The 121,896-nt window shown below is 44.9% G+C and overlaps 1 protein-coding gene across 4 annotated transcripts; it reads right to left on the bottom strand.

Moving 5' to 3' along the window:
• Positions 1-253: 253 nt before the first annotated feature.
• Positions 254-97,664, bottom strand: REEP1 (receptor accessory protein 1). Of its 4 annotated transcripts, XM_036931162.2 has the most exons (10): positions 97,323-97,664; positions 47,199-47,271; positions 39,622-39,698; positions 33,588-33,708; positions 29,682-29,795; positions 20,311-20,496; positions 13,506-13,683; positions 9,641-9,676; positions 4,693-4,850; positions 254-2,512 (listed from the first exon to the last, which is right to left on the bottom strand). In XM_036931162.2, exons 1-10 carry the CDS (start codon positions 97,352-97,354, stop codon positions 2,441-2,443), a joined length of 1,047 nt encoding a protein of 348 aa, XP_036787057.1. In that variant the 5' UTR covers positions 97,355-97,664; the 3' UTR covers positions 254-2,440. The 4 variants fall into 4 exon arrangements, with proteins under 4 accessions (XP_036787057.1, XP_036787058.1, XP_036787059.1 ...); XM_036931163.2 differs by lacking the exon at positions 20,311-20,496; XM_036931164.2 differs by lacking the exons at positions 4,693-4,850; positions 9,641-9,676.
• Positions 97,665-121,896: the final 24,232 nt, after the last annotated feature.

Here is a 121,896-nt window from a genome sequence, read left to right as displayed (position 1 = left end):
ACAGCCTGTGTCTGTAAATCAGCAAATTAAAAACATTCAGTTATATCGTCTAGACAACACCACGCCACTATGTGTACACTTGGAGGCATTCACATTTTACATCAGTCCGTACACATAAATACACAGCTTGTTGGATAAGTAAACACATTTTGCCAGAAATATGACAGCTGCTCTCAGTTGTACAGTGACTGTTTTTAAGAGAGAAACGAACTCCCTAATCAACACCTGAAGGAAAAATAGTTACATTAAGACAGTAGTTTGGACGCCTTTATATTTGTTAAATCTTGGATGAGAAGTAATACAGCATGTCTAAGAGTAGAATGCTTCAAACTTGTTTTGGCATAGTTGAGTGCAAACTTGATAGCCTGTACTTGTTAGAACTTTCCGTTGTAAAATGGTGAAAATACAGCTAGTTCACAATAGGATTTTAACCCCTGCTGCTGAAGGCATTTATTATTTTGGCAAAAAAAAAAAAAGTTGCTAAAAAGCTGCTTAAGTTAAGCTACTTCTGAAAATTCTGGGTACTCCGAACTAACAAGTAAATACATCTTAAAGGGTATATTTTTCTTCTGTCTGAAACAACTCAGTGAACTTGAAGAAAACATTTTATGTCTGCGCTAACAGGTTAAGGTATTACTGGGTTTAGGGCACAATGAACAGCCAGCCTCTACGTGCCTTCTGAATTTGCTTTTAGTTTATTTTCCTAAATCCTTTTGTAAATTACAAAGTCATCTTCAGAGAAATTATGGGGAGAAGGAATTTAAATATGCGCATCTGGCAACAATCAACTTCAAGTAAAACCCTTTCTGAGGGAAGATCCAGCCTTTGTGTCATCAGCAAAGACCACTGATAGATGTTCACGTAGCTCAGTAATGAAACAGTCTTTAACTGAGCCTGTTCGTAGCTGGTTGACAATAACTTCTATGTGGGAAGTAACACTAATCTCTAGTTTTCAGGGCATATCTGTGAACAAACACAGTCCAAGTATGTAAGTAACTGGTTTGTGACCACTGCATGCATTACATTGAAAGAAAACACCAACTCTACGCACAATACATGAGTCCTACATTTAGGCTCAGCTCCCTGAGGGGAGAGCAGCTACCTCAGACCAAAATGCTATCTAAACCAGATTCTTCTTTTCAGATAAAATTCTCAATCTAAGTGGGGAGTCCCCTCAGATAGTGCTTTATTCTCCTACTAAGCAATCCCAGCTTGTCTTAAATGTTTAAGACCTGAGGTGCCTGTGAGCATGTGACCTCTCATTCACATTTTGCACAAGCCAGGAAGAGAACAGAAATGTGTGAGCCACAACTTCCCATGGAGCTGAGCAGCAAGTCATATCCATAAAGAGCTCTGAAACTTCTAGAAGCCAGCATTTTGATTGTTACACAGGTGTCTCATGTATTTTGTAGCATATCTGAAAACAATTGTTGGTTTGGTTGACCGGTTTTTGCTTAAATGTTCATTTCAGCAAGGTGCTCAGATTCTAGGCTCCTCTCCTTGGGGAATTAAGTCACAACACTGCTTACTATGAAGGATAAATATTTGTGAAGCACTTTTGAAACACTCAAAAGGATTCCTCACAGCAGCCCTGTGAGTCCACATCCTCAAGGAGTTTTACAAGGGTGAGCCACCTGCCTACGGCAATGATTAATTCCCATACAAGGATTCAGAAGCTCCTAATCCCAAGTCTGAGGGGGAGACGAGCTTCCCACAGCTCTTCCTTATTCTAGGCTGTTCCCCTGGCCTCTCATTACACTCATCTCTATCACTAAAATATTGTCTCTCATTCTAAACCCCAGTGTGCTGACTAAGCAACTGCCTGAAGAATTCATATGGATCATCCTTCTGTGGGTAAAACGATGTGTTACTGGAGTTGTGTCTGGAAGCTTTATAAGCTCATCTGAGACATTCTCTAGAATCCAAAGAATTTTTTACATTTCTGTTGTTGCTGTTGTCTTACATATCAGAACCTCTGGCAGCCCTTGCTGTCGACTCTAATAAGCCACAAGCCACAAATATATACACCATCGTCCAAAGTATTAGTACCAAGAACAAAAAAAAGTTTTAAAAAATTGCTCTGTTTACAGGACTAAAAACAAAGTATGCAACAAATAAATTACAAATGTACATCTCAGCAGTGTGAGGGCAATTCTCATCTAAAAACACATTGCTGTCTGTAATAACAATCCAGTTGTGGAAAATGACTAACCTCAGAAGACTTAAATGTCACCCCCCACACACACACTAACACTCCCTGTAGCCTCTCCCCAGCCTTAAAATAAAAGGGGAAAAATCTGCAGAGTGGAAGAGGGGAGAGAGGAAAGGCCATGTCTGTGAGGCTGCACTCGGAGCACACCAGCCTGCGGATTTCTGTTATTAGACTAGCTCTTTAAGGCAGAGAGGAAACATTCTGTGGATCTGGTGCTGTTGGCTCATCTCACGTGGTTTCAGTGGCCGAGGATGAGGTACTTTTCTTCCGGAAGTGAGATCGAAGGACTCTAGGCGGTGCCTGGCAGAGAAAACAGAAAAGGGCATCCCTCAATTTGGCATCAACATGGAACCTTTTGAGGACAGCACCTGAGTGGGTGTGTGCTGAGACGTCCAGCTCCTTTGGCCAAATGACATGTGTGAAGCGGCTGGCTGGGGCTGCGGGCTCCGAGTTTCCACAACAGGAATCAGAGTCCCGTCACAAGCATCCTGTGAAGCTGAGCGGACTGAGAAGGCGGCTGGCACCTCCCTCTTCCTCATGCTCACGATCCTAAGTCCCTACATCTCTCAGGCAAACGGTTGCACAGAAAGATGACACATGTTTCTGCCTTGGGAGCAAAATGATCTTAACAAATGACTCAGCAGAGAGAAATGTCTCCCCATCTCTTGTCTTTGTTATTTCGTTTGTCCTTGTGTTTCTTGGTTCATGCTTAAACTTCCAACACCAAATTTCCAGTCCTCTTTCTGGATGTGAAATCCTTTAACGCACAGCAAACCACACAACAAGGGGAAACACTGTCTTTAAGGATACAGGGTTCCACCCCTTCTCCCCTATAAATGACTACCAAGGAGGGGACCCCTCCTTCCATGGGACAAATCACAGGGGTTACTGTTACAATGAAAGAAAATGTTTTCTCCTGGAACAGCACTCGAAGGGATCACACAACTGGCTCCAACCTACCTTCAGCCCACCTGTGACCACTTCTCTCTGTTCAAATTTTGTTTCTATTGGCCTTTCACACCTCTATTCCTTCTGACTGGAAGCCCCTCCCTCCCTTCTGTCTTGCTTTTTCTAGCCTCCTTAGGACCCAGCCCCAAAATCACTCCTGAGTTCCTCCCGGTGAAGCCCCATCACACACAGCCAGGGGTCACCTCCTCTGTTCTCATAGTGTTTTGCACTGAGAGGACATCAAAGGACTTTGCACTCCTGAGAATGTGCCTGCTCTGCTCGCTGTCTCCCCCACCACACTGTGACCTTCCTGAGGCCAGGTCCATGTTCACCACCATTTTCCAGGAAGCAGCTCAGTGCCCAGCAGGCACACAGAAGGGAAGGGACCAAGCAGGCTCAGGCCTTCCATATCCTGAGTCTTCACACTTCAACTTCATGACTTGGAAATGTCTACCAGCCACCTCCAGACAGAGGAAAAGAAGAATCAGCAAACACTACCGTTTTAGTAATCTCCCTCAGGCTGTCTAGCAGTAAAGCAATTTGTGCAGCTTAAAAAGAAAAATGTTTTGGGCACCTTTCCTGCTCTCTCAGCTGGGCCGCTCTCCCCACTGAGGGGTTGCCCATTCTGGAGCAGGATCCAAATCCAGAACATCTTTCACCAAAATCTCTAACTTCAAAGTTGACCGCTATGTGCACCACCCTGAAGGACTCTGCTGAAGTCATGCATGCAGTGGTGGTAGTAATTACAGCCCTCCTGTGAACAGGGCTGAGAGGCCATTGTGCTTCAGGAGAGAAACCTTTTGATGCATTTCCTCCTCTGAGTCTCCCAGGAGTGTCTACTCTGTAGCATCTACCCCCATTTTCCTCAGATGGACTCTCAAGGCAGAGTATTCAGCAGATGAAGAATAGGACAGGAGACACAGGGCACAGGAAGGAAGGCGCAGGGGTCCCCCAATTCTGCCAGCCCTGCACCTGGGCCCAAGGCTGGCAACTCCCTACCCTCACCACAGTGCAAAGCCACGAGGCTCTAGGCTTGGCCGTCCTGCTGCCAAACCTCCATTTACATCCACAACCTGCAACAATACATTATCACATGTATGGGTTTTGGTCATTTTAAAGGGCTGTGCAGCTTTAGTATTTTGTGAATATCTACCATGTCGTGTCTTGGAGATACAGCACTGAACAAGCTTTATTTGTAAAAACTTGCCATGTAACACATTTTTCTCTCCCAAAACACTTATTTGGGCTTTTTTTCATTCACACATCATCTTAAGCTAATAGCTGTTACTTTTTTTTAGACACTGTATTACCTCCCCTATTTCTAAATTAGACTACAGGATCTTTTTCACCCTCTGGCAAGTGGCTGAATGTTACCTAGTGGCTTGTACTGCCTGTTTGATGGCAGTTTCCCACTCAGGCACTCGGGAGGTGCTGGATGTCCCAAGAGATAAGGTTCCCAGGAGCCCCAGATTTCCAGGGCAAAGCTCTTGTGCAAACACCTGCTCCAACCCACAGCCCCAGACGCTGTGTACCTCCAAGGGAAACTCCGTCTTTCGAGGGGCCTTATACTTGTACATGAAATCCAGCAGGTCTTCCTCCTCATCGTCAGAAAACGCCAGCGGGTTTTGGATGGGATTTTGGACCTGAGGCTCCCATGCCTCCACACCCTCATTCACATCTCCCTCAACCACTTATTGTCCATTTACAATCTAACAGAGGAGACAAAGTACAGCAAGGAGGATCAGAGCAAGGAGGGGCAGGCAAGGGCGAGGTTAGACACACTGCATGACAAGCCAGGCCTGTTAGGACAGCCAAGGCCCCAGTGTGTGAAGGGCCAGTTCCTCTGGGCCTCCTTGCAGGGCAACCCGCAGTGGTGAGGGTGCACCTGTGGGCCTGGGCAGGCGCCTGGGCAAGAACCAGCCCAGGCTTCAGAATCTACCAATAAGCTACCAAAGCAGAGGCTGCTTCCCAGGAGAAGAGGGACACTGCCTTAACTGAGACATGTCAAAGCCCGCAGCTTAGACCTGTGATGCCACACCAGAAGAAAGCATGAGGAAAGAACCTCCTGCACAAAGGATAGCAGCAGTGATTTCAAAAGGGAAATAGAAGTTTTCTGTATTATACATACCAGCAATACTGATAGTGCATTACACTTCCATATGTGGCTCCTGGCATTCTTTAAGACAGGATATAAAATGCCAGGAAGCCTTTAGAGAGAACCTTAAGCAAAGCTATGTAGATTTTTCATTTCCAAGGCCAAGGCCAGGAAAAGCAAAGGAGCCTAGTGGAAGGAAAATCTAGGAGCGGCTTTCTCCCAAAAATGACGGCAGTACTCCTGTTTTAATCTGCCTTGACTAAATCCACAGGAAAAGCTCCAGAATTAATTCACGTCATTGAATGCATGGTATTTTTTAAATGTTCAATGCTTTACATATTCCATGTCATCTGGCCAGGTGGTCCTATCTTAGTTGAAGTATAAATATTTCCTTAAAAAAAATTTGCTGCCTATACTTGGCTTATCTGACACCCACAGACACATCTTCCTGTGCTTCATATATTGATTTTAACTAGAATCACAGATGGCAGTGCTGGGGCCCTCAGATCATCTGGTCCAACCACCCTGAGGCCTACAGATAAAAACCAGAGCTTTTGTTCAGCTACCAATTATGTTCTTTTCATCAACAGCGGACTCACTAGACTATAACAGCACGAGGTGTGGGTTAAGAAAAGCTAACAACCCAACCCTAATCTTGAGCAGCTTTCCTATTTATTGCTGCTACACTCCCCAACTGCCAGCAGGAAGCAGCATGAGAGCACAATTGTCTTAACCACAAATTTCAAAGCTGAACTGTAGGCTGGGAGAGGCCTGCTCAGACAGTGCCTTAGTAAGGGCCAAGCCTGGGATCATCAACTTTCTCGATTGTTCTTTTTTTCCTTTTGCTCTGGGTGTCCCCCACCTGTTTACTCCAGGTTTCGGTTATCCCCTGCCCAAATCAGCTGCACCCTCAGGGCTCCTTGAATATGAAGAGGCAATTTAATAATTTAATCCACACGTTAATACTGGGATTGCTCCAGGGGACAATTGTGTGGGAGGTGCAATTTCCATGGCCTCAACAACCACCTCCAAACTTCAGGGAATGAGAGCCACGGCCTTGAGTCTGAAGAACTGCCACCATGGTGCTCAAGGCTGGGCAGCCTCTAGCAAAGGGCAGGGGACCCCACTGTCTTCTACAAGGATGTGTGGCCTTGGCTGACATTCTGTGTTAGCGAATGTGCCAGCAAGACTACAGCACGCTGGTTAGAGCTCTGCCTCCCGTCTGTGAGGAGGGCAGGGAGAAAAACTGACCCAGTCTCAGATCCCTAAAAGGCCAGAGTAGGTCAGTCTGCACCTGGCCCTAGGTCTCCCCTCCCCGGCAGTGCAGCAGAACAATCTCCAGTTAGCAAACACACCCACACAGCACACATTAGCAGAAGCCATCTGGGGAAGTCAGCTAACATGTCTGGAAACAGCACACCCGGTTGGAACACTTACATCCGCGTTCCCGACAGCACCGAGGAGAGAGAAGGTAACATTGTTAGGGAAGAGTCTTCGAGACGAAATTCACACACAAGCCTGAGTGAGTATGTGTGCATTCGCACACGTACTCACGGACACTCACCCACCTCTCATGCTCCAATCCTCTGGACAGCTCCTGCTGCTGTCAGAGGAAAATTACTGCCCCAGGGCCACCCTCAATGTGTGGTAAAATGCAGTTCTCTCTCTTTTTCAATAGGAAGGGTAAAAGGCATGACTTTGCTTTTTAAATGACGTTCACACACTTGATTTAAAAAAAAAAAAACGGGAAAAAAATCTACTTCTGTGACTAATTCCAAGCAGCAATGTAGGTTCAGTTCTACATCACGACAAGGTAAATAGAAAAGAAGGAGGGTAGTAGAGACAGAAGGGAGAGATGATAGAAACACAGAAAAAGAGACAGACATGCAGGAAACAATAGGGAATCAACTGACAGAGGGGCAGGAATGGAGTGAAAGTGGGGAGCGCATGCTCTCCAGAGGTCTGAGATCCACAGATGAGAACCATTTCAGGGGGCTGGGGGGTCCCTCTGATGAGAGCATCTGGGACCCCCCTGAAATCATCTCTCACTGCCTTGGTGCTGCAGTTGGCCTCCAGCCCCGCGACACCACCTGCTGATGCTTCACACTCAGCACCCTTCCCACACAGCCGCTCAGAGCTGGAGGGGGCCCAGGGGCCTCAGGCCCAGCGCCGCCGCTTTACAGAGCAGGGGACTGAGGCCTCAGAGAGAGCAGAGGGTCTTCCTACCATCAGGGGGGTATTGGGGGGACAGGGCAGACACTCTAGAGCACTAAGTGTTAGAGGGGAGGCCTGGCACAAAGACTCCCAGATAGCAACTCCAAGTAGGGCCACCCCAGCCGGAGGCTTCCACGAACCCCACCTGCTCCCCAGTCCTTGGCAAGCCCCATCCCTGCAGCTCCCAGGGAGAGTAAACCACTGAATTCCTACAATCAACTGGATTCTGTTTAAATATACTGGAAATGCAGCCATAATTTTTAAACCACCAGGCTCCAGGGAAGGTGAGGGCTTCCCAGAGAGTAGCATAGAGCACTCCTGTGAGGAGAGAAGGGATGGGGCAGCTTCACTCTCCCTGGCCCCCCAAGTGATGATATCCCAGAATCAGACACTGTCAGAATGGCTCACGGAATTTACAAACTCAGAATTTTGAAGGGTGCACAGACAGAAATAATCAGTCACCTGAGGCTAGTGGACTGCGTGGTTATTTCCCACGAACTAGGTAGTTCCTTGGCCCCAAGTATTAGCCCTAATGCTGGAAATAGCTTCATGCCACCCATTTCTTTTTTATTTTTAATTGAGATATAATAACTGACATAACATTGTATTTGTTTTAGGTGGACAGCAAAATAATGTGATATATATATACACTCCTCTGTGTCTGGTGTGGACTGGGAAGCACCAGAGGGACACATGGCTGGTCAGCGTCAGAGCCAGGGCAGGATGCTGGCCTCCACTACTCCCCTGCTCAGGACTCATTTGACTGTCAGTGCACATTGGGCTCAAAGCCTCCAACCCCTAGCCCAGGTCTTCTCTACAGACCTTTAAAACCCTTAGCACTGAGAACTTTTTTAGAAGAAAACCAGACACTTCTTACGACGCAGCTTCACGTCCTCCCACCCTCCACAGATGTGCGGGGGCCAAGCCATGCCTCTGCGGCCCAGAGCCGGCAGCCCAAGCAGCCAGGGTGCCTGTGCCCCTTCCCTTCCCTCACACCAGCGGCAGCCACAGGCCAGCTGGGTGCTTTTGCCCCCTGAGCCTAAGGCAGCTCCTGTAGCAGGAGTGCCCTCGGTGCAGGTGGAAGGGGAGCTGGCTAGTCCAGCACTATCCCAAAGCCCTCGTGTGTCCAGCCGGGGCTAGGGAAACAGCAGGAGCAGATCAGGAGAGAACGACAACTATGGGGTGGCCACGGCTCCACCTAGCCATCACTCACACCAGGAGGGCCACAGCAGGAGTCCTGTGCAAGACTGGGATACCCCAGGCTCATCCCGGCGCCCTGAGATCTCCTGGCTGCCCCAGGCTATCCACCTCCTCTTTAAAAAGCCCTTCCACAGCCATTTCACAACAGCACAGTGAGGTGGGGAAGCGGGGATCTCGAGCTCTATTTTAAGATGATGAAACTGAGGCTCAGAGTGGTTACGTGATACACACACGGTTACACAGCGAGCAAGTGGCAAAGCAGGATCAGGGCTCCCATGGCTGCACCAGGACTGAAAGCCCAGGAACTGTGGGGCTTTGTCACTTCAGGGGACCTGGGTGAGTTCCTGTGTCCTCATCACCCAGAGTACAAAGAAATATGACCCTGTGGTAGTTAAAAAATATCTCCACAACATTCTTTGATACTCTTCCCTTTAAGAGGTGGAGATTAATTTCCTTGCCCTTGAGTGTGGCTGGGCTTCATGATTCATTTCCAACAGATAGAATAAGGCAGAAGTGGTTCTATGTGACTTCAAAGACTACGTTGGAAAGGTATGTGGCTTTCCAAGCGCCCTCTGTCAGATCACGCACTCTGGGTGAAGCCAGCTGCCATGTTGTAAGGATGCTCAAGGAACACCAGAGAGGCCCATGTGGTAAGGAGCAGAGGCCTCCAGACCACAGCCATAAGAGAGGCTCTTGGAAGTTGATTTCTCAGGCTCAGTCAAACCTTTGGATGACTGCAGCCCTAGCTGACATCTTGACACAACTATTAATAGGCCCTGAGCCAGAACCACCTAGATAGGCTGCTCTCAAGTTCCTAGCCTTCAGACACTGCACAATAATATGTGTTTGTCATTTTAAGGAGTTAACCTCCTGACCCCTTCCCCAGACCATGCAGCTGGAAGGGAGCCCCAAGGTCAGGCACCAGCTCACTGTTAGCACCCCCACTGTAGAGAGGCTGGCTGGTTACTCACCTTTCCGGTTCCTGCAGGTGGAGCAGCAGGTACACACTGTGGGGATGGGGGACACCATCAGTGATATCCCCCACTTGACAGGAACCAGCCCCTGGCAAGCAGGGGGGCCCCAATGAGGAGTGGGGAGTCCAGTGTGTTCGACATAGAGGTCCCAGGAATGTGGGTCTCTAGAGACACCAAGGTGGGGGAGGGAATCATTCCAGATTCAGCTTCTTCTCAGGTGCTAGAAAATGCCCTGGCCTACAGAGGTCAGTCCTTATGTCCTGAGCTCTAGGGAAGGCAGAAGATGGGGTCAAAGTTTCCCCTGAGAAGTAATTCCAGTGGCGCTTGCCCAGTCACCCATCCTCTCCATGCCTTCCGGTGCAGAATGACCAGTTCAGAAAACCTTCTCAGATGACCTCTGAATCCCCAAAGTGCTCAGCATCTGGCCGTTTGGTTGAAAGTCTAATTGGCGGCTGCTTTGTACACTCCATTGGTCTTGGAGTCTATCTGGGCCTTGGTATACAGGGGGTGCTCACTAAATACATGCTATCTTCACATTCATTCATTCAGTTCCCTTTGTACACTTCCTGGGGTTCCATGCCAGGCTTTCAGTAAGTGATGTCTGACAAAACAGCTCCCAGATCATTCTGCAGGGAGGGCAATGTGTTCTTGCTAATTCCATACTGTTATTTCATACCATGGCTATATATTTTTGTTTCACACAGATTCTAACATAATATCTCATTGTGTTTTGCACTTTCTTCACTAGGCATCATGTTTCAAGATCTACCTGTATGTATACCGAAACTGTCACTTCCCCTGGCTGCAGACCACTCCATGTGGCACAGCCACCCCTTTACCTGTCTTCTCCCAGGCTGTCTTCACCAACTGCCAGGCTTCCAGGGTTTGCAAATTACCTTGTTTGCTCCCCTCACGACTCTCAGATGAATGCTAAATTGGGATTATTGTGCCCTTTTCCGAAGAGCAAGCTGAAGGGCATTGGGCTCATGCCCTGTGCCAAGGTCAAACCCTCTGGTGGTGACAGCCTGGGGTATCATTCTGAGAAAGCTTCTGAGGCTGAGTCTAGGCCTGGTGGGAAGAAGTGGAATGACTGCTTTGTGACATCTGTATCACTGTGTTGCATTTTGCTTTTCTGTGCACAGGCCCTGGGTCACCCAGATAGGATGGCAGCCCAAACAGGGGGCCCTTTCCCCTACCTGACCATGCCTGGTGGCTGAGGCCTACACCGGGGGCTGGAAAGGCACACAAGCTGTATGTGGCTTGGCTTCCTTTGGAAACTTCCTACCAGACACCCGACCCTCAGCTCGGGGGTTACAACAGCCCCAGAGCCTCTGGTATGGGCTCTCTTTCACCTGTCTTTCTTTCTGAGATGACTTCTATTTTAGCCTCAGAACAGCTGGGTGCTACACGGTCCCTGGCCTCCTGCTGGGTCAGCGCCTTGCTTCTCTGCCCCTGAAATCAAAGGGGCCGCAGCCAAGGGCAGGGCAGTGAGGAGACTGGGTCAAGTTGCAGCACAGCGGGTCTTCCACACACGCCACCTGCTCAGCCTGCAACCAGAACCTGTGGCTCCTCAGGGCATGGCTGAGGACATCAGTGCTCAAGGAAGGCAGCAGCCACAGATCAATCATCCCAAACCCCTTTCTACCTGGTGCTGGTCTGGGAAGATGTTCAAAGCCCTGGAGATGCCTCCCGTTGCCTTTGAGACCCCACCAGACTCCTCACTTTCCCAGTTCTGAGCCTGCCCTAAATAACCCACCACGGGGAGGTTTAGGCAGGAGACCTGGACTCCCACCCAGTGTGGCCCTGGCACCGCGCATGACCTACTTCCTCCACTTGGCTCCCTCCATAATGACAACATAGAATCTTAGAGACAAAGGCCCTGTGGGGCCACCTAGGCCCACTTCCAACCAAAGCAGGAGTCCCTGCCGAGAGGCCGAGAGCCCTGGACATGACCATTCAGCTATGGTTGGGGCCCTTCCACTGTCAGAGATCTCGCAACCTCCCGAGGCAGCCCATTTCTCTCCTGGCCAATTTCATATTAAAAAGTGTTTTTGGAGATGAGTTTGATAATAAGAACACTAATAGCAGCTACCGCACAGAGTGCCAGGCAGGATCCTAAGCACGAGAGGGATTATTTCATTTGAATCCTCACAACAACCCTACAGGTGGCTATTGTCGTTTCTTTGGTACAGACAAGGAATTGAGGGGCAGAGAGGCTCCTAAGTGGCTACCCCCTGCAACTTTACCCACTGTTCTTGCTCTGCCCTCTGAGCTTCAACAGGACTGGGGCTCTTTTCCTTCCAAATGACAGCTTTCATTTGAGACTTGGTAGGCAAAAAGCCGAGCAGGGATGGAGGTGATACCTACTTCCCTTTTGTACCCCTATTTCTGAGACAGAGCCAAGTAGGTCAGAAACTGTAGATGCCCAAGGAAACCTGGATGGTCAGTGAGTGAGTGGACAGAAGGCACTGGCTGAGGAGGCAGGAGGCCACAGGAGAGCTCCACCAGTGGGCGGCCCTGGAGACAGCTCTTTTCCTGGGGTCTTCATCTCTTCATTGGTAAAGTCGCAGGGTTAGACTGAGTGGTCCCCGAGGTCCCTCCTCCCTAGCCTTTTGGGATTCCATCCTAAATTCCCCTGGATGGGTGGGTGGGGGGGTTAGTCCGTCAGGAAATAGCCACTCCCTGAGATGGACCTCACCCCCAACGCCAATCCTCTACCTCCCCAACCCTTCCAGGGTTCAAACACGGCCCCTCCAGAAAAAAGGCACAGTCCTCAAACCAGGCCTGGTAAGGTCGGGTATTCCTCAGAGGGCAGGCTGGCTCCGAGCCGTTGCCCGTTGCCCAGCAGGGAGCAAGATCGGCATCCGCAGGGCTCCTGCTTCCTCACCCGTGTCTAGGACCCCCAAACTCAAGTGGGGTCCCTGAGGCATGGGGCTGAGGTGCCCCTTGCAGGCTGCACCTCACAGCATGGGGTCAGGGCCCAGGGGGCCTGGTGTCCCCGTTTCTGCCTTTAAGGGCAGGGCAGCCACCAGGCACACATGGTAGCCACAGACTCCGAGAGTGGCCCAATTCCCACTGAGGCTCAATTTCCCACCAAGGGTGAGGAATGGAGGGGTGTCTGGAACTGTCCCCTGCACCCCCTCCACCCTCCACCCTCACCTGGCAGCAGCAGTGCTCAGCTCCTGAGAGCCAAGGTCCCTGTAATCTCTCCAAGAAATGATCTGGAAAACCATGAGTCCTGGCCCAGCTCTGTGCACCCAATCCATGCCTTTACTCTCCACAAGCCTGAAGCCCACTGATGGATCAGACATCAGTGGGTCCCAAACGTGGCTGCACCTCAATAGCATTACACACCTGGGTCTTACCCCAGACCTACTGAATCCTCTGGGGCCCAGGACTCGCATGTTGAACAAGATCTCTGGGTCAATCCCTATATAGGCCCACGGAAGACGGCAGAAATAGAGAGGACAGGAAATGTGTGTGGGGATAAAGGACCATGAGAACCATCAGCCCTGGTGGGTAGGGGGAGACAAGACACATAAGCCCTCTCGGAGTGTGGGGTCAGAGAGGAAGGGCACAGAGAAAGACGCCTGGGTCCAGGTCCAGCTGTGCCTGCTGCCTCTAGGCCTGATTCCAACCAGCACCAATTTCCCAGACAATCAGATGGAAGATGCAGCAGGTGACCTAACCCTGCACCTGACCAGAGTCCCCAGGCCAGCTTCATATCTGGGCCTGGGGGGTGCCCGGCCCCATGGTCAGATGGACATTTGTGTTAGTAGCAGTTACATGCCACATGATGGACTGGGCCTCTCTCAGTGACAGTCCTGCCAGGTGGGAAAAAGGGCAGTGAAGCAACACCTACCTGAGCTGCCAGCACTCTCAGAAGCACTCCTGGACATCTTAGGCTGGCCGTGTTTGCTGCTGGCCCGCCCAGAGCCCGGTGGGGGGGGGCCTGAGGGAGCAGGGGCACCGTCGCCCCTGATGGTGGTGAGGTCCTGCATGCTGAAGCTCCGGAGTCTCTCTGATAAGGCACCCTGTCCCTGGACACAACACAGGAGGGGCACACGTCAGAGACCTGGCCCACATACCACGGCAGCAGTGGGGGGCAGACACAACAAAGGCCAAGAGGGAGCTCTGACAGTCGGCAAGGCGGAAACCAAGACCTGGAAGTGCTCTGCAGAGGGGCAGGTACTAGCACACCTGCTGGAAACATTGGGAGGGTGAAGGCCTGGAACATTCCAGGGCCTCCTGAGGGGCTCAGCAATGTTCCTCTGGCTCCCAGGTCCTTCCTCTCCTTCAGACAGTCCAAGATAGGCTGCAGCCTCAGGCAGACACAGGGCCTCAGAAACCAGGCTGTGGTTCCTACTCTGGAGGCATTGTTAGTTGCGGCTCCAGCTTTACATAAATAAAATCCATATATGGCAACATTTGTCTCAGTTTCCAGTACACAAGAGTCTGGTAGGAAAATCAAAACCTAATAATCTATGCACTCAGTTCTTACTCTTCTTGAAGGAAATAAAATACAGACGTACTTTTAAAAATGTATGACTACAGCAATTTCTTCTATCTGTTCATGTTACTGTTCGTGAGGCACATTTACTTCCACTGTCACATTTGAGCTTCACAAAACACCCAAAAGGTAATGAATCAGGAAGAAAAAAAAATGATATTAAAAAAAAAAAGCCCTGCTGGCTGTAATCATTTCATATTCTGGGGGAGTCACAGAATTCATCTCAGGGGGAAATTGTTCTTTTGTTAGAAAAGCAAGATCAATCCATTATACTTATGAAGGGAAATGTTCTTGTCTGGACAAGAGAATCTGTGTCAGAGTGAAAAGGATCATGAAGAAGGCTCAGGGACGGCAGCTTGCTGTGGGGGCGCCTCAGGGGCTGGGGATGGAGACTTGTGTTTGGTGAGGAAGGAAACCTGAGGTGGGTGGGGACTGGGAGGAGACAGGTTACTGAGAATTGGGTTGGGATTGAAGCAGAATGCGACAGGCAAGCAGCCATTGGGCAAATGGATGAACGTGGGCATCTTCTGACGTCCTGGAGGGCCTGCAGGCTTCCCACAGAACTGGGACAGCAGGGGGTGCAGGGGTGTACTATTCGGATAATGAAGGAAAGAATGGTCCTGGAGGGCTGGACACCTTGGCGACACTAACAGAACCACAAAATCGACAAGAAGAGCTAACAAGACCGCTCTGGGCTGGGGGTGGCATGCATGAAACCAATGAGGGCCACAGCAGCATAGCAAGAGGCTTTCACAGATGGCAGAAGACTTCACAAAACAAAAAGCAGGGAAAATGGGTACGAAAGCATAGCAATTCTCTGATGTGATTTCAGTGAGAAAGCCATCTGGATAAAGGAGGAAACTCGATAAAGAAGCAAACACAGAATGAGGTCATTAGAGGGAAAACAAAAGGAGCTTGCAGACTGGTTTAGAAATGTCAGAATAAAGCAAAAATGCATGAAAATGTAAAAAAGATAAGTTCTCAACCTACCAATGATATAAATATCATCTTTCCAGGAAACTAACAACAACAAAAAGAAATCATTTAAATAATCAAATATATACAATTAGAATTATAAATCTAGGCAGAGGGGTGTTAGGAGGACGTGATGTGAGAAAAGACAGAGATCACCCTACTTGCCTCAGACACTCCCTGGAATGATGGTAGGCAAGGGGTCACAGACCTCACCCTCCAGACATTAATAGCTGGGTGGTGTTTGCCAAGAAAGTGGATACAATCCCCTCCAAATCTATAAGCCAATGGTCCATCATTATTTACTCAGGAACATCTTAGATGACATTTAGAATTTAGAAGAAATGAGATGACTAAAGAATAATAACTCTGAAAAGAGGGGGGAAATGTTCTGATACATATAATGGAGTAATTCAATGTTAGGTTAACATTCCAGAAAAAACACTCACTGATTTGCTCTTTCATTGATCTTCTCACTTATTCATTTATCTGTTCAACAATTATTTACCAAGGATGTTCTATGGGCAAGACATTGTGCTGGGTGTTATTAGGAAATACCAAAAATACAGCTCGATTTCTGGCAAAATGTAAAAAGACAAATGTACAAATAAACACACACAAGTACCATGCCAGAAGGTATATAAAGTGCAGATTAAGAACCGTTCTAGAGTCAGACCTGGATTCAAATTCCAGTCCTATCACTAATAGCTGGATGACCTTAACCCCTCCCCACCTCAGTATTCTCTGCAGATGAGCACGCACACAGCAGGATGGGTGGTAGGACCAGATGAGATAATGCCTGTAAAATGCCCATCACAAAACCCAGTGCATAATAAGTGTTCAAAAAATGTCAGAGTTGATGATGATGATACGGCTACTGCTTCCTGAGACACACAGATTACTGTTGAAATAAAAAACAGAAATAGCACTTCTGGTCAAAAGACCAGGAATCGCTTCATGACCCCAAGTCCAATTAAATGTCCCACTGGTGGTCTACCAGCCCTTGAAAATGCTGAGCAGCGCATCTGAGAGAAAGTAGCAGCAGGCACCAAGCCATGTCCACTTTAGCAAAGCACTGGATTCCGCCCCCAGAAGCCAGACAGCCTAGTAGCTCCAGTGTCACTGGAAGTGGCAGAGAGAGAACAGAGAAGGGATAATAGTCGCTCGGTATGAACCAAGTCCTGTCTCAGAGGAAATCACAGCCTCATAGTGGCACAGATACAAGGCTCTTGAAAACAAATTAGCCCATACCTATCAAAACAATCCGAGATGGTTACAATTAACATGACTCTTATTTGTAAACCTCTCAGCCCTGCTCAGTCTCTACTCACAACCTCATTTCCATTCATCTTGCACAAGCCCTATCCACCCTGCCACTTTGGCTCTGCTCTGGAGAAACGTCTTTTTGCTATTCTGGGAACATCCAAGAGTTGTTTACTAGTATTCTGCAAAATTGGGTTCTCTATTTGGGGGCAATAAATTTGGATTCCCCAAAGCTTAATACCACATTCTCCGTAACTCAATGAGCCATATCACCATATTAAAAGCTTTGAGAAATCCTGCAGTGTTTCAGGTTGTTTAACTCAGGGCATCCCAAGTGTATTTGACCACAGTGGGATACACTGTTAGCTGAAGATCCAAAAGTCATTCTCTACCCCATTCTTGAAATGGTGAGAAAAAAACAGATTTCCCAACCTCCCCTGTTGGTATGGATGGCCACATGGTGCAGTTCTGGCCAGTGGGAGGGAAGGGGAAATCTGCTAAGGCATTTCGGGGAAAGGTATTTTCCCCTCCTGACATGCAGAGGTACTTCCCCTTCCTGACCCTGCGCCCTGCTCGCTGCCTCCAAGTGTAGTGGAAGTGCCACCCTGGGATGAGGAGACTTACAGAGACCTTCACCCAGAGGACCCGTGACATCACTGAGTCGCTGCAATGAAAACACCCACTTACTCACCAATTCAAGACACGTTTTTTTTCATCTCTGAAATTGGCGTGGGTCCTATGGGTGCTCTTGCCTTGACATCGCTGTCATTGTCCTCAAAGGAATGCACTTTGTTGTTAAGCCCTGTGGCATGACTAGGCAACTGAAACCCCCGAGTGTTCAATTAACGAACCATCCAAGAGCCACTTGAAGAAGGAATATACGTCCAGGTTGTCAGACATATTTCAGTGACACCTTCTGGTAAGACACGAAAGCAGCAGCATCCGAACTGGCAGAATGGGTACCAGCAGCATGGCTGAAAGTCCCAGGGCCTGCAGCTGCATCACGGGTGCTCAGGAAGGCCCAGAGGGGACAGAGCATGGTTGTGAATGGGTACTGATGGGCTGAGATGACACATGATTCAGAAGACTCGTGCTCTGAAAGTGAGGAAGTGAGTCTGGGAAGACCTCAACCCATTTATTGTGTTTCTATGTTTCTTTTCATGTATGTACAAAAGTGACACAAAAAATCTGTCTCAAGTCTAAAAGAGTATTTTTATTAAGTAGAAGTGAAGATTCTAGGTGAAAAGCATTATGCCCTAACTTAACGGGCAGCATGTTCCTCCGTAGTTGTACATGAGATAACAATGTGGCTTAGAAACCACAGCATTTTAGCTTCAGGGCAATATGGTTACTCTTCTCAGAGAAGCTCTCCAACCATCTCAGCCCCATCCTATCCTGTCTGCGCAGTCTGTACTTTTTTTTGTACTCCATACAATTATATTTAACTATTGGCATTGTTTGTTGATTTGCCTTTCCCTCCAGACTGTTTTTATTTACTGTTGCAGCCTTAGTGTCTGTCACTCTGCCTGATACACGTTAGGAGTCAAGGCGTGGAATGCATGAACATATGACAGTTTCATGAGCGATCAATCCCCTGAGCAACATGCGGCAGCAGGAAATCCCCACCCCTGATGTGATGCATCAGCCAGGGTCCCAACACTGAGGGGCATCCTGCTGAACAGGGACTGACCTCTGTCCACAGGAGTGTATGAGGAATGCCAGAGGGCTGTAAGGTGCAAAGGGCAGAGGGCACACATCTGAGAAGCAAGGTGTCCCAGAGGAGACCACACTTGACTTGCCTTGGAGGACTCAGGTAGATGAAGATGGGGACCAGGTGGAAAGAGAAACATATTTTTCAGTATGCATTACCACTCAGAGTTGTCACTTTGTTCTGTCCTAGATGAGGTCTTTGCAGTTTTGTCTGCCAAGGAGACAGGGGTCCAGGAACACTGTGTGAATGGCCAAACGAATGCCTGTGTGAACATGCTTGCTGAAGAGCTACCGGGTTTGTTTAAAAGGGCTGTGCCAGTGAGGACTTGCTCTTCACTATGTGCCCTTTTTTGTACTTTTAGAATGTTGTACCATGAACACATTTTGGCTTTAAGAAATCATTACAATTTCATTTTTAGTAACACAGCACTCTGCCAAGACCACCCTGAGGACCCTATTTTGTGAATATAGGGTTTGAATGATGCTGGCAAATGCCATCTAGGTAAAAAAAAAAAAAAAAGACATGAAACTACTTAAAAAATAAACCAAGAACAGAGAAGGAAGAAGTGGTATCTCCAGAAAGTACTCTCTGGGCCTGAGAGCCTAGTCTCACCTCTGCTGTGGGGGGCCTTGACCGAGTCAGCTTGGTCTTTCTCAGCCTTGCCATCTCATGGAGAAACTAAAAGGGTGAACAAGAATCCCTTCCACTGGAAAATTCTGAGTTCAAGAATCTGTCACCCTCTTCTGTGGCTCATTATCTGGCTCTGATTATAATTCTAAAATAAGAGTTTCTGGAAGGATTTGAAAATCTCTAGAATAAATGTTGGGCCTCCCAAGGTAACTCTGATGAAGGATGAATAAATTCCAGCATGTGTGTATGTGGTTTCTTTGAGTCTGTATCAATTTCCTCCCAGCCAATTTGAATATGAGCCATAGGAAAAGCTAAGAATGCTGGGGCTCTTCCATGAACCAAGGTCAGCAGACTTCTGGTTCATCTGAGCCCCTGGCCTCGAGGCTCTCACTCCACGTCAGCACTGTCCTCAGCATCCCACCCCTGGAGACAGCCTCCCCCCTTCACAGCCCAGCATCATGGGACTAGAAAGGGAAAGAGACTCAGCCTTCCGTGAAGATGAATCTCCTGCTTGTATCCTGTTGTACTTTTGACCTCTTCAGTCACCCATTCTAGGTGTCACAAGCACAGTCTACCCAGCTTTGCCATTGTTTATTCATGTGCTCACAGACTCACCTTGCTGCTTTCTGGGCATGTCAACAACATGGCCCAGTGGTTCCTTCAGCTGGGCTCCCAGAACCCCTGAAATTCCACAGAAGTGCCTTGGGGGCATAGGAAGGTAATCCATTCCTGATTATTTTAATTTTTTTTCCCTGGCTAAAACTCTGAGAGAATTGGACTTTGAGAGGTAAAGTGTGTCACTGGGTTTTCTATTTGAGATCTTCAATTTCTAATCCTTTACCCAATTTGTGAGGGATGAGAAAGTCATGTAGCCAACACACACCAAATTCTGTACATTTTGATGCTTTTTTTAGTCAGGGATGGGGGTGTGGAAAGGTCAGGAAAACCCAGACCTTTACTCGTCTAGCATTCCAAGTGAATACTATTAGAACCCATGAGCCTGGGATCAACACAGCAGCTCAGCTTGGTTGTGAGCCCTTGATGAGATCCTCTTTTCCAGAGAGGCACACCAAGTCACAGGGGGAGGCTCTGGCAGAGCACGAATTTTTAGCTGATCTCACCATATACACATCTCCTACCTATGATGGATGATCATGAGAACAGACAGAAGGTTTTAGTGAAGCAGTCAGTTGATAACATAGCTGGCAGCACAACCACACTGCCCCCTGGTAATTCAAGAAGAGTTAGTACTTCCTTCTAAAGGGGCACCCCCTCACTGACAGAGTTAACCTTAAAAGCTACACATGCTTCCCATCAATGCCAAGCAGGCTCCTTATTAACATGCTGGATGAAGACGGGGACCTCATTTACATAAAACTGGATTAACAAACAAGAGAGAAAGAGATAGGATTTGTCCCAGGGTAGCATCAATTATCAAATTCAATTCACTCTCCAGGCATTAAACAAAGAAAAAAAAAAAACACCCAAGTAAGTTAATCACATGTTAAATGCTACCAGACTAGCACAACAAGAGGCTCTGGAAGGACACAGAAGCAGGACGTGGCCCTGGGATTCACGCACATGTACACACACAGGTGTCCACGGGAGAGACACCTGGCTCCGATCCAGACCCGGTGCTGGTGAGCAGAGGTGGCAGCTGGCCTCTCTACCCGATTGGATCAGTTTGGAGTTAGTCACACCTCTCAACAGGGTTACCTGCCCTTCTCTGAGGTCCAAAGAGGAGACAATATGAAAGAGTCGAGCCACCTGATAAAGGGGAAAAGAAAAAAAGCCATGGGCACCAAGCGTACAAAACAGGGAGCCACGCTGAAGGGAGCCACGCTGTCCTCACCTACCACTCCCTCACTCCCCCAAGCACACATTTCTTCCTTCATTCATTCACAACAAGCAGTGAGGGAGTGTCTACAAAGTTATTTGAAGCCCCACGGGGAAGAGAGATGACAGTGAAACACGATAGGGTTCCTGCTCCCAAGCTGCTCTCAGATAAGCATCAAGATATTAGTGCACGCAAAGCAGCGGAGGACAAACAACCGAGCGTGGGACGGAAGTTCAGGGCAGGGCGAGGGCTGCTGGCTGACACCTGGAGGTGGCCTCGCACGAGAGGTTCAGCTTGAGGCAGGGGCTGCACAAAAGCAAGGGGAAGGAGGTTGTGGCCAGAGAGCGACTGGGGCCATGGTGTGAGAATGGAAACTTCACTCTGGGGAACTGGGACTAAGCCAGCATGAGAAGCGGCTCTGATGCTTGTGAGTGACAGGAGAAGGGCCTGGGAAAACTGTATCTTGGCTGCTGAAATTTGACTTGGATGAGCACTCCACTGAAGGTTCTGAGTGAGCAATGTGAAGAAAGTGGGGTTTTAGAATCATGAGAACCTTCTGGATATACCGTGTAGCACAAACTGAGGACTGGCCCCCAATATCTGTCCCCTCTTCCTCAGGCTGCAGCTAGGCACGTGGATGTCTGGAATAAAGAGGTATTTCCTAGCCTCCTATCTAGGAACTCGCCCAATGGGAGACAGAGCATCCAAACGCTATTTGGTGAGGACAGGCTGATCTGGTGCTCCGGGTTTGGAACATGGGCTGGATCTCAGGGGCCAACAGAGGAGGTGAGACAGGGCCACGTAGAATAATAACAGTGCACAGATGAGTGAGCTCCTGTAAGCAAGATGAGGGCATGTGAGGCCAGCATGCAGGTGAGGGGGCTGTGGGGTGACCAGGAAGGACTCCAGGCACACAGCCCCTGTCCCTGGCCTCACATGCAGTAGCCCTCCACTGACCCTCAACAGGAAGCTTTGCCTTGCCCAAGCTCCCTCCTAGGAAAGGCAAAGGCCACTAGCCAGGGCTAGAGTGACAGCTAATGTCTCTTCCTGGAGGGAGGTGGGGCACACACAAGAAGCCTGTAGGAAAGGGAAATGGGAAGCAGGGGGGCAGAGGGGCATCCACAAAACAAATTCGTTCCACAGTTAGTGAAAAGTGGGCTATGATTATACTTGCATTTACAAATGCACCCACATTATCACAAATGATTAAGCTTTAAAAAAACTGTATGGTATGGTTACCAGGCATTTGTGACCCCAGTTCCTTTACCTAGTATGCACTGCCTCCTGCATTTAAGAGTTGCCCCAAGAAACAGCTGGAGCCTGCCTTGGTGGCATTTGCTGGCTGTCTTTTGCATGTTAATGCACCTTAACTCCTAGAGGTGTTTGATACAAAACAGTCAGAAAAGCAGACAAACAACCCTAAAAGTCTCCAAAATTCTCAGTGAGAGACAGTCCTCTCTCAGGTACTCAGTCACAGCCCTCAGGGCCTGGTGGTATAATGAAAATGGTCAGAAATCATGAGTCCAATGGAGGGGGTGGGGGAGAGAAGGCTTTGAGTGATGCAGGAAACACTGGACTAGGACCAGGAGAGTTCTGCTCTGAGCCCAGCTTGGCAGCTAACAGCCGTGTGGCCTTGGGGGAGCCACTCAACATGCGGTCTTGGCGTCCTGCCCTGTGAAGTGAGGGGTTACAGAAGATGGCATCTAAGCTTCCCTCTTGCTCTGACAACCCACAGTTTGACGTTCTCTCTCTCTTGGTGGGGGGCAGATGCTCACTGTTGTAAGCTGCCTGCAGTAACTCACTCAGCTCAAGGCTGAAGAGGAGGAGGAAGCAACTGCAGAGAAAGTCAGGCCCAGAGCAGTGAGGGGCCTGAAGGCCAGCCAGCAGCGTGGGCTGCCCAGGGAGACACGGCCCAGGGCAAGAGCACGGGCAACATTCAAATACTCGCTCACACTATCAGAGCCTATGTCACAGGAGCCTCGTCTCCAGAAGAGTCTGACTCACAAACAGCTCTCCAAAGCCAGCATCTGACCTGTTTTGTTCACTTGGTTCAACATGAAGAGAAGATTGTGATCAACTTCGGAGATCAAACTGACATATGAGAAGTGAGTAACAGGTACCTTTATTAAGCGTTTAGCATGAGCTCTGCATTCTGTGGGGTCTCTGTGTACACCGTCTCGTAGCTGTTTCTTGTGGGCACCATTATCATGCCCATTCTGCCAGTGAAAAAGCTGAGGCTCATGGAGGTGCTACAGCAGGTGGGGAGCTGGGATTTTTAATTCAGATCCGCTTATCTCCAAAGCCCACTTGATGCTAAGCTTTGCTCTATTGGTAATGACAACTAAAAATATGTACAATAGCCCATTCCTTTGACATTTACTGAGCACCTACTAGGGATGCAGATAAGACATGAATACAAATGACTACAACAGAGTGACTCCGGGGAGACAAGAAGAAGCAAGAGGCCAGTTTCCACCTGGAATCAGAGGTGACAATGAAGGGAGGTCAGGATTTTAACAGATGTGAACAGAGCCATGAAGAAACATGAGAAGAGACAGGAAAGAAAATTCTAGAAATGGCACACAGAATCGCACAGAAGTTGGTGTTGTGAGTGCAGCACAAGAGCTGGAAAGGTGAGGAGAGACAAGACAGGAAGGCTGGGATCAGGGTCTGACTGCACAGGCCTCACACAGGAAGGGAGAGCAGCAATGACCACTTGGGTGGCTACTGCAATAGTCCAAGCTAGAAGGGAGGGTGCAGGGAAGGCAGCCTGGAAGAGGGAAGAGATGTTAACTAGGTAGGACTTGAAGAGTAAGTGGGAAAAAGGAGGAGCATCAAAAAATGGATGAGATTTGGAGCCTTGGGGGCCGGGGAGGCTGGTGACTGCATTACCATCAGGAAGATGCTGACTAATGGTACTGAGGAGACAAGGGGAGGACAAGTTCAGTAGAGAATCAGAAACACTGGATTTGAGCCCTGGGCAGAGAAGTCCACCTGGGAACCAGGTGCATCAGGTAACAGCCAAAGGTGAGGAAAAGGATGAGATGCCCCTGGGAGGGAGAGGAGAGCAAAGCAGGGCCCACTCAACACTGAGGGAGCAAGCAGGAGAGATGAGTCAGGGAGGAGGAGGTGGTCAAGGATGTGCTGTATCAGCACAGCCAAGAAACAGGGCTTCCCCTTCAAGTGCTAAAGAGGCTCTCTCACACCTCCTAGGTTCCACCAGGCTCTTCTCAGAGGTCAGGCAGGAGGCTGGGCGTCTCTCTTTCCACTTGGGCCCTTGATGCATCTGGCTACATATAACTCCACTGCTACACTTGGAACAGAGAAGGCCATGTCACACCAGACCAGCAACTTGACTTCCTCTTCAGCTGACTTGTGATGCTGGGTCTTTTGTTTGCTTTAATCCTCCTGACCATCCACCGTGTACAGTGAGGTGAGGTAACATTGCAAGGAAACACATCAGGAGAAAGGAACCCAGGATAATGCGGTGCTGAATGACAAAGCAAGTGTGGTAGAGCCACACTGGTCAAGAGTCTTGCTTGGTTTTGCTTCACCATGTTTTGTAAAGCTAAGCCTGGATGCAAGCTGATTTGTTTGGGAGACTAGAACATGGGGAATAGTTCCAAACTTTTTCAGCAGGTTGCCCATAACAGTTTAGATAACTTTGGTGTTTAAAATGGGTTGCCATAGTGAATTCTAAACACAGTCCTTGGCTAAAACAGAAGAAAAAGGCTAATGCAATGTAAGCTAGCACAGTGGTTGGGAAATGTTCCTCTTAGGGGTAAGGAGACAGCATGAGGCTTGTTGGAGACCTTGGCCATTTGGATTAAGCAGAAATGAGAGTGTGAAGTCAGAGAAATAAGACACAAGGACCTAGAGGGAACAGTAGTCTTCTCTTCTTCCTTGGAAACAGCTTTTATGCATGAGTGCATAGAGGGAAGTTTTCTGAAAAGAAAATCAATACCTGCCCCCCTGATGAACTGTAAACAAGTAGTTTTTTGCTAGAAAGAAAACACCTGGCGCTGGTAGGCTAGCTCACTACATGTGTGGGCAATATGTTGCCATTGACTCTATATAAAGAGTTCCACCCAGTGCTTGGGCAATATAGTGACATGGCTGCAGGGCTGCACAGCTGCAGGAGAGCAGAGATTGGAGTGGTGGCAGTGCCGAGGACAGAGACTGAGACGGCTGCAGGGGCAGAGAGGCCTAGGGGCAGAGATCAACTTGCTGTGTGCAGACTCTCTCTGAGTGGACAGGATTCTAGTGATTGACCTGCCACAGTAGGAATAAAATTGGGTATAAACCCTTTCACCCCAAGAACGTCTCATTGTCATTTTTTGGTCTCACTGAATCCATAGTGAACTTGTCCGGGGCTGAAACCCATTGGCAAGACAGTTGGCATAGTCGGCAGGATTCGTTGTTGACCGAGGAACAGAACAGGCTGCTCTTATGGGAGGGGTGCTTCGGCGGGCTGCCCCTATGGATGGGGAGACATTTGAGTGTCCCCCAGTAGATATGTGGTCCAACATGGCTTGCCTCCTAGAGGACTGGGCCCCACTACAAGACTGGGAAGGGGTGGAGGTCACCCCTAAGGCAGTAAAGTTGGCCCTCAGCAAAATAGGGAATTCCTTAGAGAAATGGTGCCCATGAGGTGGCAGGATTGGTAGGGAGTTTTCTTCTCACAGTACTGAGAAAGGCCATAGGGAAAAAGATGTCCTCCTGCAGGAAGCACGAGAAGTGGCAGCACGAGAACATGAGCTGCGAGGTGCTGTTGATGAGGCAAAAAGCTGTTACTGACTGGAATGGTGTCACTATGAGGTGCTGTGGAAATGGTAAAGGATGTTGTGGTAGCCCGAGAAGAAGCAGCATGAGAAGGAGCAGTGGCCCAAGAAGCAGTGGCACGAGAGTGAAGGCTGCAAGGTGCCATGGGGCAGGTGAAGGATGTAGTGGAGCCGTCAGTCCCAGAAATGGAGGGGCAGAGGCTTGATGAACAGGTGGGGGTGAAGGCCCTGCTGGTGCTGGAGGCATAGGCCCCTCCTCGGTTGAAACCCCACCCAGTTGAAAGTTGGTGGAAAGCCTGAAAGAAAATAAAGACTCAGCAACTGCAGGTTCCTCCAGAAGAGGTGCGGCCCCCTCCCCAGGTTGTGGAGCACTCTGTGCTCTGCTCCTATCCTCAGGCTTAAGCACTGAAAGCACAAAAGGAAATACGGTCTGCTACTCAAAAGAAGAATTTAAAGGGCCCTGTGAAGGTTACGAGGACCCAGATGTGGGTTGATTTGATAAAGGCAGGAGCAGACAGAAAGAAATTGGATGGAAAGTCAAACAGAACTTATTGGAGCTATGGCAACAACTGAAACCAGAGTAAAGGTTCCAGCAGCTGAGGATGATGAAGCAGAAGCCAGAGACAAAGAAACAAGATCGACCTGTGTGTCTGCAAGACTTTCTGCTGGAGAGGCTGGAAAGGTGGGTATTATAAGGCCCACCCATGGTCCTTTTGGTTAATTCATTTGAGTAGAACTGGTTTGAATATAGCAAGAATGACTGCTGGTGGCAATGGATCTCCTCAGGCTTGAGGGTTATTATAATTTGTCTTAATTTTTGTTATTTGTATATTATCATAGCTTTTGTTGTTATTATGTTATTATGGAATTTGATTACAATGTTCCAGCTTCCTCAAACAGGGACAATTGCACAGGATTGAGGGCACATAGATTGAGAGGCAAGAATCCTGGAGGGGTGGAGTGTGGATAAAGTGAAGGTTCCTGTGGCCAAGATTCTCACCTGGCCCTGGTCGGCTAGCTAACTACACACATGTGGGCAATACGTTGCTATTGACTTTATAGAAAGGGCTCTGCCCAGTGCTCTGGGCTGCTTACAGCTGCAGGGCTGCAAGGCTGCAGGAGAGCAGAGACTGGAGAGGTAGGTGGCAGCGCTGAGGACAGAGACAGATGGCTGTGGGGGTAGAGAGGCCCAGAGGCAGAGACCGGCTTGCTGCATGCAGACTCACTCTGAGTGGACAGGATTCTAGTGATTGACCTGCCACTATGAAAATAAAGTTGGGGATAAATGCTTTCACCTTAAGGATGTTCCATTGTCATTTTTCGGTCTCATTGAATCCATAGTGAACTTGTCTGGGGCTGAAACCCATTGGCAAGACAGGAACCATCAAAGGACGGAAGAAAACAGCAGAAGATGGGGAGAGGAGTGAGGCTCCCTCATTCAGTCGCATGATCCCCGCCTCCTTTTAATCTTTCTGAACTATGAGAGTCTTCAGTTACCTTGCACCCATGTGGCTGAACATAGTAGGTATGTAGAGTGAGAACTGATTTGTGAGTCAAAGGTGTTTTCTGGGAGGAGAGAGGCAGGGTCCCCGGGATGCAAACTAGAGCCATGAGTAGGGTGACCATAAATCCCTGTCTGCTTGGGACACGCCTAGTTTATACCTGCTGTCCTGGCCTAATTATTTTAGCACCTCTTTCACATTTATACAGTCACCCTCGCCATGGGTGACTTGGCAGGGTGTCTTTTTCACAAAATTGCTCTCCTTCCCCTGGGGTCATTAGCAAGATTGTTGTGCAGGGCTCAGCTGGGTGCAGTGCACTGTGCTAGGCTTGTTGGAGAACGACAAGAGGGGCAGAAGATTTCATATTCTCACCATAAGATTTCCCAACTGGCTTTTAAGTTTTGAGGAAAGTAAGATTCACATACATGCAAAGAGCCTGCTTTCTTATTCTCAAGGTCGGTGCTCCCAAGGAGCTAAATCTGCATCCCAGGAATGTTAAAGAAATCACCTGCGCACTCATGGCTCCGGATGGGCCTCAGGCAGTGACCCGTACAAATCTGGCTGTTTAAAAGTCATCTGGGAAACTCGTTAAAAATAGAGACTCATGGGCCCACTGCCTGAGATTCTGAATCAGTACATCTGAGAATCTATTAAAAAATGAAAAACAAAGCTTCCCAGGTGGTTTGGACATCAAAGCCAGATTTGGACCCGCTGGTGAGTCATCGCCCTTTGACCCCTGCCTGGAGTGATCCACTGTTGCTGTGGGAACCAGACTTACCCTCCGGCAAGGCTGGCTTTTACTTCATTTTTTTTCTTTTTTTTTTTTAAGTATACATCTGTTTCAAAAATAGAGGTCATTATATTTGGAAGAGAAGATGGTTTCCCTCTCATGATATTTATATTTAGAGAGGAAAAGCAAAGTCCCCAAAAGGCAAAACATTTTCTCATCTGAAACCAAATTCAGCAGTTAGTAGGCATTCCTCACTCCTTCTGTCCAACTAGGAAGAACTAACGTGCAGTTATTTCCTGAGGCAAGTTTCAGACTGTCTGGAGCATCCCTCAGGGTAGCTGTTGTAAGGTGCCCGGTGGGGGTCTTCCCGGGTGGTCTGAGGGGCTGGCACTGGCTGGCCAAGAGGAGATCAAGACTCTGGAGGCAGACCTGGAAAAGGATGGCCCTACAGAATTACCATCAGAATAAAATGTACACACGCGCAGCTGGGTGGTCGGGTGACTGGTACTGAGCCACCCTGAAAAATACACCACATTTATGCTCCATGACTGGGCTGAGGAGAGCAGTAACCCATCCTCCTTCAGGCTTCAGAAGCAGAGGAGATGGGGTGGAGAGAGGGACCGAGAAGGCTCCTGTAGTTTTATGTTGCAAAGTTGGCCTGATGAATTAAGAATTTAGCACCTTTTCTTTCAGCTTAAAAATAGAAAAGCAAAAAAATAGTTGTATCTCAAATAGAAGGATCTTGGAATTCACTGCTTTTTGTACAATCTAATACATCTCTTTGGGATACCAAAGTAGAATTTCTCCTCCAAAGATACTCTTTGGGATCCATCACATAGCCAGCAACTATTTCACCACGGAGGGCAGGAGCCTCCAGGTACAGCCGTACGGAGCAGTGGCACTCTGTACTACAGCTCTGTTCTGGGAACTGGTCCTCTGAATTAGGGATCCCTTCTTTTTGGTTCTCCACTCTCCCAGCCTCTCTCTGCAGAACTCCTTGACTTCAAGCAGAAGGTGCTTTTTAAACAAACACTCAGCCCCCTGGTGCTAAGTCTTTCTCCCAGAAATGTTCCTAATGTGCTTCTCGTTCAGGGTACAGAACACCCTGCACAGTTCCCTGACCCAGCTGGCTGTCGGCACCTCCATCCCATCATCCACTCAAAGCCCACAGGTCACTGAGATCTGTATTCCCATCCTCTTCCAAACCCTTTCAAGGCTCTACCACCTTTCCCAGAAATGCCCACATCACCTCCCAGGACTTAGAGCTTCCCTTTGCTAATATAACTCACCTCTCAGACACTAGCATAACACTACCATAACTGCCTCTCACCCCCAGGTGACTATAGATCCCTAACCCACATTTGGATTTGGAGGAAGGGGGACTGTCACCAGCAAACAGTAGGGCGATCTGCTGAATTTACTCTGAGAGTACATGTCCAATAATCTTTCAGGGCTGATCACATAATGATCACATAATGATTGTGAACGGGGCTGGATGGAAAGAGCAGGAAGGAACTGCTTACACCATAACATCCCACAAGACCCGTGTTTATTTCGGACCTCCACCTCTCATTGCCGCTGTTCACACACCATCCTCATGTCAGTGTGGACAGTGATAGTACCTAACCACTTGCCCTGGGACACTGGGTGCCCTCCCCTGGATCTGCTGGGCCACAGGAGCACGGACTCTCCCATTCACCTAGGGAGCCTCTCCACCTGTCTATTCAGAGTTCAGGTGACTTTCCCAGTCACCCTGGGAATGCAGAGAAGAGTTCACTCCTCTTTTCCTCTTCTCTTTCTCCTAGGCTGAAGCTCCAAATAGCTTAGAGGTAGGTTCTTAACCAGATGAGCTGCAGGGGCTCTGGGAACCTCTGCATACTGCATGCATCCTGTGTGTGTGTGTGTGTGTTTGCATGAATGTAATTTTCTGGGGGCAAGATTCAACAGTTTTCCACCAGACTTTCAAAGGGACCCAAGAGAGGATGTGGAACCACTGATTGGTCCTTAGCCTGTCCTGAGGGAGTTGCACGGGTGACGAGCAGGGTGGGCGGGAGGCACTGAGATGCTCAAGCAGCCGTGGTGGTCGGGGCCCAGCACAGTACCTTGGAAGCAGCCATCACCGCCGCCGTGGCTGCCACGTTCAAGCCTCGCTTCCCAAAGTGCACAAGGGCATCATAACTTCGGTCTTTTGCTTGGACCAGGCAATCATCAATTTCCTGTCAAAGGAAAAGCAGAGGTACATTGATTTCGGAGGTTCACAGAAATCTGTTTTCTCTCGCTCCCGAGTGCTGGGTTTGGCAGGTTGCCCAATCACTAATTTTCACTGGGACTGAAAAGTCATAGGCACTTTGGTGGGGGCAGTGTATGTGTACATAGAAGGAGGGAGAGAGACAGAAGGGATACGAGGGAATGGAAAAAGGAATTTTGAAAAAACCGCAACTTACTGACCCACACAGGTTTTCTTTGAGCAACACCTTACTGTCCCTAAAGTCCTCTAACCTTCTAGGAAAGCTGCAGGGGGTCCTGGATGTGGATAATCCTACCATTCCACACACAGCCACTGCATAAGATACTGAGGGAAGTTGGGGCAGACAGAATGCCAAGAATCAAGTGTCTAACCTCAGACCTCCCACTGACTGGCTGTCAGACCCTGGCAACTGCTTAGCGTCCACACGGTTTTGTCTTCTGAAAACGGAAGACAGTGATAGTACCTAACTCATGGGGCACCATGAGGATTACATGAGATCATTCCAGGAAAGCACCTAACAGAGTGACCGTTTCAATAAACGAGAACTATTGTCAAGTTCCTTATCTCAAGGGGGTCAGGCCCTTTCAGCTCTAAAGTTAGATTACTCTGCAGCTATTTCACACTATATCCAAAAACTCCCCAAGTCTATACTGACGGGAGGCATTAGGACGCAGATAGAGAGAGGTGTTATTTTGTTGATAAGAGAGATCGTTTTACAGATAATGAAATAAAAGTAGAAATGAGAAGTCATCCAGCATCATATCACAAGGCAAAGGTGAGTTGGGAAAAAGGACTGAAGTCTCTTTCAGGGACTAAAACCCAGTAAAATATTGGCTTAATTCAAATTTGCCTCAATTTGGGCTTACTCAGTTTGGCTTGGATTGCTTCATTGTTTTGCGATCACAGCAGCTCATTGCAGAGTTCAGGAAGACAATGACATTTGGCCTCAGCTTTGTCTGCAGTTCAGCACATCAGTGCATTTCCTTTGCTTTGAGGAACACAGACAGCTGGGGCAGCCAGCCCTGGCTCATGCCTTAGTTAGGGCTTCCCCAGGAAGTCACCACAGCAAGTTTATACTGGCTGCTCCTCAGAGTCAGTCACCTTCACTTCAATGGAAGTTAACACTGGCAGCTTTCCGGGAAGCCCAGCATCTGGGGAGAGGGAAGTAGGAAGAGTATGGATTTGATAACAGGTCAAAAGGGATATTGCCATTCCTCAGAATCCACCGTTCTGAGACAGGAAGTGTTGTGTCTTTCTTTCCTAAAAGAATCCTCAGAGATGTCTACAGTAGTCAGCTCATCCAAGGAATATGCTCCCTCAAAGCCTTCCCGTCGAAGTCCAAAGAATTCCACTTTCAGAACCAACAGAAATGAATATATAAAGCCACTTAACAGTGCTCCTATTTTATGTTAAAGAACCCTATCACACGACCAGTTTAGAAAGCCATATAATAAAATTCATGAATCAAATGATTGGCCCACTAATCCCATTCTTGGGAATTTGTTCTAAGTCATAAGACAGAATTAAACTCCAGATCTTGTTGTATTCACAGATCATTAAGAAGACCAAAGAGAAATGGTTGTGTGCAAACATGTTTAAGATCTCAGACTACAAATATTGTTTCTATGTTTTTTTGTTGATTGGGTTTGGGAGTTTTTGGTGCACTTAAAAATTTTATTTTAAAGAAAGTTTACATAGACTGGTGTGCATAAAAATAGAAGTTATCCAAAGGACACCATCAGCAGAACAAAAAGGCATCCTACAGTATGGGAGAATATATTTGTAAATGACATATCCGACAAGGGGTTAACATCCAAAATATATAAAGAACTCACATGCCTCAACACCCAAAAAGCAAATAACCCAATTAAAAAATGGGTAGAGAATATGAACAGACACTTCTCCAAAGAAGAAATTCAAATGGCCAACAGGCACATGAAAAGATGCTCCACATCGCTAATTATCAGGGAAATGCCAATTAAAACCACAATGAGATATCACCCCACACCAGTTAGGATGGCCAACATCGGAAAGACTAGGAACAACAAATGCTGGTGAGGATGCAGAGAAAGGGGAACCCTCCTACACTGCTGGTGGGAATGTAAACTAGTTCAACTGTGGAAAGCAGTATGGAGGTTCCTCAAAAAACTGAAAGTAGAAATACCATTTGACCCAGGAATTCCACTCCTAGGAATTTACCCTAAGAATGCAGGATCCCGGTTTCAAAAAGACATATGCACCCCTATGTTTATCACAGCTCTATTTATAATAGTCAAGAAATGGAAGCAACCTAAGTGTCCATCAGTAGATGAATGGATAAAGAAGATGTGGTACATAAACACAATGGAATATTATTCAGCCATAAGAAGAAAACAAATTCTACCATTTGCAACAACATGGATGGAGCTAGAGGATATTATGCTCAGTGAAATAAGCCAGGCAGAGAAAGACAAATACCAAATGATTTCACTCATCTGTGGAGTATAAGAACAAAGCAAAAACTGAAGGAACAAAACACCAGAAGACTCACAGAATCCAAGACTGGACTAACAGTTACCAAAGGGAAAGAGACAGTGGGGGTGGGTGGGAAGGGAGGGAGAAGGGGAATAAGGGGCATTAAGATTAGTACACATAAGGTAGGGGCGGTCACAGGGAAGGCAATATAGCACACAGAAGACAAGTAGTGACTCTATAGATCTTACTACAGTGATGGACAGTAACTGTAATGGGGTATGTGGTGGGGACTTGATAATGGGGGGAATCTAGTAACCACAATGTTGCTCATGTGATTGTATATTAATGATACCAAAATTTAAAAATAATAATAAAAAAATAGAAGTTATCAAAAATTAGTAGGGTGGAGGTAATATTAATTTTAACAGACTTTGCATTTATTACCATATGAAACCTTTAAAAAGCAGGAACAATCTGTTCAAAGCAAATCTGGCAAATTAGGTTCACTGGCGATGGCAAATAAAAAATCATTTTATAGACAGTCACATTATCTTATAAGTTGCTTACAATTAAAAGTCTTTCCACAAGTTGTGAATTATAATTCTTCAAACATTAGAGTTGACCCTTTCCTGCAATTTCTCCCTGTCTTATTTTTTCTATCTCTGACATTAGACAAATTTATATTTTTATTTCAAGGATGTTTGTAAAGTATTTTGAAGCAGAACAAATGATTATGACTATTTTCTAATATTTACCTACTTATCAACTGGTAACACCAAAACAGGAGCTATTTCATTAGTAGCATACATTTTATTACTGAACAATAATGCAAGCATTGTACTAGAATTTTCTTACATTCCAGTCTTTCTTAGTGGCTATCTGGGTGCAAGTCCCAATCATTTAATCTTCCTAGCTTCAGTTTTCCTACCTATTTTAAGTTATAAAAGTATTTTTTAATAGTATATGTAAAAACCATATCTGTAAAAGGATAAGATCTGAGCCTGATAAAAGGAAGGAAATTCAGTGTGGGGAGTTGAATTATGAGTGGATCTTTTCTGTCTTTTGTTTCAGTTTAAGAGAACGTTTTACAATTAATAATGACAAATAACATCATTTTTTGAGAATTTCACCACTGTTTCTAAACATGTCAGAAAAATAGATTAAAACAAAAGAGATCAGAAAGAACTCACTGGCAACTAAGAGCCAATCGAGGGTTTCCTGCAATAAACAGTCTACCCTTTTTACTTACCACTTTCAAAACTTTTCATTTGCTCGAAGGAATGACAGGAAGAGCAGCATAAATTACCTTTTCTTTTGAAGACAGCGTGGGATGTACAAACTTCCTGTACAGGAGGCTGGAGCCTTTTGTGTAGGGAGACAGCAGCCAGGCTACAAATGCTATTTTTAGTTCATAATAGAATGGAAACCTAGAGAGAACGAGAAAATACACATTCTGTTAGGTTCTCAGCATCAGTGCCTTTGGCCTGTGAAGGACAAGCCGAGCCAAGGCCCGGTGGGCACAGTCACCTCTCCTGACTGCACACGGCTGCAAGCCCCTACATTCCTCCTTTCTCCACCCGTGAAGGTGTGGACATATGCAGTGCAAGCCCAAGTCCTCTTCTGAAAGCGGATTTGGATTTTCTTTTGTTGCCAAAGCAAGCCAGGAACCCAGATTCTTCCTCGATAATCACCCTGCAGCCATGTCTGGCAACAGCTGGCACTTCCTGCCCGGGTCCATTCATTTAGGTTGGAGCTGGGCTCCAACACCCAGCCATCACTTTTCACTCATTTCTTTCTGGCCAAGAAGCCAGAAATACCTGAAGGATTTACAGTAGAATCTCCAAACAGAGAATAAAGGCTTTTTCTTGGCTGTCTGCTTGGTCCCAAAAGAGGCAGGGACAGGAGCCCACCTCTGCCAGGACAGAGGGTGGGGCTCACCCTACTCAGGTCAACAGGAGGCAAACAGACCTTGGTCTTTTTAGTGCCGAAAGAGAAACGTTCAGGATGCCGTTTCTAGTCCTGCAAACCATCTGTTTCACTCATCCCCTAAACCTTTACCCAGCCCCTCTGTGTGGCAGCTTGCGCTGAGCACCGAGGAAGCAACAGGAAGCAAGGACCTGATCCCTGCCCTCCTAGAGCATCCAGTCTAGTGGGAAGCACAGACAAGATTCTGGATTCCTTGGCACTGACGGTCCAGTCAGGGAAACAGAGATGGAGCAAATGATCACAAACAGTGTATCAGAGCAACCTGAAACAAGCGCCATAACAAGCCTTTGCTAGCCCACACAGTGCCTCTGTCTATACAGAAAAGGCCGGCCCTTTCCACAGGATGCAGGCACATGGCTTGCAAACTGGGTTTCACCTGAATTTCAGCCCCACTCACCTTCTTGGCCATATGTCTTATGCTATGAACAACCTGTGCAACCATATTTGGTTGTCCTGATGGGTATTAACCATGTCTTTTAATTTTCTGTTTTCTGATGCTTTGACATCTTGGGGTCTTGCTGACTCTGGAAAGTCTGCCCCTCCCAGGATTAGCCAGTTCCTGAAGACAGTGAGCAGCTCCCTGCAAGCAAGCCTTTCATATACAAACCAGCCAATCCTGAGCCCAGACCCCTAACCACCTCCTTTATCTGGAGCTCTCACACTCCAGGGCAGGATCCACCTACTCTTATCACCCCAGGGCCAGTACCAGGCAACTAGGGTACTGATAATGTTTCTGCTTTTCGAAAAGGGCTTGGGGGTCTGAATGGGAAAGAGACTCACTCCAGATCCATTCAGACTAGCCAGCCCTGAGCCTGTTTATCCTACCTTGTCTGTCTCTTCCATGCAAACTACAAAAAACGGCTCTTGCCCACACTTCCTACCTCTGCCTCTTGACAGACCTCACAGCATGCCCTGCCTCCTGTTTCCAGGGATCAGTGAATATAACAAACACCTGCCTTCACGACAGTCATTTCTGTGTCTCTGTGTCTTAGCATATCTGATTAAAACAAATCTTGGGTACCCTTAAAACATGATGCTCTGAGGGAAAATGACACTGTACTAGTCTGAGGAATCAGAAAAGTAAATTCCTCTCTGATAAGGGAGCCGAAAATAAAGGGCAATTTCATTTCTGAGCCTTTTAACCCTCACACAGACCCGCAAACCAGCAGTGATGCCCACTCCTGTCCTTATCAAGGTCTCCTGATCTGCTGCCTTCTGCTTCTGGCAGCCTTTTCCTGAACATTCCTCAGCAAATAGAGGACACTTTCATGTCAAGATTGTTTGTGTTTCACAGCCAAAAACAGAAATGGGGCTTAAAGAGCAGAAGCGTGATTCTACTACACTTGAACCCCCTAGTGATTAACAATGGAGTGAGTTTTGTCTTGAAAACAAGTACTTGCCAGCCCCAAGGGAAAGCAAATGAGTCCAGCAAGCTCAGGCATTGACACAAGATACACAGATAATCCCAAGGGGACCTGCCACACTGCGGCTTTTTTGTTTATTATGGACATGTTTTTTAAATAGTATTGTGTGCAATGTAATAGTTGCAAAACTTCTAAATGTCCAAGAATAGGCAATAAAGAGTTTCTTTCCCATTCAGACCCCCAAGCCCTTTTCCAAAAGCAAAAACATTATCAGTTTCTGGCATATCCTTCCAGAAGTAGACTAGGGCTGATATAAAATCACATGGGAATGAATATATGACTCCCTTAGAATGCCCTACACACCAAGCACCATTCTATACCCACTCTCCTACACCTTGCTTCACCCACCCATTAGCAGTATACTTTAGGTATTATCTCAAACTGGCTCTGGAATCGTCACATTAAGGCCAGATCCTTGTCAGGTATCATAAGGGTCTCCAGTTTGAGTCACTCAGACTCTGTGCTTCCCCAAGGCCTTGGGGCCTCCTGGCTCTACCAACACAATCACCCTTAACCAAGTCAGCTTCCAGCTGACCTACTACCATCCCAGACTTCACCTTGTTCCTGTGGTAGACCCTACTCATTCTATGATGATAAGCCCATGGAGTCATCCTGACTTATGATGTATTTGAAGAAAAAGGGCCAGATGCAACCACACATTTCCTGCATAGCTTCTGAGGCATATGCCCAGCACCGGAGGGCATGGGACCACTGTGGTCTCCTCACCCTTCCAATGTAACACCTTCACACTCCAGGGGATATAAATGCTTTCTAAGATGGCTGGACAAGTGATGAGGCTGTCAAAAATACATGCAATTAATGCATAAAGAAATTTTCTGAAAGAAAATACAAGTAACTTTAAGCAATGGTATTTCTGGAGAGGGGGACTGAGGGCTTCGGGGAGGAGAGGCTGACTTTTTGGTGTATTGTTTTGATTTCATGTTGCCATGTGCATGAAGCATTTTATAATTTTTAGAAAACTAAAATAAAATCACCTACACAAATTATAAGAGAGCCACCGTGCTCTCTCTTCTGTGACCATATTGACCATATACAATTGCTGTTTTCATCAAGACAGGACATTTTTTAAAAAGTTAACTATGAAGAGGGAACTTCCCCCAGAGAGGAGTGGGAAGAGGGCAACGGGGGTGAGCCAAGAGTGAAGGAAAGACTATAAACAGGAGAGGCTGTCTCCACTCCTGGAAGCGAATGGAAGTTAAAAGATGCTCCCAGGAAGCCAGCTGGTGCTCCCAGGAAGGACAAAAGTTGCCCTCCCTTTTTTTCTTGTGAAGAGAGCTCATTGCTGCTGAGCTGGGGTCCATGTTCCTGTTAGGAAAACAGGGCTCTGTCTGTCTGATGGACCTGTCCTATGCCACCCCAGGGAAAGAGGGAGGAGGGGAAGGGAGGGCTCTCCCAGAAGAAGACATGCTCTCTAATCCCCGGAAGTTGGTAGGAAAAGAAAAAGCAGGCTGAGGGCACGGCCAGGCAATAGGCTAAAGAAGACAAATAGGGTTCCCAACCCCTTCACATCAGAAGTGGGGCTCAGAGCACTAGGGGAGGGGCAAGGGACCCTCACTTCCCACCAATAAGCCACCTGGACAGCTCAAGCCAAGGGGAGCCAGGTGAGGCCTCTGAATGGATCAACAACAGAGGGGGCACCTGTCCATACTTGCACACATGCTCCAAATACACCAGGTGTCACATGCCCTCCTGTGGTGGCAGAGTTCTGGTCCCATGACCTCATCTTGGAGTTACTCTCAAAAATATATTCTCTTACCAAGGCAAGAGGGATTTTGCAGATGTAATTAAGATTATAAATCAGCTAACTTTAAGATAGGGAGATGGTATTAGCTCCCTGGGATAGGCCTAATCTAGATGAATGACCTCACAAAAGTAAAAGCAGAGATCTTTCTCTGGCTAGTAGCAGAAGACAGAGATTCAAAGCATGAGAAGGACTGGACATGCCGATGTTGGCCTGAAGCTGAAAGAGACTGGTGCGTATTAAGGAGAAGGGGACTTCAGTTTTACAGCCACAGGAACTGAATTCTGGCAATAACCTGAATGGCCTGGAAGTGGAATCTCCCCCAGAGCCTCCAGATTAGAGTCCAGATTGCCCCGCACCCTGTGTTTGGCCTTGTGAGCAGAGCACTCAGTTGATGCTACCTGGACTTCTGACTCACAGGAACTGAAATATTAATTTTCTGTTGTTTGAGGCCACTAAATACATGACAGTTTGTTATGGCAGCAATAGAAAACTAATACACCTCCCCAAATCAAAATCAAATCAACTCTAGATATAGCTGTTGAGCACTCATTAGGCATGAAACTGTAAAATTCCAGGGCCGTGGATAAGAACATATTCCAGCTACTAGAGAGGGCACATCCATCAACAGACAGGGTTTCCACTTAGCCAAAAGCAGCAAGACTGAACTGCTGATACCCCTGGGAAAGAGCTATTACTATTCACCTGTGATTTTCATGAGAAGGGATAGGAGGAGATGAGGAGGCCACCCAGCATCAGACAGAGGACATTGTTAAGAGGGAGGGAAGACGAGGACGTGAGGGGCTGGCCATGATGTTTAATCGACTACACATCCTCACTGGGCATGGCCTGTTACCCTCATCCCCATGGGACAGACAGGAGTGTCCCAAGGCAGCTCTGCACAATATGGGGTCTGACTCCTAGTGCCAGTCCCTGGGGCTGGAGGAAGACAAAAGAGGGCTCAGCAGAGTTCCTTCTCCATTCCTGGAGACCCAGTCCCGTCCTGAGTCTGTTGTTTCTCTGGGCCAGGGCAGTGCAGGATGGCACAAGCATATTAAAATTAGGTAATCCAGATTCCTCTCCTACATCTCAAGGCCACAATAGCTGAGACATCTTCTCCCAGGAGGGATGAAAGCCAGGCTCCTTCGGTGGAAATACTAAAGTCATTAAGGCCATTGACCCAAAACAGGATTCGGAGACATGGTGTTCAGGTCTGGCCCTTGGCCTAGGACATCCCAGAGGGTAAGTTCACACTGATCCTTTTTTGGGTAAGGATTTCTTTCTCAGAAATGGAAATATGTATATTATTTTCTTTGATTTCTTTGATGGTATTTGGTCATGCAAAACATTCATACAACACAGCAAACGCAAAAACAATCCCATGGTCCCAGTTAACTGATGGGTATTTTCCACATTACTTTAAGCATACCTGTGCACAGATAAACTCAAACCCTTTAAATATAAATACTGACAGCCTTTTTCACCTAAGAAGAAACAATATATCAATACATAGACCTAGTTTATGATTTTTACTTGCTCCATAGCTGGCTGTTAATAGTTGCATTGTTTAAAAGAGAAAAAAAAATCGTCCGTACAAAGGATTAAATAAATTATGGTCCATATATGCCATGAAATTCTATATGGCTATTAAAAAATAGGTAGATCTATTTATAATTACATGAAAGTATTTCAAAACTAAACTTAATAAATAAAGTAAGAACTGTTATGTATTATATGATACTATTATTAAAAGAAAGAATTTCAAAAAATTTTTCAAAGTACATACAACTGTGAATAGTCGTTATGGTAAGAGTGAATGTTGTGGGTGGGAAACTTAGTTTTACTGCACATTTTGGGCACTGTTTCATTTATTCCATTTTTTTTTAAACATATGAATGCTTCTTTACCAACTCCATCAATTGAGGAACTATTTACCTTGCCTGCTGTTACAGCATTAGAGGAACAATACCTGCTCTTAAAAGTTCATTCAATAAATATTTACTGAAGAACAACTTTATAGACTAATTCATTAAAAATGTTCGTGAACATCCCTGCACCTGTGTCTCTGTTCTGATGTAAGGTTTAGATTGTGTCTGCATCTTTCCCACCTCTCTACTGACACCCGGCAACCACTTCCCTTGAAAAGCCCCAAGTTTCAGAGCACTTACCAACAAAGGAAGATGTCGGTGAATGTTTCTGCTGTGGTGAAAAGTGCAAATATAATCCAGTACATCATCCATTTGACCTGTCAAAAGAGAAGGTAACAGAGCTAGCAGGAAAAGTCAAGGAACAGGCCCAGATGGTGGATGCTGAGGCATGTCCAGGCAGTGTATCCACATGTGTAATCCCGTCTGCCTCTCCTTTCCCAGCTTGTGTCCACTTACACTGCAGACCTTGGGGCTGGGGGCAAACAGGCTGTGTCCACAACTGATCCAGGCTCAAGGTCAGAGTAGACCCTGGGTGACCTTCAGTAGCCCTCTGGTAAGCCAAGAGTGACCCAGGATTCAGTCAGGTCCTTTTTCCAAGACTAACTCTAGGTGAGTAAACTCTCCAGGCCTTCGCAGAGACACACCCTGGCATGAACTTTAACCAGGCCAGACTCTTGGGATGGAATGGTGGTAATCCTCACTAGGATCTTAAGTGTAAGAACCCTTTCCTGTGGGAAAGCCCCAAACCTCACAGAAACCGAATTAAAAAAAAAAAATGCACCCATGGGACCATCCTTCCCATTTCCACGACCTCTGCTGCACTGCTGTGTCTCCTGACTGCTCCCCTTGTCTCTTGGCTCTCCCCTCACCAGCCCGTCCTACAAACCACTCCCACACTGATCTCCCAAAAAGCATGCTACTCGCCAGTTTAAAACCTTCCACCCTTAAGAATAAAGTCAAAATTCCTCAGTCTGCTCCCTCTGGCTTTTGGTAATGGTGGAGTAGTTTGTGTTGGACTACCTCTCCTGCCAATAATGATAATAAGCTCTGAACAAAATACTTAAAAACAACTGTTTGAAGGTGATAGAAAGCTATCAAAAGCTGGCAGAAACTGGAAAGGATTCAACTCTTGAAATATGGGAAACACACCAGGATAGACTATGATGATACGGCTGGAGAGATGCGGGGACCCTAGGCCACAGCAAGAGGGTGACAAGCAGAGCCCAGGGACCTCCCAAGAACCACGAGGCAGACTGAGGCCTCATGGTCCATCAGACTCTGCCCCCAGGGCTGCTGGCAGCCTGCAAAAGGCCTCCCTTATGGGCTGGGGAGGTAGAATGTTCAGCCTCACTCCTCCTTTGGACCCTTCCCTGCACCATTTGCACTAATATTTTTTGAGCCTTTCACACTCCCTCTTGCATCTGGTCCCTGCTTCAGCCTCACAGGCTATGCTAAATGGCTGAGTTTGAGCTTGGTTTGCAGAAGACTCTGCACTGTCTGTTGGCTCAAGCTCACAATGGACAGCTTTATAACCAGGGAGGGAGCCCTGAGAGAGTGGGGAAGGGAAATTCCCCTGCAGACAGAACTCTGAGCAGTACACTTAGCCTGCAAGTAAGTGTCCTGAGATAATGTGTTCATATTGTCACCAGGTGCATTACCTCTATTTTCTTACTTTCTGTATTCTTGAATGCTCTGGCGTCTGGGACCTCACTGAGGAGAGACGGCCCCTCCAGGACTACCTAATTTTTAGAAACAGCAAAAGACTTGCTCTAAGCACTCCTTTGTATGTAAACTGACCCATGCAGAGTCCATACTCCAAACTACCTCCTTCATGGAGCTCTCACAGGTTAAGCCAATATGCTCCAGCTCTAACCACCCCAGGACCAGGCCCTGAACAACCAGGGGTGGTCCCAGCACCCCAGAGGCTGCTATAATTATTTAAACTAGCCAATCCTAAATCTGCTTACTCTGCCTTACTTTGACTTTCCTACAGAAACTAGAATAAAGGTTGTTGCTCTCCCTCTGGCTCCTCACAGACCCTGGTGCTTCCCCATGTGGCCCCACATGGCGTGCTGTGCCTCCTACATCTAGGGAATGAGTAGAAACTTCTTCTCAGTGACAGTCACTTCTGTGCTTGCATGCCTTACAATATCTGATTAAAACCAATCCTGGGGGCATTTTAAAACACCAGGTAAGGGTTGGATAGATGATGAGGTACCTGGAAGGACAAGACTAAAAGACTGTGTAGAGGTAGCTTGGGAAAGATGTGAATGGGTCTACAGAATCCAGATGTGTGTGTCTTGTGCTAAGGCTCACTGTAAAAGTTCCTGCGGCAGAGGAGGCTCTTGGTAATCAAGTGGATGCCAGTTAGCCTCTTTCTTCAGGACAATAGTGCCGATTCAATTGGCCCCTGTACCAGTGGCCGTGTCGAAGCAGCAGGGGTATCATGTGGGCTTTGAAATGCTGAATCTCTCTCCCCACAGCTGACCTGGCCACTGCCCAGAGACCAAGGTGCCAGCAGTGGGGATCAAGATCTCCAGGATGGTAGTATATCTTAAGGCATCAACCAATCTCCTGGGAGTGGACCCCTTCCCTCACAGTAAGGGCAGCATAGAGTTTTTTCTGGAATATCCATTTATTCTGCATGTGGACTTGCTTTTCCTACTGCCGTGTTTCTGGCAGCCGTATAGCAAGCTGAGTCTGTAAGGGCCCTTTTCATTTCGATGCATCCACCACTTCTAACCAAAGGCCCTCTTTTCTAGCAAAAGAATAAGACAATAGGCTGGTCCTTTGGGGAGTCCCTGACACCTGCCCTGAAGCAGCTGGGCTTGCATTATGCTGCATCAGCTCTAGAGAGTTCAGGAAGAGAACCAGGGTACAGGAAGCATTCTGTGCAGCTGATGATCTGGTCTGAAGGATGCAGCTTCTTCTCTGAACCACTGACCAACATATGCTTCTGCATCTTAGCCAGAATCTAACAGTTCAGGAACCAAGGAGATGAGGGTGTTGATTCTTATGATTAAGCCTAATGCTAGCTTCTTGCAACTCAAAGTGTGGTTCATGGATTAGCACCACTGGAATCACCTAGAAGCTTGTTAGAAATGCACAATCTCAGGGCCCACCCCAGACCTAATGGATTAGAATCTGCATTAAAAAAAAAATCCTTTGTATATTTATGCACATTAAAGTTTGAGAATCGTGGTCAGACTGACTCACAACATTTTTGCTTTTCATCCTCAAACCTGAGGTCTGCATTTTAATAATTTTAGTACCTGAAGGATGGATATTCTACCAAAGATTCAAAAGGATTCCAGTGAAATGGAAGCAGAGACTAGATTGTTTACCTGGCCATTTCAAGACCACCATGCCACTATGACACAAATAATAAAGGGACCTAGGGGCTTAGATAGAGTGACTGATTATCATGGGGAGCCAGGGTTGTAGCTCCACAGTGTGGCAAGCAAGAGGGTGGACAGAAGTTAAGGATCCCCTGGGGAAATCTCCTAGTATGGCCTTGTCTGAGATAAAAATCAATGAATTGTTACTACATAACCCAAGAGGCAAGATTACTAAGGTCTCAGATTCCTTTGGAATGAAGACTGAGACCACATCCCCTGAGTAGGAACCCCACTCACTAAAGCTCTAACTCAGGGCAAAGGGAAAACATTTTGGTAAAAGAGGGAAGTAGTTGGAAAAACTGTAAAAACTTTGGAATGGGTGTCCTGTGGAATGCTGGGTGCTGTCCAGAACATCCTTCTCAATTATCTTGACTCAGGTGTCTTGTTTTTCAATACCTTTGGGCTTTACAAGTTTGTGACCTGTAGAAAACTGACTGCAATGCAAATAATTTTGTCCATAGAGACGCAAATTAATTTGGTTGAATGGAGGTAAAATTCTTCTCCTCAACCTCCCAAGATATCAGCTAAATATCAAATAGCAAATTCATTTCATCATTCCTGATTGCTTATATAATAAATCTATTGTTTGGAGTCTCCTTTGAACTATTTTTTAACACCTTACTGGTTCGCTCATTAGTTAATGAGTTAAGTAAGATTTTTTTTTTTTGGCTATCATTAATCTACAATTACATGAGCAACATTATGGTTACTAGACTACCCCCATCATCAGGTCCCCCCCACCTACCTTATTACAGTCACTGTCCATCAGCATAGTAAGATGCTATAGAATCACTACTTGTCTTCTCTGTGTTGCACAGCCCTCCCTGTGCCCCCACCCCTACATTATGTCTACTAATCGTAAGGCCCCTTTTTCCCCTTGTCCCTCCCTTCCCACCCATCCTCCCCAGTCCCTTTCCCTTTGGTAACTGTTTGTCCGTTCTTGGGTTCTGTGAGTCTGCTGCTGTTTTGTTCCTTCAGTTTTTTTCTTTGTTCTTATACTCCACAGATGAATGAAATCATTTGATACTTGTCTTTTTCTTCCTGGCTTATTTCACTGAGGCTAATACCCTCTAGCTCCATCCATGTTGTAGCAAATGGTAGAATTTGTTTTCTTCTTATGGCTGAGTAATATTCCATTGTTTATATGTACCACATCTTCTTTATCCATTCATCTACTGATGGACACTTAGGTTGCTTCCTTTTCTTGGCTATTGTAAATAGTGCTGCGATAAACATAGGGGTGCATCTGTCTTTTTCTAACTGGGCTGCTGCATTCTTAGGGTAAATTCCTAGAAGTGGAATTCCTGGGTCAAATGGTATTTCTATTTTGAGTTTTTTGAGGAACCTCCATACTGCTTTCCACAATGGTTGAACTAATTTACATTCCCACCAGCAGTGTAGGAGGGCTCCCCTTTCTCCACATCCTTGCCAACATTTGTTGTTGTTTGTCTTTTGGATGGTGGCCATCCCTACTGGTGTGAAGTGTTAAGATTTTTGACACATTAATTTTATATTTGTACAAGAGTTATGATTTTACCCTTAAAAAAACTAGCAAAAGACATAAATACCAGCTATGAACACATGACAACCTGCAGAACTAATGACTGTACATTCTATGCATGTTTTCTTCCTTTCTTTGTTAGGTATAGATTTAAATATTTTGGTTGTTTTTATTTTTATTTATTCTCTTTTTCTCCCTAATATGGTATATGGGGTGTGTCAGTGATGGTTTAATTTTTGGAGTGCTGAATATTAGTTGGACCCTGTCAGAGCCAGAGGAGGTGAGGGCTTTGCCAGACAGTAGACCTGGAGCTGGACTCAGCTGAAGAAATTCAGATTTGGCAAGTAAATGAGTTGTACAGAATTCTTGTTGGGAGGTTTCTTTTAAAAGACAAAATATGGATGAAGGAGTGAATGTGGGTGTTAGGCAGCCAAAGAAGTAACTGGAAGGCAGAGATATATCTATATTTTCCTACCAGCAATCAAAGCCTTCCAGTTTGGGGAGAGTCTACCAGCATGAGGGGCTCTGAGGGAGGCAAAGTCTGATATCTAGGACTTCAAATCTTCAGGGAATGTCCCAAAGGCACAGGCAACTGGCAGCCACTGTCCACAGTCATGGCATCGGCAGCAGCTTCCTAACCAGAGACTTCTTGGGATATGCGCTTGGCCGTCACCAAGAGGCTGCCATCTATGTGAAATGTGACCAGGGAAGAATGGTATAGAAGCAACGTTGCTGGCTCTGAAGGTGGAGGAAGGGGCATGAGGTGAGGAATGTGAGGGGGCTCTAGGAGCTGGAAGAGGCAAGGGAATGGATTCTCCCCTAGGGCCTCCAAAATGAGCCAGCCTGTGAGACCCACAGGCCTTCTCACCTCCAGAACTGGGAGCTAGTATGTTTGCGTTGTTTCAGGCCACTAAGTTCATGGTACCTTGTCACAGTGGCAGTAAGAAACTAACACAGGAGGCTACTGTAACATTCAAGGGGAAAATGATGGGAACCTCAGGTATGAGCGTGGCAGCAGAGAGACCTGGTTTGAAAGACGATGAGAGGGCACAGAGATGAAGGGACAGAGTCCCCAGCCAGCTCTGTGTAGGACTGGGTGGTGAGCGAGAGGCAGGAGCTGAAGGAAATCCCAGGTGTCTCTCCCGGACAAGTGGGTCCATTGGTCAAAAGGAGGGAAAGAAGGGCATGTGCATGTGTGAGCGTGTGTGAGCGAGTCAGGGAAGAGCAAGCAGGGCTCCCCTAACACCACTTGGCTCCTTTGCTTTGATACCATTTTTACTTAATACTTCCCCTTTCCCTGCGGGAAAAGCATGTGTTCACCAGCCAACACAAACAGCTGCTGTGCCTGTCAGTTATCGTTTTCACTCAAAATTAACGAATTGCCATTGTAGTCATAAAGCAGGCTCCTGTGACTTCAGTCAGAGCAAAACATGTTGCCAGGGTTTGGCCTCTCCAGGACCAGCTGAATGAATTGAGTTTCTGCCACTGCAAGCAGAGGGTCAGACCTTGAACCTAGTGACCCCAGGTATGGCTCCTTACCTAGCATGGTTTCCCTGCACCCATGGCTGTGGGTGCCAGGAAGCAGGAGAACTGGAAGAGGCTGCCTCATGCTTTACCCCTGCACCAAGAATTCAAGAATCATGAGGCTTTGTGTCTACAACTTAACAGCTACTTACAGCTCACACTCAGATTCCCTCACATACAGCAGGGACCCAGTCTCCAAAGGAGAATACACCCCTGTGTGGATCCCCTACTTAGCAGCAAAGGCCGGCTGAGGCCAGTGGTCCTGGGTAACTGAGAGAGAGGAGGTCAGCCCTGATTGTACTTGGTCTGGAGGTGGCTGGTTTCATCATAAAGACATCCTGGGAAATCTGAGAAAGAAAATATTGACTTCCAAACATGCTTTGTTTCTTTAGTTGTACCAAACTTGCCAAGTGACACCTGAGTGAAAGAGGGAGAGCAAAGACCCTTTATCCCTCACACTAGGGGCTGGGACCTTTGATATCCACCCCAGTACTCTGGTTAGGGAACCGAGGCTCCTACCAGTTAGGCTTCTTGTCCAGCATTCCATCAATCAAATGGAGAGCCAGGACCTGACTTCAGTCTCTTGATGCCAAATCCACATCCTTTGTGCTCTGACCTGGGTTTCCTGTCCTACATGGGACGGGGTACTCTCTCCTCACCATCCTCTCCACTCAGGTCTTTGTCAGTCAGGGGTGGTGTGATGGCTCCCCTGCCTAGAGGTGCCCAGCACATCCCGCACGTGTCCCTTCATGTGACTGGGGCACCAAATCCCCCATCCAATTGGCAAGTACTCTGGACTCCCTTCCCACATGCTCAGCCCTCTTCTAGGTGCTATGGGAAACAAATAGAAAAGGATGCACAGCCCCTGCCCTCAAAAAGTTTATAAAGTTCCAGAATTTACATCATGGGATGTTCGGGTCACAAACTGGAAAGGGGATCAGAGCCTGAGTCCCAGAGCCGGCAGCCGCACACAGTCTGCTGGTCTCCGGGGCCCACACTCCCACCCATATGCCAGACTGTCTCCCACTAATGTTGCTTTACGGTCTACACAGTGTTTTCCAGACAAGACAATGGAGGCTCAGAGAGGGGAAGTCATTTGTCCAAGGCCTCACAGTGGGCATGTGGCAACCTGGACAGCCTCTGATCCCAGACTCCATTTCCTCTCACCGTATCTCCCCGCTTTCCTCAGTTCCACACTCTAGTTCTACAGAGGAGGTCTAGACTGGAGACAGGACTCCTGGGCACATGGGGCAAAGCCTCATGAGAAGAGTGATGAAGGGACCCCTCTGCCCCGCTCTAGAGCCCACACCAGAGGGCACCTCCTCGTCCACCACTTCACACCCAGCCCCCTGCCCTCCACTGAACCATCTGCTCCACCAACAAATGCTACTTACATATTCTTTAATGTCCTTTGATTTTACAGCCTTGTAGGAATAATACGCAGGGTAAAGGGTGCCAAATATAAGCCTGGAGGAAGAGAGAGACAAAAAGAAGAGAAGTGTGATTTTTGTCCATCCTACTTGATGGAAAATGTCTGCCTTCAATACCAGAAACAGTTCTCCAAGCTACTGAAAATGTTGCTGTGGGGCTTGATTCAGTTTTACAAATGCCTGAAGGTTTTCTGCTGGTGGCTGGAATGTGCTTAGGAACATCTATCTCCTGTTAACAGCTCCACACCCACCTTCCTTCAACTTGTGGTTTGGCAACATGGATGGGTGGTCTGGGGTCATGGTGGCCAAAAATGATGGGGTAGGGGTGGGAAGGTGGGAAGCAAGTGAAGCAGCCACAACCCCTGATTAAAGGTCAAACTCTCCCCTCCTGCTATGAATCCCCACTGGTGCTTTGTAAAGCCTGCCCACTCCCCAGGTTTCCTTCTCCACCAGCCCCTTTTCACTCAAAGTCCCTTCAAACTTCATCCATCTCAGACGTGATTTTAGCATCTGCAGCCAGAACCAGCTTTTAAAGCAGTAAATTCAATCAAGCCAACCCCTACTCCGGCCAGAGGCATCCCCACGCTGCATTAACCCACTTCTCACTGCTCTTACTGTGAAGAAACCAAATAAGGACACCAGCGTGACTGGTCAGCAGCCCTCACTCACCAGCCCAGGACTGCACCAAGTCACTAAATAATCTGACTCTCAGCTCTTCCCCTAAAGACCTGAATGGAATAGCTCTACATACCCTCATTTTCTGCACCTTGCACCATCGCCCCACAAAGCCTTTGCCTGTGCTGTTCTCTCCTTCTGGAATCTTCCCTCCCCCTCCTTTTGGTTAGGGGCCTGTTTTATCCATCAGATCTCAGCTCCATCATGACTGCTTCACAGATCCCTACCCGCCCTCCCGGACCAGGTCAGATCTCCCCTACACTCTCGCAGCACGATGTACACATTATCAAAGTGCTCTTTTACCATTATTTGTGTGATGCGTTGATTGACAGAATCTCCCAGCTGGACTGGGAGTGCCTTCAGGGCACAGAATGGATCTGTTTTGTTCAACATTGTGCACCTACCACAGGCTCCAGGGGAGGTTTTTAAATGAAGGAACTGACAGAATGTTAAGAGCTGGAAGGGCTTAATCCTGACAGATGAGGTCACCCCCAGGTGTCAATTCAGGTGTGAGCTGATTGGCTATGTGGTCTCAGGCCCCACAGGCACCAACCTCTCCTGTGACAGCCCCACAGCAAAGTTTCCAGAGTCTGCAGGGAGACAGCACACTCAGGAAGCCCAAAGCCATGGCTCCCTCCTCAGGTATTTGGAGGTGGGACAGAGGACTCTGAGTCCAGGTGCAATTTACCAAGCAGAGATCAGCTTTACCGTTAGTGCTGTGGTCAGGCAACACCCTGACATTTGATTTTCACCAGGGTTCCAGGGAAAAACAGAAAGGTAACAGAACCAAGTCAGTGTCTGATGCTGCAAGGGAAAGGGTTTGCAACCTTGACTCACAGTGGCCTTACACTAAGTGCAGTACTGATGTGGCCTCAGTCCTGATGCCTTGGCACAGGGAGCCTCTTTTACAGGCAGGACACCCATGCACGGAGCAGTTAGTCACTGGCTAGTCTAAGGTTCCATGGCCATTAAGGAGTAAAGCAGGGGCTGGGCCTTCTCCAAACGTGTCTTTTTCCCACTGTCCACTGCCTTGGAGAGCAAGGCCATCCTCTGGGAAGGCCAAACAAAATAAAGGCAACCAAACAGTAGTCTGACAGGAAGGACAGAAGGAGGACTGGGGATGGGAGGAGGGAATTTTAAGTAAGAGAGAAGGACGCGGCCCACGGCAGTGCAGGGGGCTCCGTCCCAAGCCAGCTCGGTGACGGAGGTCTCCTTCACCGTTTTCCTGCTCCAAACCCAACCATTCCCAGGTACCAGGCAGAATCTGACTTCCTCTCAGGGCCCTTCCTGACCTCATCACCCCCCCACTCCCCAAGATTAAGTTCCTCTCCCCTTTCACACCATCATGACTCTGGATGTTCCCGTTTCTCAGCTCTTATCCACACCACCTGCAATGGTTTATTCAATGTGACATTCCCACAAGACGATATAGTTTCCCAGAGCCAAGGGCAGTGTCTGCCACCTTCATAACCGCACCCACTCGGCCTGGCAAGTGCTCAGTAAGTGCCAGCTCAGCATGACGTTTCAGAGAGCAGTGAGGCAAAAGTCAGAGCCACGAGGGGCCTTGTACACTGGGACTGAGGTCTCAGCAGCAAGGGGGGTTGCCAGGTGGCACCAGGCTGACTCAGCAAAGCCTCAGGCACACCACCACAGGCTCTGGAGAAATAAACACGCCGCTCCTTGGCACAGATGTCCTGGTTATTAGCCATGCCTGCCAGGGTGGTTTCCAGCCCTGCCCTAAGGCTGCACGGGAGCAGAGGAAGAGGTGGGAAGTGCAGGCATGCCAATTGGTTTGCTCCTCTGTGACCTCCAAGGAGCAGAGCAGCGACACCCTGAGTGGTCACAGAGCCGGGAAGCCTCAAGGGCGCCCAGACAAGAGCGGCCTGTGCTCCGTCTGTGGGATTCCTGAAGTGAAGTGGAGGCAGCGTCCCCCTATCTGGTCCAGGAACAGCAAGAGGGAATTGCTTGTTAGTTTCTAAAAGCTCAGTAACACTGGCAGGTCAGAGAGCACACCTAGCATTTCACTGCCTGGGAAAAAGAAATGGGACTAAAATAGCAAGCTCTTCTGAATCTGTTTTGGAGAAAAATAACCAATAAAGCAGCTCCAAGCCAAAGGGGTTTTGGTACTCGCGCCCATTCAGACCATGCTCCACGACACGAGGCTCTTCTCCACAGGGCCCCCTCACCTCCTTCTTCCCCAGCCTCCCAGCCTCCCTCAGCCCCAGGGCCTCACAGCCGGCTGCTGTCCCCCAAGAAGCAAGCCCACTTGCTCCCATCTGTAACTTCCTGCCTGCCCTTCCTTCGGCCTGCCTCTTAGTGCATGATCTTCCCACCACCCCACTAATCCTTTAAGACAAATGTCAAATAAGCCACTTCTTCTGTGATTCTTTGATCCTTGTCCCTCAGAATTGTCTTGACACTCGTTAAGTCTATTACACTCTTATGTAGTGGTATTAATAATAAAGCGTTGAAAATAATGATATTCACATCATGGTGGTCTCACTAACATCAGGTACGGTTCCACAGGCTGTGCAGTCTCCCCCTTAATCCTCTCAACACCCCCATGGGCAAGAATCCTTAATCTTTACCGCCCCATTTACAGACATGGACACTGAGACCCGAGGAGGCACAGTAGCCAGGAGCAGAGGTCGTATGTGGCCCAGGCAGCCTGACAGCCGGACGTGCCCTCTTCCTTCTCCCAGGGCTGTCTGCGTGGGCAGAGTTGTTCTCCCCACCCAGACCATGCAGTCCAGGTGATTCGTGGGCTCCCTAGTGCCAGGCACAGCCCCTGTGCAAGTAGGTGCTTGATAAATATCTGTTGAGTGAATGAAGATCAAAGAACTGTACTTTCTCCAAGGAACTTAACCCACTTGGTAGGATTCACCTAACTCTCCCCGCAAGAGTCTGGAGGAAAGTAAAATACTTATTAGGAGGATCTAAAGCTACTGACAGGGTCAAGGCTGGCCCAGCAGAGGGAGGAAGGCTTGAGTGCTACCCTCCAGAGAGGAGACCAGGCTCTGGCTAACGACCTCTTTCCAGCTATCAGGGAAGGGAGCCTTGCACAACACCCCAAAGCCTCAGAGCTTCTCACCCACCATCCCTTTTCCCCATGTCCTGTGACCCTGAAGCACCCACAGCAGGTTCTTGGCTCCGAGTGTCCATCTGCCTGCTGCATTTCTCCCATCTTTGCCACTCATTCTTCCTCTTGCTTCAGGTTAGGAGCCTTCATCAGGGGTGCGCCCCATCCTCATGCATGGCTGCAGGAGCTAAAAGGGATTGTGAGTCTCCTACAAACACTATAAAGCAGGGGTTTCCAATGCGGGACGATTTGGTTTCTGAGGGTATATCTGGCAGTGTCTGGAAAGACTTTGGCTGTCACACTGAGAGTCAGCTACTGGCATCTAGTGGGTGGGGGCCAGGGGTGCTGCTGAACACCCTACAGTGCACAGGACAGCCCTCCCCCACCACAAAAATCATGCGGTCCAATATGTCAAAAGCGCCAAGGTGGAGAAGCCCTGGTCTAGCATGCTGTTCCCCAGTCCTTGGGCCATGCATTTTTCACCCAACCATCAAGGACAATCTGCCCCAAAAGTTTAAAAAATCACCAGTGTCCTGGGCAAGATGGCAATGCTCCAGTAGCAGGGCAGGAGTGACCCGAAATGGCAAACAGCCTTGCCTGTCCGTGTCAGGAAAACACGGCTCCAAAGCTACTCATCAGCTTCCTGGAGCACAGGCCGAGAGAAGACTGGTACTGCTCACATGAATTGGAAGGAACTGTGATGCCAGTTACTGTCCCCAGGAGGGCTGCTTACCACTCCCCAGAGCTTGCAGGGAGTGACTGCTGGCACGGGGCTCAGCTAGACACTATGGCACTGCAGTGGCAACCTGTGGCCAAGCCCCTGCAAACCATGACACAGACAGAAATCTTCGCAGGCATCCTAGTGTTGAACCAACATTTTCCAATCTCAAATTATGTTGAAAACTTAAAACACCCATGTTAACAGGATTTTTTCTAAAATTAATTTTTAAAAATTTTAATGTCATTAATGTACAATCACTTGAACATTATGGTTACTAGACTCTCCCTATTATCAAGTCCCCCCCCACATGCCCCATTACAGTCACTGTCCATCAGCATAGTAAGATGCTATAGAATTGTAAAATTAATTTTTTAATGTAGAAAAATAACAGGCCTATTGTACAGTTGTTCACATAGTGATGAAACAAATGAGCTTAAGAAATGGTGTACCACATGGGGGCTTCTGGAATGCTGAATTTCTTGACCTGGGTAGCAGCCATGCAGAGTTTTGCTTTATAATTATAAATGCTTAGTAAACTGTACACATATATTCTATGCACTTTTCTGTACCACTTGTTGTATTTCATATTTTTTTTTCCATATTGTTTTTTATTAAGGTATCATTGGTATACAGTCTTATGCTCAGGTTTCACATGAGCAACACTGTGGTTGCTACATTCCCCCCTATTATCAAGTCCCCACCACATACCCCATTACAGTCACTGTCCATCAACAGAGTAAGATGCTAGAGAGTCACTGCTTGTCTTCTCTGTGCTATACTGCCTTCCCCGTGCCCCTCCTCTATTATGTGTGCTAATCATAATACCTCTTAATCCCCTGATGCCTCCCTTCCTACCCACCTTCCCCAACCCCTTTCCCTTTGGTAACCGCTAGTCCATTCCTGGGTTCTGTGAGTCTGCTGCTGTTTTGTTCCTTCAGTTTTTGCTTTGTTCTTATACTCCACAGATAAGGGGTACTTGTCTTTCTCCACCTGGCTTATTTCACTGAGCATACTACCCTCTAGCTCCATCCATGTTGTTGCAAATGGTAGAATTTGTTTTCTTCTTATGGCTGAATAATATTCCATTGTGTATATGTACCACATCTTCTTTATCCATTCATCTACTGATGGACACTCAGGTTGCTTCCATTTCTTGGCTATTGTAAATAGTGCTGCAACAAACATAGGGGTGCATATGTCTTTTTAAATTTGTGATCCTGTTTTCTTAGGGTAAATTCCTAGGAGTGGAATTCCTGGGTCAAATGGTATTTCTATTTTGAGTTTTTTGAGGGACCTCTGTATGGCTTTCACAATGGTTGAACTAATTTACATTCCCACCAGCAGTGTAGGAGGGTTCTCCTTTCTCCTCATCCTCACCAGCATTTGTTGTTCCTAGTCTTTTCGATGTTGGCCATCCTAATTGGTGTGAGGTGATATCTCACTGTGGTTTCAATTTGCATTTCCCTGATAATTAGCGATGTGGAGCATCTTTGCATGTGCCTGTTGGCCATCTGAATTTCTTCTTTGAAGAAGTGTCTGTTTATATCCTCTGCCCATTTTTTAATTGGGTTATTTGCATTTTGGGTGTTGAGGCATGTGAGTTCTTTATATATTTTGGATGTCAACCCCTTATTGGATATGTCATTTATGAATATATTCTCCCACACTGTAGGGTGTCTTTTTGTTCTGTTGATGGTGTCCTTTGCTGTACAGAAGCTTTTTTGTTTGATGTAGTCCCATTTGTTCGTTTTTGCTTTTGTTTTCCTTGCTTGAGGAGATGCATTCAGAAAAAAGTTGCTCATGCTTATATTCAGGAGATTTTTGACTATGTTGTCTTCTAAGAGTTTTATGGTTTCATGACTTACATTCAGGTCTTTGATCCATTTCAAGTTTATTTTTGTGTATGGGAATAGACAATAATCCAGTTTCATTCTCTTACATGTAGCTGTCCAATTTTGCCAACATCAGTTGTTGAAGAGGCTGACATTTCCCCATTTTGTAGGTCCATGGCTCTTTTATCATATATTAACTGGCCATATATGTGTAGGTTATATCTGGGCTCTCTATTCTATTCCATTGATCTATGGCTCTGTTCTTGTACCAGTACCAAGTTTTCTTGATTACTGTGGCTCTGTAGTAGAGCTTGAAGTTGGGGAGTGTAATCCCCCCCATTTTATTCTTTCCTCTAAGGACTCTTTTCACTATTTGGGTCTTTTGTTTGATGTAGTCCCATTTGTTCATTTTTGCTTTTGTTTCCCTTGCTTGAAGAGATGCATTCAGAAAAAAGTTGCTCATGCTTATATTCAGGAGATTCCATATGAATTTTAGAACGATTTGTTTCTAGTTCATTGAAGAATACTGTTGGTGTTTTGATAGGGAATGCATTGAATCTGTAGATTGCTTTAGGCAGGATGGCCATTTTGACAATATTAATTCTTCCTACCAGAGAGCATGTGATGTATTCCCATTTATTAGTATCTTTAATTTTTCCTAAAAGTGTCTTGTAGTTTTCAGGGTATAGGTCTTTTATTTCCTTGGTTAGGTTTATTCCTAGGTATTTTATTCTTTTTGGTGCAATTGTGAATGGAACTGCTTTCCTGATTTCTCTTTCTACTAGCGTATAGGAATGCAACAGATTTCTGTTTATTAATTTTGTATCCTGCAACTTTGCTGAATTCCGATATTAGTTCTAGTAGTTTTGGAGTGGAGTCTTTAGGATTTTTTATGTACAACATCATGTCATCTGCAAACAGTGACAGTTTAACTTCTTCTTTACCAATCTCGATGCCTTTTATTTCCTTGTGTTGCCTCACTGCCATGCCTAGGACCTCCAGAACTATGTTAATAAAAGTGGGGAGAGTGGGCATCCTTGTCTTGTTCCCAATCTTAGAGGAAAAGCTTTCAGCTTCTCACTGTTAAGTGTGATGTTGGCTGTGGGTTTGTCATATCTGGCTTTTATTATGTTGAGGTACTTGCCCTCTATACTCATTTTGTTGAGAGTTTTTATCATGAATGAGTGTTGAATTTTGTCAAATGCTTTTTCAGCATTTCTGGAAATAATCATCTGATTTTTGTCCTTCTTTTTATTGATGTAGTGGATGATGTTGATGGATTTTTGAGTGTTGTACCATCCTTGCATCCCTGGGATGAATCCCACTTGATCATGATGTATGATCCTCTTGATGTGTTTTTGAATTTGGTTTGCTAATATTCTGTTGACTATTTTTGCATCTATGTTCATCAGGGACATTGGTCTGTAATTTTCTTTTTTGTGGTGTCTTTGCCTGGTTTTGGTATTTGGGTAATGTTGGCCTTGTAGAATGAGTTTGGGAGTATTCCCTCCTCTCCTATTTTCTGGAAAACTTTAAGGAGGATGTGTATTATGTCTTCTCTAAATGTCTGATAAAATTCAGCAGTGAAGCCATCTGGTCAGGGAATTTTATTCTTGGGTAGTTTTTTTATTACTGATTCAATTTCATTGCTGGTAATTGGTCTGTTCAGATATCTGTTTTTTCCTGGGTCAGTCTTGGAAGGTTGTCCATTTCTTCCAGGTTATCCAATTTGTTAGTATATAATTTTTCATAATATGCTCTAATAATTCTTTGTATTTTGGTGGTATCTGTAGTGATTTTTCCTTTTTCAGTACTGATTCTGTTTATGTGTGTACAATCTTTTTTTTTTCTTGATAAGTCTGGCTAGTGGTTTATCTATTTTGTTCATTTTCTCAAAGAACCAGCTTTTGGTTTCATGAATTCTTTCTACTTTTTTATTCTTCTCAATGTTATTTATTTTTCTTCTCTGATCTTTATTATGTCCCTCTTTCTACTGACTTTGGGCCTCATTTGCTCTTCTTTTTCCAGTTTCATTAATTGTGAATTTAGCCTGATCATTGAGAATGTTCTTCTTTCTTGAGGTAAGTCTAAATTGCTATATACTTCCCCCACAGAACTGCCTTTGCTGCAGCCCACAGAAGTTGGGGTGTTGAGCTGTTGTTTTCATTTGTCTCCATATGTTGCTTGATCTCAGTTTTAATATGGTCATTGATCCATTGATTATTTAGGACCATGTTGTTAATCTTCCATGTGTTTGTGAGCCTTTTTGTTTTCTTTGTACAGTTTGTTTCTAGTTTCATACTTTTGTGATCTGAGAAGCTGGTTGGTAGAATTTCAATCTTTTTAAATTTACTGAGGCTCCTTTGTGGCCAGTATGTGATCTATTCTGGAAAATGTTCCATGTGCACTTGAGAAGAATGTGTATCCTGTTGCTTTTGGGTGGAGTAGATGTCTGTCAGATCCATCTGTTCTAATGTGTTGTTCAGTGCCTCTGTGTCCTTACTTATTTTCTGTCTGGTTGATCTGTCCTTTGGAGTGAGTGGTGTGTTCAAGTCTCCTAAAATGAATGCATTGCATTCTATTTCCCCCTTTATTTCTGTTAGTATTTGTTGCACATATTTGGGTGTACCTATGCTGGGTGCATAGATATTTATAATTATTACATCTTGTTGTTAGACTGACCCATTTATCATTATATAATGTCCTTCTTTGTCTCTTGTTACTTTGTTTTGAAGTTTATTTTATTTTATCTGATACAAGTATTGCGACTCCTGCTTTTTTTCTCCCTTTTATTTGCATGAAATATCTTTTTCCATCCCTTCACTTTTAGTCTGTGTATGTCTTTGGGTTTGAAGTGAGACTCTTGTAGGCAGCATACAGATGGGTCTTGCTTTTTTATCCATTCTGTAACTCTCTGTCTTTTGATTGGTGCATTCAGTCAATTTACATTTAGGATGATTATCAATAGATACGTACTTATTGCCTTTGCATGCTTTGTATTCATGGTTACCAAAGGTTCAAGGGAATCTTCTTTACTATCTAACAATCTAACTTAACTTCTTATTGTGCTATTATAAACACAATCTGAAGAATTTTTTTCTCCCTTCTTTTTTTCCCTCCTTCACTCTTTATATGTTAGGTGTCATATTCTGTACTGTGTACCCCTTGATTTTGTGGGTAGCTGATTTAATTTTGCATTTGGTTAGTAATTAATTGGTCTGCTTCCTTTACTGTGGTTTTATTTTCTCTGGTGACAGCTATTTAGCCTTAGGAGCACTTCCATCTAGAGCATTCCCTTTAAAATAACTTGTAAAGATGGTTTGTGTGAGGTAAATTCCTTCAACTTTTGCTTATATGGGAATTGTTTGATCCCTTCTTCAAATTTAAATGATATTCTTGCTGGGTAGAGTATTCTTGGTTCAAAGCCCTTCTATTTCATTGCATTGAATATATCATGCCACTCCCTTCTGGCCTGTAAGGTTTCTGCTTAGAAGTCTGCTGATAGCCTAATGGATTTTCCTTTGTAGGTGATCTTTTTTATCTCTCTGGCTGCTTTTAATACTCTGTCTTTGTTCTTGATCTTGGTCATTTTAATGATTATATGTCTTGGTGTTAATTTCCTTGGGTCTCTTGTGTTAGGAGATATGTGGGCTTCCATGGCCTGAGAGACTATTTTCCTCCCCAGACTGGGAAAGTGTTTGGTAATTATTTCTTCAAAAACACTTTCTCTCTTTTTCTCTCTCTTCTTCTTCTGGTACCGCTATAATGCGAATATTGTTCCATTTGGACTGGTCACACAGTTTCTTAATATTCTTTCATTCCTAGAGATCCTTTTTTTCTCTCTCTGCCTCAGCTTCTTTGTATTCCTGTTCTCTAATTTCTATTCCATTTACCATCTCCTCTACCTCATCTAATCTGCTTTTAAATACTTCCATTGTATGTTTCATTTCAGTTACTGTATTTTTTAAGGTGTCTATCTCCCTCCTGAATTCATCCCTTAGCTCTTGAATACTTTTCTGTAGCTCCATTACCATGCTTATGACTTTTATTTTGAATTCCTCTTCAGGAAGATTGGTGATTCCAGTCTCACTGAGCCCTCTTTCTGGTGTTTGCAAGGTTCTTCTGTCTTTTCATAATCCTATTGTATAGTGAGAAATATTAGGTTTGTGTAAGCAGCACCCTCTAGTGCCCAGAAGCTCTGTTCTTCAGAGATGCCCAGTACCTGGAGTGATGGCAGTGGTCACAGGCGAGTGGTGCCAGTGCCTATCCTAAAGAGCTAGCCCTTTCCTGCTTCCTGGCCACACTGACTGCCTCCACTGTCAGGACCAGTGAGCTGCACACAGGGAGCAGCCTCTGCGTTAAGCTGTGTAGTTGCTGTAAGTGGGGCTGCCCTCTGGCTGATCTGGAGTGATGGCAGGGGCAGCGGGTTTGCACACAGGTGCTGGCAGGGAGGAAGAAGTGGCAGCTGCTTATCGCAGTGGGGCACCTCAGGGCTACATTGCCAGCCAGGGGGATGGAGTGCCTGAACCTCCTGAAAGTTCCCAACCTTGCTGGGCTGAGTTTGCCAGGACGATTTTGTCCACCTGTTCCTTTTCCTGAATCCTTGCCCCATAAGCAGCCTTCTCACTGTTCGGAAGTCTTTCAAAGCACCCACCTTTCTTTTGTCCCATGGCAGCCAGTTGTGGGAACGTGTTCGCATCTCAGTCTCTGACTTTGGTTTTCAGCCCCTCCAATCTCCTGAGCACCATGCAATGTGGGTTTGTGCTCCCAGGTAGATTTCTAGGGCTTTATTTAGCAATCCTGGGCTTCTACTGCCTCCCTGCTCTGATTCTCTTCCTCCCACCAGTGAGCTGGAGTGGGGGTGGGGTGCTTGGGTCCTGCTGGGTCTGGTTTTATTACTTTACCTTTTTCTGTGAGATGTTCTCTTTTCCCAGATGTAGACTGGCTGGTGCAATCTTATGTCTGGTCACTCTTTTAGGAATAGTTGTATTTGCTGTATTTTCGTATTATTTGTGGTCTTGGGAGGAGATTTCTGCCTCACTTCTCATGCTGCCATCTTTTTTCCTCCCTCTGTATTTCATAATGTTTTCATGAAAAATCCAAATAATGTACCATATCCAACTAAATGAATTTTCAGAAAAGGTCTTCCAAGTCATGAAGGTATACTTTTTCCCCTAAGCATTGAAAGGCATTAAATTTTACACTGATTACATTTTGTGCTTTTTGTTCTTAATAAAATAAAAATACATATAATTCCTAATTGCTGTTCTCTGAAGCTTTTTTCTAAGAGCTTATGAATCAATTTTTGAGAGACTTAATTAGTGTCTTTCTATACAAACTGATCTCCAAGACCATTTCTCCTGTCTGCTCTAACAGAAGTATGCTCCTTTATTCCTGAGCTCTTTTTGGAAAGCTAAATATGCCAGAATTTTTTTTGGTATCATTAATACACAATCACATGAGCAACATTGTGGTTACTACATTCTGCCCATTATCAAGTCCCCACCACATACCCCATTACAGTCACTGTCCATCAGTGTAGTAAGATGCCAGAGAGCACTACTTGTCTTCTCTGTGCTATACTGCCTTCCATGTGCCTGCCCCCATGTATGTGTGCTAATCATAATGCTCCTTATTCCCCTTCTCCCTCCATTCCCACCCTTCCTCTCCAGTCCCTTTCCCTTTGGTAACTGTTAGTCCATTCTTGGGTTCTGTGAGTCTGCTGCTGTTTTGTTCCTTCAGTTTTTGCTTTGTTCTTATGCTCCACAGATGAGTGAAATTATCTGGCATTTGTCTTTCTCCTTCTGGCTTAGTTCACTGAGCATAATACCCACTAGCTCCATCCATGTTGTTGCAAATGGTAGAATTTGTTTTCTTCTTATGGCTGAATAATATTCCATTGTGTATATGTACCACATCTTCTTTATCCATTCATCTACTGATGGACACTTAGGTTGCTTCCATTTCTTGGCTATTGTAAACAGTGCTGTGATACACTTAGGGGTGCATCTGTCTTTTTCAAACTGGGCTGCTGCATTCTTAGGGTAAATTCCTAGGAGTGGAATTCCTGGGTCAAATGGTAAGTCTGTTTTGAGCATTTTGAGGAACCTCCATACTGCTTTCCACAATGGCTGAACTAATTTACATTCCCACCAGCAGTGTAGGAGGGTTCCCCTTTCTCCACAACCTCACCAACATTTGTTGTTGTTTGTCTTTTGGATGGTGGCGATGCTTACTTGTGTGAGGTGATATCTCATTGTGGTTTTAATTTGCATTTCTCTGATGACTAGCGATGTGGAGCATCTTTTCATGTGTCTGTTGGCCATCTGAATTTCTTCTTTGGAGAACTGTCTGTTCAGCTCCTCTGCCCATTTTTTAATTGGATTATTTGCTTTTTGTTTGTTGAGTTGCATGAGCTCTTTATATATTTTGGATGTCAACCCTTTATCAGATCTGTCATTTATGAATATATTCTCCCATACTGTAGGATACCTTTTTGTTCTATTGATGGTGTCCTTTGCTGTACAGAAGCTTTTCAGCTTGATATAGTCCCACTTGTTCATTCTTGCTCTTGCTTCCCTTGCCCAGGGAGATATGTTCATGAAGAAGTCACTAATGTTTATGTCCAAGAGATTTTTGCCTATGTTTTTCTCTAAGAGTTTTATGGTTTCATGACTTACATTCAGGTCTTTGATCCATTTTGAATTTACTTTTGTGTATTTGGTTAGACAGTGATTCAGTTTCATTCTCTTACATGTAGCTGTCTAGTTTTGCCAGCACCATCTGTTGAAGAGACTGTCATTTCCCCATTGTATGTCCATGGCTCCTTTATCATATATTAATTGACCATATATGTTTGGGTTAATATCTGGGGTCTCTATTCTGTTCCTCTGGTCTGAGATTCTCTTCTTGTGCCAGTACCAAACTGTCTTGATTACTGTGGCTTTGTAGTAGAGCTTGAAGTTGGGGAGCGAGATCCCCCCCACTTTATTCTTCCTTCTCAGGATTGCTTTGGCTATTTGGGGTCTTTGGTGTTTCCATATGAATTTTTGAACTATTTGTTTCAGGTTGTTGAAGAATGCTGTTGGTAATTTGATAGGGATTGCATCAAATCTGTATATTGCTTTGGGCAGAATGGCCGTTTTGACGACATTAATTCTTCCTAGCCAAGAGCATGGGATGAGTTTCCATTTGTTAGTGTCCTCTTTAATTTCTCTTAAGAGTGTCTTATAGTTTTCAGGGTATACGTCTTTCACTTCCTTGGTTAGGTTTATTCCTAGGTATTTTATTCTTTTTGATGCAATTGTGAATGGAATTGTTTTCTTGATTTCTCTTTCTGCTAGTTCATCGTTAGTATATAGGAAAGTCACAGATTTTTGTGTGTTAATTTTGTATCCTGCAACGTTGCTGAACTCTGATATCAGTTCTGGTAGTTTTGGAGTGTAGTCTTTAGGGTTTTTATGTACAGTATCATGTCATCTGCAAATAGTGACAGTTTAACATCTTCTTTACCAATCTGGATGCCTTGTATTTCTTTGTTTTGTCTAACTGCGGTGGCTAGGACCTCCAGTATTATGTTGAATAACAGTGGGGAGAGTGGGTATCCCTGTCTTGTACCTGATCTCAGAGGAAATGCTTTCAGCTTCTCGCTGTTCAGTATGATGTTAGCTGTAGGTTTTTCATGTATGGCCTTTATTATGTTGAGGTACTTGCCCTCTATGCCCATTTTGTTGAGAGTTTTTATCATGAATGGATGTTGAATTTTGTCGAACGTTTTTTCAGCATCTATGGAGATGATCATGTGTCCTCTGCCAATTTTTTAATAAGATTATTAGCTTTTTTGTTGTTGAGGTGTGTGAGTTCTTTATATATTTCAGGTGTTAACTCCTTGTTGGATATGTCATTTACAAATATATTCTCCCATACTGTAGGATGCCTTTTTGTTCTGTTGTATGCTGGAACTTTTAATGTGAAAAAACTTTAAAATATGACAGGTATATTTGAAGTCTCCTATAAACTCTTTCCTAATATACATTCCTCTCACTCCTGCCCCCAAAAAACCACTATCTTAAAGTTGGTGTTTATCCTTCTCACCATGTTCTTAACTACATAAGCATAAGCAAAAAATTGTGTATTCCTGTTTAAACATTATATAAATGGAATCATGCTACTTGTATTCCATCAAAATGTTTTTTTAATTCAAGTTTATAGTTCTGAAATTCAATCTAAGTTGATCATTACATCTTTCTAGACCATTTTGACCACCATATACTATTTCACTATATGACTCTATCATCATTTATTCATCCATTCCATTGATGCATACTTAGGTTCTTCCAAACTTTTTACTGATAAACAGGTCTATAATGAGCACTCTTACACATCTCCCTGTACACTTGTGGGACTTTCACTGGAGAATACATAGTGTGGAACCATTGGGTCACAGGGTACAGTGCCTTCCACCAAATAAGGCAAAATCACTCACTGGAAAACTGTCCCAGTTTCTATTCCTCCCTGCCATGTAAGACAGTTCTGATGTGCCCCATTCTTTCCAAAACTGATATAGTCAGCTTTTTAAATGTTTTCCAATCTAATGGCTGCAAAATAGTAACTTATGCTTGTTTTAATTTGTATTTGTTCAATTACAAATACAGTTGAGTAACTTTTTATTCTAATTGGCCATTTTTATATCCCCTATTAGGCTGTTTGTCTTTTTCTTACTAATTTTTAGGACTTTTTTGTGAATTCTGGATATAAACCCTTCCTCAGCCATATGCACTCCAAACATCTTTCCCCAATAAAAAAGCTCTTTTAACTTTGTGGAGCCTTCTGTTGTACAGAAGTTTTAAATTTTACATGGCCAAATGTATCAATCTTTTCTTTTATAGCTTGTTTTTTAGGTCTTATTGAGAGAATTCTGGTCACATATATTTCTCCTAAGAGTTTTTGACTTTTGCTTTTTTACTGTTAAGTTTTAATTCATTTGGAATTTATCCTTTCTGTATGCTGTGAGCTCAGGATTCAATTTTATTCTTTTCTGCCTGGATCCCAATTATCCCAGGAACATTTACTGAACCCTTCCCACTGATTTTCCATTCCATCTGTCACACATAAAGTTTTCTAAATGTAGCTCTCTAGTTGGTTCTACTGGTCTCCAGCATAACCATGTGCCTACACCAGTGTCTTTATTTCCAAAGCTCTATAATAAATCCCGATATCCTTAAAGTTGTCTCTCTTATTCTTGGTTCTTAGCCTTTCCAAATGAATTTCATGATAGCTTTTCAAGTTGCATGAAAACCTTTAGTTGGACTTTGACTGGAATTGCACTTAATTTATGGATTTACCTGGAGGAATCACCATCTTTATGTTACCAGGTTTTCTCTTCATGCACATGGTCTCTTCCATTTATTTATGCCTCCTTTAATGTCTTTTCATGATATGTTTTAAGTTTCTTTGTAAATATATTGGATGTGTTTTGTTTTACTTATTCCTAAGTACTTCAGGGTTTTGGTACATTTTTTAAATTGGACTTTGTATTGCTTATTAATGGCATACAGGAATATTATTGATTTACCATGTTGATCTCAGAACCACTTTGGAGTCTCAAATGCATTACACTAAGTGAAGGAAGTGAAACTCAAGAAATTAACATGCTGTATCATCCCATTTGTATGCTATTCTGAAAAAGGAACATTAATAGAGACGAAAACCAGATCAGAGGTTGCCAGGGATCAGGGTGGTGAGAAGAGCTGACTACAAAGAAGAGTGAAGGGATTTGGGGAAATGATGCAACTGTCCTGCATCTTAACTGTGGTGGTGGTTACACAGCTATATGTGCTCATCAAAACTCAGGATTCAAGCTCATAATAAAAAGTGTGAATTTTACTAACCATACCTCAATAAAAAATGTCTGGAGGAATTAATACTCCTATGTGTGCATGGGTGTGGGCGTGTCACCAAAAATGGATACAGTTGACATCAGCCTCTAAGCTCTGAAACTTCTGCTATCAGAGGGTCCATGTGTGATGAAACAAGAACTCACAAAAACTATGATGCACCTCCAGGGCCTGTTAATACTCTACCCCGGAAAGGACCTGCTCAAATATACCATAGCCTGGGTTCTAAATGCAACTCAGCGAGCCCAATCTTTCCCACACTGCTGCAGGGCATACCCCTACTCACAGTGGTTATCCAGAAGCTTCACTGGGCAGAGTGGCTCAGGCTGAGTACACAGCTCAGAGTCCCCATGGCACAGCAAACCACTGTGGCTTTGGTTGCCATGAATCCCAACCCTTGGGCCTCTGCTCCTGCTTACCCCAAGTGACCTTTTAAACAGCTAGAAGAAAATATAAAAAGAGCAGAACTAGGCCATGGTACATTTTGGCTCCTTGGCAATTATATTATGATGTATAAGATACTATTTATTTATTGAGTGCTTATTATGTGTCAGGAACTGTGCAAACTTCTTTATAAGGATGATCACTTTTGAAGTTCATATAACCCCGTGAGACAGGTATTACTGTTTTTCTTATAAATGCAGATGAGGACACTGTGGTTTTGTGAAATTAAATAATTGAGTTTAACACTTAGTCAGGGGAGGAGGCCAGACTCGAACCTAGGTCCAACTCGATGGCCCATGGTTACACTGCTTTCTTGACTTAACTATAGTGCACGGTTCAGAGCCTACAGTGATTCCTGGACAAATGAATGAATGATGAATGAATGAGGACAAGGAGAGAAGGAGGGAGAATGCTTCCCAATTCCATGCCTAAGAGAATACTTTTTTGGCCCTGCATTTTATATTTACTGACACCAGGTGACAAGATAATTACAGTGTTCCAAGCACATACACTGTGCACACAAATAAGGTTCTAGAACTCTCTCAACCCAAGCTGATCTTAGCAGAAAAGAGACAAACCATATCCTTTCTCACCTTGGCATGTGATTTTGCTGACCTTTCTCTGCAATCCTTCTTTCCCAGTGTGTTTCAAGCCCCATCCCCTCTGCAGATTTGGGACAACAAAAACATCACAGAATTCTTCCTGGGGTAATCCCCCTCACAAACATCTCGTTTTCTTATTTGCTTATATGATCCATACCACAACCCTCTGAGATAACTGGGGTTACTTTCCCTGTTAACGCACGAGGCTCACAGTGGTCCACAGACCCTTCTCCTATCCAGTAAAGTTCTAACCCAGGCTTCCTGCCTCCAAGTCCACAACTATTCTCCAGCCCACAGTGCCTCTCAGCACAGAGAGGGGGTTTTATTGCTTATTTAGAGCTGTGTGTAATCTTTGTGGCAAAAATCCCAATTTGAATTGGATTACAAAAATACTCCCAAACCTAATTTAGAAAAGCACAAACAGAACAAACATTCTGCAAATTTTCAATTCATGATGTTGAGCTTAAACTCTGCAATCCAACCCACTCAAATTCTGCTCAAGTATCAGTCTAATTTTTTTTTTAAGTCTATTGCAGAGATTTCTATTCTTAAGAAACCCAGAGACTGAGCTTTGGCAACAGACCTGAATTTGAATCCATCACTGACTAGATGTAGGATTCTGGGCACATTTCTAAACTACTCTGAACCAGTTTCCTTGAGTGTAGAGACCAGAAACACCTACTTCCAACAACCTCTGTGCAGATTAAACAAGGAGACTGTAGGTAAATTATAGCGTCCCAGACACACTGTAGATGAATGACGAATATAAATTCCCTTTCCTTCTACCAAAATAGTACTTCAAATGCCAATTCTCTTAACCACAGCATATTTTTTCATTCAATCATTAGGTATTAGTTGAGCACCTACTATGCGCCCTGGGTTCCTCTGGCAGCCAGCATACAGATAATTATACAAATAATTTATTAAAAACCACCACAGTATTGAGTCCTGCTGAGTGTGTTTTGAAGGAAAGGGCAGATTCCTTTACAATGACTGCCCTGTGGCCACCCATCCCCCAGCCTAAGCTATGTCCCCTCCCACCATCTGAGAGCCAGAGACCAACACTCAGTCAGAAGGTCCCTTGCTAATGGGTTATGGCTTTCTCCTCCTGCTGGACTTCCTCTAAAGCCCCCTACAAGGAACATATTTGGGGAGCAGAAATACATTTGGTGACTGACAGGCTTTCCTTTCTGAACCACAAAAGAGTAGGTGGGGGAGTGAGTGTGAGGGGCTCTTTGAGCTGCACTTGTGGGGGTTTTCTGAGGGCTTGTCTGCTCAGCTGCACCCCTCCTGGCTCCCACAAGGAAGTGATGTCGTCCTGTCCAGCCAGCGTGGAGGTCTGTACAATGTGCATGTGCCCATCTGCGCAAGGGTGTCACAGGGCTCCAGCGAAGGCAAAGAACAGGACAAACCTTTACTGATGCCCAGCAGGCACTGGACCAGCAAGGATCCCCAAAGCAATCAGGTGAAGTCACAGCTCTCATCCCAGCACAAGGGGACAGAGCTGCTAAATGGGTAAGGGGGATTCAAAGATTCAGCCTGGCTCCAAACCCCTTGCTTTTTCTAGTCCGGTACCTCAAGAAGGTCAAGATTTAATTCTCCAGATGATCACACAGTGGTTGGCGTGCCAGGTATATCAGAACAAGACAGGTAGGCAGGCAAAGCAGTGTGTACTAAGTATCAAAGGAAAAGTCAATGGTGGTGAGCCCAAGTCCCTCCCCACTAGACTATGAGCTCTCTGAGGGCGGGGACAGCCCTTCATCTCAGCATCTCCAGCACTGGGCACAGAGTAGGTGATACACACAACGTGGATGAAATTCAAATGCTTTACGCTGCGTGAGAGATCCTGACTCAAAAGGCTATATGCTGCATGACTTCATTTATATGACATTCAGGAGAAGACAGTACTGTAGGGACAGAAACCAAATGAGTTGCCAGAGACTGGGGTGGGAGGAGAAGCTGACTACAAAAAGGCATGGGGAGAACTTTGGAGGTGATGGAATTGTTCTGTATTTATACTGAGAGAGTGGCTACGTGACTACATGCATTTGACAAAGCTCATAGGACTACACAATAAAAAGGATAAATTTCACTGCATGCAAATTATACCTTAATTTTTTAAATGCAAGGAAAAAGAGAGCAAGCAAAAACAAATGAATACTAGCAGAAATAGATTTATTGTGAAGCTAATGAAGTTTAAGCTTCAGGGCTCCTCAAATGCATGGGCCCTGGGAGATGTCCTAGCAACATGTTCATCAAATTTTTATGACTTTTTCTATAAAAGCTCCTCCTCTCCACTGTAAAAGCTTCAGGCCCCATGAAACCTAGTTCCTGAATATAACTATAAGAGCAGATCAAGAAAGGAGAAATGGCAGGCTCCAAAGAGTTGGACTCAAGTGGGACCCTAGAGAAAGGCAAGGCCTGGTTCCAGAAGACAGAGGTAGGGCAGGGGTAGGGAAGACAATCCATGGAGAGGAACGTGCATGGACAGAAGTGCAGAAGCTTTCTGAGGTTTCCAATGTCCACATGAGCACCAGGAATTTGGTAGTGCTAAACTATATGCTCACCACCTCAAGCCTACGTGAATGGTGTCATCTCTCAGCCATACTAAGCCATTCCAGGCTGGTAGAAAAACTGTGACCTAATGGGGTGCAGTCTAGATGCTGGTAAGCTGGTGTAACAAGCATTTATTATTCTTCTGGCTCCCTGCACAGCAGTGACCCCCCCACCACAGCACTGCTCCCACTGCCTTGTGCAGGGACATTTTCACCTATGAACCTGAAGCTGAAAACAGCTGATGCTCACCTTTCCAGCTTGCTTTGCAGCAGGGATATGGGCCTGTGACAGACACACCCACCCAGGTATGAACCCAGGACCTCAGAACCCTCTCACCCAGCTATGCTGAGGCTGAATCCCTCATGCTTATAATCCTATGATACCACGTGACAAATACTGCCAAACGAGGCTGGTCTTGTGTGTTGAGTTATTAATTTCTGGTGGCTAAAATCAGCCAAGTTAACAGAGTAGAATGCACTGAGATTTAAAAACGGTTCTGTCTCAAAGAGATACTTGCACAACTATGTTCATAGCAGCATTATTCACAATAGCCAAGAGATGGAAATAACTCAAGTGTCCATTGACAAATGAATGAATAAAGAAAATGTGATATATATTTTTTTATATATGTATAATCCAGCCTTAAAAAGGAGGGAGATCCTGACACACGCTACAACATTAATGAACCTAGAGGACATTTATGCTCAGTGAAATAAGCCCAACATGACAGTGATTGCAGTGGGGTGGGGAGGACTTGATAATATGGGTGAATGCTGAAACCACAATGTTGCTCATGTGAAACCTTCATAAGATTGTATATCAATGATACCTTAATTAGTAAATAAATAATTAATTTAAAAAAAAGAAAAACCCATCACAAAAAAACAAATACTGTATGGTTCCACTTACCTGAGTGAACTGCCCTAAAAAAGCCTTGACTAGATACTACCTTAGATAAGTCAAATTCATAGGAACAGAAAGTAAACGGTAGTTTCACTTTCATTGTAAAGGACCTGTGTGGCTGGTTATAAATAATCGTGTGGCTCCTAAGAAATCACTACCATCCCAGGCCCCGGGTTTATCAGCAGACAGATGCAGGGCGGCCAACGCTGTCCTCACCCCACCTAAAGCAGGAGGAGGAGCAGAGGAAGGCAAACCTTGTCCAGACCTGACTCACCTGATCATGGAAGAACAAAGATTGTCTGAAACAGGGATGTTGGGCTCCTGCCCAGACGCCTCCCTGATAAGACCACAAAAGCCAGAGGAAAGAAAAACGTGCTGGACAACTGCCAGGTTTCCTCTAGTGAGCGAAATTTAAATTTGGAGAGGAGAATCTCCAGGACGTGTCTTAATTATAAGGGAGTTGTGTTAATTACAAGGGATGGCTAGGGAAAAAATGCAGCTGATGGCTGCTGAAGGAAGGTTCTGGCTGTGAGCTCTGCAGCTTGCTCCAGAGGGGGCCAGCCCAGGAAGCAAGGAGCAGCCTCACAGGAATGCTGCCTGCGGAGGCTGTAAGGAAGCCCACCTGCCTGAGAGACCGCCCTGAGCTCACGCCTCTGTGGGGGCTGGCTGCAAGACGGCAGGGGGCTGGACCACCACTGCCAACAGGCCCTGGGTGAGGAAGGTGAGGCTCTGGTTGGGTGACAGCTGTATTTTGGAAATTTGCTTGGAAGGTAATCCTTGGTACTGCTCTAAAAGGTATTGTGGGCTACTGCTAATTAGTCAACAAGTGGAAATCTAACGTTTTACTTTATTTAGAAAACAGATATTCCTCTCAGCCACCACAGAATAAGAACTACTCTTTAACAACTGTGCCATTTGCTTTTGCAGATCTCAAGAGAACGTATAAAACTAGATCACTATGAAGGATAGAAAAATCCCAAGACAGTAACAGAAAGAACTGGCTTTGAGGTTGCAGATATAAGAAATTATGTTTCCTTCAGAATAAAAACAATATGCATTCTTTCCATTTGTGAGCCCCACATGGCCATGATCACAGGGGGGCATAAGGGAATGTCCCAGTAAGGGCTGTCCTGTTATGCAGGAACCTAATACCAAGAAGGAAAGCTTCACAGTTTGAAAAAAAGTTAATATCACATAAGAAACCGTGCTGACTACTGGATGCTCAGTGTTCTGGGCACAGCTGTACGCACTTTATATGCATTTATACGCACTGGCATGATTGTAATCTCCATTTCACAGACTGGAAATGAGGATCAGTGCAGTTAAATAATTGAGCTAAGGTCACACAGCAAGTCCATGGCAGAGCTGGAAATAGAATGTGAGATTTCAAAGATTTCAAAGTAAGAATTTGTACTCCATGTAAGAATTTGTTCGTTATGCATCAGAAGATTGGAGACTGATGAAAATTAGGCTTGGGGTGGATTAATGATTGTGCATTGAGTATTGACCCCCCTATACAGAAATTTATTGTGGTTAACAACTATTTGATCAATAAATATGAGAGATGCCCTCACAAAATATATATATATATATATAAACACACTTCCAATTGTAAAATAAATAAGTAACCGGGATGTAATGTATAGCATAAGGAATATAGTCAAAATATTGTAACAACTTGGTATGGTGATAGCTGGTACCTAGAATTATCATGTATATAAATGTTGAATCACTGTGTTGTACACCTGAAACTAATGTAATGTAATACTGTTGTCAACTACCCTTCAATAAAAAAAAATTAAAAATAAAAAAAAATTAAAAAAAAAGGGGCAGAGGATATAAACAGACAATTCTCCAGAGAAGAAATTCAGATGGCCAACAGGCATATGAAAAGATATCAACATCACTAATCATCAGAGAAATGCAAATTAAAACCACAATGAGTTATCACCTCACACCAATTAGGATGGCCAACATCGAAAAGACTAGGAACAACAAACTCTAGCGAGGGTGTGGAGAAAGGGGAACCCTCCTCCACTGCTGGTGGGAATGTAAACTACTTCAACCATTGTGGAAAGCAATATGGAGATTCTTCAAAAAACTAAAAATAGAAATACCATTTGATCCAGGAATTCCACTCCTAGGAATTTACCCTAAGAATGTATGATCCCAGTTTCAAAAAGACATATGCACCCCTATGTTTATCACAGCACTATTTACAATAGCCAAGAAATGGAAGCAACCTAAGTGTCCATCAGTAGATGAATGAATAAAGAAGATGTGGTACATATAAACAATGGAATATTATTCAGCCATAAGAAGAAAACAAATCCTACCATTTGCAGCAACATGGATGGAGCTAGAGGGTATTATGCTCAGTGAAATAAGCCAGAAGGAGAAAGACCAGTACCAAATGATTTCACTCATCTGTGGAGTATAAGAACAAAGCAAAAACTGAAGGAACAAAACAGCAGCAGACTCACAGAACCCAAGAATGGACTAACAGTTATCAAAGGGAAAGGGACTGGGAAGGGTGGGTGGGAACAGAGGGACAAGGGGGGAAAAGGGGCATTACGATTAGCACACATAATGTGGGGTGGGGGGGCACAGGGAAGGCAGTATAGTACAGAGAAGACAAGTAGTGACTCTACAGCATCTTTCTACGCTGATGGACAGTGACTGTAATGAGGTATGTGGTGGGGACTTGATAATGGGAGAATCTAGTCACCACAATGTTGCTCATGTAATTATATATTAACAATACCAAAATTAATAAAGAGCTATTTGTAGCCTAAACTTTGTCACTCACGAGCGTAGCCTGGGCTAGTCAGCCTCTCTGCTTTTATTTCCCTCGTCTGTAAAATGGGAGGGTCTTGGTAGAGGTTCCTCTGGTATAAGTAACAGACACTGACTTAAGCTCCAGTAAGCAATAAAGGGAATCTGTGGGGAGGATACTCTGGTAGTAAATGAACCTAGGGCAGCCTGGCCTTGTAAGTGTCTGGAACCAGGGACTGAAGAGCCCTGGGAAAGCCAAGTAGCATTTCTGTCACCTCAGTGTTCTCTGAATGTCTCTGTCATTCTTCTCTGCTGGCCCATCTGCTGCAGGCAATTCATGTCAGAACACAGCCTACCTCCTCACTCTGACCCTTTATAGCTCCTGCCTCTTGAATTACTGGTGTCTTAGCTCGGGGCTATCATAACAAAATACTACAGATTGGGTGGCTTGAACAACAGATATTTATTCTCCCACCATTCTGGAGGCTGGAAGTCTAAGATCAGGGCACTGGCATGGCTGAGATCTGGTGAGGACTTACAGACATCTGCCTTCTCTCTGTGTCCTCACATGCCAGAGAGAGAGGGAGGGAGAATTCCTTCTCCACGGTCTCTTCTTGGAAGGGCACTAATCCCATCATGCACAGCCTGCCCTCATGACCTCATGTAAACCTGATCACCTCTCAAAAGCCCTAAATCCAAATACTATCACATTGTGGGTTATGGCTTCAACATATGAATTTGGGGAGGGCACCAATCAGTCCATAACAACTGCTACTTCTGGATGTCACTTCTGTGTTACCAGGAGAGGGAAAACAGAATTGGCTCAGTCCAAGTCAGGTGTTCATCTCTGATCCAATCAGCACAGCCAAGTGGAGAGGGCAGGTCATATAACACAAACATGCCTGCCAAGAGCCTATCCTGATTCTCAGGCCTGTTTGTACCCTTCCACCTGAATGAAGAGCCACAGGTCAAGAAGTACTCATTTCCCCTTGGCCGGCTTTTCCCACAAAACTAAACACTTATTGTGGACAAAGGTCATGTCTGTCTCAGTTACCACCACCTCCCCAAGGCCCATCACAGAGCCAGGTACACAGAGGATGTTTCATGACTGTGGTTGCTTTTTATATAAATGAGGCTGGACTTGCTGAGAGAAGGATAAAGAGTCTGTGTGCCTAAGGTATATGCTGATGTATTATCACCTTCTAGGAGCCTTCCACCCTAAAAGTCAAGAAGATTTCCCTTCAAGTCAACCTTTCTTCTTTTTAATCTTCCCAGAGAAAACCGCCACCTACCATTCTTAGAAAGTCCTCTATATGTATGTTGAGTAATTAACAAATGTACAACGTGTATAGAGCAAAAGACAGGCTGTCTACCTTCAAAGAACTGAGACCTGAGCCTGAGAGACCAGCCATTGATACTGGTGAAGTTAAAAAAAAAAAATTTATGTGTTAAGAATTACAAAAACATATTAGATGTCTCAAGACAGCTAGATAGGATATTGCCCAATTACTGGTACTAGCTAGCAGTGTATGCTTTGAGGTTACACACAGAGTTTACTTTAGAGTGGTCCAAGAAGGAAAAGTAGGCGTTGAGGATGGGTATATATTTGGGGGGCTAAGGGGATGGCATTCAGGAGAGGGGTAACAATGACCCAAGTCAAAGCATGGAAAGCTCATGACATATAGAGATGGTCATGGGGAACAGTGAAAAATACTGTCATTTAGAACACACTATGGAGGGCCCTGGGCACCAGTGCAAAATTCTAGATAGGATTGTTAAAATGACTGTGAGCAGTAGGAAGAAAGGCAGCAAGTACCTGGAGGCTACGCAGGTTCTCCAGGGGTAACCCTTGTGTCCTCTTATGACATGAAGGCCAGCAGGGAACTATAGGCTTTTCACGGTAATGGGAGCTGTGTTTCCTAGGGCTGCTGCAACAAAGTACCACCAACCTGGTAGCTTACAATAACAGAAATGTATTCTCTCACAGTTCTGGAGACGAGAAGTCTGAAATCAAGGTATCAGCAGAGCCATGCTCCCTCCAAAGGCTCTAAGGGAGAATGATTCCTTGCCTTTTCCTAGGTCCTAGTGACTGCCAGCAACCCATGGTGTTCCCTGGCTTGTAGCGGCATCTCTCCAGAAAAGCCTCGTTGTCACATGGCATTCTCCCTGCATGTGTCAGTCTGTACCCAAATTTCCTTCTTCTTATAAGGACACCATCTCTGGATGAGAGCTAACCCTAATTCAGTATGAATTCATCCTAACTTGACTACATTTGCAAAACACGCTATTCCCAAATAAAGTCACATTCTGAGGTCTCGGCTGGACCTGAGTTTTGAGGGGGACACTATTCACCCCAGTGCAAACACTGAATGACTCTCATGCTCAAGTGCTGGCTTTAGAAGCCAATAGCCATATAAAAAATTGTTCCAGGATCATGCACTGGAAGCGACTTGACGCACAACGGTCACAGATGTCATTGAAGGAGCCCCTGCATGGGAACCAGATGGGACTGGATGACGTTCAAACTTCCTGCCGATTCTACACATGTGGCTTCAAGGTCCTGCCAATTATTTCTGTCCTACTGATTCACCAATTCAGTCCTCTCTTTCCACTCCCACTGGCAAGATACTTGTTGTGTCAAACGTGAGGACAGTATATCTCTTCCCTATCATTCCCTCTTACAAAGACATTCATTGGCTTGCTCCTGCCTAAAGGCAAAGTTCTGTGTTTTGACCTCAAATCTACCTTTCCCACCTGAACTCCCAAGATTTCACTATACTAATTCTCAACTCAAGCCAACCTAGTCCTTCAAACATAACCAACACAATCTGGTCCCTACACCTAACCTCTACCTCCTCAAGCATGCCTCCCTCCCTGCAGAAGGGAATCAAAAGTACATTAGGAAGACATGCACTCCTCTTTCACACAGCCTCCCCAGACCAGCCAGTCCAGCCCTGTAAGTCCGGGGAAAGGAAATCCTGGGGCAAAATACCTCTAAAAACCGAAATCAGTCAAAGGGAGAAATAAAGTTTAAAACCCGTTTATTGCTTACAAACTGCAGTCCGGCCCATCTCTCTCTCTCTTGCTCCAGCAGCAGCAAAACCAGCCCTCCCCTCACCTCTCAGGTACAGATAAGCCCTCCTTGCCCAGGTAATTACCATTAATATGGAGATGAACTTCTCTCCACCCCTGAGGAATGATGCAAATACACTAAAGCCATACTTCTTTCCACCTCTGAACACCTATTGATATGCAGATATACTAAAGCCAGGCGAGATATTCTGGAAATGTTACAATTTTACCCACAAGCGCACGCTACTTCAGAATTTTTAAGAGTCTCACTGCTTGCAGAAGTGCCAGACCCTTACTCTCACACTGCCTTCCACTAGGAATGACCCTTTCATAGACATAGTGAAGCAAACTCAGGAGAAAGCAAAGACTGTGAAATTGGACAGATCCAATGGCTCTAACATTTAAGAGCTGTACAGATTCCTCAACCTTTTTGAACCTCAAATTGGTCATCTGTAAAATGGAAATAACCCTACCTATCCTGTGAGGCTATTGGCAGGATTAAGTGAGACAATGTATGCACCCTGCCAGTGCAACATCAGAGACACAGTATAGATGTACGTTAATAAAAAGCACTTATTTGCATTATGTAAAATGGATCTAAGTTTTGCCATTAGGTTGGGGTAGTAAGACACAGATGCATATCCCTCAAGTACCTGGCAGCACATTGTCAATGACTACTCAGTGTGACAGATGTCAGTGCAGGTAGGACGCCAGTGACCATTTAGCCACTGTCCCCTGCAACACACACACACACACACACACTTCACTTTACAAAAGGGGAAACTGGGACCCAGGCAGGGCAAGTGACTCATGCAAGGTCACAGAACTGTTCAGTGGCAGAGCCATGACTGCACTGGGCCCTATTTCCCTGCATCATATGTTGAAACCAGTTTGGGCCTTGGTTACCTCAGTGGCAAAATGAAAAACAGTGAGTAGCCCTAATGCAGGGCTGCTAATGAACCTCCCAAGGTTGCTCTGGAAAAACTGTTATCAGGCTGGTGATGGAAATGACCAGGTGTAAGATGAGAAATGGCAACCACTGGCAGCCTGCCGTAGCTGGGCCAGGCGGAGGCTGTAGCATGGAGCAGATGTGCGAGCACATGCCCCATGGGCAGCCACCACTCAGCTCAGCTGATGCCGCCCTGCTGGACTCACCCGTGGGGTGCCAGGTTTTCTGGTTCTTCAAGAGAAGACAGAGGTCTGGATTTGAGTGTCACATCTCTCAATTCTAAATGTTGGTAACTGATGCAAATCCAAAATACTGCAAGGCAAAATAAGCATGGGCAGGCTGGTCTCAGTCTGGAAGCCATCACGTTTGTGAGCCTGCATCCAACACAGACGTGAAAACAGTTTGCAAACTGTCAAGCAGTTGCACTTGTGTAGAGGGTTGACCACAGTGACTGGGGGGGAGCCCACCCTCACCCCCCACCCTCCCAGGAGATGATCTCCAAATTCTCCTGGGATCAGAGTTCCCACCCCAAGCGATTTCACCCAGCCCCAAAGCTCTTTGCCTGGTGCTAGGCATGCTGCAACAATAACTGACCTCATCCTGCTGCCAGCCTGCCAGCCGAGTGGCGTCAGCTTGGCTACCTAGGCATCCATGTCAGCTGGGGAATTTGCCCATGCCCTACAGGGAAACCACCTCCCTGCCCAGAGCCTCGTTAAGCTGGATGAGCTGCCTCTAGGGAAGCACTGGGCCTCAGCCATGCCGGAAGGACACTGAGGGGCTGGGCTGGCCCAGGCTGACTTCAGAGTTTGGATCCCGGCCTCTCCTGAGAGGAGGCAGGCACAGGCAGGGTGAGGCAGCGGGCAGGGCCGAGCTGGCCAGGACAGGAAAGCCAGCAACTGGGCTAGACCGTTACGAGGGAAGGTGTCCCGGAGCATATCCCACAGCTCCTTAAACTGATCCCCTGGGTCTGGGCAGACAGTAACACACACACACCAGCCAATTCCGCATGTGTCGCCTTGCCTTCCCTGGTATGAGTGGGGGCATACATGAGGGCCCTGCCTTTTTCCTCCTTGGTCTTTTGTTCTCAACAGTTCCTCACCATAATCATCAAAGACCCTACAGGGCTCCTGAAATCTGGACAGAGGCTGAGGGGCCGTGAGAGGGTATCGCAGTTGGCACTTCTAGATGTAGATGGTGGTATGAACCACCAGGGAAACTGGATGCCTAAAGTGCCTAACCTCACTCTATTCCACAGAAAGGAAGAGGAGCTCTGAGAAAGAAGTCCAAGGTCACACAGCCCATTAGGGTAGAGCTGGAACCAGAATCCACACTACTGACTCCCACCCAGTCCTGGGAGAGCTGGTGCTGATGGCCACATCGTGTTCCTCTGGATCCGGCTCCACCACTAACTGCCCTGGGAACCCAGGGCAGGCTACCTAACCCTCTGGGCTTCAGTTTTACCATTTGGGAACAAGGTGGTAACATCCACGAGAGTGACTGCTATCTTAATAACCTCATAGAGCCTTATATAAGAAATGCTGTGGTGGCAACAACTCTGCTTCCCTTCGGTGGTGGCCCAGTACTCAGCCCAGAGAAGTTTCCCACTAAATTCCAGATGGCTGAATGAATTAAGAACGGCATGGCACAATATCTGTCACATAGAGGTACTCAGTAAAGTGTTTTACATTATTAGAGACATCAAACCTTGGTGGATGTTTGCTTTCTTCTTGGTAAGGGAATGCAGATGCTCTCTGGGTCCTCTTCCCAGCCCCATGTGGTCCTGAGCTTTGAAGAAGCTGACCACATCCCCAGGTGCAGGGTAGCTGGTTTAAGGTGGTCACCACATCCCATCCCCCTGCCATAGGGACAGGCTCAGGGAAAGGTGTATGACCAAAATCACGACAGCAAGATGTTTGCTAGAAGCTTTCGGGGAAAAAGTTTCTTGAGTTGCACAGGAGATGCTCTCTCTTGGAGAGATGCCCTCTTCCTACTGGATATCAGTGAGAAATTACAACCCCCTATAAGCTTCTAGCAACCATCATGTATACACAGGGGAGCCAGTCTTAACCATGGATGCAGGGGCCAGACCAAGAAAACCTGCTGCTCTGGTGCTCATCTTGTTCTGTTGGTTCAAGCCTCACCTGAAGGTAGTCCCATTCTAGACTTTAAAGTTATGTGAGCCTACATGAGTCATATTATTTTCTTGGAACCAAAAGAATTGTAGCTGATATACCTTTGCACCTCAAAAATGAAGAATCAAAAGGAGACCATGATTTCCAACAGTATCCTCCTATTGAAAACAGCTAAAAATTCTGGATTTAAAGAAATTGTAGATCTTTTTACCAGTGGTCAAGTTTGGTATCACTAATTATGGGGAGGTGCACTTCATCATCTACACAATGTTTGACCTAAGTCTAATCAAGAGGACAAGTCTAACAAATCCAGGACATTCTATATCACAGACAGCCTAGACTCTTCAAAAATTCAGGGTCAGGGGACTGTTTTAGGTTGGTCAAAGACACACCAGCCAAATTCAATGTGTGAATTTAACTGGGTCCAATAGAAAAAATGAAAAAAAAACCCTAATAAATGATTTTCTGATATTGGATTGAGTATGGGCCACATGTTATATGAACTTGTGAAAGTAGAGTTGATTTTCTTAGGTGTGGTAATGGTTTTTGATTGTACAGAACAACGAGTGGGTCTCAAAATATACTTCACAGATTCCTGGGAGACACCAAAACTTTCAGGAAGTTCCTGGGACCCTTTCAGAGGTCAAAATAGTTTTAATAATAATACTAAGACATATGCCTTTTTTACTGTGTTGAATTTGCACTGACGGCTCAAAAACAATGAAAGGTAAACTGCTGCAGGTGCCTTTGCACAAATCAAGACAATGACACCAAACTCTCTAGTCACTGTATTCTTCACCATGCCACAGTAGGGTAAAATTACCTGTTTTATTTTAAAATGTCATGATGATACAGTAGAAATTGATTTTATTAAATCTTGACCCTTGAGTAAGGTGTTTTAAGATTCCAGGATGAAATAGGAAGTACACATAAAATATTGCTATCTGCAAAGATACATGACAATGTCTTGAGGAAAAGCACATGTCCCATTGACATGTGTGTTGATTACCACTTTTTTTTCATGTAACACCACTGTTCAATGACTGACAAACTAGGCTATCCAGACTTGGTTATCTGGCAAACATTGTCTAGAAAGTGAACAAAACGAGCCCATCACTTTAAGAAAAACAAACTTGTTTGTAGCCAATGATAAAATTTGAGATTTCAAGAAAAAATTAGAATTTTTGGAAAATCTGTATCTACCACAAGCCTGGCGTTGTCCCAACACTTAAAGACTTTTCTGCTGGAATTTATGGTGATTTTAATTAATGTGGTTTTGGATACTATATAAATGCAATGTGTTAACATGTAGAAGACCTCATTTTACTCAGTGAACCAATAGCTTCCAAATGACCAACAAATGATGGTATACATTATCCACGGATAAAAGACCCATTTGGAGTGTAAGACAGATCAACCTTTATTAATAAGGTTTCAGATTCCCGATTGCAATTAACCTTGACATGAAAGAGACTTCAAAAATATACAATGCCTTCTTTTCACCATTTTTTCTTTTTTGTTCTGGAAAATGTAGTTATTTTTACTAAAAAATGTCATTTAACATGTAATAGGTTTTTTTATTTTAAAATGATTAAATATGTACTTCAAAGTGTCTTCATTTTAATTTCTAACATGGTAAATATTGAAAAACGTAAGCCACAGAGACGAGAGCTTTTTGGGATTCCCAATATTTTTAAGAGTGTAAAGGGGTCCTGAAACCACCAAATTTGATAATCATGGGTACAGGAAACTACTTTTATCCCTAAGTGATACAGTGAAGTATTGGGGGTGAAATGGCATGCTGTCTGCAGTCTACTTTCAGAGAGTAAGCAAGAGGGAAATGTGTGTATTTATGGAGAAAGATGGAGTGGATATGCCTACATATGAGTAATATAGGTATTCATTGTATTTTTCTTTCAACTCTTCTGTGGTTTCAGAGTTTTCAAAATAGAAAGAGCTAATCAATTTAAAGAGTCTTTTAAAGCATATTGATATACTACTATCAATGTAAAGATGTTTTACAGGCCAAAAACCAAGTTAAAATGGGGCCACAGAAAGATAAATTAAGGGCACTTGCTGAAATGAGGCTTTAGTTCATTGAACTTCAGATTACAAGGCTTGATGGGGTGTCCACTACAGGAGACAAACTCTAGGGCAATACCTCTAAAACTTTAGCATGGAGAGCTTATTAATACAGAGTCCTGTGACCCATCCTCTGGGATTCTCATTCAGTAGGTCTAGGGGGCCTTAAACAGTTCTAATAAATTCCAGGCAAGGTGATGCTGGGGGCCCTCTGACCACATGTTGAATAACACACCCCAGGGCATCCCTCTGTAAAGCTTGGATCCTGTTATGGATTGGACTGTATCTCTCAGGAAGATACAGTGGAGTCCAAACCCCAGAACCTGTGAATGTGACCTGGGAATAGAGGCTTTGCAGATGTCATCAAGTCAAATGAGGGTGGCCTTAACCCAGTATGACTAGTGGTCTTATAAGAAGTGAAAAACAGGCACAGCCATAGGGAGAAACTCATGTGACAACTGAGGCAGATTGGAGTGATGTGTCCATAAGCCACGGAAGGCCAAGGACTGCTGACACCACCAGAAGCTATGGAGAAGGCATGCAACGGATTCTCCCATGGAGTCTTTAGACAGAGCATGGCCCTGCTAATGCATTGATTTCAGATTTCTAGCCTCCAGAACTGTGAGAAAATAAATTTCTGTTGCTTTAGGCTACTTTGTACTTAGGTACTTCGGTACAACAGCCCAAGGAAACTAATACAGACACCAGAGAAGTACACTGTGGAGAAAGTGAAGGTTCCTGTGGCCAGGATTCTCACCTGGCCCTGGTAGGCTAGTTCACTACATGTGTGGGCAATATGTTGTTATTGACTCTACATAAAGAGTTCCACCCAGTGCTCTGGGTGACACGGTGGCACGGCTGCACAGCTGCAAGAAAGCAGAGACTGGAGTGGTGGCAGTGCCAAGGACAGAGACTGAGACAGCTGCAGGGGGAGAGAGGCCCAGAGGCAGAGACCGGCTTGCCGCATGCAGACTCGCATGTCCATACTACAACCTATGAATGTTACCTTATATGGGGAAAGAGACCACGCAGATGTGATTAAGGATTTTGAGATGGAAGATTATCCTGGATTCTAGTGATTGACCTGCCACTGTGGGAATAAAGTTGGGTATAACCTTTTTCACCCCAAGAATGTTCCATTGTCATCCCTCAGTCTCACTGAATCCATAGTAAACTTGCCTGAGGCTGAAACCCATTGGCAACATAGACACTATCAGTAAGAGGGTGAACTAGAAATAGCCTGCTACCATGCCTGAGGTGCAGAAAAGGAAAATGACAGCAGGTGGAGAGAAAACAGTATTTCCCCTGGGAATTTATAACCACTAGCCTACCCTCACACAAATATGCAGCCCAAATATATCCTATAAACCAACTGGTCTAATAAAAGATCTCAAAAATTTGCTCTCTAATATTGGTAGTCTAGTACTGGTAATATACCTATACACCCAGCAGAAAATACAAATCTCTGGAGGAACTTACCTCTAACACAGGCCTCAAAGAATTTCTGCAGATAAAGTACCAAAGAATACATAAAGTTTTTTATATTTAATTGGAAAATATACAGTGTACCTTGACTGAGAGCCAACAGAAAACAAAAGACAGCTGATTTATACCTTCAAAAAGAGTTTACATGCTAGATTATCAGACTCAGAATATAAATATTTTATGAACTATAAAATAAATAAAATATTTTATGAATATAAAATAGAGTAACAAATTAAAGGAATAAAAGTGAATTTAAAATATGGAACAGACATCAAAATGCTCAAAACAGACTTACCATTTGACCCAGGAATTCCACTCCTAGGAATTTACCCTAAAAACGCAGCAATCAAGTTTGAGAAAGACAGATGCACTCCTATGTTTATTGCAGCACTATTTACAATAGCCAAGAATTGGAAGCAACCTAAATGTCCATCGGTAGATGAATGGATAAAGAAGATGTGGTACATATACACAATGGAATACTACTCAGCCATAAGAAAAGGGCAAATCCTACCATTTGCAGCAACATGGATGGAGCTGAAGGGTATTATGCTCAGTGAAACAAGCTAAGTGGAGAAAGAGAAATACCAAATGATTTCATTCATCTGTGGAATATAAGAACAAAGGAAAAACTGAAGGAACAAAACAGCAGCAGAATCACAGAACCCAAGAATGGACTAACAGGTACCAAAGGGAAAGGGACTGGGGAGGATGGGTGGGTAGGGAGGGATAAGGGGGGGGAAGAAGAAGGGGTGTGTTAAGATTAGCATGCATGGCGGGGGTTGGAGAAAGGGGAGGGCTGTACAACACAGAGAAGACAAGTAGTGATTCTACAACATTTTGCTATGCTGATGGACAGTGACTGTAAAGGGGTTTATAGGGGGGACCTGGCATAGGGAAGAGCTTAGTAAACATAAGTGTAGATTAATGATAACAAAAAAAAAAAAAGAAAGAAAGAAAAGGGGGATTACTCCCTGATAGGATAAAACTAACTGTAAATCAACAATTAATGCATGCTTTAAATATCCTTAATTTTGATCACTTAAAGGGTGTCAGATGATCGGCTATGGAGGTACATTTTCCTGATAATATTCTTTTCTCTTAAAAAAAAAAAAGAAAAAGCAGTTCCTGTGTGATGACCTCCAATGAGTTCTACACAATGGTATAAAGGGCATATCAAAGTGTGGGCAAAGGGTCTGTTTGTGTTTATACAGAGGATCAAAGCCTAATTTGGCTACCCAGAAAATGAACTAAGATACGATATGAAGAACTTCCAACATCAGCACTCTCTGGAAGAGTCATACCAGAAGATTATCGTCAAAAAACCTCAACAAAGATCCAGGCGATGCTCAGTTGTAGCTGCATTGATCCCACTGGTTCCTGGACTTGCCATTGGAATGAAGAAGGAGATATCTAAGCTGGCCTGTGCATACAGTAAAACAACAAATTTGACTGGATCTATACTGTTGGAACTCAACCAAGAATTAGAAGTGCAAGTTGGAGCGCTCCAAAATCTTATGACTACAGACTATCTACTGTTAAAAGAACATATGGGATGTGAACAGTCCCCAAGAATGTGTTGTTATAATTTGTCTGATTTTTCTCAGACTGTTCAAGTTCAGTTGGACAATATTCACCATATCATAGATAAGTTTTCACAAATGCCTAGGGTGCCTAACTGGTATTCTTGGTTTCACTGGAGATGGCTGGTAATTATAGGTCTGCTTTGGTTATGTAACTGTATTCCTATTATGTTAATGTGTGTACGCAATTTAATTAGTAGTTTAAAACCTATACATGCTTAAGTTACTCTACAAGAAGATACGTCAAAGAAATAATCAATCTTCCCACGTTTTCTTCTGTCTGCTACTCCTATAGCTTTTCTTCTTCCTTCCTAATTACAACCCTTAAATAGAATTCATGCCTCAAATCGAATTTATCGAGTATCATAATTCTTCCAAGTGATAAAGATACCTCAAGACAAATACTGGGCATAAAAGCCACAGGGCATAAATCTGCAAAGAAGTAAAAAGCTAACCTTTTCAAACAATATTGCCTCTCTCTCACTTACCAACTTTACATTTCCCTGTATGGCCCCAGAAGATGACTGGTTAGCCAGAGACGGGTAAGATTCCTCAAGGGAGGAACAACCTAAGACAGGCACAGTCGCAGGGGGGCCATCAGGTGAGAAATTGGGGATCAACAGAGGTGAGGCTTAGAACCTCACCCCCCCTGTTTTGAGAGAAATCTTCTGCATCCGTGGATGTTTTACTGCCCTTGTCTAGCTTGGATTAACACTTAGTCTACAGGCACACACCTGATCATCTACATTTGCCCTCTTACAGCACTAAACTATGTTTTCTACCTTTATCTTGCATCTACCTACCACTTCAGCATTTTATTTAAAAAAAAATAATAATAATAATAAGGGAGAAATGTGGGATTCACATATAAATCAAGTATAAAAATCAAACAAATATTCATATTTGACCTGATTGTTTATAGTTCATAATGTGTGATCAAAACTGAAAGTTTCTGTGATGACTGCCCTTGTACTGTTCACCATGTAAGAACTTATTCACTATGTAAGAATTTGTTCACCATGTAAGAACTTGTTCGTTATGCCTCAGAAGATTGGAGACTGATGAGAATTAGGCTTGGGGTGGATTAATGATTGTGCATTGAGCATTGAGTCCCCTATACAGAATTTTATTGTTGTTAACAACCATTTGATCAATAAATATGAGAGATGCCCTCTCAAAAAAAAAAATGGAACAGACCGTAAAATATGTCATTTTAAAACAGAATTAAATTGAATTTCTAAAATACAATAACTAAAATTTTTAAATCAATGAATATGTTCAGCAGCTGATGAGAGATGACTAAGGAGACAGACGTGAAGGAAATTATGGATAATGCAGCAAAGAGAAAAGGGAATCAAAAGTAAGAAATGAAGAACTAAGGAAGATAGGGTAAGAACATCTAACATACCTAATTGGATTGCTATGAGAGGAAAAAAGGAATGAGGTGCAGAAGCAAGGTTGTTAACTATCAATGAATTTGAAATTTTTCTAAAATGAAGTCCTAAGCTAAAATTAACTCAAGAAAACAGATTAAATCTATTAACCACTAAAGAAATTGAATCAACAGTTTAAAATGTTCCAACAGAAAAAGCACCTGGCACTAGTGATTCTACCAGCAAATTCTGATCATTCAATAAAGGAATACAATCTTACACAAACTCTTCCAGAGCATAGAAAAATAGGGTACACCCTCAGCTTAGTTCACGAGGCTAGCATAATCTTGATACCAATATAGCCAATAGCACTCACTAAATATTAACAAATTGAATCCAGGATTGTTCTAACAACAAAAAAAATGAAAAACTTTAGGACCAAATTGGGCCTTCATCCAGGAAGGCAAGGTTAGTTTAATGGCAAAACTATACAATCTGCCACTTAACAGATTAAGGGTCAGAAAAATATATTACCAATTCAATGAAATCATTAGAGGAAATACAATGTTGTTATTAGAAAAACTCTTAGCAAACTAGGAGTAGAAAGAAACTTAAGAGTGATAAAGTATATTTCTGGAAACCCTACAGTAAGCACGTTACTTAGGGGAAAATGCTGAAGCCTTCCTTTTTAAATCAGCAACAAGGCAAGTATGTCTGCCTTCACCACTTTTAGCATTAGAAATTTTAATTCACATCTTACATTATTAATTTTAACCAGGGCAGTAAGGGGAAGGGAAAAAAAGGAATAAATACTGGAGGGACACAACACTGCAATTCTCAGATGACATAACTATTTATCTGGAATCCCAAAAGAATCTACAGTTTAACAAGATTCCATTCTTCTAACAGAGTTGGAAGATGAAAAAATATCAATACAATACAGCTGGCGACAATGATTATCAAGTACCTGTGACTAAATATAACAGATGAAGCACATGGCACAAAAAAATTATAAAATTTTATTGAAAATCATTAGAGATGATATAATTAAATAGAGATGGATACCATGTTTATGGACTGGAACACTCACTACCTTAAGAACATCAATTTTCTGTTGTCTCATACATCATTCAAGCTATTCAAAGTCCCAACAGATTTTTGAGTCAGTGAGTGTGTGACTGTGTGTGTGTTATAATGTAATTCTAATGCTAAACATGTGTATGGAGGTGGCAAGCGCTAAGGCACTCTTGCAGCTGGGGGAGTTGCTACTCAAGATACCAAGAATTTTCATAAAGCAACAGTAACTAAGACAGTTCAATGTCCATTGAACAGACAGGGCCAAACCATTCAATGGCACAAAACAGAGCCCAGAAACAGACTCACACATCTATGGAATCTTAATTTATGACAGGGCTGGGCATTGCAGATCTGAAGAGAAAGAATGAACTTTATAACAATCAGTGCTAAGAAAATTGTTTTTCTTATTAAAAAGAAAAATTCTGGAGTCCTACTTCACACTATATACAAAAATCATCTCAAAATGGGTTAAGAAATTAAATGTGAATGGCAAAACAATAAAAACTGCTAGGAACAATATTGGAAAATATCTTCATTATTTCAGGTACATAAGGTTTTCCTAGGATACAAAAATTATAAACTAGAAATGAAAAAAGTTGGTAAATCCACTGTGTTAATATTAAGAACAACTGTTCATCAAAATACACCATAAAGAAAATGAAAAAAAAATCACAAACCGGGAGAAGACATTTGTAATGTATTAGTGACAGAGGATTAGCAACAAGAATATTTAAGGAATGTCTATAAATCACTAAGTTAAAGACAAGAGAAAAACTGGCAAGACTTGAACAGGCCCTTCACAGAAGAGAGACCATGAATGGGCAATAAACATAAGAAAAGATGCTCAATCTCATTAGTTTTAAGGAAAATGCAAATTCAAACCATAATGAGATTCCATTTTGTACCCATCAGACTGGAAAAATTCTAGAGTGTGACAATATCGAGTGATAGTAAAGTTATGGTGCCACTGAAATTGTATATATCGCTAAAGAAAAATCACCCTGGAAAACAATTTATGAAGAACAAAATGTAAAGGGGATTTGCTAGACCAGAAATTAAGAATTTTGAAGTGATAATTAAGACAGTGTGGTCTTGATACAGGGTCAGGCAAACTGATTAATGGAACAGAAGAGAAAGTCCAGGAACATACCCACACATCTATGGAAATTTAATGTATGGTATTTGGCCAAGTGAAAGAAACAAATACCCTATGCCTCAGTCATTCCATTCTTAAAGAAATTTGTGCACGGGTGCACCAGGGGACATGCACAACAATGTTCACTGCAGAATTATTTCTAAGGAAAAAGAGAAAAAAATCTAGAAACAACCCAGTATATATACAATGAAGGTAATGTTCTATTTCTTAAGCAGGGTGGTGAGTAAAGGGTATTCATTGTATTGTTATCCATTATACCCTGTTCCTTTATAGTCCTTTCTATTGACTTCTACAAATCAAGAAAATCCTGGAAATGGGAGACAAAAGATGTTAGAACCCCAGAGTGCTCGCCTTTCTTTAGACTGTTCTCAGAAGAACTCCTGTCAGCTTAGTGGCAGTAGGGCCAGCAGCTGTGAGTGTAGTAGTTGAATAATGGCCCCCAAGCATGTCCATATCTTCAACCTATGGATGTTACCTTATATGGTGAAAGAGACCATGCAGATGTGATTAAGGATTTTGAGATGGGGAGATTATCCTGGATTATCTAGGTGGGACCTAGATGTAATCACAAGGATTCCAATAAGAAAGTCAGAAGATGATATGAAGACAAGAGAAGGCAATGTGACCACAGACGCAGAGACTAGAATGATGCGGTCACAATGAATGCTAACAGCCACCAGCAGCTGACAGAAGCAAGGGATAGATTCTCTCCTGGAGCTTCCAGAGGGAAGCAGTCCTACCAACCCCTGGATTTTAGCCCCAAAAGACTCACTTCAGACTCAGGCCTCCAGAACTGTAAGAGACTAAATTTCTGTTAATTTAAGCAATGAAGTTTGTAGCTATCTCTTATGGCAACAATTACAGACTAATATAGCAGGTGAGATTGCTGATCCTCACTCATCTCTTTGTCCCAAATTGCACTCAGCACGCCCTCTCCTCTGCCTACTCTTCTCTCCCAACATTGGATGCCACAGAGTCCTCCAGGTAGAGGCAGCAGTGGCTTAATCTCTTCATATATCAGAAGCACCACTTCCCCTGCCGAAAGGGCTCCTCCCTACAATTTCCAACCAAAGCCAGAGAAGTCATCCCTGCACACCCACAAAACACCCACACAATGGAAAGAGCCCTGGTCAGGCAGGAGGGGCATGTGAATTCCAAGTTCCCCACTGACTGGTTATGTGACCTCATGAACTTCTCAAAGATGGAATTTGGAATTCATTCATCTTTATATCCCTGGTGCCAGGTGTAGTGCTTGGCACAAAGAATATGGTCAGTAGATGGAAAATCAATGAATCAATCAAATAAGCAATGAATCAATCAATCTTGAACAAAGATAGAAGGCCTATCCACTAAGAAAATCCTTCCAGTAACTCTTATCTCTCTTCCTCCACCACTAGAAGGGAAAAGATTAAAATCATAGAGCGCTAGAGCTGGAAGGTCTTAGAGTTGGAAGCCAGGAGCTCACTGCTTCACATTAGCACCAGTTGCTGGAAACCTTTTCTTTCTGTTTAAGCCAAAAGTATGTCTTCTAGTCACCCACTGGTCCTAGTCCAACCCTGTAATCCTGCAAATCAAACCTCCTCTTTCCCACACCAGGTCACTTTGAGAAATGGGAGACCTGGCCTCAACTCTCGCCAGTCAGGCTACTAACCTTTCAAGTGACCTAACCCCTGAGGCCATCTTCCTTGGCTGCCAAACAGAAGCCTGAGATCACTAAGATCCCTTTCTAGCTCTAAGATGCTAAGTGTGGGAAACCACCCCCTTGCTGTTCAATCCCTCCTCATTTTAAACTATCCATTGGGTTTTTATCTCAGTATTTTATTTATTTTTAGAATTGCTTCTTTTCCAATCGGTCCTTCCTCTCCCCACTCCACCCCAGGATGTGCTCTTTGTATTTTTGACTCTCTATTTTTCCATTTTAGAAAAAGTTATTCTAATGTCCGAAAGTAACATTTATTTTAAATAAACAATATATGTATGTTAATATTTATTTATTTGGGGGAGCTAATCCTTGCTTAGGTGTTAGCCTGCTTAAAAGAGTTGTTACTCCCTGTGTTTTGTAATTTTGGAGTATGAACTCATGTTCTTTGGAACTACTTTTGTATGAGGTGTATTGAGAGCTCTTAAAGAGATCAGATTAATTTTGGCCAGATGCCTGAAAGGTAACACTGGCCAAGACCAATTTTTATGTTAATCTCTCAGCTGGGGATACTCAGATCATATAGGATGTGTTCATTTAAACCTCAAACCCATATGAGGGCAGATACATGGAAGCTTTCAAATTCCCAGGGAGATACTCCTCTGCCACCCACCCCACCCCAACCCCCCAACTCAAGAACCCAGGGCAAGCAAGCTTTACTGTCATATGGGTCTTTCACTGTGCTTATGGATCTCTTTCTATGCAGGACTAGGTGGAATTGCCCTTCAAGTCTCAGCTATATACAAACGTTCAGCTCTAACTTAATATCTCTACAGACCCACAGACCCTCTTTTTTCTACATAGACATTAAAACCACCCTGGGCCAATCCTTAAACTTTGTATACTAAAGACAGCTGCAAATTGTTTGTTACTCCTCCCATTGACAGGTGGAGTCTAATCCCCCTTTTCAAATCTAGGATGGCCTTAAAGTGACTTGCTTAGCCAAAAGAATGCAGCAGAAGTGCCATCCTGGCAATTTCGAGATAGGTTATAAAAACTCTTGCAGTTTCTACTGATGCTTCTTGGAGCCCTGAGCCACCACCTAAGAAATTTGATTATCCTGAGGCCTTTAGGCTGGAGAAATCACATTAAGACCACAGGGAGAGGTCTTAGAATACCTGAAAAAGAAAGAGATGTCCAGTCTGCCACTACCATTGAGACCCAGATGACATAAAGCAGAGGTGAGTTTTGTGTCCTATGTCCTGTCCAAATTCCTGACCGACAGTGCCTGGGGAGATAATAACAAGATGGCTGCTGTTTTAAGCTAAATTTCAGGGTAGTCTGTTACACAGCTGCTATAGTACTAGTTCACACCCTTGCAAAATGATTCCCTCTCTGTTTTGTCTCCTGGAAAATTCCATTACTTACTTAAAAGTTCAGCTATGCTTTTAAGGGGATTGCTATTGTATTTTATCCAAAATTTTTACAATTTTTTATTGAGCTTTACTATGGGAGGGCTTTCGGACTATTAAGTTTTCCATTTTGCCAGAAACAGAAATCAAATCTTTCATCTTACAGAAGAGAAAACTGAAGTTTAGTGAAGTTAAGTTGCCATAGTCACAAATCAACGTTCTATAAACTTAGGTTTAAAACATGATCTTCTAAGCCCAAAGAGAATACTAAGTCATTACTCATTCAGAAAGAATTTCCTAAACACCTACTATGTGCTTAGACCTGCACTAGGCCCTGAATACCTGTGAACAAGTAAAAATCTCAAGTCATGGAGATCAAATCCTAGTGGAAAGACAGACCATGAACAAATAAATGAATTAAAAGCATAGTTTTAGGGTATGATAGGAAATAGTGTGTAGCATGTATTTTGGAGAAGGTAGTCAGAAAAGGCCTTTCCTTGAAGGGTAGCATATGAGCAAAGCCCTAAATGGAAAGAGGGAGAGGGCCGTGGATGATGTAAGGGAGTTTATCCTGGGCAAAGGGACCAGCAAGTGCAAAGGCCCTTGGGTGGGACAAGCTGGTCACCATCCAGGAATGGTGAGGAGGCTGGAGCTGAGTGAGCACAGGGAGAGTGGTACCGGGGGGGTCAGGGTAGTGGGCAGGGGCCAGGCCTTGCCGAGTCTTGCTGAGAAGGTAAGGAGTCTGAATTTTATTCTTCTTGTGACAGGAGGTCTTTAAACAGTTTTTAAACAGTAGGGAAAACTGTGACCTATTTTGTATTTTAAACAAGTTGTTGGAGAGACAGAAGTAGAAGCAGGGAAAACAAGTAAGAGGGTTTTGAAATGATCCAAGAAAGCAATGATTTTGGGTTAGAACCAGGTGGTGCCAGTGGAGGTGGGAGTCGGTGGGACAGGGAGTATTTTGAAGGTAGAGCTGAGGGGACTTGGGGAGAAGGCAGATTCCACAGCACACAGGGCCTGGCCTGATGAGGGTCCAGACACCGCTGGGCCCTGTGACTTCCTCAGGAGGGGCACATGGGGGGCCAGTGCTTCTCAGCCTCTTGAGCTCATAAGAAACAGTCCCTGGGAGTCCCAGTAAATCCACTGTGAGTCCCCAGCATCAGCTGACTTCACGCCTCTCTCAAGGTGGATTTACCCCACTCTCCTCTGACTAGCATGACCTGCTCAGCACAGCATTTTGTCTGGTAGGCGTTGCCTTGGCAGTCTAACCTATACTTGTGGAAAAACTAAATTTTTCATGCAACACAGTTAAGCAGCCCATCTGTGAAAGGCTCATGGTTGGGCACTGCCTTGGGGGACTCTCGACATTCGGACCTCATAACAAGCCAGCATTGAAACCAGGAAGGATGAACCACAGTCCAGCACAAATGCATAACTTGGGATCAAATCCTGGTTCTACAACCAACAATGGGACCCTTAGGCAGGCCAATTCCTTTTCCTTTTCATTTCACAAGGGAGATGGTGCCTGACTCAGCGTTTCTTAAGCTTCAAGGGGATCTTGTTAAAATGCAGTTTTTAAGGGGAGGAGAGGTAAATGCACAAACCACCATATTCCAAGATACAAAGTGACTATGCCACTCTGGGCAGCCAGAGGACAGAAAGCTTTCTTCAGTTAGGGGGCCCAAGGGAGGTTTCATGGAAGAAGGTAGATGGAGACAAAGAGAGTGTGATGAAAATCATAGGGCACTTTGAGGACCTTAGCCATGGAACAGCATTGGTTCGCTACAGTTGCTAATTTCTCCTCAAAATTAAGACCTCCTGTTTAAACTCACAAACAAAATAAAGAAAAGATTTCAAAAGGCGAGTGAGAGATATTTCTAATGAAAATAGGCAAAGGAATGTGTTAGGACCCAGTTGTAAGAGGGGGGAAAAAAAATCCCACCTTATACCACCTTTGGCAAAAAAGGACATTTATAGGTTTGCAAAGGGGGTTGGGATTCATTCATTCAATATATTTGGTGGTCATTGGGGCTGTTCACGGATGTTTCGCAGGGTTGGAATTCTCCACCCACTTTAATTCTGTGGCCATGTGATTTTCATTGGGCAATGAAGTGTGAGCAGAAGTGATATGTGTTACCTCTGGTTAGAGATACTTAAGAGCTGGTGCCTGACTCTGTTTTCTTCCCCTTGCAGATAAATCCTGGTACCTTAAGTGGCAGTGGCCCCTAAGACCAAGGAGGCTCAGTCAGCCTGGGCCTCTGGCAGAGGCTCTGAGTAGAGCCTCTGCCAACCCAAAGTAAGCAGGCAGCATAAAGCAAGAAATAAACCTTTGCTTGTCTCCAGCCACTGGGACTTGGGAATCTTACTGTAGCATAACCCAGTCCATCTTCATCATCACAATTAATATTTAATTGATACAAATGCTTCAGGGTTTTCATTCTGGTATTGCTCAAAGCATCAGAGGAGCTGTAGACACTGGGGCCTGAGTGACTAGAATCAAGCTCCTGGGGACAGCTTCCTTCTCTCTCTGCCCATGTCTCATCTCTGCTCTGCCATATTCTCCCCTCTTGCCAATAGATCTTCTTCATGTGCCAGGGTATTTAGCCACCAACAGCCCCACCTTCACATCTTTTCAGCTCTGGGCCCCACAGGCAAGGCTATTTATTCCCTCCCTGCTCCAAACCAATAAACCCTGAGGAAGGATCTGGTGGCTCAATTTGGGTCACACTCCCACCTCTGGACCAATCTCTGTGCCCAGGGAAAAGTGTAGCTAGGCCTGGGTCACATGCCCACCCCTAAGGCTGAAGGCAGAGAGGTGGGACAGGGTACATTACCATAAAAAAAATTAAATTAAATGGGGCTAATAAAAGTAAAAGGGAAAACTCATTTTGAAATCCAAGTATCACCCAGAGTCCCCTACAAGGAGGCAGAGGACATGAATGCATAGGTACAGAGAGGCCACAGCAGAATTTAACTGAGTTGTGACTGATGAAAAGCAAAGGAGAAAGAGAAAATGTGGAAACGAGTGATCAAAGATGCAGGCTAGAGAACCACCAGGCTGGGCAGCAACCTGCACTGGCCACAGAGAGGTACCTCTGGCCTAGCACTGCCAGGTGACTGATAAGGCTTGCTGGGGGCAGGATGTCAAGAGGGGATGTCAACTCAGGTCAAGGATGCTGCTCTCTGTTTACTAATTTAGGGAAGTGTGTCAAACTCCGGCAGTAGGACAGACCTTCTCTGATTGGGCGCGGGCTAAGTCTGAGAGAGCAAATACTGAACCATCATGTGTTGTGCCCCCATTACCATCTTCCCTTAATGAATCATTCATGGGACTCCTTCCACGCTGAGCCAACCCACTTTCCTACTTCTCAGGATGGTGTCCCAGGCAGCCTCCTGTCACACATAAGGACTGGGATTCACTTGCAGTCCCTGGCTTAGTTATGCATGCCATGCCGAGAGGCCTATACCAGATTACTGTCAAGACGCCATGAGACACCTCTATTGTGTGCCAAACACTTGGTCCTTTATCTATATTTCCTTTTTCTCTACAATCCCAGAAAAGCCCCTGGGTGTAGCTAAAAAAAAAAAAAAAAAAAACCCAAAGGGAAAACAACATGCTATGGATGAAATTTGAAAGTTTAGAACAAACTATATATATATATATATACACATATTCTATATATATAATCCATCTTCCAATCCATCAGAGACTTCTCAAGATCCAGAAGTGAGTAGAAAACATCCTTATAGCCCAAATGCAAACCCCCTTAAGCTCTTGGTTCCTGAAAAAATCCCCACAAACACCAAAAATCATGGTAACCAGTTGGGCATGTGTGTGGCAATTCTTGGCAGTGAAATTCCAAAGGTGCCATGTGCAGTTACTACTGCATGGCCAAGTCTCCCCTCCCCCTACCTCTTGAGCCCCCTTAGAAATGACCCCCCCCACACACACAACACACATGCACAAGAGAAAACGGCAGCCTCACTAGGGGGCCGCTGAGGGCCTCAGCGCCTGCCTCTCATTCTTCCCAGGCCCCCTCCTCCCCCAGTGAATACATGCTCTGAAGTGAATACAGCCTGCTTCAGAAGAAAGACAGGACTGGGCCAGTAATAACCAGGTGAGATCCTCACTTGTCAACTAACCTTCAAATAAGACACAGTGGAAAGAAGTTCACAAAAGCTACTTCCCAGCAGGCAAGCAGGATTAACAAAGAAAGAACAGGGTGACAGAATAGCAGCAAAATCTAAGCTGATATTTTTCACTTCCTAGAGGATACTCCTCCTATTTACAAATAAACATGGTACATGTGGGCCTGCTGGGGGAGGACGCAACAGGAAGGGGCCTCGAGGAGCACTGGCTCTTGGAACATTAGGACTTCAGTGAGATGCTGGCCAACACCTTTGTGTCACAGAAGGGGAGCAGGGTCCCAGAGTGAATAACAGTTGCCCTTTGGAATATAACAGTGGGTCAGACCAGCACTGGGGCTAGAACCCAAGTTTGCTGACTTCTAGCCCAACATCTTTCCTCTCACAATTCAACTGAAATGCTTACTCAGTCTCTCCCCTATACCACACACAGTGCCAGGAAACAAATCCTCAACCAACCTGAACCCTCTATTAATGGGATCATTTTCCTGCATTCCATGTTTTAAAAGCAGGCCCCCAAAGAAAGGCAAGCCCATGTTTAAGGATTTATGCCCTCTTCTTTTTTTCCACTTGTTTTACCACAGTTGGGGAATATCTTGAGGACAACCCACATTCCTTCCAGTCTCCTCTACTTATCCAACCCTGTCCCAGGACACACAGACTTCATGCTCCAAATCACAGTCCTCAGAGCTAGCCAGATCTGCAGCTATCAAACTAAGATACTCTTAAACATCAGACTGTGCTTTCTAAAAACTAACCCTTTTTTAAAAAAGATGTGCAATGTCAAAATAGGGGTTTTTCTCCATAGTTTTCAGTTATTTAGAAAATGTGTTGAATTTGAACTATCTTTTCCCCACAATGAATTGGAGTTTTGGTCTACTGACCCCCAAGGTGGTAGGAAGCTCTGGATTCATTCAGCCAACATTCTGGACCTCAGCCAAAATTCTGTCTAGAGACAATGAGGCAACACCTGTTCTTTGGAATAGATGCTTCAAGATAGTGCCTTCTCTCAAGAGACAGAGAGCAACTTCTGTGTATCCCTTGCAGTGCCCACAGACATACTCTTCCCAGTTTGAAATTCCTTTGTGCTTATGCCTTCAGTGGTTTGTGAAGAAAACAGATTATTTTAAAGGAGGCAGTCCTAAATGAGCCCCCATGTTCCGTGAGATCTCAACCAGGTTCTAACAGGGCCAACTTTGCTGCAGTACTGAGTATCTCTTCCTTAATTCTCCAAGGCTGAGCCAAGGCTGTTAGGAGGAAGACAGCTTGCAAGAAAGCAGCATCTCAGATTGGTCCTCACCCCAGGAGCTTTGCCCAGTGAGCACAAGCCTGTCCTGAGGCAGAATAAACTCCATCCCTAGGGGATAACACTGGCCAGCAACCCTGCTTATCCCAGAGCCTCTGATCTTCAACACAACTAACTTTTACTGTGTACATTCAGGGCCAGATACCTCAAAAAAGAGGCTTTGGAGGCGGTGAGGGGTTGGAGAGTGAATAAGCCACAATTGTTGCCCTAAAAACACTCACAGCCAATGGTGACACAGCCATCTACAAGCATCAGCTGGCTGTCCCTGGATGCCATCCACTTGTCTCGAGCAAGCCTCTGGTCGGAATGAATATACTCCCTTTCCATCCTCAGAACACAGAGACAGGTCTTCCTTCAATGTTTTCTGGTGTCCCAGCAGCTTACAAAACCACGAAAAGATTACTTACAGGAAATGGAACTAGTGAACCAAATCATAGGATGCCATACCAGAGGTCTTGGGAGCTTGAAAGAGATCAATTTAGGATGACTCAATGGCACTGAGTGGAAAGGGCACTGGACCAAAAATTCAGAGCCTGTTTTCTTCACCAGCTTAGATCGGGTCCTTGGTAAGGCACATTCTCTCTGTGGTTTTACAGATGACAGGGGAGAACTGTACAGTGGTTTTTGTTAGCAGTAAAACCCATATACTTCCCAAATTATTTTTTATCTAGAGCCCCAAAATATAAAGCAAAAGGGAAGTTGCTCATATTGAATCAAGGCTGGGGAGCCCAGAACCTCCCACTCAGGCTGGATGGCCCTCAGAGAAGCCAGTTTGAAAACCGCAGGAGTAGATTAAATCTGAGAGCCCTTTCCAGAGCTCGTACACCCTCTCTTAGATATCTGGGGAGGACAAAAGGACGGCATCATCATTAATTTGATGCTTTCATGGTGCTTGGCAATTTATATATAATGTGTCATTGAAATCTTCCCAACAGCAACATGAGGCTAACTAGCTTATAAACTGGGATCTATTGAGAAGAGGCAGAACTGAGATTTGAACCAAGGTTTTTCTGATTCCAAACTCAGTATTCCTACTCCTTGCTAAGAGTATGTGGAAATTTGGGCTGAATCCCAAATATAAACGTATGTACATATATGCGTAGGGAAAAACATCTTGAAGAATATAACTCTCAAAATGATCATTAGCTACTTCTGTGTGGTAATAATGTGGATGGTTTTCAATCTACTTACCTATATTTTCTTATTTTCCTAAAATGAACAGGTATTATTTATGTGAAACAAGTACTGTTTATTAAAGTGGTTTTAATAATTGACAACAAACACATCCATGTTGGATTTTTATAGGGATAGCAGACTGGGGAGGGGAGGTATTGTAGGTGGTAACCCTGAACTTTTCGAGTTGGCAGTGGGAATAACAATCCCAAATCCCATAAAATCTCCAGCGGGGCTGAGGGTTCTGGGCTGACCTGAGGAGCAGTTCTCATGGTCAGTTAATTTCTCTGAAGCTTCACTTCAGGGCAGTGTGGCTGTTGTAGAAATTAATAGCCAGTCCCTGAGACGCCTCCCAAATACATGCCTCTTCTCTCCTGCCCCCTCAGCTGCCTTGTATAGTTGGGGGTGGGGTGAACTAATAAAATTAAAGATGGTCGTGGGGACCCCAGACGAGAAGTCCTCACTCCCCTGTGGTCCAGCCCCCACCCAATGGGACCCACAGAGAGTGAGCACTCCAGCCAGGGCAATCAAAGTCTCCAGCCCCACCCTGACGGCCTCCCAGAAGCACAGCCAAATAAGAAGATCACAGCATTCCCTCAAGAGAGAGGCTAGCACTCTGAAAGAAGACAGCCTTTGGTCAAGCATGAGGTGGGGCAAGGCGTGCCAGCCATTTCCCTGCATTATTCATGCCAGCTCTTGCCGCAGAAATCTTCTAAATATTTAACATGCCACCTCAAAGTACAGCACAAACCCCCAGCAGTTGGTAACAGCTGTGGAGAAGCCTGCATGGAATGACTTAGGGACTGAGAGGCACATACACTCTGACTTTGGGAGGGAAGCCCAGAATGGTGGCTGGGAGACAATGCTGGGAAAGACTTCTGAAGGCTACTCTTGACTGCTGTTTTGAAAATCAGTACAGAAGGGTAGGAGATGGGAGATGCTTCAGAATGTGAGGAGTGATGGTGCACAATCAACTGGAGCCTGAAACCCCCACCTTTCTCAAACAAAGAAAAAGCCAGAAGCACATCTCCAGCCCCCACTCTCCAGACCAATGTCAGCCCTGGCTTCCCGGAGCAGGTGGCAGATCTGTCCCGACTCTGGCAAGAATGGTTAGGGAAGGAGAGACCCTGGAACAGCCATGTCTATCTCAAACGCGGAGTAAGTCCACAGGGGAAGGAGTTCAGATATCTACTCAGCTCTGGCATGTCACACAAAAACGCCCCCCCCACGCACACCCCCAATGACTTGACACAGGCCTCACCCCACATGACTCTGCGCTCTCCTGCAAGGCCTCATTGCCACCATCCTGGTGGCCTCCTGTCACTTGGAAATTTCCCGTGAATTCCTGGAGAAGCCTGCCTCGACGTCTCCCTCAACTCCCCCCGCAAAAGGAATCAGACATGAGGGACGCGAGGCGTCTACCCCAAGATCCATATATGTCCTCCTCCTCCGTCCCACTTGCCTTTGCCTCTGTCAATTTGAAAAACCTAAAAAGGAGTATTTTTTCAACCCCATGAGGAGCCCCGCCTCCATCTCTCCAGCCTGCTCTGCGCCGACCCTTCCAGGCAGCGCCCCAAGCTCGTACCGGATCTGTCATTTTCACCTGACAAAAGCGTGGTGGCGGGCGCGGCAACGGGCGACCCCGGCCAGCGTTTCTCCCAAAGGAGACAGCCGCGTGTCCCCGCGGCGCGCCCATTCGGGACCCCTGCAAATCCCACCACCCCGGGAAACAAAGCCGCCGGGGCGCGGCGAGACGCAGCCCCCAGCGGGGCCCCCATGCACCCCAGCCCGCGAGGCCGCGCCCGCCAACCCGCACCCGAGCCGGGCCCCGCAGGGCAGCGGCCGCTTCCTGAGTCGCCGGCTCACAGGCGTCCTCAGCAGCTACTGTACCTGCTAAATTTAGCGGCCGCCGGGTATTAATAGCCGAGCGAACGGGGCCGGGCGCTGCAGCGGCGCGCGCAGCCCGAAGGTCGGGGGCAGAGAAGGAGGGGAGAGAAGGGACGCGAAGAAGGCCACTTACACCACCAGCCTGGAGATGATCCATGACACCATGGCGGGCGGGCGGGCTCGGCCCGGGCGGCGCGGCGCGGCGCAGTTGGGCTGCGGGCGGCTGCGGCGCTCGGGGATGTCCGTCCGCGCACGGCCGCCGCCGCCAGACTGAGCGCGCCCGCCGCCCTGCCCCGCGCTCGCGCGTCGGCGCAGCCGCGGCACGTTCCGGCGGCGGCGGCGGCCCCCCCTCCAGCCCCCCGGGGCTCGGCGGGCCCGCGGCGATTGGGCACCAAGCCGGTCGGGAGAGCGAGACCCGCCTCGCGCTTGTCGCCCCGGCCGGAGGCTGAATTCGGGCGGTTCCTCCGCGCGCCTTGATGCGGCGGACTCTCACTTGGAACCCTAGGTGACCTAATGGTTAGGGCAGAGGCTCGGGCGCCGCCCCACCTTCAGTGTTGTGGCGGAGAAACTGAAGTCTGGACCTGGATCTTGGGAATCTGTCTCCACGTGTTCTGGTTTGGGATACAAGCATCCTTCAGGCTACTGCGCTAGCCTCTTAAGGGACTGTAGCTGTAATACAGACCCGATTCCTCCAGGCTGTCCCCTGCAAGTCATTATCTGCATAGAAAACAAATCTGGGCGTATGTCTTCCCTAGTTAAAATTCTAAAGACTCCCCTACAAGATCTGGTCCATGCCTACAAACTCATTGCCAACACCATTCCCCAAATACCCCTCTAGCTCTTTTCACTTAAGGCATTTTGGGCATAACGCTTCCCTCTCCCCATCTGCTTTTTCATGATTCGGATAAAAGGTTATTTCCTAAGGAAGGCCTTTCCAAGGGGGCAGCTCCACCATTTGTGTGGAATTGCCTTAGGGGTGCGATCTGGCCAGGAGGTGCTGGAAGTTGTTATTGCATGGTACCACTGCCCTGCCTAGCCATTTGCAGCCTTAAAGGGAAAATGTTCATTCTGTACACAAGTGTCTTATGTATTTTTTAAGTATTGCATTAAAGATTATTTATCTTGATTAGTGCATTTTTTAGCACTCCTTTAAATTTTGCCCCTCAGGCGAATGCCTCACTCTCCTCACCCTAGTCTTGGCCTTTATTCCTTTATGCTTGGTAAACCTTTACCCACTGCTCCTCAGCTCTGCCACTGTCTTCCTCACCCGCTCTCCATGGTGCTCTCAGAGCACTGTACTCCTATGCTGATGCTCATGTCATGTATAATTCAGTGTCAGATGTGAGGTATAAGAGGCGAAGGCTTCTTTAAAGGAACCCTGCCCAAGATGACTTCCTAGAAGAGGCAGGGAGACCTCAGACCTTGACAGAAACAAGTTGGAAATGTACCAGTGTGCGCGCCTTTGAAAGAGACACAAGCAGAAGAAATATCTAGCCCACAATAAGGGGACTGCAGGTGAGACATCCCCTAAAAGGAGCATCCAAAGGACCCACAAAATACCTGTAATTTAGTTTTGTTTTTTTTTAAATGCGGTCTTGACCCAGTTTTGAGGCTGTGCTAGAGGCAGGTCAGTTCCTCTTCCCAGGCAGTTAGATTAAGTCCACACCCCCAGCCACCTCCCTTATCAGGCTCTCACATTTCAGGCCATTACCCATCTGCCCTGAACACCCAGGGCAGGGTACTGGAGAACCAAGGACAGCTCCTATGCCCTAGAGCCCACTGAATTCACATTAACCAATCCTAAAATAAACCTGCTTATCCTCCCCGCCCTTCGCTTCCTGCAGAAACCAGTTACTCTCTCTCCCTCTGCTTTGTAATCCACCCCAGTGTTCACCCTGAGTGGTCCTGTCTTGCTGTTCAGGGAACTGTGAGCATAACAAAACTGCAAAACCTTCTAGTTATTCTCTGTTGATCTCCATCCAGCCTCATCATGCCTTATCCAAGGAAATACGGTTGAAAAAATACCCACACAGGAAAACACTTGGAATACCTATGAGGCCCATGGAGACAGCATCAAGCAAATAGGGCCTTTCTGAGACTCCCCTTCCCTCCATTCATGTCCCTCCCCCACACTCTGGACAGGTCAGAAAATGTTATTAATAATCTTGCAGGTGGAATATGTGGTTCAAAGAGATCTTTTTGGTGGAAAAATAGAGAAACTCTCCACATGCTGTTCGTCTCCTGAATGTCCTCTATTTCCTATAAATGGAATGCACAGATTTCATGGTAACACAGAAATGGACATTTTAATGAAATGAGACTACTCATGAAGTTAAAACATTTGGGGGTCTTTCTGTTACCTGAATACAGCCAGAAAACTAGTGGGACCAACCCAGATTTCACTCAAGGGCTGAGAAAAATGTGTTCCACAGAGCCAGCTTGGTCAAGCAGAGGAAGGGAAAGAATAAAGAGAGAAGAAAGTTGCTTTTATTTTTCTAACCTCATTCTAGCTCTTTCAGTGTAACTGTTACACATTACATTTCTCCATCCTAGGTGCCCTCCAGTTTGTCCTTGACCCTGGAAAACATGAGGCCAGGGAATGGACAAAGTCTTTAAACAATGGAACTCTTACAGCCATCAGTTGGTTCACTTTAAATTCTTTTACACATGGACTGCTGTTAGAATAGATGCTTATTCTCCATTTTTACCCTGCACTTTCCCCCTTTCTTCTGGAAAGACCTCTCCATTTTGTATTGGGGAATGATTCTTCGGTTCCTTAAAATCGTCATTTTCTCACATGTCTTTACCACCTCGATTGGTTCATGAGTGATCACTGGATATAAAATGGGCAAAACTTTTCCCCTCAGATTTTTGAAGTTGAAAATAAGGAAGAGACTTCCACTTTCATCCATGAAGCATCAACTGCCACAGGAATTGTCCTCCTACTGTAAACAACTAGAAAACCAGAAAAAAATATATCAAGCAACTGTTTTTAAGCTTTGGATAACAGGCAGTAGGGTACTGTGATAACTATGAAACAGGAAATAAATGATGTGAGACCTATAATTGCCCCTACTTGCTGCCTCAAGGCAGTTTCCAGCTATCACTTCAGTTTACAGCAATCACTTCAGACGGAGCCCAACAATCTCACAGAGTTCAGGAAGGAACAATTCAACACTATTTAAAGAAAAACAGAAAAATCCAGAAATCAAAAAGATAAAGTTTACAATATCCAACATGCAAACAAAAATTGTGAGGCATGAAAAAATCATGACTTATAAGTAGGGGGAAAAAATCAATTAATAGGAAGAGACCAAGAAATGACAGAAATGATAGAATTAGCAAAGACCTTAAAATGTGTAATATTTGAACAAACATTTTGCCACAAAAATATTGATTTTTTATATGGCAAAAATGGCACAAAATGGTAAAAGAAAAGAGGCATGAAAAGATGCTCCACATCATTGGGAAAATACAACTTGAAACCACAATGAGATACCACTACACATCTGTAAGAATGGCTGAAACTAAGAAGTCTGACTACACCCAGTTCTGACAAGGATCTGGAGTGACTAGAACTCTCACACACTGCTGGTAGAAACTACAAAGGTACAACTATTTTAGAAAAATGGTTTGGAAGATTATTTTAAAGTTAAACATATATATGACTTAGAAATTCCACTTTTTAGACATTCAGCCAAGAAAAATGAATACATATGTCACAGCAGCTTTATTTATAATGGCCCAAAACTGAAAAAAAGAATTACTCAACTGGCAAATGGATAAACAAACTGTGATAGATCCACTCAGTGGAATATTACATAGCAATAAAAAGGAATAAACTACTCATACTTGCAACAACATAGAGGAATCTCAGAAGCATTATGCTAAGTGTAAGAGGCCAGATACAAAAGACTCTTATGACATAATTCCATTTCCATTAAATTCTAGACATGACAAAACCTTTTTGTTCTACAAATTCTAGCTGCTTCTGTCTCCCCGTCTCTACCACAGTGATGGAAAGCACACCAGTGGGTCCCAGAAACAAGGAATTAGGGAAGAGAATTGTCTGCAAAAGGGTGAGAGGGAACTTTTGGGTGACGGAAAGATTCTATATTCTGAAGGTGGTGGTAATTACCAATCATATACATTTGTCAAAAGTCACTGAACTTTACACTTAAAATTGGTGAATTGTACTGTGTGTAAATTATATCTCAGAAAAGCTCATTAAAAAAATTGCAAAACAATTTATGATGTGCTAAGTGAAGCAGGTAGTTCTGGACAACTATGTTTTTTAATTGGTCTTTTTAAAATTAATTGACATTTATTATGTATTAAGAAAAATAAGGCTTTCAGTCCCCTTTGAAAATGTAGTGATTTTTTTAATGTAAATGTTTGCCTGAAACATTGACATTGCCAGGGAAACTCAACATTAAGGTAGAGATATACCAGAGGTGGTTTACCATGAAGATAAAACTTAAATTTTAGAGCCTCTAATTTGTAAAGGTGCCCTTTAAAGACCTGTGCACAACTCTAGCAATGTGGTCACATAATTATATGTCTTCATAAAATGTGCAAAAATAAAATATTTTAGTTGAAATCTGTTTTATTTTTCCCATTTCAACTCTTGATCATAATTCTCCTTGTGGTGAGTGTTTTCCAAGTGGCCAAAGGCATTTTGGGGGGCTAGTTAACGTGAAATTTAATTGGGGACACATTTTGTTAGGGTTTGTAGAGATAGAGTTGAAGGCATTTCCAAGTCAAGTTACAGCTACTTCCCAGTAAAGGAATGACTTCCAAGAATCCTCCTACTGCCCACAGGGCCAACTCACCCAGCTTCATGACACAAAGTTTCAGAGCTAAAGACTGTATTACAGTATTGTAACATCTCTAATACCAAATGCCATGGTGTTATTTTTTCCCCTACACACACACACACACACACACACACACACACACATAAAACAGTAACACTATTATACACAGCAGTAACAGTATAACTTCACTGGGGTACCCGGACTGATTCCAATGTGTGAGATGGGGTCTTCCCACACATATTAACACCAGGCAATTCTCAATCACCAGCAAGGTGTTGGAGAACTCAATTCTGATACTATCTGCCGTGAGACAGCACCAAATTCCCAGGTTAAGGGTTCTGTCCTACAAAACTGCCCTCCACCCCCCACTCCAGACACCGATCACAAGCCCCAAGCAGTTCCCTGCGCTTCTGACCTGCCGGCTACAGATTGGATTTTCCCAGGACCTCCCCGGTGGTTCGATTAATTTGCTAGAGTGGCTCACAGAACTCAGGAAAACACATTTACCAATTTAATAAAGGAAACCGTAAAGGATACAAGTTAACAGTCAGATGAAGAGAGACCCAGGGAAAGATTCCAAATAAAGAAGCTTCTATTCTAGTGGAGCTTGGGGCCTGGCTTGGTAGTACGTGGCGGCGTTCTGGTTCCCCAAGCATAGAAGCTTTCTCCAAGCAAGAAGCAGAATCCAAATGAGCAGAGAAAGCAGAGAAGACAGAGACAGCCGAGCGGAGAGCTCTTTTCACAGGTTTTTGTGAGGGCTTCATTGCATTGTCATGATTGACTAAACTACTGGCCATTGGTTGATCCAACCTCCAGCCCCCGCCCTAGTGGGGGTGGGAATGTCCAAGTCTTTCAATAACGTGACAAAACACCTGTTTCACCTTTAAGACTCTGCAGTGTTTTCAGGACCTGTGGATGAAGATCAAATACCTGGGAGATACATATTTGGTCTTATATCACAGGTATGAATATGTCCTGCAGCCCTAGCCCTGGGAATGTTTGGCTAGTGGTAGGGAAACAAGGTTTGAAATGTACCAAGCCAAAATCTAGTCCATAATTATTCTTCCAGTCATTGAATGTGTAAAACTGTAAATGGAGGAATCAGTTCTCATCAATGCCTGATCAAAACAGTTCTTTTTTTTTTCAGGAGTATACTCAATAATATAGTATATATGATTATAAATGCACTGTGTCTTATTTATTACTTTTTTGATGGGCATGATGGCAGAAATAGAATGTATCAAGATCCTGTGTTTATAAGCGTAAAGTTGTAGCAATGTTACAAAGAGCAAGTAAGTCTCTGTGAAGTTATGTTTTATGAATCCCAACTGTAAACATTTCAATCATCCATGCCAATTTAAATACTGCGTTTATGTCTATCCTCTTCATAAAAAATGCCAGTACAAAATTGTTGTCAAATAAAGAGATGATGGAAGAATACACAGTAGAAAAGGTAGAAAAAAATATTATAAAGGAGTGTTAGATGATTAATAAAAATTCTGTGCTATTTTTACTGGCTTTACTGACATTTGTGATTCTTTCCAGCTTTTTAAAATTTGTAATTTGTGACATTTTTTTCTCATTCTAAAAAATATTCACATTCACAGATAATTTTGTATTTATACATTTGAGGACCCAGCTACCAAATTCTTTAAGTTTCAGGCCTTATAAACCTGAATATGCCCCTTCATATTTTATTGTATTAATTTGCATTCCCTAGTATGGGCAGCAAGATTGATTTTCATCTGTTGGTTAGCCATTTATGTTTCATCTTTTGAGAACTGTCTTTACCATTTCTTCTGAATGGTAGAAACTTTCTACCTAAAAGAAAGTTTCTTTCTAGCAAAAGAAAACTTTACATTTCTTCTGCTTTATTTTCTGTTACATATATTAGAATTTTCCCCCTCTCATTTGCCTTTTAAAAATGTCTGTGGTATTTTTGACATACAGAATTTAAAAGTATATATATTAATTTATATTTTATCCTAATACAGCAATTAATATTTATCTCCAATGCAGAAACTTTACATTTCTTCTGCTCTATTTTGTCTTTCTTATTTGGAGCAAGTGTTCCAGTTTTAGCAAATTATTTTTAATCTTATTATCAGTGATCTGTATTAGATTGTTTTCAGCTGCAAGTAGAACCCCCACCCCCACCCCCATCCCAACTCAACAGTAGGAGTGCATTTTTCTCACATAACAAGAAATACAGTAGAGGTTATGGGTTTAACAGCCCAGGCCTTGAGTCAGCCTCCCTGTAATACACTTGGCCTTTCTCTCTTGGCTAAGAGAGGGCTGCACAACATCAAATAATATGCCCTTGCACAACCTGTCCAAAGGCAGGAAGGAAGCTTCAGGGACTGCTCACATTTCTAATAAAGAGGAAATATTTCCCGGAAGCCCTTCCCCCCAGACTTCCCCTTACATCTCAGAAGCCAGAACAGGGTCAAATGGTAATGCCAACCAATCCCTGGCAAAAGGGAAATGAATGTACCCTGACTTTCTTGACCTATTCATGATTTTTTTCTCAGGGACTGAGCCATCTTCCCTTAGCACATTGCCATCTGTTACTGAACAAGGTTTGGATAGTCAGCAAGAATGGCAAATGGCAGTCAGGTGGGCAAACAACAATGTCTTATCCACAAGATCAATAAGATCACTCACGTAGTTTGCTTGGGCTGTAACAAGTTACTACAAGCTAGGTGGCTTAACACAAAAAAAAGGTACTCTCTCACAGTTCTGGCCCCTAGAAATGTGAAACCGAGCTGTTTGCAAGGCCATGCACCTTCTAAAGGCTCCAGGGAAGAATCCTTCCTTGACCCTTCATAGCTTCTGATGGTTGCTGGCAATCTTTGGTATTTGTGGGCTTGTAACTGCATCACTCCAATTTCTGCTTCTGTCTTGATGCAGCCATCTTCCCTTTGTGTCTGTCCTATGGCCTTCTTCTAGGGATACCAGTCATTGAGTTTAGGACCTACCTTAATCCAGTATGACCCCATCTGAACTACTTTTATTGGCAAAGACCCTATTTTTTAATCAGGTCACATTCATAATAACCAAGGGTTAGGATTTCAAGATATTTTGGGGCACCATAATTCAACTCCCAACAATCACCAGCTTTACCTATATCCAAATCTCTGGTGCAATGCTGAGAGAACAGAGAGAGCTAGGACAGGCCCTCAGTATACACTTCCAGTGGCCTTAGCTGCAACAGTCAGGGGTCCTTCTCCACATGCCCTATGCCCTGACTATGCCCTCGGCACCCTCATAACCAACACTAGCCTTTGTCCCCAGGCTCTACCAGGGCATCTCGGGACCCATCTGAGCCCAAGAGACTGTGGCAACTTCAACACCATCTTCCATAGGGCCCTCCTTGGTTCTGAGCTCAGAGAATGAGGCAGCCACACAACAAAACAGTTGCTCACAGATCAATCTTGTGAATATGGGCATCAAGTTCCTACCAGTACTTTGGAGCTAAGTAACAGACAATTTGGACTCTGCCTAATATGTTGGAAATTGGTAATACCTCAAGTCAGCCAATAGATGGAGCTGTCTATACCACCCCAAACAAGCTGTGGGACTTTATTTCCTCATTCTATTAATGGACTCCTGCTGAAATGAGAGTAGAGCAGAGGTCCATGTTAGATGTAGACCACAGCACTAACACATTCATACTGTATTCCTACTGTTCAGAGGTTGAGTCTGGAAGCCCTGGACACCAAGACAATGATTGTAGTATGAATTGAGAAATGGTCAACATTTCCTTAATACTCAGCCTGGTCTTATAAGCCTAAGTCAGTGGTCTCTGCCTCAGACACCTGTGGAACCTGGTCATGTCATACTGAGGTACCCAACACATAAGGTGGCATATGGGGAAATACCCAGATATGGGAAGGTAGGGTCCAAGAAGTCAAGTCTGGGCTGTTGACAACTCCTCCCTGACCGGAGTTGATTGGCCCAGGGGTGGGTGCCTGACTCAACACAGGATGGAAGAAGGGAAATGTAATAATCCCACTCTGATAAAGGATGCATCAGAAGCTGTTACCCCCAATTTCCTCTTTGCATAGAAGATCATCAATTAGAAGGAATCTGAGCCAACATCGAGGAAAAAGAGAAAGGAAGAAAGATGTCAGCAACATTTAAATCCTTGGTTCTAGAGCTCTGGTTCCAGCTTCAACCCCACTGTCCCCATGTTTGTATCTTTACCACACATCCCCCTTTGGACATAGGGTGGATTTCTGGCACTTGCAGGCCAAGAGTTCTGAGAAATAAGTGTATTAAGCCCACCTCCTCAGGCGCCTCAGTGAGGAATGGCCTCGCTGTCACTATTACTCTTATATCTGTGTCACCACCGTTGAATGTCTTGGGTTGTCTCATCTATAAAATGGGACAGTGATACATACCTTGTGTTGCTGTTGTAAAGATTAAATGCAACAACCTAGATGGGGTGGTTTTTTAAAATGTCTGCAAATTCTTTGATGTGCCTCCCATTAGGAGGCAGGATCTATGTCCCACCCTGTGGAATCTGGGTGAGAAGATGAATGGTATGGCCAATATTTTATAGAGGAATTGATGCCATATAGCTCCCAAGGCCAGGACATAAAAGCCTGCGTAGTTTCTGCCTTACCTACTACTGATTCTTGAAGTCCTGAGCCAGCAGGCTCATAAAAGCAGTGTGGCTACCCTGAAGCCACCTGCCCGGAGGAAGCCAAAGGCCTGTGGAAAGGCCTCATGTAGGTACTCCAGTGAACGGTCCTAGCTGAGCCCAGGAACCAGACATGGGAGTGAAGAAGCCTCCAGATGGTTCTGGCCCCCAGACTAGGGCCCCCAGCTGTTTGAATCTTCCCAACTGAGTTTCTTTATGTATTGGAGGAGATAATCCATCCTTTTGTGCCCTATCCAAATTCCTGATCCATAGAATACTTGAGTGTAATAAAATGGTTGTTGGCTTTTGCCACTAAGTTTTGGGATAATTTGTTCCATAGCAATAGATAGGTAACTAGAAAGCCATGTAAAGCTCTGGGTGTCATAACAGAGTTGGGATTTGAACTTATCTCTCTGATTCTCCAGGTCATGAATTTTCCACTTCATCAGTAGTTCATGGAATGAGTGCCTGGAAATGATAGCATTTTTAGTGAGAAAAATCAGGAAAATGTAGTGAATTTTTCATAAAGCTAATGTATTCCACTTAAAAGACCATCTCTTATTCTAAGATCATCTTCTCTACCTTTGGGATTACTAATATGTCCTTTCTGTTATGACATAATGGTGATAGCAATTAGTGATTGTTGTTTTATTAATGTCTTTCTTGGCAAAGTAAAAACCTACCAAACTTATGTCATTCTTTTCAGTTATTTTTTTAAAACCTTCATTGGTATCTGAAATGCAAAAGTGAAGGAGCCACTGCTCTGTCCCATTCCTTGAGTATCACAGAATCAGAGGCAGATATATTGAAAACTTGACATTGTTGAAGAGTTAGTTGTGTTATCTTTGGTTGTTCCCAATTCCCAGACAGGACTGGCACATGTGCTCACTCATGATTTATGCCCCACCTGTTTCCAAGAAGGATTCAAAGCCATGGGGTGGTCTTTCACCTGGCACAACCCAGATTCTTGTGACAGCTCTGAGTCAGACGGGACCCTTCCTCAGGCACCAACAGGAGTCAAATAACAGAAAGGGGTGGATTAGGGGTGATGTTGCACTAGCTGTTGAATGCAGAGCTGCCATATTGCCATTTGGCAGGGCTTAGCAGCGAATGCAGAGGGTTAAGACCAGGGGCTCTTGACCCTCATCCTGGCCCAGCCCCACATTATGGGCTGGCAGCTGCAAGTTTCTTCTGTTTCCTGGTATGTGGCTCATCAGACATCCAGCTTTAGGTTGTAAAACTTTATCTAGGCAGAGCCTCTTCTTTTCAGGTGACTGGATGCTGTTTCCAGCCCTCCTTATAAAGGACCACCCATGGGGGAGCCCAAGAACTTTTGGAGAGGCTAGTGTAGCAGAGAGGTTTAAGGGTCCGAGTGCCTGGATTGAACCCTGGCTCTGCCACTTACTAGGTATGTGGTGACCTTAGGCATACTACTTAACCTTTCTGTGCCTCGGTTTCCCCATATGGAAAACAGGAATATAAAGGTATACAAAGGGCCAACTGTTCCTTTCAAAGGCTTTCTGACCACTGGGAACTCCTGGAGGCTAAGGGATATTCACCAACAGCCAACTATAGGCATAGTAAGCCCCTCGGGCCAATTTTCCAGGATGGGAACCTGGTGCCCGCACCCACAGCCCAGACCCCTAGACCACCAAACAGCTCAACCAGCCTTCAAGAGAGTTATTTTCTTTCACAGCTTATCACTTTTTAGTATACTACCTACAGTCCATCCTCTTTATTTGCAGATTCCTTATTTGCGAAGCCATCTACTTGTTAAAATTCATCTGTGACCACAAAATCAATGCATGCTTTGCTTTCACAGTCATTCGTGGCCTTGCACAGAATGGAGAAAAACTGAGGTGCCTGGTGTGCACGTTCCCAACTGAGGTCAAACAAGGAGATGCTCTGTCTTCTTTTATTTCTCGTACTGCTAACCTGTCCTTTCTGCTTCCTTTCTACTTAGTGCATTTTGTTCGCTGGGTTTTTGTGTTTTTTTGGTGATTTCACTGTTTAAAGTAACCCCCACATGCAGTGCTAAAGTGCTGTCTAGTGTGCCAAAGTTCAAGAAGCTGAGACGTGCCTCATAGAGAAATATGTGTGGTAGATGAACTTTGTTCCCTCATACGTCTGGTGCTGTTGGCTGTATGAGTTCAGTGTCAATGAAGCAGGTGGTAGTGAAAAGGCTTGTATCTGATTACACACTTTCAATCCCAGTAGACCCGGAGCTCTGAGGGAGTTTATTCATCTATGGCTTTTGGCTCCTTGGCTCATGGCCCTATGGTAGGCATGTGGCAGTTACATATAACTTTGTTGTGTGAATGAATGAATAAATGAATGAAAAAGCAGACAAATTCCCGGGCTTTGTTTACTTCACCAGAGCTGGATTTTTCTACCCAAATCAATCCCATTTAGGTGTATCTTACTCTGCCTCTGATATTTGTGCCTGTATGGAGGTGGTGGCCACACAGAGGGCTGAGGACAGATGGCCCCAGAAATCCTGGACTTAAATCCCCAAGGTGGCAGCCCCAGAAAAAGAGATCCCCTATCCCCCAGGTACACATATCAAATCCAGAGAAGAAGCTGATCAATTTTCTGTCCACAGGCCAAGCTTCTACCCAGGAATTGCTTTAGTTTCCCAACATCTTTCAAGTTTGTCTGCAGTCTCATTGGTGACCATCTAAGGTTCATTTTTTACTCCACAAAGCTGGTGCTATAGCCTGAATGTTTGTGTCCCCCCAAAACTCATATGTTGAAATCTAATCTCCAATGCAATGGTACTTGGAAGTGGGGTGTTTGGAAAGTGATTAGGTCATGAGGGTGGAGACCTCAGAAACAGGATTAGTGCCCTTATGAGGGAGACTCCAGAGAGCTCCCATGCCCCTCTGCTACAAGACAGCAAGATATGAACCAGGAAGTGGACCCTTACCAGACATGGAATCTGCAGTGCCTAGATTTTGATATCCAGCCTCCACAACTGTGAGAAATCAATGCTTGTTTTTTAAGTTACCCAGATTATGGTATTTTGTTATAACAGACTGAACAGACTGGGACAGCTGGGCTGGACAAATGCTGAGCAGAGCTCATGCACACCCCTTCTTTCCCACAGGTCCAGAATCCCTGAGTGAGGGCCTAGCAAAGCTGATTAGATCTTACAGTAATATGTCACTGAAAAATGGGAAGGAAGTTCATGCTCCTCTGCAATGCCATTGTTCCAAAAGACCTGGTTGACAAGTCTGAAAAAACAAGCAACTATCTCTCTGAAGTATGAGAACAGTGCAGACTATACAAGTGGATAATTTTCAGACAGGAAGAAACCTTGTTCATCCCCCCATCTTTAGGAAACATAAAATTTAAACTATCCAGGAAAGAAGAACCTCAATAGAAATAATAATAATAATTGTTTTTTGGGACTGCAGTTTCTTATCCACAAAATGGGTATCTCCCAGTGTTGTTTATAAGATAAAAATAAAGTTAAATGCAGTAACACATATGAAACAGGTAGCAAGTACCAGGGCAGACACAAAAGAAGCTCCCTAAATTTCTGCTCCTTCTCTGCTACAACCAGCCTCTATCCTACCAAACTGGAAAATGAAAGTCCATAAATGATAAGTTAAATAAATGATAAGTTAAATAAACCCCCACACACACTTATTCTGGATATTTATATTCTTTTCATTCAATGAGAAGATATCATTATTTTAACAAAATAATCTTTTACTTTTGTATTTTAATTAGTTAAAAATGGTTACTTCAAATTCAAGGTCTTTAATAATTTGAGCCAGCCGGGTGTACGAAACTTGAAATCTTGGCTTCTACGGGAGCTTGATTTTCAGTTTGCTTTTTCTAATTGGTAGCCTGGAGAGACTTTTTTTCCTGGTTATTTTAATTCAGAATTACTTAAAGCCTTTTCTTTTTCTCTCCAAGAAGAAGCAGGTTCTGTGGAAGCTGGGTGAATTCCTACCATAAACTCTAATTAATCTTGTGATGAGCACCAGCTAACCATGTCTCAGGAGAGCAGAGCTCTGGGACACTTGGATTTGGAGGTGGGAAGCATTTAAACCCAGAGCCAGGGCCACAAGAAAAGGCCCAGAAAAGGCCGCTGTGTCTGTTCTTGCTGCTGAGCTCATTAAAGCAGATTACTGTCTGGACAACCAACCCCCAAATTACAAACTCCGTTGTGCTCCAAGAGCCCTTTTGAAGTCTGTTGTGGAAGCAAGCTTGTGTTTCCCCATGGAAACTGCGCTGCCCAGCAGCGGTGAGGTCTTGAATAGCACCACCTTCTGATTAACTGGCAAAGTGGCCTGAATTCTGCCACCTGGGAGCACGGAGCCCAAGGGGTGGGAGGGAAACCCTTCTCTTTTCCAGGATAAGGTTGCTGCCCTGGACCTGAGAATGTTAACCTGGAACTCACAGACCCTCTTTGGACCCCAGAAAGTTTGTGTAAATGTTGGTTTGTGTGCACATATGTGCATTGTTCCAGGGAGCGGATCCAAAGCTTTCATTTGACTCTCAGAGATGTCACTGACAACTAACTCCACCTGCCCCTCAGCCCCAAAAGGGCTGTGTGTGTCTGCTTGCCTCTCACCTTCTGTCCTGCTTCTATCTCCCTCCCTGACATGGCAGCATGCTTGCCACACACAGACCCCCTACTGAACCCCCATCAGAAGGTGGGGGTCCTAAGGTCCAAGACCCTCTTAGCCACCTAAGAGTCCCTCCTAAGGCTGTTTCCTGGAAGCTGCTCTTCCTTCTCTATATTTAGGATCATTTCAAAAAGGACAGATCTCTCTCTTCCTCTAAATGCAGTCAGCATCATATTAAAATGCCAATTCACACCCCTCCTGGTCAAAATGTCCCGGATGGCAGAGCTGATGCATCCCCAGGTACAGGAGGCACATGTACCTAGTACTGTACCCCCTTATTTTAGGGGCACATGAAAAAGCTTTAATTTCTTTTCAAATGAGAAGAAATACCAATGTGGTGGTAAAATATAATATTTAATATTTCTTATGGAGGAAGGTAGACATACCCAGGGCTCATGGCAGTCAGAAGACAGCCTTGAAGGGCAGGTTCCAAAATCTGCCTTCTAACCAGCCCTGCCAAGGGATTCTGGTGCACCACAGATCGGCACCCTAGTTCAGGTGGCAGTGGTTGGGGGACAAGGAACGTGGAACTGAGGGGGGCAAGGTGTTGGAGGGGCATCTGGGCAGACAGATACAACCAGACAGTGGATCGTTTTAGGGCATGGCACGTTAACTCCGCAGTGTTCCAGGACAGGGGTGGGGTCGGGGCATGGACACCAAGCCAAACCTGCTGGCACTGGATGTCAGCCCCAAGTCCTAACCTGTGGTCCAGCCCTAAAGCTTAATTGTTGGTTTCCCTACTGCTGGAGGGGTGGGATGGGGTGGCAGAGGAAAGCTGCAATGTGGCTGCAGTTAACCTCTCTCCTGGTTAATCACAGGAGTTGGCTCTGCCCAAGCCCTGCCAGCGCCTGGTTACTGTGAGGGACTACTCATATACCACATTGTCTCTTCTTCCTGGACAGGCCACTCTCTCTTCAGGAAGGCCTCTCCTCCCCTCCAGATTGGAGCAGCACCCCTGTCCCTCACACATGGCCTAGTCCCCATTTATGATTATGCATTTGTTGATGAAACAATATGTCAGGTAAAGACAATATGTATTCCAAACAGCTCCCTTGACTCCCTGGTACCTGCACACACTAGGTGCTCAATCTGTTAAATGAAGGACAGACAATGTATTAAGGGTGGGGTAATGTTTTTTTCATGCTCCCAAATTGGGACAGCAGTCTGACAAATACACATGTTGTTTTGGATAATGGGAGAAATATTTGAAACAAGAATTGTCTCAGAAAACATGGAAGGTAGAAAGGCCTTAGTTATAAACCTCAAACACCCAGTATTTGAAAGTCTTTGAAGCCAAGACAGGCTCTCTTTACATTTTATCCAAATCCTGCACCTTACTGAACTTAACAGATTCCCTCTAGATCTGGCTTTGGTGAACTTTTACAAATACCCCTAAATACTACCCAGCATTTTCTCTGAAGATCACTGGGAGGCCTTCCTGTCTGCGAGATTTATGCAGAAATATCTGAAGTGAGACCCAAATGTGTCATGCTACACTGTTTTTTTTTCTATTTCATCCTAATAGCACTCTTCCCCCCATCAAAGAATGATAGGATTAGGTCAATTCAGACATGATGTTCTAGCCTAGCAAAGACGCCCCAGTTAAAATGAGAGTCTGTCTGTGTTTTGCTGAATCTAAGCACAGTCTCAGCTTTGCAGACCATGTACCTCAATCTGTGAGGGACCAGGACCACAGCCCTGGGAATAGCAGCAACCTCACTGATGGGATGGGGAGTTGAGGGAGTAGAGTGGGATGGGTATGTTCCCCAGAATTCATATCTACCTGGGAATGTGACCTTATTTGGAAATAGGGTCTTATAGATATAAGTAGTCACTACGAGGTCATACTGGATGAGGCTGGACCCCAATTCAGGGATTGTTATCCTTAGAAGAAGAGAAGACACAGAGAGATACACAGGAAGGAAGGCCATGTGATGAGGGAGACAGGGATTGGAGTGATGCATCCATAAGCCGAGGAGCATCAGGGCCTTCTGGCCAGCGGGTCTCCAGACGGAACAAACCTTACTGACCCCTTGGTTTCAGACTCTGGCCTCCAGAACTGAGAGAATACATTTCTGTTGTTTTACACCACCCAGTCTGTGATAATAGTTTATGGCAGCCCTGAGAATCTAATACAGTGGCTACATTCAGAATCCCCAGGGGGCTGCCTTTGTGTTTCCGTATCCTCTGTGGTCTGGGCCCTGCCTGCATCATCTGCAAAGCCCGGGGTGGGAATCAAGTCATACGAGCAAAGCGTACAGGGTGACGGGTTTGTGATAGCCAGCCACAGGGCAGCCCTCTGAAAATAGCCCTGAGCCAGGGCTAGGTTAAGGCACAGGGCAGGATGCACTCCACATGTCAGTTGCCCCCTCTCTACAGTACAGATGATAGGAGTTCTTCTGCACAGGTAATATTAGTGAATGAGCAGAATTTTGCTAAAACTACACAAGGCTAGGCTCCGGGGGACAACAAGGAGGCAAAAGCATTTGGAGGTTATGATCCAGTTCTTATTAATAATGTAATAATCAAAACTACCATTTATTGAGCACTTAACATAGTAGGCACTGTGCTAGCACTTTACAACCATTGGCTCATTTCAACTTCACAACAGTACTTTTGACATAAATCACGTGTCCAAGGTCAAAAAGCCATTTAAGTGACAGGGAAAGGCAGATAAAACATGTGCACAAAGAAAGGAAGAAACAGCAAAGCTGATATAGCATGTGCTCAGGGCACGATTCAGTTGAAAAAGCAACACGCGGTGTAGAAAAATCTGTAAAATAGGGACAAAAATAGCTCCAGCCTCATAGGGTTCTAAAGCCTAACTAGATGAGCTAATATTTCAAAGGACTTTTTCTCAAGTGTCTAGCATAGCATAAGTTTTCAGTAAATATTAGGTAATTAAATTATTATTAAAATGGATGGGATAGAGAGCCAGAGCCTTCTAGATAGAAAAATTACCTCTAGGAAAGTAGAGATTCAGGAGTGGGTATATATTTTTCTGGAGCCAGGTGTCTACACTGAGCATGGAGATGAAGAAAACAGATATATGCATGGCTAAATAAGATAGGCATTGGGAAAGTGTTCATGGTCTCCGGAGCTGGAGTTGTTGGGGAAGAATAGATAGAAGTTAGACATCACATGTCCCAGGCCCTTCCCTACCTCCCCCACGCTGAGCCAGACCACGTTGAACTGATTTATCTACAGGACTTCGTCATGGGATTATGTCTGAGAAAGGACTCCTAGCTTTGCCCCACCTCTCCCTGTGACATTGGACAGATCACCCTGAGCCTCAGTGTCCCCACTGTGAAATGGGGATAATTTCACAGCTAACTTCCACAGCAGCCAGGAGTGGTACATGATTTGATGCACGTCAAGACACAGAACAGTGCTGACACCTAGTACCAACAGAAGGATCCCACTGCTTCCTTATGGAGGAGGAAACTGCTGGAAGAGACAGGAAATGACTCCTGGAGGGTGCCAGGCTGGCTAGTGGCAAAGCCAAGCCAGGCCAACCTTTGCCACAACGAATACACTCCCATAAACCTGACCTCCACTTCCTCTAGGCTAGACACCATACTTCACAAATATAATTCACTTAAACTCCTGACAGTCCTAACAGGTGAGTATATAGTTGTTTCTCCCATTTTACAGATAAGGAAACTGAGGCCCAGAACAGTTAAGTTATTTGCCTGAGGGCTCAGAGCTGGCTGGTCAGGCAGACCCGGGATGCAAACCCAGGCAGCCCAGCACCAGGCTCTTACACTTTAGCTCAATCAGATGACTTAACCATTTGTAAGCAGGAGGGCTGGGATGTAATTTCAGAGGCAGAGGGAGGTGGTTTGCTGGGCTGTGTGTGGGTCAGGCAGACTTGGGGCTGCCTTTGCCTGTGAAGCAGCACACTGGGGACAGTGTCCTCTACAACCCAAGGTCCCTTGCTGAGTTCCCTTTGCCCTTCTTTGGCTGCCTCCTACCCTGAGCATCCTCAGTGCCCTGGCTTCCACTTGATGCCAGTGTGAAGAGTAGCCCCGCTTTTCAACTCCTGGTTCAAACCCAGCTCTGCCACATGCTGACCACCAACAGGTTTTTTAACCTCAGTACACCTCATTTGCCGCCTGTACAGAAGAGATGGTTTTCTTGTATTTCCTTCTTTTTAAGGATTGTATCAGTGTCTATAAGGCAAGTGGCACACGGTATTCACTGAATTATTGTTACTTCTTCCCCCAACCCTCAGTTTACTACCCACACCTTCCCCCAAATTGCAGAATCCTGTGTCCTGGCTCTTTCCTGCAAACATCCCTCCATCAGATGAGAAAATACTCAGCTCAAATGGAAGTCAATAGATCCAATTAGTAATAGCAACTAATGTTCAGAACACTGTTATTATGTAGCAGGCTGGTGGAAAGTGCTCTAAATGCAGTTTCTTGTTAAATCGGCACACTAATCCTGCAATTTCCAGAGGTTTCGGAGACGGTGATTAAGCTGCCCGAGGTCAGGAACATGGTGGCAGAGCAGGACCCGAGCCCCAGTTGAAGGCCCCTCCCCAGTGCCTGCGCCCACCGTCCGCCCCTCTGAGAAGCTAGCCTGGGTGACCCGATCTCTCCCGCGGTGAGCACGGGCTCGCCAGCAGGAGGTCGCGAGAAGGGGCCCGTGCGGCCGGCTGGGGCGGGACCGGGCCTGGGGCAGCGGCAGGAAGGGCCCGGGAGAGCCCCGAGGCCGCGGCACCGAGGGGGGCCTTAAGCTCGCCCCGCCCCCAGCCCCCGCAGCCCTCAGCAGGCGCTCAGCTCTTCACGTGGGACGGCAACACAGTGAGGCTCCCAAGTTAAACCCGAGTTCAAACCCTGACTGTTCCAACACTTGTGTCCTGTGATGATCCAGAATGAATCGGGTACTGGTGGGTGAGAATTTCAAAATAAGTGAAGTTCCCACAAGAGTCCGCCTCACAGCCGCAGTCCCTGGAGCCGGTCCGCGGACAGCGTCTTCAGTCCTGGGCTGGTCAGAGGCAGCCAGGGGAGGTGAGAGCTGTTCGCGTCCGACTCAGAGATCCAAAACTTGAGGAGCAGAGTCAACCGACTGCTACAGAGGTGGACATTTCAAGTAATGAAAACCGCTTCATGGTCAAGAGGGTTCCTGCTTTGGATACAAAATGGGCATTCCCAGAAAAACTGGTTTCTCTGACTGAAATTTCTGTGTCAAGAATCTATGATTCGATGACAGGTGCTGCCCTAGGGGACAGAGTCTTCTGGGAGTCTTCTCACACCCGGGATTAATCAGAGAATTACGGAAGCACATTTGGGAGGACTATTGGGAAAGATGGGAGTGGACCAGGCTGGTGGTCCTGACCAGCAGTTGGAAACTTGTTTAAAGTGCAGAGCTGGGGATCTAGTGAATTAGAAACTCTATGGGTGGGGCCCAGGAATCTGTGTTTTAGCAAACCTCCCACCCCAACTGGCCCTTCTGCTACCCCCACCCCTACCCTGGGATTCTGACAGCAAGCTAAAGTTGAGAACCACTTGTCTAGAGTTCATCCTGTTCTGATTGTTCTTGTCCTCTGTATTTTTATCACATGGTGTTGATTTCTATTACTGTTAATATAGCATTCATTAATTAGGCACTCATGAGTCAACACAAAAATGAATGACATGGTACCTTTTCAGTAGGAATTCACAATCTGATGGGAAACTTGATTTTAACCTAAACAGTGATCAGCAGTACAGTCAAGGTATAAACACACTAAAGCACAGAAGAAAGAAAGGATACATTCCACTGAAAGTTGAGGGAATGCCTTCCTGAAACAGTGACACGTGGTTTGGACCTTGAAGGATGTGTGTGATTTGCAGAAAGCCACGAAGGAGGAATTTATAATTGCTTAATAGAAGTTCAAATATCCTTAAACTGAGGGTTTTCTTTTACATTCAACAGAGCAGAATAGCTGTTATCCTTGGTATTTTAGTTACTTACCCAACAAGTCAGGCAGCCTTATTTGCTGGTGGCTCTGTATGATAACAGGAAAGGAAAAATAAATGATCCTCATTAGTTCACAAGGTCACTAAATAGCCAAGGTCATGGCTGGGGGCTGTTAACTCAGATGCCACTGGTTTTGAGTAGAGGAGCAATATGCAGAAAGGAGAATTGCCTGGTGACAGCAAGAAAGCCTTGCTCTGTTCAGAGGGTTGGATTCCTGAAATGAGGAGAGGGGGATTGGGAGACATCAACAGAGAGAAGAGAGGAAATGGAGGAGTAATTGACTGAACTGGGTGGCTGCTGAGTAGAGGCCATCAGAAAAGAGGGAGAAGCAACAGTTCAGTGGTGCCTATAATTTTCTTCCTAAATTAAATGTCAATAGGGCTTTCAACCTGAAAGCTTAAAAGGAAATTTAAGTCAGTTTCAATTATTTAATACTGCAACATAGACTATTTGGGGCTGGCTGAGCTAATATCTAGGCTGGCTTGAGGAGTCAGGCTGCCTCACCCATGAGAGAGATCAGGGCAGTGTAGCTCCTGGATCAGTCATGGTCCAAGCAGATAAGAGAAACCACACAGCAGTTTGAACAAGGTAAGCTGACTATGAATAATTATTCACTATAATAGTGGATTGGTGTAACAAGGGATTGGCTAATAAGGTGCAAAGAGAACTCCAGGGAATACAGGAAAAGCAGATTCAGGGAGCAGCTGCTACCCCTAGGGCTGCCTTGGTGCACAGGATGCAGGGTTGCTGAGATACTGCAGCAGCAGAACTTACCAGGAGTCATCTCTCTGGGGAGCTGGGGAAAGCTGCTTATGGGAGATGTCACTGGAGGCACTCCGCTACAAAACCACCAGAGGTGGAGGGTGCCAGGGGAAGCTGTTGGCCTCTGGATGCAGCAGGAACCTGCTGAACAAGCACACTGGAATCTGGAAGAAAAACTTTTTTTTCTTCTGCAATATCTCTCCAGCGCCCTCTACTGACAAAGCTTTAATGCCAGTTGGGAAAGGAAAATTTTTGAAAGGTCCCAGCCTTATTTTCACAGAGCAGTCAAAAAGGATAAATTTGGAGGTGCAAAGCCAATGAACTGATAGCCAGCACACTCTACAACTATTTTAGAATTCAGGACACTGAAAAACAGTATCCTTTGATTTTCACAAGACTCACATAGGAAACAGCCTGATCTTGTCTATGATTGGAGTTTTGGCAGGTACAGACTTGCCTGATGGGCACCTGTTCATGTGTGCATAAAAAATGTACACAAATTCATGTTCTTTGAGCTAAGATTTCCACTCCTGAAGACCCATGATAAGAAGATGTAAACAAATGCTCATTGCTATGTTATTTACAAGAGGCAAAAAAATTCTTAAAAGTCTAACAATAGGAGGCTGGTTAAATAAGGTGTGTTTACAAGATGGAATATTATGTGGTCATCAAAAATGATACTTCAAAACAATTTTTAAGGAAAAGGTAAAATACTCATGATATAATGTAAAAAAGGAAAAAGGGTCAAAATAATATATCCATAGTATAGTCCCAACTATGTTAAAATAAAAAGAGTGTTTGCATGTGTGTATGTGTATAGATATATAATGAAACAAAAGGAAATTATAATAGCATTTATCCCTGGAGAGTGATTTTCTTTTCCCCTTCATATTTATCTAAACTTTCCATGCTTTCTAGACTGAGCATGTGTTATTTTTATAATTAACAGAAAAATGTATGATATATTTTAAGGAATATGCACATCTCCAGCATACAGTAGCAGGAGGAAACTTGATTTCACAATTCCTTCTGGGAGCTTACACTCAAGATCTGATTTCTCTCTAAGAGCACAGACATTTAACTGCCTATTTACAGCTCCACTGGGGTGGGGGTCTATTTCTGCCCTTCTCATTTCCTCTTCATATCTCTCTTGAATCTTTGCTCTCATTGTGCAAGAGGAGAGAGAGAACAAAAACATGCAGTGCTGTGATAACATGGTGTTCATAAAACTCTGCTCCTGACAGCTGACAGCAAGGCATTCCACAGTTTATTTATTGGCTGCAGAACCTCCCTCTCTTCTCTTCAGACCTTCCCTCTTGCTTTCCTAGATGTTTACCAGTTCGTGTGTATCTGATGTTCCCTTTGAGACAATCACTGGGATAAGATAAGATTCTTTCTTCTCAGATTTTCACTTGCCACAGCAGCATTCCAGAACCCTGTTGTTTTTTTTTAACAGAACTCAGTTATGGTACAGAAATGTGTATTCTATAATGGCAAAATCTAATCTTCATATCAAGTAATAAAGTGTTTTTGTATCCATTTTAAGACTTCTATATAATAAAAGAATTGCATGTTCATAGGATACTTTTATTAAATCACTGTATGACCCATCTCTTCCTCTTCTCGTGAGTCAGAGGAAAGGTCAGCAATTCAATGACCGACAGCACTGAAGAAATCATGGGAGAGGAGGGGAGGTTTCCATAGAGAGCAGTGTGTGCTCTATGGTTGCAGCTGTATGACGACAGGGACCCAGAGCCGAAGCCTGGTTACAGTGGATGCTGCGGTGGTCCCCCATATTCCCTCTCTAGGATATGTACCCATCCCCCAGCTGCTGGGAATACTGGTGGCTGACCAGTATTCAGTGGGAATTGCCCTGGCTGTGGAAAACTGCCCTTTGGGTGGGAGCAGCCCACAGCTAGGGATCTAAGGGCCAGCCTCTCTTGCTTCAAGTTGGAACAATTCTAAAGCAATATTCCCACTTCAGAGCTTCTCATAGGGTATGTGGAGGCCTCAGTTGCAACCACAGAACAGGCCAGTTCTCTCTCTCCCAGTCCTGTCTTCCTCATTCCTGTACAGACATATCTCCAGCAAACATTTGTAGTAAAACCTCTGTATGGGTGGAGAGTGTGCAATTCTCCATCTCAGAATGAGAACTCATTCTGTAATAGCTGATGCTAGGAGTGGTCATAAGAAGCCAACTCTGCAAAAGGATTTGGGAGGTGGCTCATCTGCTAGCTAGTTGGTAATGAGGATCCCATAACTGGTGGTTGGTGGACTACAGATAGCCCCTGGCATGCTGTAGCCATGTGACTGTTAAAACTTTCATGTGGGTGGTAAACTGGGATGGGATGCCAGTAGAAGGGGACACACTGGCAGGGACAATAATCCCAGCACTGGACAGGTATAGGGAGCTAGGGACAGGAAGCACTATAGATTTGGGTGACCTTTGCTGAGAGCCACTGACTACTCACTGAGGAGAGATAGCGGCCAGTGCAGGGCACCACTCACCAACTCAAGGCAGAATGTGGAGGCCAGAGGGCCTCCTAGGCATGATTTAAGAAAACCCTAATCTGCAGCCAGAGGGCAGATAGAGCAGATCACATTCAAGCTCAGACTGAATCATAATTGTGGAGCATCTGAGAATGCTGAATTCTCACCCTGATGGCCTTCCATCATCAGGAGCCTAAAAGGAGAGGAGTGGGTTTCTGAGGCTTCAGATGCATGTATTTGGGTAGACACGGTCCAGAGCACTGGATGCTCAGATTCCCCTGAACACTTTGTAGAAGTAGCAGTCACTCCTGGTTTAGCCCTTTAGAGTTTAATAAGAAGTTTTATAAATGACTTCCCGATGCTACTTGTCCCTGAAAATGCCTAGTGAGATGGGCAAGGCAGGTATTATTTCCCCTGCCTTCAAATGGGGGAATCGAGGCCTGGAGAGCTGTGAATGCTGTGAGATGACTCTAGCCGGGGGCATCTGGCTCCTAACTCTACTGCTTTTCTCATTGGAGGGACAGAGTTTGGCTAAGTGGCCACCAATACAGTTGCCTTCTGTTCCCGGACATGCAACTAAACTACACTCTCTGGTACTTGTCTTGGGTCGGAGCTCTGTAACTGAGTTCTGGACGAGGGAGTCAGAAACGGTGTCACCACTTCCAGACCTGCCTGCCTGCCCTAAAATACTGCCTAAGGGCCATCTTCATTCTCTCTTCTCTACCCTTAGTGATTCTGGCAGATCTGTGTTGAAGATGGTGGCACTACCAGGTACATATTCAGTTTACATTTCTTCTGTTTATGACAGTTGAAGGCGCGCTGGAGGTTCAGTAGTCTGGGGATGCCTCTTCCTCAGTTGCCCTTGGCTCCTGCTGGGGGTAAGGCAGCTTGCTGGGGGAACCACCCTTCTCTGCCTTCTGCACCCCAGGCCCCAGATGAGCCACCTGCCAAGGAAAAATTAGCAATCCTAGGAAGGCATGTAGGGGAAAAATCATAGAAGTAGTGCATGCCAGAGAAACACTGCATTATAACCTCCCACATTCCTATTTCAGACACAGGCATAGTCATGGTGGTGAGCGGAAGAGTGAAGAGGCAAGGGAGCAGGTGAGTCTGGGGAGACTCACGGGAAAGCTGCCCTGCAGCGTCTGTGGAGGCTATTAAGGTGTGTTGGGTGTGAGGGGATGAGCAGTTCAGGCTGGTCCCATGGACCCAGGAATCAGTAACCAGGCATGTGACTGTTATGTACTTGTTTCACATCAGGCTGCTCCCCAGAAGCTGAGTAATGTCTCCTTGAGGGCAGAATGCACACCTCTCCATGTCTGTGCATGGCTGCAAGCCTGGGGCCACAAACTCAGGAGGCCTCCAGGTACACCGGGTGTAGGAACT

This window comes from Manis pentadactyla, chromosome 2 (assembly GCF_030020395.1).
Source record: "Manis pentadactyla isolate mManPen7 chromosome 2, mManPen7.hap1, whole genome shotgun sequence".
Classification (NCBI taxonomy): domain Eukaryota; kingdom Metazoa; phylum Chordata; class Mammalia; order Pholidota; family Manidae; genus Manis; species Manis pentadactyla.
The sequence above is the reverse complement of the archived record's forward strand: the minus strand, read 5'-3'. Positions and strand labels throughout refer to the sequence as shown.

Excerpts from the sequence above, each read along its gene's own strand:
- REEP1 (XM_036931162.2), bottom strand. The coding sequence starts at position 97,354 with ATGGTGTCATGGATCATCTCCAGGCTGGTGGT. Across the intron at positions 33,709-39,621 it reads ACCGACATCTTCCTTTGTTG|GTTTCCATTCTATTATGAAC; the intron begins GTAAGTGCTCTG and ends CGTTCTCTCTAG. Across the intron at positions 13,684-20,310 it reads GGACACCTGTGTGTGTACAT|GGACAGGGTGCCTTATCAGA; the intron begins GTGCGTGAATCC and ends TGTTGTGTCCAG.